The sequence below is a fragment of the Hemitrygon akajei genome, unplaced genomic scaffold, assembly GCF_048418815.1.
Source record: "Hemitrygon akajei unplaced genomic scaffold, sHemAka1.3 Scf000040, whole genome shotgun sequence".
Taxonomy (NCBI): Eukaryota; Metazoa; Chordata; class Chondrichthyes; order Myliobatiformes; family Dasyatidae; genus Hemitrygon; species Hemitrygon akajei.
The window spans coordinates 119,742-263,920 of record NW_027331926.1 but is presented as its reverse complement, the minus strand read 5'-3'; positions in this window follow the sequence as shown (position 1 = coordinate 263,920).

Below are 144,179 nucleotides of genomic sequence, written 5' to 3'. Positions count from 1 at the left end.
TAACCGAGACGCTGACAGCTCCAAAGCTGGAGAGAAAACGTCCGTAATTCACTCAGCCGGTGTTGCTGAAGCGGTACCGGTTTGAGAGACCTGCCATGCAATTAGCGAGTCGTTAGAGGACAAGTATGAAAGAGAAGCTGATTGATATTTTTCAACGTTAATCACGAGGAAGAGACGAGACACTTACCAGGGACAGCTACAATGGCGAGTACAGGATAGTAAACCATTTTGACGGTCTCAAGCGCAGGAATGTTTTGAGTTTTGGCCCAACGGTACCAATTTAGGATTTTTATCCAGATATGGATACATCCAGAACATATTCCTCACAGATCCTGCTGCGTTCCGCGAAGCATTTTGCAGATTCATTGCTGGAATACTCCAGACTCTCCTGTTCCCGATCTGCCTCTCTGCCTGGAGCCCGCTGGTCTCCGATAGCGCAGAGCGATGGTTCTGATTGAGACTGGCGTTGAGAGGGAGACATATTAATAGAACAGGTAACCAGCAGCCACACCTCCACGGTGACGTCATCAATCCTCACGGACACTCCCTTCATTAAGTTCTACGGAATGACAGGAGCAGTTAACCATTTGTTTGCAGACATTCATAGAAGCGATACAAAAGCAGATTGTAAGTGTATCTAATAATACCAGCAGTCGGCTCTCCACGGATGCGTGCCGTGTCTGTAAACTGGCACAAAATTGAGAAACATTGACACACAGTTAGACAGTTATATAGAACCAAATTAGAAAGGAAGGTACACGTAGCAAATCAAACACAAACAAACCGACAATAATGATGATATAAACAGATTAAAAATGAATATTGCTCAGATAGTTCTTAAAAAAATAGAGTTGCATCGGTTGATTAACAATGATATCGAGTTAGATTATTCCAAAGTAATGATTTTCGGAAAGAAAAGAGCTTCGAATCAACGGCCATTCTGGACAACGGGTGAATTCGGATGCAGCACGCGTATAAAAAGCGACAGTGGATCGTAACCGTGAAAAAGAGCTTTGACCAGCGTCCAGGCGGCGTTTGCGGTTGATCAGCAGGAGTAAGGCAGGGTCAAATGCAGTAGCCTTCGTCTGAATGGGCGGTCAAACAGGTCATTTTCAGGATTCTGCTCACCAAGGCGTCATCTCAGGGAGTCTACAGTCAAAGAAGCCAAAGAAAAGAACAACAAAAGCACATGGCTTAGACTTCTTTTCCATCCCTTCTTTATATCTGATCAGATAGGATAACAGAGATACCAGGCAGGATAGTTGAATGCTCCTCTTGCGGGATATGGGAAGCCATAGAGAACTCCGATAAACCTAACGACGACGGCTGCGAGAGCTGCGTTCAGCTGGATCTTCTGACAATCCGCGTTGATGAGCTGGGGGTGGAACTGGACGCGTTCCAGATCATTTGGGAGGCTGAAGTGGTGATGGAATAGGCATTTAGAGAGGGAGTTACACCCAGGACGCAGGCAACAGGAGACTGTTTGAAAGTCAGGAAGGAGAAATGGCTGAAGTGGCCAGGGCAGAGTTGCAGATTTCCCATGTGGCCATCTCCTGCAACATTTTGGATATCGTCGCTGAGTTCCGGGGGCGGGATAATCAGCTAACAGTGTCCAGTTACAGTGTTGGACTCTCGTGTACTTATTTTGCCTCTGTGACACAGAATGGAAATTGGCGCTGAGTGGTGTCCTTGAGTGTATGTTGTTGTGGGGGCAGCGTGAAAGTCACTCTCTGGTGATAGGATATTCGTTAGTGGTGCGGACAGGTAGTTCTGTCGGAGACAACGTTAGCGATATCTCAGATCGAGTCCTCCGTCTTCTTAAATGGGTATGTGAGCAGCTAGAAATCGTTGGTCATTGAACTACCAATGACATGGGTACTATGAGTGATGAAGTAATGTACTGCCAGTTCCTGGAGTTAACAGTTAAGTTAAATGGCAGGACCTTCCTGGATATGTTGCCCGTGCAACGGGATTTTGAAGCCGGAAGCAGGGCGAATATACAGATTAATAGCTTGCTAAAGAGTTGCTTTTATATCCAGTTTCTCTGGAAATGGATGCTAACATTGCATTTGGATTCCCAGCCGTTCTGCAAATATTCCGACCGGGAATCTTCCCAAAAGGCTCTGCACCTCTGCTTGTTTCAATGTTTTTCCCTTTGTTAAAATAGTCCAGGCCTCGACAGAGAATATACAGTTTGTTACATGGCGAAGGGGTTGTTTTTATATACCAGTCCTCTGAAAATGGATTGGAACATGCATTTGGCTCCCTCACCACTGACTCAATCTTCAGATTTTCCTGTGTAATTGCAACTCTGATTTTCCAATACAAATGTTCTTCCCAATCACGAAATACTCCACGCCTTTATTCCCTCTGCCAAAGAGTAAGACTCGGCACTTACCTACGTTATATTCCTTCATAATTCTTTGCCTCTTCTCCGGTCTGTCTGGGTCCTTCTGCAAGCACCTTGCTACCTCAACACTACCTGCCATTCCATCTACATTCACATGGATATCAAACCGTGTCACCGATTGCTCCGGAACTCCACTGATCACCGCATGTAATGTTTATGGACAACTCCAGAAGGCCACAATGTTAAACACCACCAGGATAGTTTAAATGATCTGAGCGAATGAGAAATGAGAAATGAGCGTGATTGGCTGTGTCCGGACATGAGGTTTCCCCAGCTGCTGCGAAACAGAAAAGGTATAAAAACTTACTATTAATACAAGTGTCAAATTCAAAAAAATTATATGACTATCGAACAGTAATTACAGATGGGACAATCCATAATAACCGTCCGGATAGCGTAACAGGGGATAGACAAAGAACATCAACTTATTCGATAGATAGACATAGCAAGTACACAACACGTCAAAAAATCAATGCTTTAAAAAACACCACAATATGCTGAATTAACCCTTACGTATTGTTCATAATCGAAACCTTCATAGTATGATGCGGGTCAAGTTTGAATCTGTCTAAGAATCCCCTAGTAACAATTGTCTATTCCAAATTCTGAACCACAGATCTTTTAGAATATATGAATAGCCTATCTGACATTAATAAATGTGTGATTAATCCTTCATTAATGTTTCCTAGTGTAGGGAAAATGCATTTTTGAGAGAAAAAAGTCGTTTCTGACGAAATAGAATCTACTACCACAGAATAGTAGTAGAATCAGGGTGGTCAGCTATGTGTGGAGCCGAGGGAGATGGGAGAGATTTTGAACGATTTCTTCTCTTCGGTATTCACTAAGGAGAAGGATATTGAATGGTGTAAGGTGTGGGAAACAAGTAAGGAAGTTATGGAACCTATGACAATTAAAGAGGTGGAAGTACCGGCGCTTTAAAGAAATTTAAAAGCGGATAAATCTCCGGGTCCTGACAGGATCTTCCCCAGGACCTTGAGGGAAGTTTGTGTAGAGATAGCAGGAGCTCTGACGGAGATCTTTCAGATGTCATTAGAAACGGGGATTGTGCCGGAGGATTGGCGTATTGCTCATGTGGTTCCATTGTTTAAAAAGGGTTCTAGAAGTAAGCCTGGCAATTATAGACCTGTCAGTTTGACATCAGTGGTGGGTAAATTAATGGAAAGTATTCTTAGAGATAGTATTTATAATTCTCTGGATAGACAAGATCTGATTAGGAGTAGCCAGCATGGATTTGTGCGTGGAAGGTCATGTTTGACAAACCTTATTGAATTTTTTGAAGTAGTTACGAGGAATGTTGACGAGGGTGAGGCAGTGGATGTAGTCTACATGGACTTCAGCAAGGCCTTTGACAAAGTTCCACATGGAAGGTTAGTTAAGAAGGTTCAGTCGTTAGGTATTAATGCTGGAGTAATAAAATGGATTCAACAGTGGCTAGATGGGAGATGCCAGAGTGTAGTGGTGGATAATTGTTTATCGGGATGGAGGCCGGTGACTAGCGGGGTGCCTCAGGGATCTGTTTTGGGCCCAAAGTTGTTTGTAATATACATAAATGATCTGGATGATGGGGTGGTAAATTGGATTAGTAAGTATGCTGATGATACTAAGGTAGGAGGTATTGTGGATAATGAGGTGGGTTTTCAAAGCTTGCAGGGAGATTTATGCCGGTTAGAAGAATGGGCTGAACGTTGGCAGATGGAGTTTAATGCTGAGAAGTGTGAGGTTCTACATTTTGGCAGGAATAATCCAAATAGAACATACAGGGTAAATGGTAGGGCATTGAGGAATGCAGTGGAACAGAGAGATCTAGGAATAACAGTGCATAGTTCCCTGAAGGTGGAGTCTCATGTAGATAGGGTGGTGAAGAAGGCTTTTGGAACGCTGGCCTTTATAAATCAGAGCATTGAGTACAGAAGTTGGGATGTAATGTTAAAATTGTACAAGGCATTGGTAAGGCCAAATTTGGAATATTGTGTACAGTTCTGGTCACCGAATTATAGGAAAGATATCAATAAATTAGAGAGAGTGCAGAGACGATTTACTAGGATGTTACCTGGATTTCAGAACTTAAGTTACAGAGAAAGGTTGAACAAGTTAGGTCTCTATTCATTGGAGCGTAGAAGGTTGAGGGGGGATTTGATCGAGGTATTTAAAATGTAGAGAGGGGTAGATAGAGTTGACGTGAATAGGCTGTTTCCATTGAGAGTAGGGGAGATTCAAACGAGAGGACATGATTTGAGAGTTAGGGGGCAAAAGTTTAAGGGAAACACGAGGGGGTATTTCTTTACTCAGAGAGTGATAGCTGTGTGGAATGAGCTTCCTGTAGAAGTAGTAGAGGCCAGTTCAGTTGTGTCATTTAAGGTAAACTTGGATAGGTATATGGACAGGAAAGGAGTGGAGGGTTATGGGCTGAGTGCGGGTAGGTGGGATCAGGTGAGATTAAGAGTTCGGCACGGACTAGGAGGGCCGGAATGGCCTGTTTCCGTGTTGTGATTGTTATATGGTTATAATAGCATGTCCTATTGTAACTGAGACATAAAAACATAACAGCCATAAGGATTGTAATATATTTGTTGATACTGAAAATGGCAAGAACATTCCGGAACTGTAGGGTTTGTATATAAACATTTATAACCGCTGTAACCATCAAACACTGTCATCACTGCTAGATCATAAAACCTCCTTCTAACCACTATGCAATTATAAATATTAACTATTATTTCAGCATTAATTAACATTTATCCTACAAAGAAAATAAATGCAACTTGAAAACTAGTCTTCAAATTCAAAACAGTTGTCGGATACCTTGCGTGTGTGGCCCTTGCATATGTGTTTCCCACATTTGCAGCAAGTTCACTCTTTGAGAAGCATAATATGGAGTTCTTCCAGACTGGGTGAATGATGTATCCTTTGGTCTTTCAGCTTTTTGAACAACTTCTTTCTTGTGAGAATAACTGCACCCACTCCTGTTCCTTCACCCAATACAACATCAGACACACTGCTAGTACCTTCCACGGTGACGACTGAAGCAACGAACTTACTTATTTCATTTGCTGTCCTCTTGTCCCCCATTATTATTTCTCCTGCCTTATTTTCCAGCGGGCTTCTATCCACTCTTATTTCTGTTTGAATTCTGTGTAATTGGAAACGATTTTTCTACCTGCCTTGATATTTTTCAATATCTTGCTTTCATATTTCATCTTAAAAGCTTCCCAGTACGCTATTTTCCAATTAGTTTTTGCCTTGTTATACGCCTTCTCTTTTGCTTTTACGTTTTGCCACGATTGTGCTAATTTGTCGTTCGAGTATTTCTTTGTTTATAGAATGCATGTATTCTGCATATTCCTCTGGTTTACCAGATGTTCACCGCACATCTGTCCTGCAGTCACTCCTGACAGCGTCTCCTTCATTTTTTATTTGGCCAAGACCTTTCTCGTAACACAGTAATATCATTTACGCCACTGAAATACTGCTGCGTCGGAGTTTCATTTTCCATATAACATTTGAAATTGAACTCAACTATGTTGTAATGACTGCTTCCCAAAACTTCGTTTAGAGAGAGTACAGAGAAGATTTAGACAATAGACAATAGGTGCAGAAGTAGACCATTCGGCCCTTCGAGCCTGCACCGCCATTTTGAGATCATGGCTGATCAATTACTATCAATACCTGGTTCCTGCCTTGTCCCCATATCCCTTGATTCCCCTATCCTTAAGATACCTATCTAGCTCCTTCTTGAAAGCATCCTGAGAATTGGCCTCCACTACCTACCGAGGCAGTGCATTCCAGACCCCCACAAATCTCTGGGAGAAGAAGTGTTTCCTTAACTCTGTCCTAAATGACCTACTCCTTATTCTCAAACCATGCCCTCTGGTACTGGAATCTCCCAGCATCTGGAACATATTTCCTGCCTCTATCTTGTCCAATCCCTTAATAATCTTATATGTTTCAATCAGATCCCCTCTCAATCTCCTTAATTCCAGCGTGTACAAGCCCAGTCTCTCTAACCTCTCTGCGTAAGACAGTCCAGTCATCCCAGGAGTTAACCTCGTGAATCTACGCTGCACTTCCTCTACAGCCAGGATGTCCTACCTTAACCCTGGAGACCAAAACTGTACACAATACTCCAGGTGTGGTCTCACCAGGGCTCTGTACAAATGCAAGAGGATTTCTTTGCTCTTGTACTCAATTCCCTTTGTAACAAATGCCAAAATTCCATCAGCCGTCTTCACTGCCTGCTGCACTTGCTCATTCACCTTCAGTGACTGATGAACAAGGACTCCGAGATCTCTTTGTATTTCTCCCTTACCCAACTCTACACCGTTCAGATAATAATCTGCCTTCCTGTTCTTACTCCCAAAGTGAATAACCTCACACTTATTCACATTAAACCCCATCTGCCAAGTATCTGCCCACTCACCCAGCCTATCCAAGTCACCCTGAATTCTCCTAACATCCTGATCACATGTCACACTTCCACCCAGCTTAGTATCATCAGCAAATTTGCTGATGTTATTTTCTATGCCTTCATCCAAATCGTTAACGTAAATGTTAAACAGCTGTGGTCCCAATACCGAGCCCTGTGGCACCCCACCAGTCACCACCTGCCATTCCAAGGAACACCCAGTCACCGCTATCCTTTGCTTTCTATCTGTCAGCCAGTTTTCGATCCATGTCAATGCCTTCTCCCCGATGCCCTGAGCTTTGATTTTACCCACCAATCTTCTATGTGGGACCTTATCAAATGCCTTCTGGAAATCGAGGTACACTACATCCACTGGATATCCCCCGTCTAACTTCCTGGTTACATCCTCGAAAAACTCCAACAGATTAGTCAAACATGATTTACTCTTGGTAAATCCATGCTGGCTCGGCCCAATCCTATCACTGATATCTAGATATGCCACTATTTCATCATTAATAATGGACTCTAGCATCTTTCCCACCACCGATGTCAGGCTGATAGGTCGATAGTTCTCTGTTTTCTCCCTCGCTCCTTTCTTAAAAAGTGGGATAACATTAGCCATTCTCCAATCCTGAGGAACTGATCTTGAATCTAAGGAACATTTGAAAATGATTATCAATGCATCCGCAATTTCCATGGCCTCCTCCTTTATTACCCTAGGGTGCAGACCATCTGGACCCGGGGATTTATCAGCCTTCAGTCCCATCAGTCTTCTCATTACCGTTTTCTTCCGAATGTCAATCTGTTTCATTTACTCTGTTACCCTACGTCCTTGGCCCATCCATACATCTGGGAGACTGCTTGTGTCTTCCTTAGTGAAAACAGATATAAAGTACTCATTAAATTCTTCTGCCATTTCTCTGTTTCCCATAACAATTTCGCCCAATTCATTCTTCAAGGGGCCAACATTGTTCTTAACTATCTTCTTTCTCTTCACATACCTAAAAAAGCTTTTGTTATCTTCCTTTATATTCCTGGCTAGCTCGCGTTCGTACCTCATTTTTTCTCCCCGTATTGTCTTTTTAGTTAAGTTCTGTTGTTCCTTAAAAACTTCCTAATCATCTGTCCTCCCACTCACCTTAGCTCTGTCATATTTCCTTTTTTTAATGCTATGCAATCTCTGACTTCCTTTGTCAATCACTGTGGCCCCTTTCCCCCCTTTGAATCCTTCCTTCTCTGGGGGATGAACTGATTTTGCACCTTGTGCATTATTCCCAAGAATACCTGCCATAATGTGGCATAATACTAGAATGTTACCTATGTTTCAGCACCTAAGTTACAGGGAAAGATTGAACAAGTAAGATATTTATTCTTTGGAGCGTAGACGGTTGAGGGGAGACTTTAAAATTAGAGGTATTTAAAATTATGAGTGAATAGATAGAGTTGACGTGGATAGGCTTTTTTTCCATTGAGAATAGGGGAGATTCAAACAAGAGGACATGAGTTGAGACTTAGGGGGCAAACGTTTAAGGGTAACATGAGGGGGAATTTCTTTACTCAGAGTGTGGCAGCTGTGCGGAATGAGCTTCCAGTAGAATTGGTAGAGGCAGGTTCGGTATTGTCCTTTAAATAAAAATTGGATAGGTATATGGACAGGAAAGGAATTATGCGCTGAATGTGGGTACGTGGGATTAGGTGAAAGTAAGCGTTCGGCATGGACTAGAAGGGCCGAGATGGCCTGTTTCCGTGCTGTAATTGTTATATGGTTATATGGGTATATGGTGTAACTTAAGCTCCCTAATCATGTCCGATTCGGTTTTTTTAAAACCCAATCCAGTACAGCTGATCCACAAATCGGCTTAAGGACAGAATGTAAAAAGAAAGGCAATCCAATCAAGATGAATGTAGAACAATCCCATGGCTATCATAACATCGACCTTTATACACATATATTCCCCATTGAAATCCTGACAGCGTCTCCTTCAATTTTTATTTGGCCAATACCTTTCTCGTAACACAGTAATATCCTGCACTCCACTGAAACACTGCTGCATCGGAGTGCACACCGAAGGCAAAGACAGTTTTTAGACGGGTCATATACTGCGTGCATGTCGGTGAACTGGTTAGTAAACCTGCTGATGACACAAAGGTTGGAGTATAGTGGATAGTGTGGAGGGCTGTCAGAAGTTCCAGCGGGACATTGATTGGATGGAAACCTGGGCAGAGTAGTGGCAGATGGAGTTCAACCCAGATAAGTGTGAAGTGGTTCGTTTTGGTAGCTCAAATATAATGGCAGAATATAGTATTATTGGCAAGGTTCTTGGCAGTTTCAAGTTCAGAAGGATCCTGTGGTCCGAGTCCATAGGACGCTCAAAGTATCTGTGCACGTTGACTCTGTGGTTAAGAAGGCGTATGGAGCTTTCGCATTTATCAGTCGTGGGATTGTGTTTAAGAGGCGAGAGGTTTCGTTGCAGCTATACTGGACCCTGGTCAACCCCACTAGCAGTACTGTGCTCAGATTTAGTCGCCTCAAAACAAGAAGGATGTGGAAAACATAGATAGGGTGTAGAGCAGATTTACATGTATGTTGCATGAATTGGGTAGCATGCCGTACGAGAATAGATCTTTTCTCCTTGGAGTGACGGAGGATGAGTGTTGACCTTATAGAGCTGTATAAGATGATGAAATACATTGAACATGTGGATAGTCAGAGACTTTATCCCAGTGTTTAAATGGCTATCAGGAGAGGGCACAGTTTTAAGCTGCTGGTAGGTGGTAGTGGAGATGTCAGGTTACATTTTCCACGCAGAGATTGGTGCTTACGTGTAATGACCTGCCGGCGACGGTGGTGAAGGCAGATACGATAGGGTTTTTAAGATACTCCTGGATAGGCACATGTAGCTTAAAAAGAGAAGCTTATTGGTAACACTAGCTAATTAATAAAGTAAATAATAAATTAATAAAGTAAAGCTCGGGAAAAAAATTGTGGTCCGAAGTTCCAGTAATTTGTTGTAGATTTTCTGTGTTTCTATAATTGCTAACTAATCATTTCTGCTTTTAAAATGAGCATATCCTTCCATTTTCCCCAACGACCTCTGTCTGCTTCGGCATCTTTTAAAGGCCACTTGTCCTAATGCCTCGAACACCACAACATGAAGTGCATCCCATGTACCCACGACTCTCTGTGTAAACGTCTTGCCCTTTAGAGGGCGTTTGAACCTACCACATGAACATTGCCAGACGCTTTATATATGGTTGCAAATAAATAGTTTTGTGTCATCTGAAAGATTATTAATTTCCCTATTTGCAGACATCCTAATCTGTTTTATATATATCACAAATCCCAGAGGATTCACTGTCGGACATTAACTATGGACTGTTCTTTATGCGTTGTGATGAAAATTAGATTCCTGAGTTACAACATAAAATCTCTCCATCAGAATCTGCCACCTGCTGGCGGCATACAAATCTACGTTTGTATTTCTGCAGATGATTGACCCACACAGCAGAGTTACTGAATTACCTGTGCACGGGCAGGTGTTTTGACTGTTATATAACCCCAGGGCTCATTCTTCCTGTGGACTGTCACTTCAAAAAGGCCGAGAGAATTAAGATTGACGTTGAGATACTGCCGAATTTCTGCAGACTCCAAAATTTGCTACATTGCAATGGTGAGTGTGGTGGCGTCATTTGGTGGACCATGAATGTTTACATTTTCCTGTGCCTTGTTTTCGCATATACAAGGACATAGAGCAGACTGCCAGAGTCAAGATCAATTTGTTCAATGGGAGACACCAGTGAGTACGCCGCTGGTGTAAACATTCAGTAGCCGAAATGGTTGAGTTGAGATCGATCCAGAGTATTATTGAATGACACTCACAAGTCGCTGGAAGTAGAAGAAGGTTGCAGAGAGGAGAGGAGGGGAAGGTTTCAAAGAGTAGAAACCTTGTGACAAAGAGATCACTATTTGTACTCTGTCTCCAAGCAGCCAGTGAGGATGAGTTCGTTTCCATTCGGATACGAAAGTGTGGTTGTCACAGAGTTAATCCCCAGGAGTGGGTTCACTGGTGAGGGGAAAAGCTTTGTGAATACCACTTGTGTGTTTACACTTTGACTGGGTGTGGTAGTTCACTGAAGAAAGGCACCCCTCTGGAAAATCACTGCTGGAGATATTTCGTAGGTCGTGGATACGGGTATGTAGCTATCACGAGTGTGATTGTGGTAACCTTGTGGAATATAACGGCGTGTCCACCCTTGCCTGGATGGTGGAACCCTTGAAGACGTCAGACTTGTGATAAGCTACTGTAAGCGATGTTTCGTCTGAGCATTCAGAGAACAACGAGAATATCGATGACACCTGTTTGTTTGGATTACAAATATCTCTCCCTCACTTCAATTTATGTGCATTTAAATTGAACAGAAATTTCTTACATACCATCATAAGACTAACACTTGCCACTTGAGTTTTGAATGTTTGGGAACTTTATTTTTTTACGCACCTAATTATGCATAATACTGCTAACCCTCGGTTTACCTGGTTCAAATTACTGTATTAAATAGTTACTAACAAAATAGTGATTGTTAACAGCAAAATCAGACTCCAGGTGTGTTCTATTGCTGAAAGCGGAGACTTCAACTCTGTTCAGGATAACCAGTCTTCCTGAACGCTTCGAAGGCAGGAGCTCTTGGAACCAACATTCCTCGTTAGTGGAAAGAGAAGGAGCTGCATCCGGCGGACCTGAGCAGGCATTCGGCCTAATGGAAAACGGCAGGGCACAACAGTCGTATCGCTATGGTGATGTTAAGGCGTCGCATGCAAATAAGGGTAGAATCACCCACTTGAACTGGAACTGAGGGAGACATTACAGGGAACCCATGAAGAAATTAATCTGGGAGGAGCAGAGTGCAGGCAGCCTGGGACAATGCTTTTTCCTGTTGTTGCATGGAGGGATGAAGTGCGGGAGCTAATCGCGGCCGGCCACAGCCCCAGTGGACTGCACGTGGGGTATTTGGAGGCGTCACTGAGGATTAATGCTCTCCTGACAACGCCGAGTGAACTTTATCATGAGATAGTAGGGTGATTTCACCGTCTCCTTGAACTGTACCCTGAACCTGGTCTGGGCCACGGCGTAAAGTGCCGTGTTGGTACAGCAGCTCAGGAGTTGAAGCATGTAACCCAGTTCACGCGGACTATTCGGGGGAGAAACGTTAATGTAAAGAAACAGGTTATCATATACGGAATACACAGTCAGCAGCGCCCACAGCAGGATGAAATTCCCCGACATCACCAGCATTAACAGGAGCGATTGCCTGCGGTTCTTCATCTCCGGGTCGGCGGGCGTCTCGCCATCGCGCGAACCACGGAGTCTCCTCCGGGCTCGGCTGGCCACTAAGACGTGTCTGATAGTTAAACTGTTTAACAGGAGAATCAAGAGAAAGGGGAATATTGGGGTGAGGAGGGAATGAATCAGCAGAAATGTTGTCTCCAGAGATAGGAGTAAACGGAATGAACGTAAACAGAGCATGAACCAAAGTGACATGGAATATGACCCATCGAGCAAAAAGTACCAGGAAATGTTCTTTATGCAGCTCAGCACAGTCACTGTCCCCAGAATCAGAGCCACCGCTCTCCCGGTGCAGTACTTTCGTTTCAGCTTCTGAAAACAAATGGCGACAAATCGATCAAAGGTGAAAGTGACGGTGAACCAGACAGAACAGTCCGTGACGGTGTAGAGCATGACTGCGTGGATATTACACACGGGAACACGATCCAACCAGAGGAAAACCTCCACTGGCATGTAACTCAACGGAATCTTGTTCAATACCAGATCGAAAAGAACGACCAGTAGATCCGCTGTTACCATGGCAACCAGGTACCTTGTGACGCCTTTGGAGAGACCGCACTTTCCCCGCGACAGGATGACGATTGTCACCACGTTCACTGTGCGGAGGGAAATAAAACCATTAACACAGACTTGGATGGAAAGATTCTCTGAAATCAACTATTTTAATCGATTGCATTTCCGACAACGGAGGTGGACATTGAAGCAATGCTTCTACTAAGGAGATTATGGAGAGCTATTATTAAATGGGTAGTGAGGAAGTTCAGAGCAATGAGTGGAATCTCATTGAAACCTATCGAATTTTGCAAGGTCGGATTTCATGGACGTGGAGACGATAGCTTCTGTAGATGTGGAGTCTTCAACTGGAGGATGAATATTCCCAATAGAACGACATCACTTTAGAACAGAGGTAGATGGAAATTTGTTTAGACAGAATCTGCTGAATATGTGGACTTTCTCGGCACAGACCTCTATGGGAGTCAGTTCGCTGCCAAATTTTGTAGCAGGGAGTGATATACCCCTGATTCGTCGGGACGTCAATGGATATGGAGAATGGCCGCCAGAAGGTGGTTGAGAGGGGCAATAAATCAGCTGTGTTGGAATGGCGGAGAGGCCTCGGTGCTCGAATGTCCGAATTCAACTCCCGAGCCCTATGGGCTACGCAGTGATATCAATGGATGGCTGGAATGTATTCTGATCTTTGGCGTCAGGAGTAGGATAAGTGATTAAGTGCCAAGTATCACGGCAATAGAAATTCAACTTCCTTCATCTGTAAACACGAGAGAACATTAGAGCAGAAGAATTAGTAGCCGAATGTGCGAATTCATCTCCGTACGAAATTCACTCCCCAGAAACTGCAGTCTATGTTCACTAGATCTAGTCTCACCTACCCGTGGAAACGACCTTCCTGTCCTTGTCTTATCTATCCCTTTAGTATTTTTACATGTTGCTAAAAAGATCGTCTCTGATCCTTCTGAATTCCACTGTGTGCAGTCAGAGGCGACTCAAACTTTCCTTATAGTCTCGCCACCTCATGGAATCAAAATGCGGAAACGACTACAACGCCAGTAAATTGCTTCTCAATTCCGGAGACGAGTCCCGGACGCAGTACTCCAGCTGCTGCCTCACCAGTACCTTGTGCAACCTGTTCTTAAATTCCCGCATCTGGCAATGACGGCCAATTTCCCATTTGCCTTCTTGTTAGCCTGCTGCTGCTGTTGCTGCTGCAAACCAGCATAAAATACCGGAAGCATGTGTATGTTTCACAGAGGATGCAGATGTAATTTACCTGAATACTGGCCGGATTGGAGGGTGCGCACTGTGCGGAGAGGTTGTGTGCGCTCGAACTTGCTTCTCCGTGAGTGAAGGTGCATGAGAGGCCACTTGGTGGCAGTGTTTGACAGGAAAAGAGACACAGATAACGTTTGCCAGACAGAAATGTAACCGGGACGCTGACAGCCCCAAAGCTGGAGAGAGAACTTCCGTAATTCACTCAGCCAGTGTTGCTGAAGCGGTACCGGTTTGAGATTCCTGCCATGCAATTAGCGCGTCGTTAGAGAACAGGTATGAAAGAGAAGCTTACTTATATTTTTCAACGCTATTCACGAGGAAGAGACGAGACTCTTACCAGGGACAGCTACAATGGCGAGTATAGGATAATAAATCATTTTGACGGTCCTAAGCGCCTGATAGATTCGAAAATCCAATGGTATTCCTTTAGGATTTTTATCCAGATATGGATACGCCAGGTCAATATTCCTTAAAGATGCCGCAGCGTTACGTGATGTATTTTGCTGATCCATTGCGGGAAGACTCCAGATCCTGTTCCCGATCCAGCCTCTGTCCTCTCTCTACCTGGAGCCCGCTTGTCTCTGATAGCGTAGACTGGCGTCTCTGTCTCAGACTGGCGTTGAGAGGGGGACATATCAATAGAACAGTTAGGCAGCAGCCACACCCCCGCGGTGACGTCGACAATCACCATGGACTCTCGCTTAATTAGGTTCTACGGAATGACAGGTGCAGTTAACCCTTTATTTGCAGACAGTCAGATAAGCGATTCAAAAACAGATTTGTCGTGTACCTAATAATCCCAGAAATCTGCTCTCCACGGATGCGTGTCGTGTCTGTAACTTGGCACAAAATTGAGAAACTTATTGACAGACAGCTGGACATTGATATATAACCAATCTGGAAAGGAAACATAGAAACATAGAAAATAGGTGCATTCGGCCCTTCGATGCTGCACCGCCATTCAGTATGATCATGGCTGATCATCCAACTCAGAACCCTATACCTGCTTTCTCTCCATTGCCCCTGAGCCCTTTAGCCACAAGGGCCATATCTAACTTCCTCTGAAATATAACCAATGAACCGGCCTGTATCCTGTGGCAGAGAATTCCACATATTCACCACTCTCTGTCTGAAGAAGTTTTTTCCTCATGTCGGTCCTAAAAGGCTTCCCCTTTATCCTTAAACTGTGACCCCTCGTTCTGGACAGCCCCAACATCGGAAACAATCTTCCTTCATCTAGCCTGTCCAATACCTTTAGAATTTTATACGTTTCAGTAAATTCCAGAGAGTATAAGCCGAGTCGACCAAGACTTTCTTCATATGAAAGTCCTGCCATCCCAGAAATAAATCTGTTGAACCGTCCCTGTACTCCATCTATGGAAAGAATGTCTTTCCTCAGATTAGGGGACCAAAACTGCACACAATATTTTAGGTGCGGTCTCACCAAGGCCTTGTACAACTGCAGTAGAACCTCCCAGCTCCTGTACTCAAATCCTTTAGCTATGAATGCCAACATACCATTTGCCTTTTTCACCGCCTGCTGTACCTGCATGTCCACCTTCAATGACTGGTGTACAATGGCACCCAGGTCTCGTTGCAAGTCCCCTTTTCCTAATCGGCCACCGTTCAGATAATAATCTGCTTTCCTGTTCTTGCAACCAAAGTGGATAACCTCACATTTATCCACATTAAATTGCATCTGCCCTGAATTTGCCCACTCACCTAACCTATCCAAATCACACTTCATCCTGTTAGCATCCTCCTCACAGCTAACACCGCCGCCCAGCTTCGTGTCATCCGCAGACTTAAACTGCATTTAATTCCCTCGTCTAAATCATTAATATATATTGTAAACAACTGGGGTCTTAGCACTGAGCCTTGCGTTACCCCACTTGTCACTGCCTGCCATTCTGAAAAGCTCCCGTTTACTCCCAATCTTTGCTTCCTGTCTGCAACCAATTCTCTATTCACATCAATACCATACATCCAATAACGTGTGATTTAAGTTTGCACACTAATCTCCTGTGTGGGACCTTGTCAAAAGCCTTTTGAAAATCGAAATATACTACATCTACTGGCTCTCCCCTATCCACTCTACTAGTTACATCTTCAAAAAATTTTATAAGATTCGTCAGACATGATTTTCCTTTCACAAATGCATACTGACTTTGTCCGATGATTTCACCTCTTTCCAAATGTGCTGTTATCCCATCTTTGATTATCGACTCTAGCGTTTTCCCCACCACCGATGTCAGACTGACTGGTCTATAATTCCTCGTTTTCTCTCTCCCTCCTTTTTTAAAATGTGGGGTTATATCTGGCACCCTCCAATCCTCATGATCTAAACCAGAATCTAAGGAGTTTTGAAAAAATATCACTAATGCATCCACTATTTCTTTGGCTACTTCCTTAAGCACTCTGGGATGCAGACCATCTGGCCCTGGGGATTTATCTTCCTTTAATCCCTTCAATTTACCCAACACCACTTCACTACTAACATGTATTTCTCTCAGTTCCTCAATCTCACTAGACCCTCGGTCCCTTACTTTTTCCGGAAGATTATTTATGTCCTCCTTAATGAAGACAGAACCAATGCAGTTATTTAATTGGTATGCCGTGTCTTTGTTCCCTATGATCAATTCACCTGTTTATGACTGTAAAGGACCTACATTTGTCCTGACCAACCTTTTTCTTTTCACGTATCTATGAAAGCTTTTACAGTCAGCTTTTATGTTCCCTGCCAGCTTTCTCTCATAATCTTTTTTACCATTTCATAATTAAGCCCTTTGTCCTCCTCTGCTGGTCTCTGAATTTATCCCAGTCCTCAGGTGTGACGCTTTTTTTTGCTAATTTATTTGTTTCTTCTTTGGACTTGATACTATCCCATATTTCCTTTGTCAGCCACGGGTTCACTACCTTCCCTGGTTTAATCTTTTGCCAAACTGTGATGAACAATTGTTGTAGTTTATCCATGCGATCTTTAAATGCTTGCCATTGCATATCCACCGTCAACCCTTTACGTATAATTTGCCTGTCTATCTTAGCTAATTCACGTCTCATACCTTCAAAGTTATCCTTCTTTATGTTCAGAACCTTTGTTTCTGAATTAACTATGTCACTCTCCAACTTAATGAAGAATTCCACCATATTATGGTCACTCCTACCCAAGGGGCCTCGCACGACAAGATTGCTAACTAACCCTTCCTCTTTGCGCAATACCCAATCTAGAATGGCCTGCTCTCTAGTTGGTTCCTCGACATGTTGGTTCAGAAAACCATCCCGCATACATTCCAAGAAATCCTCTTCTTCAGCACACTTACCAATTTGGTTCACCCAATCTATATGTAGATTGATGTCACCCATTATAGCATTATAAGGTACACGGAGCAAATAAAAACAAACAAACAAACAATAACATGATATAAACAGATTAAACATGATTATTGCATTGATAGTTCTTAGAAATTACAGTTGCACAGGTAGATTGACAATGATGTCGAGTTCGATATTTGAAAAATAATGATTTTCCATAAGAGAGCGTAGAACCAGCGGCCAATCTGGACATCGGGTGATCTCGGAGGAGAGGACTTCACTCAGCACGGGTATAAAAAGCGACAGAGGAACCTTGCAGTGAAATAGAGCTTTAATAAGGGTCCAGGCGGTGTTTCCGTTTGATCAGCAGGAGGAAGGAAGGGTGAACTGCAGTAGCCATCGTCTGAATGGACAGTCAAGCAGGTGATCTTCAGGCTTCTGCTCGCCGAGGCGTCAGCTCAGGGAGGCTTCAGTCAAAGTAGGCAAAGAAAAGAAAAGCACTTGGCCAAGAACTTTTTTCCTTTCCCTTCTTTATATCCGATCAGATAAGATAAGAACGGAGGCAGGCAGGATAGTTGAATGCTCCCATTGCGGTATCAGGGAAGGCACAGAGAAGGTGAGAGCTGCGTTCAGCTCAGCTTCTGACAATCCGCGTTAAGGAGGTAAAGGCTGAACTGGACGAGCTCCAGATCATTCGGGAGGCTGAAGTAATGATAGACAAGACATACAGAGAGGGAGTTACACCCAGGGCACAAGGCAGAGGAGACAGTTTGACAGCCAGGAAGGAGAAATAGCTGAAGGAGCCAGGGAAGAGTTCCCATGAGACGATCTCCTTCAACGTTTTCGATTCCGTCGCGGAGTTTGGTGGGGGGAGGAGCGGGAGAATCACCTGACAGCGTTCAGTCACAGTGTTCGGGTCTCAGGCACTTAGATTGAATCTGTGACTCAGAAGGGAAGTGGGAGTTTAGCGGTGTCTGACCTTTGAGAATGGAGATGCTTCTCACTTGCTTGGCTTGATCTTCATCCTTGCACATGTGATGTTTTGAGGAAGCTTTTCCAGGGGACAGTTTCGTCAGTATTGTTATATCGTCATTATAGGTTCATATCGGTGGTAACCCTTTAACAAACTGTAGTCGTTTTCCTCCTGTATCCCATTTTGATGCTCTGATAATGAGCTCGAGTACTTCAGTGAAGGTCAGTGGGGAGATGGTGCACCCCGCCATGCTGCCTACTTCCACTGGTTGCCAAGCTGTGGTGAATTCTGGTGTTGTGAGACAAACCTGCAATTCCCAGAAGCAGTGTTTTACCAGATTTGCTATTATTGCAGGCATCTGAAAGAATTCAAAAGCAGTCCACAGTAGGGAATGAGGAACTGCTCCACATGCGTTGGCCCGGTTGAGGAACAAGACATGTCAGATCCTTTCCTTCTTTATTAGCCATCTGGATTTGATGCCACATGACGCTGGTATGTTCAAGGTGTCCCGAGAAGCCTGCTATGCCAGCCTTTTGGATTGACGTATCAATGAAATTTGTTTGTTTCAGATACTTTGTAATCCTTGCGCCAAAATGCTGAAAAAGATCTCGCCTTCTACGTTCAGAATGTTTATTAGCGCAACTGTTGTATGGTGGACGAATACTTTTCTTTTCGGATCAGAATTCCACCCGCTCTTCCCCAGGCTTTGGGGATCGCTTGCTAATCCCACGCAGCCCTCATGTTTCTCCAGAGAAACTTCAGAACATCCGGGGCTTATTAGTAGACGCAATATGGAACACCGTTAGGGACTGGCGCTGATACCGACCTTGCCATCTTCACTGCCTCATTCACCTCACTCAGCTTGGGAGGGCTGCTGGTAAATGGATGTGAGGGTGAGGTTGATGGAATGTCAGCTGGGACAAGTATCGGTTCATCTTTCAGCTCACCATTGAGGATGGTTCTGGGGATGTCTTTCAACCTCTTCTAAAACAAACCTAGATTGTGCACGATACTGTTACGTAGAATATATCCACGTGGTGAAATAGATTGAAATCAGTCCGCATGACCTTTTGTTTAAAGCGGAGACAGCAAGGTTGTCAATGGCAAAGGTTTTCAAATGTTCCGGGGAGAAAGCAAGACACTGGGGTTAAGAAGGACAATACATCAGTCATGATATCAAGAAAAACTTCCAGTGAGCGCCCTTCCCGAAGGGCGTCTTGTTAAGGAGAGAGCTCAGACGAGACTGATCTTCTTACTCTGACCGTTTGAACGACTGTGGATGCTGTCTTTCGTCGATTCTATCGTGGTTATTTTTCTATTACGGATTATTTACTTTCCTAGCAAGAGAATGCATCTCGTGGTATATAGAAACGTAATATATACTGATACCGCCACACGGTTTCTTTGGCTGCCTAAGTCCAGGCAAAGTACTCCTCCGGTCCCCTCAAAACTACTGAGATTGAGATGGCTCGATTCCAAACCAAATCCCGGATGGTTTACTGCTGTGTAATTTGCAACCCTGTTAAATAAATAGTGCCATGAAATAACAGACAGCATATGATTAAAGAGATTATATTTATGAATCATAACTTTGAGATGGAATCCTAGGTGTATGTGATGGAATCTGTGCCTTCTAGAACCGTGTCTAAACCGAGAGAGAGAGAGAGAGAGAGAGAGAGAGAGGAGAGGAGAGAGAGAGAGAGAGAGGAGAGAGAGAGAGAGAGAGAGAGAGAGAGAGAGGAGAGAGAGAGGAGAGAGAGAGAGAGAGAGAGAGAGAGAGAGAGAGAGAGAGAGAGAGAGAAGGAGGGAGAGAGCGGTGGGGGAGTGAGAGGTGAAGTTATGTGATGTAAAATTATGTTCTGGTTTCACTGCAACATGTTTTAAATATGCAAGTACACAGAGACAGACACAGTTAGAGGCAAGATGGATTCGCTCAATGAAAGTCTGTCCATGGTTTAAACTTTCAGTAGCCCAAACGGGGTGAGTTGAGATCGATCCTCTGTATTGATAAATGACTCCCACAAGTTTTCTGCAACTTGAGCAAGTTTGCAGGAAAGGAAGAGAGGAGAGATGGATTTGAAACTGAAGAAAACCTAGTGACAAGGAGATCCACTGTTTGGACACACTCTGTAAGTAGCCCGTGAGGGTGAGTTTGTTTCCATTCGGCTACGAAAGGCCGATTGTCCCTTTGTTAATCCACAGGAGTGGAAGCGAAACCCCCATTTTTTTCGGGATCAATAAAGTATGTCTGTCTGTCTGTCTGTCTGTCTTGGTGAGGGGAACTCTTCTGTGAGTACCACGTGTGTGTTCACCCTTTGTCTGCGTGTTGTACTTCACTGAAGCATTGTCGCCCTGTGGCAAATCACTGTTATTTCGTATGTAGTGGAACTGGATAAGTAGTTATCAGATTGCGTGTTTGGGGTAACCTTGTTGAATCAACCGATGTGTCGACTATTGCCTGTGTGGTGGTTCACTTGACGATGTCCCCTCTTGTGTTAAGCTTCTTTTAGTGATGTTTCGTGTCAGGATTCAGAGGACAACGGGAAGATCGACGGCACCTTCTTGTTTGGATTAAAAACATCCGTCTTTCACTTCAAATTCTGTACATTTCGGTTGAACAGAAATTTCTTACATACCATAGTAAGAATGTAACTCCTGCCAGCTGAGCTTGAATGGGTTTGGTAACTTTATTTTTTACACAACTATATATGCATAACCCTTAGCTTACCTGGTTTAAGTTACTATATTACGTAGTTACTAATAAAATAGTGATTGTTAACAGCAAAACCAGACTCCGGGTGTGTTCTATTACTGCTGAAACTTTTACAATGTTGTGTGCACGTAGGAGGTACGTTCCCCAGGGTTGCGTGCAGGTTAGAGATATTTTCCAGTGTTGCAGGTGCGTAACACGACCAAGCTGAACAGTCTTCTAATACCTCAGCATAAACCATCTTTTGCTCTCTCCATTTTCTCTATATTCTTTAAAATTTTCTTATTCTCGAATTTCTCTATCGTTCGAGACCGAACTGTCGTATTGCTATGACAAAGTTGTCATTTTCCTGCCACATTTCTAACTGGACTTTTACCAAGCTCCCTCAACATCGACAATTCCATCACCTTTGTGTCGTCTGCAAGAGAATTTATGATTCACGCCGACTTTCATCCATGTCAAACGCCAGAACATTTCCAACAATTGTGTCAAATAGAATTTCTGCCCTCCAGCACTTCCCCCTGGACTCTACTTAGAGCAATGTTATCCAATGCAACTCAGCCTCATGCTCATCCCACCGGAACGAGTCCTTCTCAAAAGTCTTACTTCCAGTCTAATCCCAACTGTCTTCACGGTTCGACTGACCCTACTAATGGGACAATTTACAATGACCAATATACATGTGAACACATAGGTGTTTGGTTTGTGGGAGGAATCAGGAGTACGCCGATGACACCCGGCGGTCACGCTGTTCAGAGAGCGGCGGGAAATGAGTAGAACGGCAGATAATCAACCGGAGGAGAGAGGCCAAGCTAAGAGGGAATCAATCAATAAATAGAAATCATGTGCCATTTCCTCCGCAATCACCTTCCCCACATACCGAAAGTACTCAATCCAATTAGACAGGTAGGACCGCAACTACAGAAAGTGTCCAAGAATTTCTTTAATTTCCCAGAGGCTTTGCGATGAGGATTGCTGCTTGGGACGCACGACAGATCTCCAAAGAACTCCGCTGCAAGCGGAGACTTGAGTCTGTTCAGGGTAACCAGTCTTCCTGAAGGGCTCGAAGGCTGGGGCTCCTGGAACCAATAGCCCTCGCCAGAGGAAAGAGACCGAGCTACATCGGGCGAACCTGAGCAAGCATTAGGGCCGCACGGTATACCGGCAGGGCACCAAGATCGTATTGCGATGGTGATGTCAAGGCATCGTATGCAATTAAGTGTAGAATCGCCATTGTGAAGTTAAGGAGACATTACAGGGAAACAGCGAAGAAAGTAAACTGGAAGGAGCAGAGTGGAGGCAGACTGGGGATACTCCTTATCATGTTGGTGCATGGAGGGGCGGAGAGCGGGAGCTACTCAGGGACGTCCACAGCCCAATGGAACTGCACATGCTACTGACGAAACTGGAGATTTTGGGGCGTCACTTCAGATTAATGCTCTCCTGATAACGCCGGGATAACTTTGCCATTAGACGGAAGTGGGATTTCACCGTCTCCTTGAACTGTAGCCTGAACCTGATTTGGGCCACGGCGTAAAGAGCCGTGTTGGTGCAGCAGCTCAGGAGTTGAAGCATGTAACCCAGTTCACGCGGACTATACGGAGGAGAATGGTCAACATAAAAATCCACGATCTCCCATTACGGAAAACACCGTCAGCAGCGCCCACAGCAGGATGAAATTCCCCGACATCACCAGCAGTAACAGGAGCGTTTGCCTGCGGTTCTTCATCTCTGGATCGGCGGGCGTCTCGCCATCGCGAGAAACATGGAGTCTCCTCCGGGCTCGGCTGGCCACTAAGACGTGCCTGATGGTTAAAGTGTTTAACAAGAGAATCAAAATAAATGGAAATACTGGGGTGAGGAAGGAATGAATCAGCAGAAACGCTGCCTCCTGAGATAGGGAAAAACGAAAAGAACGCATACAGAGCACGGACAACGTTAACATCGAATATGTCCCATCGAGCAAAAAGTACCAGAATATGTTCTTTACGCATCTCAGCAGTCATTGTCCTCCAGAACCAGAGCCGCCGCTCCACCGGTGCAGTATTTTCGTTTCAACTTCTGAAAACAAATGGCCACAAATCGATCAAAGGTGAAAGTGACGGTGAACCAGACAGAACAGTCCGTGGCGGCGTAGAGCAGGACGGTCTGGATGTTACACACGGGAACACGTAACGACCAGACGAAAACCTCAAATTGCATGTGGGTCCCTGGTATCTTGCTCAATAGCAGATCGAAGAGAACGACGAGCTGATCCGCTGCTACCATGGCAACCAGGTACCTTGTGACACCTTTGGAGAGACCGCACTTTTCCCGCGACAGGATGACGATTGTCACCATGTTCACTGTGCGGAGGGAAGTAAAGACCACTAACATATACTTGGATTGAAACATTCTCTGAAAGCAATTATTTTAATCGACTGGACATCCGCGTGCAGAGATGAACTTGGAATTAATGCATCTGCTGAGGAGATTACAGCGAACCATTATTGTCGTTAGTGATAATAATGTGCTTGTGGTTCAGGAGAAGGATAGGTATCACATTGAAACCTTTCTAATATTGAAACGGCCGAGATATCGTGGACATGGAGAACGTAGCTTCTGTAGTGGGGGGATCGACAAATAGAAGACGAGGCTTCACGATAGAAAGACTTCACATCTGAATAGAGTTGGGTAGAACTTTCTTTCGACCGAGTCCAGTCAATTTGTGGAATTACATGCGACAGACTGCTATTGGAACCATTGCTGCAAAGAGTGATATGCTCTTGATTCGTCGGGGCGTCAATTGACATGGGGAGTGGGCACCAGAATCTAGTTGAGAGTGATAATAAATCAGCTATGATGGAATGGCGGAGAAGGCTTGGTGCTCGAATGGCCGAGATCAGCTCCCGAGCCTTACGGGCTAAGCAGTGATATCAATCGATGGCTGGAATGTATTCTGACCTTTGACGTCAGAAGAAGGAGCTGAAAACGGGATGCGATAATGAACTGATGAATGTGCCAAGCGTCACTGTTTACAGAGATCAACTTCACACAACTGTTAACACGAGAGAACATTAGAGCAGAAGAACCGAAGAAGAAGGAGCTAGAATAGTCCATCTGTTCGGACTGGCATGCTCCGCCATTGAAGATGATCATGGCTGACTTGACTCTGGACATACCTCCATCCACCTGCCTTTTCCAGCAAATCCTTTAATACCACCACTTCGAAAAAATATATCCACTTATTCTCTGGGCAGAGAATTGCACACTTGCTCTACCCTCTGGTAAAAGCAGTTCCTTATCATCTTCGTCCTGAATTCACTCTTCGGAAGCTTCAGCGTATATCCTCTAGTTCTAGTCTCAGCTTCCACTGGAAGCAACTTCCTGCCCTTGTCTCATCTGTCCCTTTCGAAATTTTATGTGTTGCCAAAAGATCGTCTCTGATCCTCCTGAATTCCAGTGTGTACCGTCCCCCGCGACTCAGACTCTCCTCACAGTCTCGCCACCTCATCTCTGGAATCAAAATGGTGAAACGCGTACAACACCAGTAAATCCCTCCTCAAGTCAGGAGACCAGACAAGCACGCAGTACGTCAGCTGCCGCATCACCAGTGTCTTGTGCAGTTGCAGCATAATCTACTATCTCTTAAATTCACCCCTGTATCAATGAAGGCCAATATCCCATTTCCCTTCTTGTTAGCCTGCTGCTGTTGCAAACTAATCATTTGTGACTAAAGAACAAACACTCTTAAGTCGCTCCACACGGCAACATAATGCAATCGTTTACCACTTAATAACATTCTGTTCTTCCATTTGTCCATCCCAAGTAGAGGACCTCGCCTTTAGCAACATTATACTCGTGTCCCCTGGTCTAAGATTTCAGTGGACTGCGGGAAGATACAAACTTGTTACAAACAGCGACTTTACCTGATGTACCTGATTCCTCCTCCCACCCCCTTCTACTCTCTTGATTTACAATGTCACCCTTGCTTCATCTTTTTTTTTCCCTTATGCTTTTATCTCCCTCTCCTGTCTCCAACTTACCGCCGTCCTCCTCATCCCATTCATAAACTTGCCTTTCACATCCAATTCCAGTCCCGATCCTGCAGCGTTTCCTCTCTGAGCTCAAACATGGCCCTTGTATGTTTGGAACCTGGCAAACAACCTACCTTCGACGTTTATAATTTAACAAGCCCGTATGTCGTCGGCCGCGCTATCTATCTATCTATCTATCTATCTATCTATCTATCTATCTATCTATCTATCTATCTATCTATCTATCTATCTATCTATCTATTTATTTGTTTGTTTATTTATTCCCAGGCCTTTCTGATTCCGCTCTAATTCTCCTTATTCGACTGAAATATTGCTGCGTCGGACAGTATTTTTTCGTATCATATTTCAAATTGAACTCAACTATATTTTGATTACTGCATTCTAAAGGTTCGTGTACCTTAAACTCCATAATCATTTCCGATTCATTTTATTGCACACAATCCAGTGTAGATCATCCATCAGTCGGCTTTAGGACAAGCTGCAAAAAAACAAGCCAAACCCAATCGAGCTGCCTGTGGAAAAATCCCATGACTAACATACATTACCCTTGAGACACACATTTTTCCAGTTGAAATCTGTCTTCTGTATTGCAGCTGCCGTCGCGAGGCCAGTATACCCCATACACCTGTTACCCCGGTAGATTCAGTTATTTTCAGGCCAAATAACGGAATGGGATTTGACAGCAGAACGATGGTTGTTGGCAGACAGGGTGATTTGACTTTCTCAGAAATAGATAAAAAATCTTCAGGAAGAATAGACCCCAGAAATTAATGTAACTGTCGCAAGATATTAAATGAGGTTAAACTAGATGAGTGGTGAACTTATACAGCTGTATAAGATGATGAGACGCATTCATCATTTGGATAATCAGAGGCTATATCCCAGCCATAGGGCACAGCTTTAAACGGCTGGAAGGAGGTGTAGTGAGAAGTCATGTTATGGTTTTTTTTCACGCGATGATTGGTGAGTGCGTGGAAAGGGCTGACGTTGTCGGTGGTGATCGCGGATACGATAAGGGATTTTAAGAGTCTCCTGGATAGGGATGCGGAACTTAAAAAAATAGAGGTCAATCGGTAACACGAGGTAATTTATGATGCACTAAAATATTCGGCACAGCATTGACGTCCGAATTTTCTGTATTGTGTTGCAGATTTTCTATGTTTATATAATGGCTAACTGATCTTTTCTGCTTGTAAAATGAACATATCCTTCCATTTTCCTCATAGGCACAAATCTGTCTCGGCTTCTTTGAAAGGCCACTTATCCTTGTACCTCGACAACACACCAGGAAGTGCATTCCATCTGCCCACTACTCCCTTTGTAAAAGGCTTGCCCTTTAGAGTGAATTTCAAACTACCGCACGAAAATTGCCCGGCACTTTGTGTACGTTTTTAAACAACTGCTTTTTTGTGTCATCTGCAAGGATATTAATCAGCCTATTACATTAAGCATGGAATGTTCTTTATGCGTTGTGATTAAATTGCGATTTCTGGGTTCCAACATAAAATCTCTGCATTATAATCTGTCACCTGCTGGCGGCATACAAATCTACGCTTTTATGTTTGCAGATGAGTGAATCAAACAACACAGTTACTGAATTACATGTCCACGAACAGGTGCTTCGACCAAGCAGAACATTTTTATAATACCTCAGCATAAACCATCTTTTGTTCTCTCCATTTCCTCTATATTTTAAAAAATATTTCCTATTCTTTTGTTTCTCTAACGTTCGATACTGAACTGTCGTATTAGTATGACACAGTTTTCATTTCTCCGGCCGCATTTCCAACTGGACTTTTACCAAGCTCCCTCAACACGGAGAACTCCAACACGTTTGTGTCGTCTGCAAGAGTACTTATGAGTCAAGCCCATTATCATCCAAGTCAAACGCCGGAACATTCCCAACAATTGTCCCATGCAGAATGGTTGCCCTCCACCACTGCCCTCTGTACTCTATTTGAAGCCGTGCTATCCAATGCAACTCAGTCTCATGTCTCACCCTACCGGGACCAGTCCTTCTCAAAAGTCTTACTTCCAGTCTAATCCCAACGTCCGGCCCTAGGTGTTTGGTCTGTGGAAGGAATCAGGACTACGCCGAGAACACCCAGGCGTTCACGCTTCACAGGCAGCGGGGGGAAATGAGTAGAACAGCGGATAATCAACCGGAGAACGAGAAAGGCCAAGCTACGAGGGAATCAATAAATAAATAGACATCATGTGCCCTTTCTTCAGCAATCAACTTCCCCACATACCGGAAGTACTCAAACCAATTCGAAAGGAAGTACCACTACTACAGAAATGTCCATGAATCTCTTTAGTTCCACAAATTTTGCGATGGGGATTGCTGCTAGCGATGCACGATTGGACGTTCCGCTTTACAAGTGCTAGTTATTAAATTATTCTCGAGGAGGTAGACAGACCTGCAAAGGACTCCGTTAAAAGCGGAGACTTACAGTCTGTTCACGATAACCAGTCTTCCTCAACGTTTCAAAGGCAAAGGCTCTTGCAGCCGATAGCCCTCTCCAGAGGAAAGAGATGAAGCTACATCGAGCGTACCTGAGCAGGCATTACCGATGGGAATGCCGTGTGCCGTATGCCGCACGGAATACCGACAGGGCACACCGGTTGTAATGCGATAGTGATGTCAAAGCTTCACATGCAAATAATGGTAAAATCACACAATTGGTGGTACTGAGGGAGACATTACAAGGAACCCGTGATGAAAGTAAACAGGATGGAGCAAAGTAGAGGCAGACTGGGGATCCTGTGGCTGCACAGTGGGGTGGAGGGCGGGAGCTATTCAGGGACGTCCACAGCGCCAATGAAACCGCAGATGCCACTGACGAACAGGGATATTTACGGCGGTATGGGAGAAGCGTCAATGAGGATTAATACTCTCCTGACAACGCCATATGAACTTTGACATTAGTCGGAAGGGTGATTTCAACGTCTCCTTCAGCTGAGCCCTGAACCTGGCCTGGACCACGGCATACAGGGCCGTGTTGGTGCAGCAGCTCAGAGGTTGCATTATGTAGCCCAGCTCCCGCAGATAATACGGGGGTATCAGTAAAACGGAAAGACTGAGGATCTCCCATACGGAATACACCGTCAGCAGCGCCCACAGCAGGATGAAATTCCCCGACATCGCCAGCAGTAACAGGAGGGATTGCCTGCGGTTCTTCATCTCGGGGTCGACGGGCTTTTCTCCATCGCGAGAACCACGGAGTCTCCTCTGGGCTCGGCTGGCCACGAAGACGTGTCTGATGGTTAAAATGTTTAACAGCAGAATCAGGATAAAGGGTAATATTGGGGTGAAGACGAAATGAATCACCAGAAATTTTGCCAGCTGAGGTGGGGATAATATACGGTAACTGCTAGAACACAACAGGGACGTACTTAATACCGAATATGACCCTTTGAGCAAAAAGTACCAGAAAATGTTCTTTACGCAGCTCAGCACAGTCACTGACCCCAGAACCAGAGCTGCCGCTCTCCCGGTGCAGTATTTTCGTTTCAGCTTCTGAAAACAAATGGCGACAAATCGATCAAAGGTGAAAGTGACCGTGAACCAGACAGAACAGTCCGTGGCGGCGTACAGCACGACGGCGTGGATATTACACACGGGAACACGATGCGACCAACGGAAAATCTCTTCTGGAATGTAAGCCACCAGAATCTTGCTCAAAACCAGATCAAAGACAACGACGAGCTGATCCGCTGCTACCATGGCAACCAGGTACCTTGTGACGCCTTTGGAGAGACCGCACTTTCCCCGCGACAGGATAACTAATGTCACCACGTTCACTGTGCGGAGAGAAATGAAGAGCATTAACACTCATTTTGATGGAAACAGTGTATTATTTTATGGACAGCACGTCCGAGAGCAGAGGTGAATATGGAATTAATATTTCTGCTGAGGAGATTATCGGGAGCTATTACTAAATCGGTAGTGTATATAACGTGCTTGCTGAAGTTCAGTAGAATAAGGGGAATCTCACTGAAACATGTCGAATATTGAAAGGCCGAACTATCGTGGACTTAGAGAAGTAGCTTCTGTAGTTGGGGAGTCTGCATTTGAAGACGATATTTCACAATAGAACGACATCCTTTTGGATCAGAGATGATCCAACTTTCCTTACACAAATACTGGCGAATGTGTGGAATTTTTCGCCGCAGACGGCTACGGGGGACGGTTCATTGGAAACTTTTTCAGCGGAGAGTGATAGGGTTTTGATTCGTCGGGGTGTCAGTGGATACGGGGAGTGGTCGACAGAATGTGATTCAGAGGGATGATAAAACAGCAATGATGGAGAAGGCTCGGTTCTCGAATGGCTAAATTCAGCTGCCGTGTCCTGTGGGCTAATCAGGGATATTAATGAATGGTTGGAATGTATTCTGATCTTTGCCGTCAGAAACGGGAATTGAGACCGAGAAGGTTTAAGAGAATAATAAAGTGATTAATATGCCATGTAATACGGGAATAGAATTTCAGGTCCCCTCAGCTGTAAACACGAGAGAAAATGAAAACATAAGAAGATTAGCAATAGTATCAGGAATAGTCCATCTGTTCGAGCAGGCATGATCTGGCAATGAAAGTGATCACGGCGGATCTAGAAACAGAAACATAGAAAACCTACAACACAATGCAGGCTCTTCGGCCCACAAAGTTGTGCCGAACATGTCCCCAACTGAGGAATGACGAGGCTTACCCGCAGCCCTCTACTATTCTAACCTCAAAATAACTATCCAAAAGTCTCTTCAAAGGCCCTCTCGTGTCCGCCTCCACCACCGTAGACAGGCAGCACATTCAACATACTCACAACTCTCTGCATTACAAAAATCCCGATGACATCTCCTTTGTACGTACTACCAAGCACCTTAAACCTTTGTGCTCTTATGGCAACCATCTTAAGAACATGGAAAAACCCGCTGATTATCCAAACGATTAATACCTCTCATCATCTGATAGAACTCTATCAGGTCATCCCTCATCCTTCGTCGCACCAAGGAGAAAAGGCCGACTTCATTCAACCCGTTTTCATAAGGGATGTTCCCCAGTCCAGGCAACATCCTTGTAAAGCTCCTCTGCTCTGCACCGTTTCTGTGGCTTCCACATCCTTCCTGTACCAAGGCGACAAGAACTGAGCAAAGTACTCCAAGTAGGGTCAAACCAGGGTCCCATATCGCTGCAATATTACCTCTCGGCTCCGAAAACGAATTCAACTATTAATGACGGTGAATACACCATGTGCCTTCTTAACTACAAAGTCAACCTGCGCAGCTGCTTCGAGCGCTCTATGGACTCGGACCCCAAGATCCCTCTGATCCTCCATACTACGAACAGTCTTAGCATTAATACTATCACCTGCAATAATATTTGATCTACAAAAATAAGCCACTTTGGACTGATCTGGGTTGAATTCCATCTGCCACTTTTCTGTCCCGTTTTGCATCTTATCAATGTCCCGCTGTAACCTCTGACAGCCCTCTACACTATCCACATCACCTCCAACCTTTGTGTCACCAACAAATATACTAATCCATCCCTCCACTTCCTCATCCAGGACATTTACAAAATCACGAGGTGTACGGTTTCCACAATCAATCACTGACGCACACAAACTTGTTACCGACCCCCATGCAGAATATGACCTGTCTACAACCACTCTTTGCCTTCGGTGGGAAGCCATGTGCTGGAGCCACAAATCAATGTCCCCTTGGATCCCATGCCTCCTTACTTGCTCAATACGCCTTGCATGGGGTACCTTATCAAATGATTTACTGAAATCCGTACGTTCTGCTTCTGCTCTTCCTTCATCATTGTGTTTCGTCACTTCCGAAAAAAATTAAATCAGGCTCGTAAGGCACGACGTGCTCTTGCCAAAGCCATGCTGACTACTCCTAATCATATTAATCTTCTCTAAATTTAGCATAAATATTGCCTGTCAAGATCATCTCCAGCAACTTACCAACCACTGATCACGCCTACCTATCATTTCCCCATAGCCCTTAATTCTTCTAATATGCAAAAGCCAGTGCCAGCCAGTCTTAAATATACTTATTCAGGTAGCCTCCACTGTTTCTTTTGAGCAGATAATTCCACAGATTCACTGCCCTCTGAGGAAGAAGATCCTCCTCATCACGGTCCTAAATCCACATGCTATTTCCCGTTGATTTGTCTAACCTACCAGTGGAAACAACTTTGCTGCCACAGTCATATCTATCCGTTCCGTAATTTTATATGTTCGCAGAAGATTTCCTCTTATCTTTGAACTCCTTTGCCCCTGATATTCGAACCACCGCATCTCTGGAATCAGCTGGTGAACCGCCGACACAGACAGTTTATCAATCTTCAAGTCGGGAGACCAGAACTGCACAGTACTCCGGATTCCGCCTCACCAGTACCTTGTGCAGTTGCAGCATGACCTCCCCGCTCTGAAATTCAATCCCTCTGGCAAAAAAGACGAACATCCCATTTGCTAGGCTGTTGCACCTGCAAACCAAGCTTTTCTAATTCAAGCACAAGCACTCCAAAGTGCCTCCGCACAACAGCATACTGCAGTCATTTACTATTTAAATAATATTCTCTTCTTCTATTTGTCCTTCCCAAGTGGATGACCTCGCATTTACCAACTTTGCACTCAGTCTTCCAGACGCTGGTACTTTCGCTGAACATATTAATATCCCTCGGCACTCTTTCTCTAATGGCAGTGTTGATGACCACGTGGCCTCATGCTTTTAACTGGTGAGACTTCGGAGCTACTTATTTATTTGTTTAATTAATTCCGTTAATACTATATTCTGCTATCATACTTGACCTACCAAAATGAGCGACGTCACACTTGTCTGTGTTGAACTGCATCTGCCTCGTCTTAGGGCAGTTTTGCATTCTATCAATGTCCCGCTGTAACCTCTGGCCGACCACCAGAATATCCACAACATCTCCAACCTTTGTGTAATCAGAAACGTTGCTAACCCATCGCTCCAATTCCTCGCCCAGGTTATTTGTTAAAGTCACGAAGAGTAGGGGTGCCAGGACAGATCCGTGAGGCACACCACTGCTCAACGACCTCAATGCAGATAATGACAGTCTACAACAGTTTTCCTTCTGTGGGCAAGACGTGTCTATATCCCCATAGCAATGTCCCCTTTGAGCACATACCTCCTTACTTTCACAATAACAATTGCATGGGGTACCTTATCAAATGCAGTCAGCCGATGTTTGCTGTAGCGATACCGGTTGGAAAGACCTGTCTTGCAATAAGCGAGTCTTTCGGAGACAGGTATGGAAGAGAAGCTGACTTATATTTTTCAACGTAATCATGAGGTAGAGACAAGACACTTACCAGGAAGAGCTACAATGGCGAGCATAGGGTAGTAAACCACTTGAAATGTCCCCAGCGCCATACTGACTCCAGAGTCCAACTTCAGGTTATTGACAAAATATTGCAGCGCCCAGAAAACATTCTTCGGAATTCCCGTAGCATTGCGCGATGTATTTTGAAGATTATGATCCATTGCTGAGAGAGTCCAGATTCCTGTTCACGATCCAGACTCTGTATCCTCTCTCTGCAGCCGCTGATCTCTGATCACGTAGACTGTCGGCTCTCACCGAAACTGTCGTGTGAGGAATTCTGTACATACTAATAGTGCAGGCAAACAGTAGCCACACCTCCGTGGTGACGTCGTCAATCCCCATGGATACTCCAATAATTTGTTTAATTGGTATGACAGGTGCAGTGAACCTTTTTTGTTTTCAAATCTTCGTAGAAGACGTACAGACGCAGATTGGAAGTGTATCTAATAATCCCAGCAGTCGGCTGTCCACGGATATATGCCGTTTCTGTAAATAGACACACAATTGAAAATTATTGGCACACAGTTAGACACTGATTTACAAACAGTCTTGAAAGGAAGGTACACACAGAAAATAATAATAAAAAAATGAAACAAACAATAATGATGATATAAATAGATTTAAAATAATTATTGACTAGATAGTTCTTTACAATTATAGTTGCATAGGTAGTTTGAAAATGATATCGAGTTAGCTAATTCTAAAATAATGATTTTCAGAAAATGAGTTTTGCCAAGCGACAAATCGGGTATTCGGGTGATTTAGGAGGAGAGGACTTCAATCGGCACGGGCATAAAAGGCTAAAAGGCGACAGCGGGTGAAAAACAGCTTTGGCCAGAGACCAGGTGGCTTTTCTCGTTTGTTTGCAGGGGCAAGTGCAGTATCCATCGTCTGAATGGACCATCAAGCAGGTGATCTTCGGGCTTCTGCTCGCCGAGGCGTCAGCTCAATGAGTCTTTAGTCAAAGCAGGCACATAGAAGAGAAACACTTGGCTATGAGCTTTTCATTTCCTTCCATTCTTTATATCTGACCAGATTGGATTACAGAGATGCCAGGCAGGATAGTTGAATGCTTCTGTTGCGGAATCTGGGATGGCATAGAGAACTCTAGTTACCCTGACGACGATATATGCGAGAGCTGCGTTCAGCTGTAGCTTCAAACAATCCGCGTTAAAGAGCTGGAGGGGGAACTGGACGAGCTCCAGATCATTCGGGAGGCTGAAATGGCGATAGACAGGACATACAGTGAGAACAAACAACTCACTTCAGCCAGAGGCATTCCAGGCAGGCGGTAAGGCGTATCAACATATCAAGGGAGATTTTGAATTCAACTGGGCTGTTCATTGATCTTACCTCAGCTGGATGGAATCTACCTTTGAGCATCCAGGTGAATAAAGAGGAATGTTCGTAATGGGAGCGGATCTTCATCTATTTAGACGGCTTAAACGATGTAGACAGAGTTCGTGGAGGGGAGATTGTTCAGCATCACGGATGATGCTGACATTACCTCAGCCCACCACCGAATGGAGAATTGTACTGGCGACAAGAGACTGCTAGAACATGATCAAAGAATTGAATGGACACTCCAAAGGACCTGAGCCTCGTCATGAATTAGAGGTAACTCTGGCCCTTCTTGTACACAGCCTCTGTGCTGGGGCTTCACTCAACTCTGTCATCCAGGTCACCCCCAGGTACTTGTAGGTCCTCACCACATCCACGTCCCCACCATCAATAGTAACAGGGAGTAGTGCGGGCTTCGTCATCCTGAAGTCCATCCTTTGTTTTACTGATGCCAAGCTGCAGATGGTTCAGCTTGCATCAGTTGACAACGTCCTCCACCAGAGCCCTGTATTCGACCTCCCGTCATCCATTTAAACACCCCAATATTACAGAGTCAGCAGATCATTTCTGCAGATGACATAACCTAGTGTTTTATCGGAAGTCCGAGATATACAGGGTAAAGAGGAAGCGAGCCAGTATAGTTCCCTGAGGGCACATAGTGCCGCTTATCGCCTTGTGTAAAGCACGGCTCTGAAGCCGCACAGTCTGTAATCTGCCAGTCAGGGAGTACATTATCCAGGAGACAATATATCCGGGTAAGATGTTTTTTATGATGAATCAGTAAAACGTTGCTGAGGATTTAAAGAGCCGTGCAGAACTTATTTAGCCTCCTGAAGGATTAGAAGTTTTGGTCAGCCATCTTGCTCTGACGTCAATGTGACGGACCAACCCGGGTCTTCTCGCGATGATCACATGTACATACTTGATTTCGGTACCATTCACCTGAACAGGAGCTTGTGGATGAGCTCCGACATTCCTGAAGTCAATATCTAGCTCTTGTGTTCTGCCGCCACTGAAGGAAATCTGAACTATTCATGGAAGATGCAAAGTTACAACGGGAAATCCTACAAAAGTACTGGATATGACCCAGTGCACTCCGGGTTAAGCCCTCACCACCATTCAGCGCATCGGCACTGAGCGCTGTCGCTCAAAAACAACATTCAGCATGAAGGAGCCCCAGCTCCCAGGACAAGATCTCTTTTCGCTATTGCCGTCATGTAGAGGGGCCAGGGGTGCCCATGTCCCTCACTACCAGTTTTGAGAACAGTTGTTACGGACGCGATTATCACGCTCTTGAACTCGGGGTACGAAACTCACTCAGTTTCACCCGGTGGATCAATAAACTGCTCCCACAGCCTATGGATGCAGATTAAAATCACTCTTCATCTCCTTCTCGATATTTATTGCGTATTGACTTGTTATTACTATTATAATTGATGACCATAGTTTATCTTTTGCATATTGTTGCTTTGTGTGTTTTTGTACGTCTTATTCGCTGCTGTCTTTCATTCAATCTATAGCGTTTCTTCTATTAAATATGCATGCCCACAAGAAAACGATCCTCATTTATGTATATGGTGGCATAAACCCACTCCCACAATGCATTAACTTTGAACATTGAAAACGTAATTTTGTAGTGTCTTGCTTTCGATACACCAAGCGGACAGTAGATGGTCCTGTGGCGCCATGAGTGAGCAAACGGATGAACAGTAAAAAGCCTTTAAAATAAAGCGGCTCCAGCACTCAGAGAATCATTCCGCTATGTGCCTCTGCACCAGGCGTCTTCAGGACGACTAAGTGAGTTGGATCTGTCCCAACAGAGGCACTAACGATTACGGCAAACAGGTGATGATTGGGGAGTTTGGCAGTGGTGATGGTTGAGAAGAAATGAATGTTGGCTTCTGCGGTTAGTCCAAGGGTGTCAAACTCATTTTAGGTCACGGGCCGGATTGAGCAAAATGCAGCTTCATGCGGGCCGGATCAGTCGGACGCGTGCGAACGCAGCTTTCGTTGCCGCCGTTTTTTCAGCCTGCTCTCATGTGTCTCAGTTTCTGCTATAACTACAAAGTGTTTCACTTTACAAATTCCGTTTCTTATGAAGAAGACTGCCGAGCAAGACTGCCGGATAAACACTAAAAACCCTGAAAACCTGGTACCTGAATAAACTCAGCATTAGCCATATCATACGCCATAGGCGCTTCGATTACTGGGGCCAGCTTTAATAGTAATTAAATATGATCTCGCGGGCCAAAGATAATTCCACCGCAGGCCGGATTTGGCCTGCGGGCCTTGAGTTTGACAGATATGGGTTAGTCCATGCGCAACAAGTGCATAGATATGGAATTACTGGAAAATATTACAAAAGCACAGGAAATGGCATCACATGATAATCCCATCTGCATTAACAAAGTTGATCTTCCACCACCTCCAATCCTCTGCCCCTTCCTATGTCTGGCTGCAGCCGGTGGAAAACGTCCCTCTCTGAAGTTGTCCGCCTCTCATTTTATGTATCTGCGTTCTGGTATTTGACATATTCAGCTTTGCAGAAGTCTGAGTGTTCGGTGCCTGTGGGAAGTGTTCATCCTCCTTGAAAGTTGTGTTGTTTTTCAACATTGAATCGGATTGGATTTAATTTGCCTTTTATGACACTGATCCACAATATAAAGACACGTCGTGTGAAAGTGAAAACAGAAACAAAGTAATCGAAATTGCATACAAATGAAAACGCAGAACCATTGATTGCATCTGTATTCACCCCCTGAAGTATAACACACCTAATCATCACTGAGGCAGCTAATTGTTTTAGAAGTCACATAATCCAAACAAGGTGATCACACTGATACTGCTGGTGAGACAGTATCGTTGCAAAAACTACACCACTGAGACAAAAGTACACGCCAACCAGTTCTGCGAAATTGTTATTGGCAAGCACAAGTCAGGGGATGGGTACAAGACATTTTCAACGTCACTGTTGGAGTACATTTAAGTCAATCATCAAGAAATGGCAAGAATATGACAGCTGTAAGTCTAAGCCGAACAGGCCGCCCTCAAATACTGAGTGACCGTGCAAGAAAGGGACGAGTGAGGGAGGCCACTAAGGATCCTACAACAACGCTGGAGAAGATACACGTTTCAGTGTTGGAGATGGCAAAGACTGTGCATGCGATAACTGTAATCCTGGTGCTTTAGCAGCCGCAGTGTTATGGGGGATGGCAAAGAGAAAGCCACTGTGGAAAGAAACACTCACATGAAACTTTAGCTAGAGTTAGCCAGAAGGCATGTGGGAGAATCGGAAGTCAGCTGGAAGAAGTTTCTGCGGTCTGATGAAACAAAATTGAGAATTTTGGCTTATGGGAAACACAGCTAAATGCTATGTCTCACATAAGGCAAACACCGCTTCGCATCAGAAAGACACCGTCCTGACCGTGAAGCATGGTGATGGCGGCATAATCTCGGAGCACTATATAGATTAGAGTGTTTTTCATGCAGCTGTTTTAGATAGGTTCTCTGTAAGTAAAGCAACGATCAGTTATACTTGGAACAGGTAGCATTAGAAAAGCTTAGAACAGAATCTGATTGAAAGCTGAAACAATTGGAAGCTAACTTGGAACTAAGTCGGTTAGAAACGGAACATAAAGAGAGAAATTTAACTTGTGATGCCGGAATTCTGGGCTGGTGATCAGTCCTCGGGTTCTAGAAAAAACTTTGTTGTTAGTCAAGAAATTAAATTGGATCCTCCCGTTTGTGAAACAGATGTACAGAAATATTTTCAACATTTTGAAATTGTTGCTCTGATTTCAGACAGGCCGAAGTAGAAATGTCCAGTGATGTTACAGAGTGTCATTAAAGGCAAGGCACAACGAGTTTATACGGCTTTATCTGCTGAGCAAACTCTTGATTACGGCATTGTGAAGCTGCATATACTGAAATCTATGAACTGGATCCGGAAACATAGAGAGAAAGGTTCAGATATTTGAAGAAATCCTTGGAAATAGCTTACGTCGAATTTGCTTACGATAAAGCTGTGCATTTTTAGAGTTGGGAGTCTTCTAAAAATGTAATTGGGGACTATAATAAATTCAAAGAGTTAATTTAAAATGAGAAAATTAAAAGAAACCTCCCTTTCGAGGTAAGGACATTCTCAAATGAGAGGGATACTGCTACCTTGCAGGAGTCTGCTAAATGAGCTGGTGAGTATGGTTTCATCCTGTTACATACCCCGTGGGTGTCTAGTGACTGTCTTATGACCATGACGTATTTCAGTATCTGCTGAGCATGTGGGAATGGTCCTGTGATGGTCGGTTGATGTAATTCCCCGCCAGTGTGAGGTCACATTATGCAATTTTCCAGCTAACGGTCATGTGATGGCCTGTTTCAACAGTTATAAAACGGGAAAGCCTTGCTGTGACGCTGGTCAGATCGTGGTTTCATTTGTCAGTTCCTCGTCTATGCTGCTTATTCGTCTCATGATGCAGTGTAGTTCAAATGTGGTGTTTGTACTTCTATATTAAGTTTCAATGGTTATTGCCGGCTGTTTCGCCCGAAAGCTGCCATTTTCAGTCCGGTCTTTTGTTTTATTGGTTTGTTGGTGGTATTCGGCAACAATGAATATCGACGACGTTATCGCATCGCCAGAGTTATTAGCGAATGCGAAAAAGACTGCTGTACCTGAGATTGATACAAGGCTGGAACTTAAGAGTATTTCGACGGCCACAACAAAGACTGTAACAGAGAGAAGGATCGCTGAGCACTATGTAAATTACGGCATTTTTGATGCAGTTGTGTTAGACAGGTTCCCTGCAACTAAGGAGTGATGCAGTTCCAATTAGAACAGCTAGTGTTAGAAAAGCTTAGAAGAGAATCTGACTTAAAACAGAAACAATTGGAAGCTAACTTGGAATTAAGACGGTGAGAAGCTGAAAGTAAAAAAGAAAATGCGGGAATTTAGACTTGCGATGGCTAAATTAATGTCTGGTGATCAGTCGTCTGATTTTCGAAAAAAAAGTTGAACATTTGCACTGACGAAGGAGAACTGGCCAGTAAATTTACAGAGTGTAATTAAAGACAAAGCACAACCAGTGTATACATCTTTAACTGCTGAGTAAATCTTGATTATGATATTGTGAAGCTGCTCATACTGAAACCTATGAAAGGGTTCCGGCAGCATATAGACAAAGATGCAGAAATTAGCAGAAATCAGTGGGGGAAAAAAGCTTACGTGGATTTTGCTTACGATAAAGCTGTGTGTTTGAGAGATGGGGCTCTTCTAAAAATGTAAAGGGGTCTATAACAAATTGAAAGAGTTGATTTTAAGGGAGGGATGTAAACGGAACATCCTTGTCGAAGAGAGGACGTTGTCAAATGAGAGGGACACTGCTACCTTACAGGAGACAGATGGATTCGCTGATGAGTCTGCTTTCATCCTGTTACATACCCCGTGGGTGTCCTGTGACTGTCTTATGACCATGATGTAATTGAGTACCTGGTGAGCATGATGTTGTGCTGGTGATGGTTGATGGATGTAATTCCCCGCCAGTGTGAGTTCACATGATGTAATTATCCCGCCTAGAGATCATGTGTTGGCCTGTTCCAACAGATATGAAATGGGAAGGCCTTGCTGTGACGCTGATCAGTTACTCGGTTATTCTGCGTATTCGTCTCATGATAAAGTTTTGTTTTAAAGTGTAGTTTTTCTTCCTATCTTAAGTTTCAAGAATTATTGCCGGCAGTTTCGCCACAACGCTGCCAGTTTTAGTCCAGTCGGAGAGTTAAGAATTGACTGAATTACGAAAAACCGAAGGATCGAGTAAAAGTTGGGTTCGTCGGCGGTAATACAAGGTTGACCTTATTGCTTCCTCGTTCAAAGAGATAGTAACATGCATCCGAGATAATCTCTGCTAGAAGAGCAGAAGGGATTGGGGCAATATCATTCGCCAAGGAGAAAATTCAATTCCTTAAAGCCGGTTTTAACTTTCTTCCTCTGAATCCATCGGTTAAGACATAGTTTTGCTGGGATCAGCAGCAACGTCACGTCGTCGAGGAATGCGTTACTCCAGGGAAGGCTCAGCTAACTGGCTTGTCTAAATCACATGGAGTTTTACATTAATTGCTTTAAGACATGGTGCGGATTTAGCGCTTTCAGAACTGTTGGACTTGCAGTATAGCAGTTAACTTCCGGTTAAGTTAGTCGTTTGCTTACTTTTCGATTGTTGTTGAACTGAGTTTAAATAAATGTTTCTTTGTTAATAAAAATAGAATCTGTCTCAGATCTATATTCAATTTTGCCTTATCATAACAATTGGGGGCTCGCGGGATATGATCCATATGTGCTTAAATGCTTGTTTATTTAGTGCTCTGATTTGCAAAAATGGAAATACCCGATTCTTATGTTGTCAGGTTTCTGGTTGGTAATCGGCAACGATGAATATTGACGACTTTCTCGCTTCACCAGACTTAGTAGCCAAGGTGAAAATGAGTGATGTATCTGAGATTGCCAGCAGGTTGGAACTTACGTGTACATCGACGGCTACAACTAAGCCTGTAGTTCAGAGGAAATCGCGGTGCACTATAAATATTAGGGTATTTTTGATGCAGCTGTGTTAGATAGGTTCTTTGTAAGTAAAACAGCGATGTCGTTCCACCTGGAACATGTAGCGTTAGAAAAGCTTAGAGCAGAATCTGACTTAAAACAGCAAGAATTGGAAGTTAACATGGAACTAGGATGGTTAGAAAATGAAAGTAAAAAGAGGGAATTTGAACTCGCGATAGCGGAATTAAGGTCTGGTGATCAGTCTAGAAAAAAGATTGTTGTTAGTTAGGAAATAAAATTGGATCCTGCATTTTGTAACACAGATGCAGAGCAATATTTTCAACATTTTGAAGCATTTGCTCTGATTTTATAGTGACCGAAGGAGAAATAGACAGTAATGTTACAGAGCGTAATTAAAGGCGAGCCACAGCGACTTTATACAGCTTGAACTGCTGAGCAAGCTGGATATACTGAAATCTATGAACTGGTTCCGGAGGCATGTAGTCAAAGATACAGAAATTTGAAGAAATCCGTGGGAAAAAAACACGTGGAATTTGCTTACAATAAAGCTGTGTGTTTTGAGAGATGAGGTTCTTCTAAAAAATGTAAAAGGGTACTATAATAAACTGAAAGAGTTTTTAACGGAGCAATTAACGGAGATGGACGCTGCTACCTTGCAGGAGACTCATGAATTCGCTGATGAGTATGAGTTCATCCTGTTACATAACCCGTGGATGTCCTGTGACTGTCTTATGACAATGATGTGATTGAGTACCTGGTGAGCATGATGTAATGGTCCTGTGATGGTGGTTTGATGTAAATCCCCGCCAGTCGGAGGTCATAAGACGAAATCCTTCCGCTAGAGTCATATGATGGTCTGTTCCAACAGTTTTAAAACGGTAAGGCCTCACTGTGACGTAGGTCAGATCATTGTTTTATTCGTCAGTTACACGGTTATGCTGCGACTCTCCTAACTGGTTTGTCTAAATCACTTGGGCTTTTACATTTATCGTTTTAAGACTGTGTTCGCATTTATCGCTTTCAGAACTGTTGGACTTCGAGGATAGCAGTTAATTTCCGGTAAAGATAGTCGTTTCTTTACTTTTCTATTGTTGTTGAACTGAGCTAAATAATTGTTTCTTTGTTAATAAAAAAAAGAACCTGTCTCGGTTCTATATTCATTGTTACCGTATAGTAACAATTGGGGGCTCTCGGGATATTTTCGGTTGTGTGAAATGCTTGTTTACTTAGTAGTGTGATATACAAAAAAGGAAATACCTTAGTCTTTTGTTAGAGAGGATTCTGGGTGGTATTCGGCAACAATAACTATTAACGACTTTCTCGCATCACCAGATTTAGTAGCCAAGGTGAAAAAGAGTGATGTATCTGAGATTGCCAGCAGGATGGAAATTATTGGTATTTCGACGGCTACAACAAAGCCTGTAGTTCAGAGGAAAATTGCGGAGCACTATAAAGATTGCGGTATTTCTGATGTAGCTGTCTTAGATAGTTTGCCCGTAAGTAAAACAGAGAACCGGTTCCACCTAGAACAGGTGTGTTTGAAAAGCCTAAAATAGAATCTGACGTATAGCGGAAACAAATTGAAGCTACCTTGGAGCTAAGTCGGATGTAAGCTGAAAATATAAAAAGAAGGAATTTGATCTCGGAATGGCGGAATTAATTTCTGCCGATCAGTTCTCCGGTTCTAGAATAAAGTTTATTCCTCGTCAGGAAAAATCAATTGGATACGCCGTTTAGTGAAACAGATGTAGAAAACTATTTTCAACATTTTGAAACTTTTTCTCTGATTTCATAGTGACCGAAGGAGAAATGTCCAGTAATATTACAGTGTATAATTGAAGCAAGGCGCAATGAGTGTATACAGTTTTAACTGCTGAACAATAACTTGATTATGATATTGCGAAGCCGCATATTCTGAAATCTATGAACTGGTTCCTCATTCAATGAGATAGTAATATGCATTCGAAGTAATCCTTGCTCTAAGAGCAGAGAGGGTTGGGGCATTATCATTCGCCAAAGAAAAATTTTAGCCGTTTTAACATCCTTCGTCGTCAATCCAGCGGGCAAGGCATATTTCTGCTGTGATCAAGCAGAAATGTCACGTCGTCGAGGTATACGTTACTCCAGGGAAGTCTCTCCCAACTGGCTTGTCTTAATCACTTGGAATTTTACATTTATCGTTTTAAGACTGTCCTCGCATCTATCGCTTTCAAACTGTTGGACTTCCAGGATATCAGATAACTTCCGGTAAAGTTAGTCGTTTCGTTACTTTTCTATTGTTGTTGAACTGAGTTTAAATACTCGTTTCTTTGTTAATAAAAAAAGAACCTGTCTCAGTTCTATTCATTGTTGTCGTATCATAACAATTGGGGGCTCTCGGGATATTTAAGGTTTTGTGCTGAAATGCTTGTTACTTAGTGTGATTTGAAAAAAACGAAATACCCGATTCTTTTGTTTGAATGGTTTGTGGATGGTATTCGGCAACAATGGATATTGACGACTTTCTCGCATCACCAGAGTTATTAGCGAATGAGAAAAAGGGTGATGTACCCGAGATTGATAGCAGGTTGGAACATACGGGTATTTCCACCGCTGCAACAAAGCCTGTAGTTCAGAGGAAAATCGCGGAGCTCTATAAAGATTGGGGTGTTTTTGTTGCAGCTGTGTTAGATAGTTTCCCGGTAAGTAAAACAGATATCCAGTTCCACCTAGAACACATAGCATCAGAAAAGCCAAGAATAGAATCTGACTTAAAAGAGAAACAATTGGAAGCTAACGTGGTACTAAGTCGGTTAGAAGCTGAAAATAAATAGAATGAATTTGAACTCGCGATGGCGGAATTACTTTCTGCCGATCAGTTTTCTGGATCTAGAAAAAAAGTTTATGGTAGTCAGGAAATTAAATTGGATCCCCCGTTTAGTGAAACAGTTGTAGAGAAATATCTTCAACATTTTGAAACTTTTGCTTTGATGTCATAGTGACCGAAGGACAAATGTCCAGTAATATTACAGAGTGTAATTAGAGCAAGGCACAACGAGTGTATATACAGCTTTAACTGCTGAGCAAGAATTTGATTATAATATTGTGAAGATGCATATACTAAAATCTATGAACTGGTTCCGGAAGCATATAGACAAAGATTCAGAAATTTGAAGGAATCAGTGGAAAAAGAACTTACGTGGAATTTGCTTACGATAAAGCTATGTGTTTTCAGAGATGGTATTCTTCTATAAATGTAAATGTGGACTATAATAAATTGAAAGAGCTGATTTTAATGGAGGAATATAAACGAAACATCCTTCTCCAATTAAGGACATTCTCAAATGAGAGTGACACTGCTACCTTGCAGGAGTCTGCTAACTTAGCTGATGAGTATGCTTTGATTCTGTTAAGTACCCTGTGGGTACCCTGAGACTGTCTTATGACAATGATGTAATTGAGTGCCTGGTAGGCATGATGTTATGGTCCTGTGATGGTGTGGTGATGTAATTCCCCGCTAGTGTCATGTGCTGGTCAGTTCCAACAGACCTGAGACGTAGGCCAGATCGTCATTTAATTCGTCAGTTATGCTGACGAATTTGTCTAATGATGCAGTTTTTTTAAAGGTGTAGTTTTTCGTTCTACCTTAAGTTTTAAATGTTATTGCCAGCAGGTTCGCCACAACGCTGCCAGTTTTAGTCCAGTTGAAGAGTTAAGAATTGACTGAATTAATGAAAACACGAAGGATCGAGAAAAAGTTGGTGTCGTCGTCGGTAATACAGGGTTGACCTTATTGATTCCTCGTTCAAAGAGGTATTAACACCCATCCGAGACAATCCCTTCTATAAGAGCAGAAAGGATTGGGGCAGTGTCACTCGCCAAGGAGCAAGTTCAGTTCCTTTAAGCCGTTTCAACTTCCTTCGTCGTCAATCCAGCGGGCAAGGCATATTTTTGCTAGGATCAGCAGTGACGTCACGTCGTCGAGGAATACGGTACTCCAGGAAAGTCTCTCACAACTGGATTGTCTAAATCACTTGGACTTTTATATTTATCGTTTTAAGACTGTGTTAACATTTATCACCTAATCAAGTTATTCCAATAGCCCCACTGTAGCCTATTACTGCGTTTGGTGAACCGTTTTCCAAAGTTATTGTAAATTGTGTCAGCCCATTGCTAAAAATAAAAACCGGCCATTAATATTTGCTGACCATCATGTGCAGAGCGTCTAGGTTTCCAGAGGCAATCCAACTCAGGAATATAACGGCTAAAACGGCAATAAAGGCTCTCATAAAATTCTTTGTTTATTTTTGGTTGCCGAAGGATATGCAATCTGATCAAGGTAGTAATTTTATATCTCGATTGTTCCAGCAGATAGATTATAAACTGGGAGCTAAACAGATTACCTCGTCTGCATAACTTCCAGAATCGGAAGGAGCGTTGGAGAGGTTCCATTCTACCCTCAATCCATGATTAGGACGTGTTGTGTGGAAAATGAAAAGGATTGGGATGAGGGCGTATATTTTCTTTCATTTACAGTACTGGAGTCAGTGCCGGATCTTAGGTCTCAGTGCATTTGAATTTGTGTTTGGGCATAGCGTTAGAGGACCTTTGGCCTTATTAAAATGGATTAATAAAGAGGTACAAAGTAATCTTCCGAATTATGTTTTGAAATTTCAGGATAGATTGCTTAATGTCTGTAGTTTAGCCAGGGAAAAATTAAAATCGGCTCAGGAGAAAACGAAAATCTGGTATGATAAGGAACTTGGAATTAGGTGTTTCCAGTCTGGAGATAAGATGTTGGTTCTTTTCACGGTGCAAACGAAACATTTGCACGCTAAATTTCACAGTCCTTTTGAGATTATGTCTCAAGTTAATGATGTGGATTATGTGAGAAACTCTTCAGATTGAAGAAAGTCAATACAGCTTTGTCATATAAAACTATATTATGAGAAACTGTCCGATACTGTTGCGGTTAATAAGAATGAGACTGATCCCACTGGGAAGTTAATGGATGACTCATCTGACACTCATTTGAAACCCAATATCATTTCTGTCTGTCTATCAAACTTCACAATTCTGGAAAATATTGATGATAAATTAGCTCATTTACATCCAGGGCACTGGTAGCATATGAAAGTTACTTTTCAAATATTGTGTTTATTTCCAGACGTTGCAATAGATCCACAGTATCTACACATAATGTCAGTGTTGGTGATGCCAAACCTATGCAGCAACATCCATATCGGTTGACCATGTACAAATGTGAACTTGCTGAGCAATAAATTAAATATATGTTACAGAACAATATTTTAGACCTTCTAATTCGATGGTTATCGGTTTTGTACTGATTACAGGAAGCTGAACGCTGTAACAAAAACAGATGCGTATCCAATCCCTAGAGTGAATGATTGTGTGGACAAAGTCGGACAAGCAAATTTCCTGACAACGATTAGTTTGCAGAAAGGGTATTGGTGTGTTCCTTTTGATGGATAGAAGTAGAGAGGTTTCTGCATTTGTCACACAATCTGCGTTATATAAATATGATGTTCTTCCTTTTGCGATGAAGAATGCCCCAGGTACTTTCAAGCGAATGATTAATTAGATGATTCATGGGTTAAAAGATGAAGGTGCCTATATTGATGATTTAGTTACAGGAAATGAAACGTGGGAAGCACATATTACTGCCGTGGAGATCTATGTGAAAGACTTTCAAGAGCAAACTCAACTATTAACTCAGCTAAAAGTGAATTTGGTCGTTACACTGTGACCTACCTTGGTTATGTTGCAGGCCCGGGATTCGTGAAGTAAAACGGTTAAAGAAATAAATCAAACTCCATTTAAGCAACAGAGTTTGATGTTACAGGAGTATAATATTTTGATACCTTTTACATAAAGGCGAAGATAATGTGATTGCTGACAGCCTATCTAGATGCTGAAAGTACAATGTAATTGTTTTATGGAGTGGTATTTCAACATTAGTAATATTTCAGTTGTATATTAGTTTGTAATGTGCTGTATGATAATTCTATGAACAATAAGTCCGTTGTAGATTTTATACATTTGTACTTATTTGTAAATAGTTATTAAAATTTTGTTCATAACAGAGCTAAAATTTCCTTTTTTTCTGGAAGGAGGTTTTACATACCCCGTTGGTATCTTTAGTCTGTATTATGATCATGATGTAATTGAGTATCTTGTGAGCAAGATGTAATTGTCTTCTTATGGTGAGGTGTTCTATTTTCCCTCCAGTGTGAGGTCACATGATGTAATTTTCCCGCCGGTGTGTGGTCACATGATGTAATGTTCCATCAGGTAAATAACAGAAAACCGCTATGTGAGGCAGTTAGTTCGGGGCAGATCGTTAGTTAGTTTTGCCGTGTATTCGTCTCAGGACGCAGTTTCGTTTTTAAAGTGGAGTTTCTTCTTTCTACTGTAACGAAAAACTTTTGTATCGGCAGTTTCGACAATCACTGCCGGTTGTAGTTTATTGCGTCTTGGATTTATCTTTACAGTCGATATAGAGAACTTTACCGAAGTATGGGTACAAGAAGGATCGAGTAATGTTGGTGTCGTTTGGCGGTTTTATGAAGGATCGACCTTATTGAATCTTCATTCATGAATAGTGATCTGCACCTGAGTTAACCCCTGCAAGATCAGGAAGGTTTGTGCAGCGTTCATACTCTAGCAGAAAGGTCTGTTCATTTAAGTCGTTTTATTTCCTTTGTCGTAAATCCTTTGGACAAGACATCTCTCGACTATGATTAACAGATTCGTCAGTGTCTTCGGAGAATTTGTTGCAGTAAAGTCTCTCCTTACTGACTGTATAAATCACTTGGACTTTGGAATTTATCTCTTTAAGACGGTGTTTGAATTTAAGTTTTTGAGAACTATTCCAGAGTTTGGCTGTTTGTTAAATTGCCAGAAAGCAGTTAATTTCCGATTAAGTTAGTCGTTTGTTTACTTTTCACTTCTTTTTCATAAATGCTTCTGTTTGTTTATAAAACCTGATTCAATTCTATATTCATTGTTACGGGCAACAGTAAAATAAAATTGGGGGTTCGCCCGGGATAATTCATTTTTAACTTTGATTGGTTACTTATCAAACTGATTTGTAAACGTGAAATTCACGATGATTTTTTTCCCATTGGCGTGTGTTTGTTATTTCGCAGCAATAGATAATGAGAACTTTCTAGGAGAGCCAGATACGGAGTTATTAGCGAAGACAAAATAGGATGATCCATCCGACATTGCTAGAAGGTTGGACTTTATGGAATTTCGAAGTTGACAACAAAGGCAGAAATTCAGGGAAAAACGCGTCACAGTATGTAGAGTTCGATGATTTTGTTGAAGAAGTGTTCGTTATATTTCTAATAATTAATTTAGAGATGCTGCTGCATATGGAACAAATGAAGATTGAACAATGTAAAGCGGACACGGAATGATGTCGGTTAGAATATCAAAATAAAAGGGGAGAATTTGAAGCTAGGAAATCAGATAGAAAGAGGGAATTTGAGCTAACAATAGAGAAATTGGGGTCCGAGGATAAGGCGTGTTGTTCTAAGGAGCAATTTGTTGCGAGTGGGAAGGTTATTTTGGCTAGTCCATTCAAAGAGGCATAAACTGATAAATATTTCAGCATTTTAAATGGTTGTTCTGATTTCACAGTGGCCGAAAGATAAATGGTCAGTGATGTTCTAAAGTGTAATTAAATGTTAAGCACCACAAGTCTATACAGCTTTAACTGGTGAGCAAGCACTGGATTATGATAATGTAAATCAGCATATACTGCCAGCGTACGAACTGATTCCAGAAGCTTATGAAGAAAGATTCAGAAATTTGAAGAATACCGTGGAATCTGCCTACGATAAATCTGTGTGATTTGACAGATGGGTTTCCTCTAAAAATGTGAATGGGAAATATGAACACTTGAAAGAGTTGAGTTTAATGAATGAATTTAAAAAGGTGCATCCCTGTTGAAGTAAGAGCATACTTAATGAGAGGTTCACTGCTACATTTCCGAAGACTGCTAAATTAGCAGTTGTGTACGCTTTAATCCATAAGAACAATTTTGACCAGGGTAGAACGTTTAAAAGGAAAAATAGCACTGAGAATCAAAGTAAACCCGACATTAAATCAGAAGTTAGGGAGAAAGGTAAGGATGAAGGGAAACATGTGAAGGCAAGACGATTTGGTCCTATTCGTAATTATAGTAAGAAACCTGCCCACGTAATAGCGAACAGTTTCCGACAGAAGAAGAAGAAGAAGCTGGCAGTCCCAGATGTTTGCATGCAAATATTGAAAAACCTGTAAATTCCCGGAGTTCGACAAATACAAATGAAGCTTTGTCTGTATCTGACGAAGTTAAGAGTGGATATGATCTTTTTATAATGGAAGGATTTGTATCCTTGAAAGAGGGTCCTCTCCGGTGACAATAAAAACCCTTAGGGATACCGGAGCTTTTCAGTCACCTATGTTAGAGAGTGTGCTATACATTAGCGAATAAGCTGACTCTGATGAGGTAAACTATAAATGTGTGTTGGGAGTGTCCTTATGCCTGTACATTTGCATAGAGTAAATTTAAGGTCAGGGTTAGTAACAGAATATATTAAAGTAGGACTACAACCCGGTTTATCCGTGAATGATATTTCTCTATTTTTAGGGAATGACTTAGCAGATGGATTTTCTGTACTGCTTCTGACGATTACGCCCATCACTGATGAATCAAAAATAGGTTTTAACATGTATCAACCTGTGTTGACACCCGAGCTTTGGCCAAAAATATGGATGAGGAGGATGGGTTGAAGCAGGATGGGTCTGCTACCCATAACTTTTCAACTCTGGATTCGAACTTAGAGGATGAGTCAGAAACTGTCTTAACTTCATTCTTTGATCAAAACTCTTGCAGTAAATTTGATCATAAACATTTGTCTCTATCTTGGAAGGAGATAATAGCAGAGCAGAGTAGAGACCCTGACATTATCAACTTAAAAGAGCAAGTTTTACAGATAGTGAAATTGAAAAGGTGCCAGTACGATATAACTTTAAGAGTGGAGTCTTTATGAAACTAGAGATAACCTACAATTACTGCAACTGAGAAGTTATTGACAAGGTAGTAGTTTCTAACGTTTATCAGAAAGAGATTTTAACTTTGAGTCATTGTATGCCCTTGGGTGGACATCAAAGTGTGAAGAAAACTGTGAACAATGATTCTAAACATTTGTACTGGCCTGGTTTGAGAAACGATATGGTGACATTTTCCCGAACTTGTTATACTTGTCAGCGTGTGTGTAAAGCTAATCGAGTTATTCCAATAGCCCCACTGCAACCTATCCCTAAATTCAATTAATCGTTCTCCAAAATTATTGTAGATTGTGTAGGCCCATTGCCAAAAACTAAAACTGGTCATCAGTATTTGCTGATCCTCATGTGCACAGCGTCTAGATTTCCAGAGGAAATACCATTGAAGAATATAACGAGTAAAACTGTAATAAATACTCTTATAACAATTTCTAATTATTTATGTTGCCGGAGGAAATACAATCTGAACAAGATAGTATGTTTTATGTCTGGATTATTCCAGCAGGTAGTTTACAAACTGGGTGCTAAACAGTTTACCTCGTCTGCATAACATGCAGAATCGCAAGGGGCCTTGGAGAGGTTCCATTCTACCCTGAAAAACATGATTAGGACGTATAACGTGGTAAATGAAAAGGATTCGGATGAGGGTATGCATTTAGTTTATTTGCAGTATTGGAGTCATTGCAGGATTCCTTAGGTTTTAGTCCTTTGCACTTGTCTTTTGGTATAGAGTTATGGGGACCTTCTTTAAAAAAATGGATTAGAGAAGAGGTCCAAACAAATCAGCTGGATTATGTTTTGAAATAGAAGGATAAATTGCACAAAGCTTGTAGCTTAGGCAGGGAGAATTTAAAAACGGCTCAGGAGAAAATGTAAACCTGGTATGATAAGAAAGATAAAAATGAGGTCATTTTAGCGTGGAGATAAGGTGTTAATTCTTTTCCCGGTGCAAAGGAAGCATTTCCAAGCTAAATGTCAAGGTCTTTATTCGAGTATCTCTAATGTTAATGATGTGGCGTATGTGATAAGAACTCCAGAACGAAGAAAGTCAACAAAGCTTTGTCATATAAATATAATAAAACTGTATTATGAGAAACAGTCCGCGACTGTGACTGCTGCGGTTAAGAATCAAAACACAGAAATGCAACTGCAGATGCTGTGGATCAACAAATACGTACACAACGCAGGAAGAACTCAGCAGTTTAGGCAGCATCGGTGAGAAAAGAGCAGCCAACGTTTCGGGCCGAGCCCCTTCATCAGGAATGGGAGGGGGGAAGAGGGCCGAAGCCCAGTAATAGAGGTAGGGGAGGGGGAAGGGCTCGAGGCGCCAGGTGAAAAACCAATCAGAGGAAAGATAAAGGGGGGAGGGGATAAGCATGAAAGAACTGTAGAAATAAAGGTGCAGAAAGTTGAAAGGGGAGAGAGGCAAAGAGGGACCTGGGATAAGGGGAGGGGGCGGTGGAGGGAATTACCGGAAATTGGACTTATCGCACTGGGAAGTTAACGGATGATTCATTTGAAACTCATTTTGAACCCAATATTATTTCTGCCAGATTACTAAACTCAATAATTCTCGAAAATATTGTTGACAAATTAGCTCATTTACAGTCAGACTAGAGGCAGCAGATTAAATAGTTACTTTTAAAGTATAGGGATTTTTTCGGGACGTTCCTATAAGATCCACAGTAGCTTTACCTGATGTAGATGTTGCAGAAGCCAAACCCATAAAGACATATCCATATCGGATGAACAGGACAAAATGTGAACTTGCTGAGGAAGAAATTAAATATAGGCTGAAGAATAATATTATTAGACCTTCTAATTCGAGTTGTAGTTCAGCTTGTCTTACGTTGCTTACATCAGGCAGTAGTAATCAGTTTTGTACTGATTACAGGAAGGTGAACGCTATAACAGAAACACATGAGTATCCTATCCCCTGAGTGGTTAATTGTGTGGACAAAGTCGGCCAAGTCAAGTTCCTTACAAAGATTGATTTGTTGAAAGGTTATTGGTGAGTTCCATTGACGGATAGTGGTAGAGAGATTTCGGCATTTGTTACCTCATCTGGATTAACTGGATATAATATTCTTCCTTTTGGGTTAAAGGATGTCCTATGTACTTTCCAGCGGATGATTCATTATATGATTTATGGGTTAAATTTACAGATGTCTTTATTATTGCTTTAGTTAAAGCAAATGATACTTGGGAAGCACATATTACTGCGGTGGAGTATTTGAAAGAAATTTGAAAGGCTTTCAAAAGCTAACTAAACTATTAAGTTGTGAATTAAAAGTGAATTTGATCATGCCACTGTGACCTACCTTGGTTATGTTGAAGCTCCGGGCTTGGTTAAGGAAAATTATTATGGAATTTAATCAAACTCAACTTCAGCAACAGCTATTGATGGTACAGGAGTAAAATATTTTGATAACTCACATTAATGGAAACGGCAATGTGACTGCTGACTGTCTATCTAGATGTTAAATATACAATTTCTTTATGGAGTGGCATTTAAAAAAAATGCTGCATTCCTAATATATACTGGTTACTAATGTGCCGTATGATAAATCTATGTATATTGAGTATGTTGTAGATTTTATACCTTTGTAATTTTTTTAAGAAAATCTGACTGAATTCTATAATCATTGCTGCAGGCCACATAATATAAATTGGGGGCTCGTCCGGGAAGTAGTATATATTTGTATAAGTGATTGTGCAATTAATAATCTGACTTGGAAAAATGAAATTACCGATTTATTTTGTTTTATTAGTCTGTGCTGCTATTTGACAGCAATTAATATTGACAACTTTCTGACATAGCCATCCCGGAGATATGTGCGGAGTCAAAATAGGGTGATTCATTCGGAATGCTAGACGGTGCGACCTTAAAGGAATTTCGAAGGTTATAACAATGCCAGTAATTCAGGGTAAAACGCTTCACACTATGTAGAGTCGTGTGGTTTCGGTGAAAAAAAAGTTCAATAGGTTTCCTATAGGTAAGCTGGAGATGCTGTTACATATCGAACTAATGATGTCAGAGCAATGTAAATCGGGCATGGAATGATGTCGATTAGAAAATGAATGTAAAAGGAGAGAATTTGAAGCTAGAGAACAGATCGAAAGAGTGAGTTTGAGCTAACGATAGAGAAATTGAGTTACGAACATAAGGCGACTGGTTCTAGGAAACAGTTTGTTACTAGTCGGGAGGTTATATTGGCTCGTTCATTCAATGAGGCATAAATAGGTGAATATTTTCAGCATTTTCAAACTGTTGCTCAGATTACACAGCGGCCGAAAGATACATGGCGAGTGATGTTATGAAGTGTAATTAAATGTAAAGCACAACAAGTTTTAACTGCTGAGCAACACTGGATTATGATATTGTGAAGCAGTATATATTGAAAGCGTACGACCTGATTCCAGAAGCTTTTAATGAAAATTTGAAGAATTCCGTGTAAAAACTTTGGTGGAATCTGCCTACGATAAATCTGTTTGTTTTGCCAGATGGGTTTCCTCTAAAAATGTGAATGGGAAATATGAAAAATTAAAAGAGTTGATTTTAATGAAGGAATTTAAAAGCTGCTTTCCTGTTGAAGTAAGAGCATACTTAATAAGAGGATCACTGCTTCATTTCAGGAGTCTGGTAAATTAGCAGATGAGTATGCTTTAATCTGTAAGTATAAATTTGCTCAGGGTAGAACGTTTAACAGGAAAAATTGCACACAGTATCAAGGTAAACTTGAAATTAAATCAGAAGTTAGGGAGAAAGATAATGAAGATGGGAAACATGTGATGGCAAGAAAATTTGGTCCTATTTGTATTTTAGTAAGAACCCTGCCGACGTAATAGCTAACTGTTTCCGACTGAAGAAAAAGGAGAAGTTGGCAGTCACAGCTGCTTGCGTTCAATTATTGAAAAACCTGTAAATCCACAGGGTTCGAGAAATAGAAATGAAGCTTTCACAAGGTCTGATAAAGTTAAGAGGGGATATGATCTTTTTTATAACAGAAGGATTTGTATCCTTAAAAGAGGGATCCACTCCGGTGCAACTAAAAATCCTTAGAGATACTGGAAATTCTCGGGCACTTACGTTGGACAGTGTTCTAAAATTTAGTGATGAGGCTGACACTAGTAAGGTAAACGATATACCAGGTATTGGGAGTGTACACTGTGCATTTGAATAGTGTAAATTAAAGGTCAGGGTTAGTTACAGGACCCATTAAAGTATGACTACAACCCAGTTTACCGGTGAACGATGTTTCTCTATTCTGAGGGACTGAATTAGCAGATGGACACGTTTTCTCTCGAACTGATTTTGACGATTAAGCCTATCTCCAATTAAACAAAGATAGGTTCAACACGGCTTCCTCCTATGTTGTAACCCGAGCATTGGGGAAAAGACAAAGATGGCTGAGGAGGATGGATCTACTAACCATAACTGTTCAACTCGGGATTCGGATTTTGAGGATGAGCCAGAAACTTACTTAAGTTCATTGTTTAATCAAAACTCTTGAAATAAATCGGACCAGGAAAATCTGTCACTGTCTCGGAAGGAGATGATAGCAGAGCAGAGTAGAGAACCTGAGATTATCACATTAAAAGAACAACTCTTGCAGATAGCGAAATTGATAATGTGCCAGTGGGATATCATTTTAAGAGTGGAGTGTTAATGAGGAACTGGAGATCACCTACAATTCCTGGAACTGAAAATTGGGAAGTTATTTAACAGGTAATAGTTACTAAAGTTTATCGAAATCAGATTTTAAATTCGGCTCATCGTATGCCCTTGGGTGGACATCAAGGTGTGAAGAAAACTGTGAACAAAGTTACTAAACATTTTTGCTAGCCTCGTTTGAGAAGAGATGTGGCGACATTTTGCCGGACATGTCATACTTAATGGATTGTGTGCAAACCTAAACAAGCTATTCCACTGGCCCCACTGCAACCTATTCCTGCATTTAGTGAACTGTTTTCCAAAATTATTGTAGATTCTGTATGCCCATTGCCAAAAAACTAAAACTGGCCATCAGTATTTGCTGACCCTCACTTGCACAGCGTCTGGGATTCCCGAGGCAATACCACTCAGGAATATAACGGCTAAAACTATAATAAATACTCATATTATTATTATTATTATTATTATTATTATTTTACTTATTTTGTGTTTCCGACGGAAATACAATCTGATCAAGGAAGTAATTTTACGTCTGGATTGTTCCAAGCAGATAGTATATAAACCGGGAGCTAAACAGTTTATCTCGTCTTCATAACATCCAGAATGGCAAGGAACCTTGGAGAGGTTCCAGCCTACTCTCAGAACCATGATTAGGATGCATTGTGCGGAAAATGAAAAGGATTGGGATGAGGGCGTATATTTAATTTTATTTGCAGAACGGGAGTCATTTCAGGATTCCTTCGGTTTTAGTCCTTTTGAACTTGTGTTTGGGAATAGAGTTAAAGGATCTTTGACCTTATTAAAAGAAAAATGGATTCAGAAAGTGGTACAGACTAATTTGCTGGGTTTTGTTTTGAAATGTAAGGATAAATTGCGTAAAGCTTGTAGTTTAACAAGGGAGAATTTAAAATCGGCCCAGGCGAAAATTCAAAACCTGGAGTGATAAGGAATCTAGAATGAGTTAATTTCATCCTGCAGATAAGGAGTTGGTTTACAAGCTGAATTTCATGGTCCTTTTCAGATTATATCTGACATTAATGATGTGCATAATGTGACAAAAACTCCAGATCGAAGAAAATATACACAGCTTTGTCATATATATATATGTGATAAAACCATATTAGGATAAAACAGTGCGATACTGTGACTGTTGAGCTTAATAAGAGTGAGTCCGAACCCACTGGGAAGTTAATGGATGATTCATCTGAAACTAAGTTTTAATTGCTATGTTATTTCTGCCAGATTACCAGACTGAACAACTCTGGAAAATATTGATGGGTTAAAAGATACAGGTCCCTATATGGTTGCTTTTGTTACAGGAAACGATACTTGGGAATCAAATATTACTGCGGTGAAGAAACTAGTTGAAAGGCTTTCAAAATCTACCTTACCTGTTAACTTAGCTAAAAGTGAATTGGTCATACCATTGTCACTCACCTTGGTTATGTTGTAGGTCCGGGCTTGGTGAAGGAATATGATTAACGAGATAGATCAAACTCCATTTCAGCTACATAGTTTGATGTTACAGGAGTATAGTATTTTGATAACTCATATCAAAGGAAAAGATGAAATGATTGCTGACTGTCTATCCAGATGTTGAATGCACAATGTAATTTTTTACGCAGTAGTATTTTTACATTTGTAACATTCCTACTGTATATTAGTTTGCAAGTTGTCTTATGAAAATTCTGTTATAGATAATACAAATTTTTATTTTATTTTTAAACAGTAGCTAAAATGTTGTTCATAAAAGAGCAAAGATTTCCTGTTTTTGCAGGGAGGTGCTACATACACCGTGGGTATTTTTGACTGTGTTATGACCATTACGTAATTGAGAATTCTGTGAACATGATGTGATTGTCTTGTGATGGTTGTTGATGTGATTTTCCCATCAGTGTTAGGTCACATTATGTAATTTTCCCGCAAGTGGGTAGTCACATGATGTTATTATCCAACAGGTAAATTAGTGGAAACCCCTGCTGTAACGCAGTTAGTTCGGGGTAGATCGTTAGTTATTTTTGCCGCGTATTCGTCTCCGGACACAGTTTCGTTATTAATGTGGAGTTTATGCTTTCTATTTTAAGGAAAAACCATTGTGTCGGCAGTTTCGCCAATTGCTGCCGGTTGTAGATTGTTGCATCTTTGATTTAAGTTGGTGTCTTTCGGCGGTTTTATGAAGGATCGACCTTAAGGATTTTTCGTTTAGAAATAGCGATCTGCAGCTGACATAGCCCATGCAAGATCAGGAAGAATTGTGCAGTGTTCACTTTCCAGCAGCAAAAAGGTCAGTTCGTTTAAACCGTTTTATTTACTTCGCCGTGAATCCTTTGGACAAGGCATCTGCCGACTGTTTAATAGACTCGCAGTTTCTTCGGAGAAATTGTTGCTGTAAAATCTCTACTTACTGACTGTATAAATCACTTGGACTTGGACTTTCGAATTTACCACGTGTTTGAATTTAAGACTTAAAGAAATAATCCGGAGTCTGGTTGTTTGTTAAATTGCCATATAGCAGTTAATTACCATTCAAGTTAGTCGTTTGTGTACTTTCCAATATTTTGAGCAGAGTTTATTTAATGTTTATGTTTGTTGATAACAGCTGATTCAATTTTCTATTCATTGTCGCCGGCCACAAATTAAAAATGGGGGCTCGTCCGGGATATCTTTTTTATGCGTTTAAGAGATTGTTTAATTATCAACCTGAATGGCAAAAGTGAAGCACCCGATTTGTTTTGTCTCACTGTTCTGTTCATTGGTATCTGAGGCTGGCCCATATGCTTGTGTGCAAATATTGAAAGACCTGTAAATCCACTAGTTCAAAAAATTTAAACGAAGCTTTGTCAAAGCCTGACAAAATTAAGAGGGGATATCGTCATTTTATAACCGAAGCATTTGTATCCTTTAAAGAGGGATCCACTCAGTTGCCAGAAAAAAAAATCCTTATTGATACTGCAGCTTCTGAATCACTTATGTTAGACAGTATACTAAAATTTAGTGATGAGGCTGACACTGGTGAGGTAAACTATATACGAGTTGTTGGGAGTGCCCTTATGCCTACAAATTTGCATAGTGCAAATTAAAGGTCAGGGTTAGTTACAGGACCTATTAAACTAGGAGTACGACCCGGTTTACCAGCCCGTTTAGTTTTTTGCTGTGTAATTTGCAAACATGTTACAAATTAGTTCCATGAAATAACAGGCAGCAAGCGGTTAGAAGGATTATATTTATGAATCTTAACTTAACTAAGGGGTTAGAAATGAGGAACAAAAAGAAGAAAGCCCATTTTAATTAAACAGTCAAATATGAAAAGGTTGGAGCTAATCTTGAACTTCCTTATCACTCGCGTGCTGGTCCCTTGGACAATGTGAAAGCACACACCACCCCACGAACGTCGTTCGCAATCCATCTCGAACAAACGGGTCTACCACTCGAATAAATCCTATGCTTTGTTCTCCCGGCGTCTTCTTTCCTTATCTCCCACCGTCTTCCTTCCTCATCTCCCGCCGAAACGAAAGAAAACAGCCTTGGTGTCCCCCGCTAAGAAAAGCTGGCCCGAAATTTCCCGTACCAATTCGATCACACGCGTTCATTATCTTCAACTGTAACCCAAACAGGTTGCCAGCAGAACAGAATGCTTGACCGATCTGCTAAATGAAATACCTAAAAAATGTCAGTAAATGTATGAGGCAGGGAATTGGAGTACTTGATCATCATTGTGCTTTGAATTTTGAACTGAGAACAGAATCACACACAAAATGCTGTGTTACGTATTCAGGCAACAATAATTATAGATGAGTTAGACGAAGGGTTTTTATAACAAATAACACGTTTATTAAACACTGATAACAAACCCCCTTCAAAAGTAAACAAACCCAAACAATGATCCGAGCTCAGCTGCTGGCAGCTGATCAAACAGTTCTTAATAGCTTTGCAGTCCCAAACAGTCTTTAAAGCGGTATTGGGAAAAAAAATTCTTTAAAGCGATATGCCGACAGTTCAAAACCTCACGGTACTTTTAAAAGGAGAGACTTTTTAAAGCGATGTAAATTCTCTTCCACGTCGATGTCCTTCGATTCCCAGCGTCGAACTCCCACGTCGAAGTTTATTAAATATAACAACTTAAAGTGACTGACCTTCCTTCCACACTATTCTCAAACCCTTTCTGGTCATCCCAGGGATCAACAGCGAGAATAGTCAACGAAATCCTTCCGAATGAGGATCAAACAAGGTCGAAATCAATCCACCGTCGAAAATCGGTTCTTCTCGATGTCCATCTTCCAAACTTCACTCTCCATCAGCAAAGAAACCGTTGGCTCTGACCTTTTAAACTTTAGGCATTATATAAAACTTCATTTTTAACTAAACCGCGTCATCACATTAAATCACACAGTGATATGAAGTCATCTTGGCAAATCCAGCCACGAACTGCCCCACCTGACAGGGTGGGTCTCCCTTTTATACCCTGTAGAAAAAACCTGTCACATGACCTCTACTGGCGGGAAAATGACATCACTCCACCATTACAAAACCATTACCTCATGTCCAGTATAACTTCAACCCCAGTCACGTGACAAGGGTACCACTGTCACGTGTCACGGGTACGTAACAGCTGGCAAAACATCAGATCAGACAGCATCTCTTGACATGAATAAGGGCTCGACTTTGCGGGCCGAAACGATTCATTCAGACTTCGCAGCAGCAATGTACGTTTTCTCTCTAATTATTTTCAATCAGATCCCTGCACCTCAACGGCACTTGTAACTAATCAACGTGGTACTGAGCCTAAGCAAAATCGTATTAAAAAAGTCCGTACCTCTCACCGTTTTAAGACCACCGGCACATAGGACCATACCTTATAGGACCAGAATTAGGCCATTTGGCCCATTGTGTCTGCTCAACCATGGCTGATCCTTTATTTGCCTTCCTCACCGCCCATCCCCGGCGTAAGGTTTAATGCTGACTCCAATCAACAACTTGTATCTGCCTTCCTCGACTCCATTTTGTCAGCCATATTTCAGTTCCTCCACACCTGCATCCAGGATACATCCCATGCGCTCCACTTACTCAATAACTTCCAGTTCCCCGGTCTCGACTGCTTCATTTTCACTATGGATGTCCAATGTTTATACACTTCCATTCCCCATCAAGAAGCCATCCGCTACTTTCTGGGCAATAGACCTCACCAGTTCTACAGCACCACCACACTCCTCCGGTTGGCGGAACTGGTACTCACACTTAATAACTACCCTTTTGCCTCTTCCCACTTTCTTCAGACCAATTGTGCAGCTATGGGCAATCGCATGGGCCCCAGCTATGCCTGCCTCTTCGTGGGTTATGTGGAACCGCCTATATTCCAAATCTATACTGACACTGCTCCCAAACTTTTCCTTCGCTACCTTGACGACTGCATTGTTGCTGCTTCCTGCAGCCATGCTGAGCTCGTCAATTTCATCGACTTTGCCTTTAACTTTCACCCAGACTTCAAAGTCACTTGGTCCATCTCGGACACTTCTCTCCCCTTTCTCGATATCTCGGTCTCCACCTCTGGAGACAGACTGTCTACTGACATCTTTTATAAACTAACTGACTCTCATAACTATCTCGACTACACCTCTTCCCAACCTGCCAAATGGAGAAATGCTGTTCCCTATTCGCAATTCCTCCGTCTCCAACGCATCTCCTCCAGGGATGAGGCTTTCGGATCCAGACATCTCAAATGTCCACTTTCTTTAAGGATCGTGGTTTCCCTTCTGCCGTCATCAATGATGCCCTCACTCGCATCTCCTCCATTTCACTAACTTCGTCCCTTTCCCCATCCTCCCGTCACTACAACAGGGACCGTGGCCCCCTTGTCCTCACCTACCACCGCACCAGCCTCCGGATCCAGCATATTATCCTCCGCAACTTCCGCCACCGTCAACAGGACCCCACCACTAAGCACATCTTTCCATCTCTACCCCTCACAGCTTTTCGCAGGGATCGTTCCCTCCGCGACTGTCTGGTCCACACGTCCCACCCCACAGATCTCTCACCTGGTACTTATCGCTGAAAGCGTAAATGGTATACCTCCTCTCTTACACTATTCAGGGCCCCAAACAGTCATTCCAGGAGAGGCATCACTTTGCTTGTGAGTCTGTTGGGGTCATCTATTGCATCCAGTACTCCCGGTGAGGTCTCCTCTAATTGGCAAGACCCAAGGCAGTTTGGGGGATCGCTTCGTCGAGCACATCCACTCCGTCCGCAACAACAGACAGGATCTCCAGGTTGCCACCCATTTCAACTCTGTTTCACACTCTCCTTCGGATATGTCCATACATGGCCTCCTCTAACGCCATGATGAGATCAAATTCAGATTAGAGGAGCAATACCTCATATATCGTCTGGGTAGTCTCCAGCCCCTTGGCATGAACATCGAATTCTCCAACTTCCGGTAATTTCCTCCCTCACCCTTCACCCATCCCAGTTTCATTCTGCCTCCTCTTCCAGCTGCCTATCACCTCTCTTATGATTCTGACTACTTCTACTACACATTGCTTTCCCCTTACATTCCTTCTTCACCTTTCCTGCCCGCCCTCCCTGCGTACCCTACCCACCCTTAGATCTTTCCACTGATTGGTTTTTCACCTGGCACCTACCAACCTTCTCCTTCCCACCCCTCCCTCTACCGTCTCTTTAGGGCCCTTGCCCCTTCACTCTTCAGTCCTGACGAAGGGTCTCGGCCCGAAACGTTGACTGCTCGTTTCCACGGATGCTGTCCGACCTGCTGAGTTTGTGCAGCTTGTTGTACGTGTTGCTTTAACCACAGTATCTGCAGTGTACTGTGTGTTTACCAATAAATCTCAGCCTTAAATACCCCAGGGACATGGCTTCCACAGCAGTATGGGGTAAACAATTCCACAAATTCACCACCCTCTGGCGAAAGAATGTTCCCCGCTTCTCTGTTTTAAATGGACGCCTTTCTATTCTGAGACTCAGCTCTCTTGTCTCAGACACAGAAACCTTGGAAAACATCCTTTCCACATCCACTCTGCGTAGGCTTTTCAACACTCGAAACGATGAAATGAGATCCCACCTCATTTTCTGAAGCTCCAGCGAATACTGACCCATAACCCTCAAACAGTACTAATATGTAACTCTTTAATCCCTGGAATCGTGTTTGTGATTCCTCTGGACCTTCTCCAATGCCAGCACGTATTTGTTCGACGAGGATCCGAAAACTGTTCACAATTCTCACGCTGGAGCTTCAGCACCGACTTGTAAATCTTCAGCATCGCATCACTGTTCTTGTGTACTAGACATCTTGAAATGAACGTCACCATTACAATTTTCTTCCTTAACTCCGACTCTACCAGCATGTTTACAATTTCGGTGTTCTCACAAGTACTCCGATTTCCCTTTGCACCACAATTTTGTGAATGTTTTCCAAGATTAGCAAATAATCAGCATAGTTCTTTCCATTACCGAAGCGTATGCACATGCATTTACCGTTGTACTTTTAGTTACCACTTCCTTGCCAATTCTCCTAATCTGCCTGAGGTCCTCTGCAAAATACGTCTTTGCGTCAACAGTACCTGCCCCCGCACCAGTACTTGGAGCATCTGCAAACTTGGAGCATCTATATCATTGACATAGAGCAAAAAGGTTGTCCATACACAACGCGTCACAGGCAGCCAACTAGAAACAGATTCTCCTACTTCCACTCGATTGCTCCTACCGTTCGATCAATGATCATGATATTTCTTGTAATACCATGGACTTGTAATATGGTACGCAACCTCATGTGTGGCACCTTGTCAAACATGATTTGAACTTCCAAATACACAACATCTCCTGTACTCCCTTTAACTATTCTACGTGTATTCTCCTCAAGGAAATCCACAGTTTCGTCACGCAAGACTTTAAGATATTTCTGAGATAGGTAAGTGCCTTGGGCCTGATGATATCTGCGTAAGACATTGAGAGAGACAGCAGATGAACCTGCTCTCCCCTCGCTTGTCCTCTGTTATCTTATCCTGAACAATTGAATCCAACAACTTCCGAAACGCGAAGTTCAGGCTACCAGGGAGATAACTCCCTTTCTGTTATCTTCCTCCTTTCCAAAAGAGTGAAGAGTTTTTTTCTGTCCTCTGGCATCATGCGAAAATCCAACGATTTTAAAAAGATCATTGCTAATGCCTTCACAATCTCTACCGCTCAGTCTTGAAGAACCCTAATATGGAGTTCATCTGGTCCGGCTGACTTATGTAGTCTTTGATCTTTCAGCCTTTTGAACACCTTCTCTCTTGTGAGAATAATCGCACCCACCTCTGTTCCTTTACACACTACAACATCAGGCAAACTGCTAGTATCTTGCACAGTGACAACTGATGCAAAATACTAATTTCGTTCAACTGCCATCTTGATGTCCCGCGGTTTTTTATTTTTCCGGCCTCATTTTCTTGCGGTCCTATCTACACCTCATTTCTATTTGATTTTCCTGTACTTGAAAACGATTTCACGACCCACTTTGATATACTTAACTAATTGATTCCATATTTTACCGTTTCCATTCTCATGATTCTGTTAGTTGCTCTTTGTACGTTTTTTTTCAAATTTCCCATAAGTTTTTTGTTCTTTTTTTACATGTGCCTTCTCTTTTGCTTTTACGTTTTGCCACGATTGTGCTAATTTGTCATCGGAGTATTTATCTGCTCATACAATAAATAAATAATTAAATAAGTAAACAAACAAACAGATAGATGGATAAATAAATAAATGAGTGAGTGAATAAGTAAGTAAGTAAATAAATAAATAAATAAATAAATACATAAATAATTTTCGAAAGCACGTATTCTGCTCGTCCCCCTGTTTTACCAGAATCCAGCCGCATATCTGCCCTGCAGACAATTCTGACAGTGTGCCATTCAAGACCTTTGGCCAAGACCTAGTTCAGACTACTATAACTTCCTGTACTCCACTGAAATACTGCTGCGTTTGAGTTTAATATTCCCAATCATATTTGAAATTGAACTCAACTATATTGTGACCACTACATCCTAAAGGTCGGAACGGATGAGGGACCATATGGTAAAGGTTCATTTATCATATGCTCCCTAATCACTTCCGATTCAGTTCAGAACAACCAATCCAGTAAAGCAGATCCGAATTCGGCTTAAGGAATAACTGTAAATAGAATACAACTCCCTCGATCTACATGTAGAACAATCCCATGTCTGTCAAAATATCGATTCTTATGCAGATATATATCACGTTGAAATCGGAGGTCTGGATTTCAGCAACTTTCGGGAAGCCTGGAAAAGCCAATCCGGCATTTCAGTTTACCAAAACAGACTGTTATGTATCCAAACACTCAGGGACAATATGGAACATATCACGAACGAGCCCCCAAATGGTACGATGGGGCAACAATGAATACAGAATAAACCAGGAAGTCTGCAGAAGCTAGAAATTCAAGCAATACACAAAAAATGCTACCTGCCCTGCTGCGTTCCACCAGCATGTTTTATTTAATGTAGAACAGAGGCAGGTTTCCTAAACAAAGCAAACAAGGGAGGAAAAAAAACGGAAAGTATACAAACGACCAATTTAACCGGAAGTTAACTGCACGGCAAATCGAACAGTTGTTAAAGCGATAATTGCGAACACAGTCTTAAAAAGATAAATGCAAAATTCCAAGTCATTTAGAAAGTCAATTAGGAGAGACTTTCTTGAAGTAACGAATTCCTCGACGACCTGAAGTTACTGCTGTTGCTAGCCGAAATATGTGTTGCCCGAAGGATTTACGACGGAGGAAATAAAAACGGATTAAAGGAACTGACCTTTTCCTTGGCGAATAACACTGCCCGAATCCATTCTGCTCTCATAGCAGGGATTACCTCGGATGCAGGTTACTGATTCCTTGAAAGAAGATTCAGTAAGATTGATCCTGCATTACAGCCGACGACACCAATTTTACTCGAGACATCGGTTTCCCGTACTTCGGCAAATCTTCACTCTCTGATAAATAGACTTTAAAATAAAATCGAAGATTCATCAAGCATGACTGGCACTGATTTGAAAAGAAACTGCCGGTACAACTCACAGCAGAAAGTAAAACTCCTCATGAAAACGAAACTGCGTCCTGAGACTAAAACGCAGCATTACGGTTAAACTGACGAATTAAAGAACGAACTAACCTGCACAAGAGCAAGGCTTACCCGTTTAAAACCTGTTGCATCAGGTTATCACATGACCTCTCACTGCCCGGAGAATTACGTCATGTGATCTCACACTGGCAGGAAATATCAGCCCCCCACCATAACAAGACAATTACATCAGCTCACCACATGCTCAATTACGTAATGGTCGTAAGGCAGTCACAAGATAACCGCGGGGTATGTAACACTTGACTCTCTGTGCCAATTTTACTTTTAAAGTTCTACCCTGAGGAAATTTAATCTTTTGGATTAAGGCATCCTCATCTGCTAATTTAGCAGACTACTGCAATGTAGCAGTGTACCTCTCATTTAAGTATGTTCTGACTTCAACAGGGATGCTCCTTTTAAATTCATCCATTAATATTAACTCTTTTAGTTTATTATAGACCCCATTTGCATTTTTAGAGGAATGCCATTTGTCAAAACAGACAGCTTTATCGCAGGCAACTTCCACGTAAATTTTATTTTTCCACCGACTTTTTCAAATTTTGAATCTTTCTCTATAAACTTCTGGAACCAGTTCATACGCTTTCAGTATATGCTGCTTCACAATATCATAATCCAGTGCTTGCTCAGCAGTTAAAGTTGTATAAACACGTTTTGTCTTGCCTTTTTTTTTACACTCTGTAACTGCACTGGCCATTTCTCTTTCGGCCACTATGAAATCAGAGCTACAGTTTCAAAATGTTGAAAATATTTCTCTGCTTCTGTTCAAATCGTGCCTTACGGGCCAGATTGAATTTTTTGAGGATGTGACGAAACACAATGATGAAGGAAGTGCAGGAGATGTAGAGCATATGGATTTCAGTAAGGCATTTGATAAGGTACCCCATGCAAGACTTTTGAGCAATTAAGGCATGCGTTCCAAAGGGGACATTGCTATGTAGCTCCAGAACTAGCTTCCCACTAAAGGCAAAGAACGGTTACAGACGTGTCATATTCTGCATGGACGTCGATGACCAGTAGTGTGCCTCAGTGTCGGTTGCGGTAATTTTATTCTTCGTGATTTTTAAAAATGACCAAGATGAGGAATTGGAGGGGCTGTGAGCAGTTCTGCTGGTGACGCAAAGTTTGGAGTTGTTGTGCAGTGTTTGAAGGGCTGTCAGAGTTTACAGCGAGATATTGATATGAGGCAAAACTGGGCAGGGAAGTGGCAGATGGAGTTGAACCCAGATCAGTCAAAAGTTGCTCATTTAGTTCGATCAAATATGATGGCAGAATAAAGTATTAACGGTCAGACTCTTGGCAGTGTGGAGGATCAGAGGGATCTTGGGGTCCGAGTCCATAGGACGCTCAAAGCATCTGCACAATTTGACTTTGTGGTTAAGAAGGCATGCGGTGTATTGGCCGTCATTAATAATTGTATTGAATTTATGAGCCGAGAGGTAATGTTGCAGCTTTATAGGACCCTGGTCTGACCCTACTTGGAGAACTGTGCTTATTTCTGGTCGCCTCGGTACAGAAATAAAGTGGCATAGAAAGGGAGCATAGGAGATTTAGAAGAATGTTGCTTGGATTGGGGAACATGCCTTACGTAAACACATTTAATTAACTCGGCCTTCTCTCCTTGAAGCAACGAAGGATGAGAGGTGACATGATAGAGGTGAATCAGATGATGAGACTTATGGATCATGTGGATAGTCAGAGGGTTTTTCCAAATACTGATGTGGTTGCCGTAAGAGGACAAAAGTTGAAGGTGCTGGGAAGCAGGCACAGAGGAGATGTCATGGACATTTTTTATGCAGACTGTTGTGAGTGTGTTGAATGGGCTGCCGGCAACGGTGGTGGAAGCGGGTACGAGAGGATCCTCTAAGAGTCTTTTGGATAGGTACTTGGAGGTTAGAAAAATAGAGGGCTGTGGGTAAGCCTAGTCATTCCTAATGTGGAGACATGTTCGGCACAACTTTGTGGGCCGAAGGGCCATTATTGTGCTGTAGGTTTTCTATGTTTCCAGATCAGCCATGATCCCTCTCATTGCCAGATGATGCCAGTCTGAACAGATGCACTATTCCTGCTCCGATTGCTGATGTTCTTATGTTCACATTTTCTCTCGTGTTTACAGTTGAGGGGATTTGAATATCTGTCGCCGTGATTCAGACAGACAGACAGACAGACAGACATACTTTACTGATCCAGAGGGAAATTGGGTTTCGTTACAGCCGCACCAACCAAGAGTAGTGAAGAAATATAGCAATATAAAACCATAAATAATTAAATAATAACAAGTTCATCGTGCCGTGGAAATAAGTCCAGGACCAGACAATTGCCTCAGGTTGTCTGACACTCCGAGGGAGGAGTTGTAAAGTTTGATGGCCACAGTTAGGAATGACTTGCTATGACGCTCAGTGTTACATCTCGGTGGAATGAGTCTCTGGCTGAATGTACTCCTGTGCCGCACCAGTACATGACGGATTGGCTGGGAGTCATTGTCCACGATGGCATGCAACTTGGACAGCATCCTCTTTTCAGACACCACCGTCAGAGAGTCCAGTTCCACCCCGACAATATCACTGGCCTTACGAATGAGTTTGTTGATTCTGTTGGTGTCTGGTACCCTCAGCCTGCTGCCCCAGCACACAACCGCAAACATGATAGCACTGTCCAGCACTGACTCGTAGAACATCCTCAGCATCGTGCTGCAGATGTTAAACGACCTCAGTCTTCTCAGGAAATAGAGAACGGCTTTGACCCTTCTTGTAGACAGCCTCAGTGTTCTTTGACCAGTCAAGTTTATAGTCCATACGTATCCCCAGGTATCTGTAATCCTCCACCATGTCCACACTGACCTCTTGGATGGAAACAGGGGTCACCGATGCCTTAGCACTCCTCCGGTCCACCAGCAGCTCCTTAGTCTTTTTCACATTAGGCTGCAGATGATTCTGCTCACACCATGCGACAAAGTTTCCCACTGTAGCCCTGTACTCAGGCATATTCAGGCATATTAATCAGATTATTATTCTCTAACACTTCCCGGTCGCAACTCCTTCTTCGAACGCCAAAGATCAGAATACATTCCGGCCATCCATTGATATCCCGGCTTAGCCCACAGGGCACGGCAGCTGAATTCAGCCATTCTGGCGACAACTCCCCGTATCCATTGACATCCCGACGAATCAAGAGCCTATTACTCTCCGTGGCAAACGGTTCCAATGAACTAGCACCCATAGCCGCCGGTGGCGATAAATTCCACGCATTTACCAGCATTTGTGGAGAGAAATTGCTCCTCATCTCTGCTCCAAAGCGATTGCTTTACTATTGTGAAAACTCGTCTTCAGGTGCAGACTCCCCAACTACAGAAGATACTTCTCCACTTCCACAATATCTCGAATGTTTAATATTCGATAGGTTTCAATGAGAATCCCCTCAATATCCTGAACTTCAGCAGGTACATTATAATCACTGCGGATTTAGTAATGGCTCCCGATAATCTCCTTAGCAGATTCATTAATTCCATATTCAACTCTGCTCTCGAATGTGTTGCCGATTAAAATAATAGTTTACAGACAATGTTTCCATCAAAAATGTGTGTTAATGGTCTTTATTTCCCTCCACACAGTGAACGTGGTGACATTAGTCATCCTGTCGCGGAGCAAGTGCGGTCTCTCCAAAGGCGTCACAATGTACCTGGTTGCCATGGTAGCAGCAGATCAGCTGGTCGTTCTCCTCGATCTGGTATTGAGCAAGATTCCTGTGACTTACATGGCAATTGAGATTTTCGCCTGGTCGGCTCGTGTCCCCGTGTGTAATATCCACGCCGTCGTGTTCTACACCGTCACAGACTGTTCTGTCTGGTTCACGGTCACTTTCACTTTTGATCGGTTTGTAGCCATTCATTTTCAGAAGCTGAAACTAAAATACTGCACCGTGAGAGCGGCGGCTCTGGTTCTGGGGACAGTGACTGTGCTGAGCTGCGTAAAGAATATTTTCTGGTACTTTTTGCTGCAAGGGTCATATTCGTTAGCAAGTGCGTCCGTGCTCTGTTACAGCAGACACAGTTTATCTTCCCGACTTCAGCTAGCAGCATTTTAAGTGTTTCATTTCCTCGTCACCCCAATAATCCCCTTTGTCCTGATTCTGCTGCTCAACTGTTTAACCATCAGGCACGTCTTAGTGGCCAGTCGAGCCCGGAGGAGACTCCGTCGTTCGCGCGATGGCGAGACGCCCGCCGACCCGGAGATGAAGAACCGCAAGCAATCCCTCCTTTTACTGCTGGTGATGTCGGGGAATTTCATCCTGCTGTGGGCGCTGCTGACGGTGCATTCCGTCTGCGAGAGCATCCAGATTTACGCTCCCGTGTTTCCCCCGGGATCTCTGCGGGAGCTGGGCTACATGCTGCAACTGCTGAGCTGCTGCACCAACACGGCCCTATACGCCGTGGCCCAGGTCAGGTTTAGGGTTCAGCTGAAGGAGACGCTCAAATCGCCCTTAACTCTCATGGCAAAGTTCACTCGGCGTTGTCGGGACGGCATTAATCCTCGTTGACGCATCTCCCATGCCGCGAAAAACATCCCATTTAGTCAGTGGCATGTGAAGTTCCACTGGGGTGTGAACGGTCCCGACTAGCTCCTGCCCTCCACCCCTCAATGCGCAAACTCGATCGGGGATATGATCCCAATATGCCTCCACCGTGCTCCTTCCAGTTTACTTTCTTCACGACTTCCCTGTAATGTCTATTTCAGTTCCAGCAATTGGGAGTTTCTACAGTTGTTTGCACGGGTGGCTTTGACATCACTATCGCAGTGCGACCATTTTGTCCCGCTGGTACGCCCGGAGTAACTCCGTTTCTTTCCTCTGGCGAGTGTTTTTGGTTCCAAGAGCCCCAACCATGAAACAGTTCGGGAAGGCAAACATGAGGAAATCTGTAGATGCTGGAAATTCAAGCAACACACACACACACACACAAAATGCCGGTGAAACGTAGCAGGCCACGCAGCATCTAAAGGGAGAAGCGCTGTCGACGTTTCTGGCCGAGACCCTGACGAAGGGCCTTCATCCTGCTGTGGGCGCTGCTGACGGCTGTAACAGCGCTGCTCCCTATAGATGCTGCCTGGCCTGCTGCGTTCCAACAATTCGGGATGACTGGTTACCGTGGACAGTCTGCAAATCTCCACTTGATCCGGAGTTCATTGGAATCTGTCTATCAGCCCGAGAATGTCAGTAACTCGCGCTCGTAAAACTACTCGTCCAGTCGTCGATCGTACGTCTCAAGCACAAATTGCAATTGCAGTGCCTTCTGGGAAATAAAATATATTCATGGACACTTTGTGCAGTGGACGTTCAATCTGCTCAATTGGATTGAATACATTGGGACATAGGGTATGTGGGGAAGGTGATTACTGAGGAAAGGGCACCGGATGTCCATGCATTTGCAGAGTTACACACACACACACACACACACACACACACACACACACACACACACACACACACACACACACACACACACACACACACACACACACACGTCTGCACTCAACTGAACAGGACCTCACTCCCTTTGCAATTGTTAGCCATTTCTTTTAAAATTCTTGCTAAAAGATTGTTTACATTGTTTACATTAAAATTTATAATTATAGCATTTATTATTATATTGTAATTTGTCCTTTACTGTGCCCATTGTCTTTTTTATTAATTATTATACTGTCTTGCACTGTATTGTACTTTTGTGTCATTTCATATAGTACCATGGTCCTGGAGGATCGTTGTTTCGTTTTTACTGTGCACTGTACCAGCAGTTATGGTTGAAATGACAATAAAAGCGACTTGACGACTGAACCTGAGATTTGGCACGGAATGCGAGATTCTGTCAGACGTATGGCTCCAGCACAATCACTTTCAATTGGTACAAATACATGTGTGAAATTTCCCGCTGACCCTTCAGGCATAGCATCTTTTACTGAGGTATTTCCCCTGAGATGCTGATTGAAGCTCTCTGAAACGCTGATGCGCATCTTTACTAGGCCCTTTGTAATTTGGCCCTTTTCCTTCTCCGTTTGACTATTCAACGTTGTGTTCAGTTCCCGCCGATGCCCGTAAAGGGTGACCACCTGGGTTTCCCCGGGGTGCTCCTATTTCCTCCCAAAGTCCAAACATTGAGTCAGGTTAATTGGTCATTGTAAATTGCCCCGTGAGTGGAGTCGCTGGGACGGTGAAGCATAGCGCCACCTGAGGCCCGACCGTTGGGAATGGACTGTAAGACAGACTTTTGAAAAAGGACCGTTTTCCGATTCGGCTGATACAGAACAAGAAGCTTCAGGGCACAGCACCCAGTCAAATTTGGTCCAAAGATTGCGGACAGGGGGTAGCGGAAGAGGGCAACCATTCTGCCATTGCCATGTGTTGGAGATTCTCTGGCGTTTGACTTGGATGAAAATGTAGAGTATTAGTAGTAGTAGTAGTAGTAGTAGTAGTAGTAGTAGTAGTAGTAGTAGTAGTAGTCTCTCGAAGTCAGAGGAAGACGAATGTGTTGCGCAGTTAACGTCTGAGGCCGAAGTCCGAAGCGCAGATACGGTTGCAGATGGCGCCAGGAACACCACCTGTTGGGGCAGGAGCGGACACATTCCTGTGTCTCTCGTGGCTCGCCTTGAGGCGCTGCGTGCGCCAGCCAATTGGAAGTTGTTTGCTGCCTTGGAGCATAGATTGCGCCATTTGGACCGATCAGCAGCAGTGCGTTCGAGATCGCGGGGCAAGAGTTTGGCCCACTTAAGTTTTGACTTGAGGTTGTCCCTGTACCTCTTCCTTGGGCGACCTTGGGCACGGTTGCCCTGCTCCAGTTCTCCGTAAAACAACTGGCGCAGCATTCTGGACTCATCCATGCGGATCACATGGCCGGTCTATCTGAGCTGAGCTTTCAAACCCTTGGCTTCAATGCTTGTAGAATTGGCTCGGTCCAGGAATGTCATGTTGGAGATACGGTCTTGCCAGCGGATTTGTATGATTGATCGCAGATCGTGATGGTAGGATTTTTCAAGCTGTTTGACATGTCTTCGATACAGTGTCCTGGTTTCACAGGCATGTGGAAGTGATGAGAGCACAACAGCACTGTAAATCTTCAGTTTAGTGGACAGGCTAATGTCCTTGTGCTGCAGAACTTTGATCTGGAGCCTTCCGAGTGCCAGGCTTGCTTTCTGGAACCTTGACGTGATTTCTTTATCAAGGGCACCGTGGCCGGAGATGGCACTCCCCAGGTATTTGAAGTTGTCAACGTTCAGTAGATGTGTGTCATCGATGGTGATGCATGGCTGTGGGTGGAGGGGTGTCTCTATTAGATGCAGGCTGCAGGAGGACCTCTATGTTACCGTGGCTCATTGTCAAGCCGAACAATTTAGATGCGCGGAGAATATGTTGACCATTGTATGTAGGTGGTCCTCTTTGTGCACCAGGAGAGGGCAGCCTTCTGCAAAGAGAGCTTCTGTGAAAAGCTTTCGGAGTGCCTTTGTGTGTGCTGCAAGACGATTTAGTTCAAAGAGTGACCCGTCCAGGCGCTATTAGATACAAATGCTCAGGTTTAGGCCTTTGACGGCATGCATTAGTTACTTGAATGAAGAAAAGGTTGAAAAGTACTGGTGCGGATTGTTAGAAATTGCAGATGAAGGCAGCTCTCGCAGTTGTAATCATTAGGGCCGCTAGAGATCTCCAGGCTTTCCCAGATCCCGCAAGAGGAGCATTCAGCTATCCTGCCTGGCATCTCTGTTATCCCAACTGATCAGATATGAAGAATAGAATGAAAAACAAAGCCAAGTGTTTTTCCTTTTTTTCGCCTACATTGACTGAAGCCTCCCTGAGCTGACGCCTCGGCGAACAGAAGCCTGAAGATCACCTGCTTGACGGTCCATTCAGACGATGGCTTCTGCATTTGACCCTGCCTTCCTCTTGCTGATCAAATGTACATGCCACATGGACTCTGGTCGAAGCTGCTTTTCAATGTAAGGAAGCGCTGTCGCTTTTTATACCCGGGCTGATTAAAGTCCTCTCTTCCTGAATCACCCGACGTCGCAACTGGCCGCTGGTCAAAACCCTTTATCTGATAATTTTGATTGCGAAATTATTTAACTCGGTTGTATTCATAATGTACCTATGCAACTAAAATTTTAAGAACTATCTTTGCAATAAATATTGTATCTGTTTATATCGTCATTATTGATTGTTATTTTTTTTCATTTGCTGCGTGTACCCTCATTTACAGACTGGTTCTATGTCAGTGTCTGGCTGCGAGTCTCAATTTTGTGTCTGTTTACAGACACAGCACACGTCTGTGGCAGCCATTTGCCGGGAATATTGGATACACTTCCAGTCTGCGAATGTATTGCTTCGCTGAAGGACTGCAAATAAAGGGTTAACTGCACCTGTCATTTCGGAGAACTTAATTAAGTGAATGTCCGTGGGGATTGTCGACGTCACCGCGGAGCTGTGGCTGCTCGTTACCTGTTCTATTAATATGTATGCACTACCACGACAGTTTCAGTCAGTGCCGCTACTCTCTGCTATCAGAGACCAGCGGGATCTGGAGAGAGAGAGGACGGAGGCTGGATCGGGAACAGGTAGCTGGAGTATCCCAGCAATGGATCATAATCTGCGAAATGCAGCCCTGAACGCCGCGGGAATTGCGAAGTACTTTTCCTGGCAATTGGAATTTCGAATCGAGCAAGCGCTAAGCAATTTCCAACTGGTTTACTACCCCGTACTCGCAATTGTAGCTGTTCCTGGTAAGTGTATAGTCTCTTCCTCTTGACTAACGTTGAAAAAATATAAGCCAGCTTCTCTTTCATACTTGTCCTAAAACGACACGCTAATCGCTAGGCAGGTCACTCAAATGGGTATCGCTTCAGCAAATATCGGCTGAATGCATTTGATAAGGTGCTCCATGCAAGGCGTATTGAGAAAATAAAAAGACATGGGATGAAGGAGGACACTGCTTTGTGGATCTACAACTGGCTTGCCCACAGAAGTGCAAGTGTGGTTGCAGACGGGTCATGTTCTGCATGAAGTTCTGTGATTTTGGGACTTTGCTGTTCGAATGCATAGGACTCTCGAAGCTGCTATGGAGGTTGACCCTATAGTTAAGAAGGCATACGGTGCATTGGCCTTCATCAATGGTGTGACTGAGTTTCAGAGCCGAGAGGTAATGTTGCAGCTCCATAGGACCCTGGTCAGAACGCATTAGGAGTACTGTTGCCTTACTACAGGAAGCAGGTGGAGACCATAGAAAGGGTGCAAAGGATATTTAGAAAGATATTGCCTGGATTGGCGAGCATGCCGTATGAGAATAGGTTGAGTGAACAGGGCCTATACACGTTAGAGCGACAGGGTGTGAAATATGACATGACAGCGATGTGCAAGATAATGAGAGGAATTGATCATCTGGATAGTCAGAGGCTATTATCCCAGAGCGGAAATGGCTAGCACGAGAGAGCACGATTTGAAGGTGCTTGGAGGAGGTCCGGAAGAGATATCAGTAGTACGTTTTTACGCAGAGAGGTTTGAGAACGTGAAATGGGCTGCCGGCGACAGTTGCGGAGGTTGACCCGATAGGGTCTTTTAAGTGACTCCTGTATAGCTACATGGAGCTCAGAAAAATGGAGTGGAATGGGTAACCCTCGTTTATTTCTAAGGGAAGGACATGTTTGGTTCAGCATTGTGGAACGAATGACCTCTATTGTGGTTCAGGTTTTTTTTTAATGTTTCTATGCGTTGCGGAATATACCTTCCCAGCGTTCGGGCTGTCGGGATCCCTGTTAATTTTCGGTCAGGCAAACGTTATCTATGCATCTTCCCCTCTCAAACACTTCCACCAAGTGACTTTTCATACACTTTCACTCCAAGAGAAGCAAGTCTGAGCACACACAAACTCTGATCATAGGGAATGCTCTCCAATCCAGTCAGCTCTCTGCTGAATTCCATCTGCGTTTCCTGTTAAGCTTACACGTCCCTCCCCTACTGAGGTGACCAGAACTTCTGATCTTTATGGCCCCCATAGTGATGAGTCCAGTTAGGTCACGGCAGGATTGATGGACTTTGTGGAAGTTTGTTGGAGTGGGCTGCATCGCTGAATTAAATAAATAAACAAATAGCCTAATCTGTTATAGAGCATGAGGTCACGTTGTTATCATCACTGTCATGATGTATCGCCGCACAAAGGCTGCCGAGCAAACCGAGAGCCTGCAGAGGGATATAAATAGGTTACGCGAATGCACTAGCGTCTGGTGGATGGAGTAAAAAGTTGGAAATTGCGAGGACATCCACTTGGGAAGGACAAGTGTAAGAACAAGTGATAAAAAATTACAGGATGCTGCTTGCGGAGGGACTTTGCTTCAGTCACAAAAAGGTTGGTTTGCAGGGGCAGCAAATGGGATGTTCGCCTCTGTTGCCAGAGGGATTGAATTTTCGAGCAGGGATGTTCTGCTGCAACTGCACAAGGTACTGGTGAGGATGCGTCAGCAGTACCGTGCATTTCTGGTCTCCTAACTTAAGTACGGATAAACTGGCTTTGTAGATGGTTCACCGGCTGATTTCACATCGTGGTTCGACTATGACGGGAAATTGAGCCGCCCGGAACTGTACTCGTCGGAATCCAGAAGTATTAGAGGAGATCAGATAGAAGCACGAAATTCTGAAAGCGATAAATACGATAGTGACAGGAAAGATGATTCCAATGGTAGGTGAGACACGTTGGGACTTTGGCCTGCGTTGCCAGAGAAAATGAAATTAAGAGCAAGCGTTCTGCAGAAGGTACTGGTCATACGGAGTCTGGAGTACAGTGTAATTCTGGTCTCCTACTTGAGGAAGGATCAACCGGATTTGTAGGCGGTTCACCAGTTGATTGCACAGATGAGGTGGTTCGACGATGAGGAGTAATTGACTCGCCTGGGCTCGTACTCGTTGGAATTCAGAAGTTTAGGAAAAAATCTTACAGAAACATTTAAAATTATTAAAGGGATAGATAAAATAGAAGTAGGAAAGTCGTTTCACTGGTAGGGAAGACAATAGTTCAGGTTAACAGCGTGAAGAATCTGGGTTATAAATTTGGGACAGAGATCAGGAGGAACTGTTTTTCTCAGAAACAGGTGAATCCGTGTACTACTCTGCACAATGACGCATTGGAGGTTAGCTCCTTAAATATCATTAAGATAAGTTGGCATTGTTGATGGCATAGTAGAAGAACTAACGGCACTGAGGAAAAGGCAGGTATACGGCGATGAGTCCGTGGACAAATCAGCCATGATCATCTTCCCTGTCGGAGCATGCCAGACCGAACAGATTGACTATTCCTGCTCCTATTGCTATTATTTTCTGATGTTTGTAGTGGAGAGGAGTTGAATTTCCGTCACCTTGATACTTGTTACATTAATCAGTTCATTATTCTCTGAACACTTTCCGTTTGCAACTCCATCCGGCGCGAATGATCTGAGCACATAGCAGCTATTGGATGATATCACTGCTTAGCGGAAAAGGCTCAGGAGCTGAATTCGGCCATTTGATCACCCAGTCTTTTCCGCCATTCCATCAAAGCTGATTTATCATCCCTCCCAACCACATTCTGGAGCCTTCTCCCCGTATCCATTGAGTCCCCGACGCATCAAAAGCCGATCAATCCCCGCTACAAATCGTTTCAATGAACTTGCCAACATAGCCGTCCGTGCCGATGAATTCCACACAATCACCAACCTCATTCTTTCGAAGTTGCTCCCCATCTCTGTTCCAAAGAGCAAACGATGAAAATAATTGCAATTTGAGAATGTTTCCATCCAAAGGTGTGTTAATGTTCTTTACTTCCCTCCGCACAGTTAACATGGTGACAATCGCCATCCTGTCGCGGGGAAAGTGCGGTCTTTCCAAAGGCGTCACAAGGTACCTGGTTGCCATGGTAGCAGCGGATCAGCTGGTCATTCTCTTCGATCTGGTATTGAGCAAGATTCCGAGCACTTACATGCCGTTTCTGGTTTATCTCTGGTCATTAACTGTTCCTGTGTGTAATATCCACGCCGTCGTATTTTACGCTGCCACGGACTGTTCTGTCTGGTTCACGGTCAGTTTCACCTTTGATCGATTTGTCGCCATTTGTTTTCAGAAGATGACACGAAAATACTGCACCGGGAAAACGGCGACTCTGGTTCTGGGGACAGTGACTGTGCTGAGCTGCGTAAAGAACATTTTTTGGTACTTTTTGCTCGATGGGTCATATGTGGCGATGACTTCGTCCGTGCTCTGTAAACTTTCCTTTCGTTTTTCCCTATCTCTGGAGACAACATTTCAACTGATTCATTTCCTCCTCACCCCAATATCACCCTTCGTCTTGATTCTCCTGTTAAACAGTTTGACAACCAGACACGTCTTCGTGGGCAGCCGAGCCCGGAGGAGACTCCGTGTTTCGCGCGATGGCGAGAAGCCCGCCGACCCGGAGATGAAGAACCGCAGGCAATCCCTTCTGTTACTGCTGGTGATGTCGGGGAATTTTATTCTGCTGTGGGCGCTGCTGACGGTGTATTCCGTATGGGAATGCCTGTATTTTTACATTTCCCCGACACCACCGTCTTTCCTGCGGGATCTGGGCTACATACTGCAAATGCTGAGCTGCTGCACCAACACGGCCCTTTACGCCGTGGTCCAGGCCAGGTTCAGGGTGCAGCTGAAGGAGACGGTGAAATCTCCCTTCAGTCTGATGACAAAGTTCACTCGGCGTTGTCAGGGGTGCATTAATCCTCGGTGACGCTTTTCACATTCCGCCGCAAAATATCCCATTTCGTCAGTTTCATGTGTAGTTACATTGAACCTGAAGACAACCCCGATTATCTTCCGCCCTCCCCAAGATACACAATCGGGGACGTATTCCGAATCTGCCTCCACTGTTCTCCTTCCAGTTGACCTTCTCTACGAGTTGTTGGTTCAGCCTGGTGGCATGAACATTGAATTCTCCAATTTCCGGTAATGCCATCCCCCTCACCCTTCCCCTATCCCAGGTCCCTCTCTGCCTATCTCTCCTTCAAATTTCTGCTTCTTTATCTCTGCAGTTCTTTCATGCTCATCCCCACCCCTCCCCCTTCATGTTTCCTCTGATTGGTTTTCCACCTGGCGTCTCTAGGCCCTAAACCCTCCCCTATCTCTATTACTAGGCTTCGGTCCTCACTTCCACCCCCGCCATTCCTGATGATGGGTTTCGGCCCGGAACGTTGTCTACTCATTTCTCACGGATGCTGCCTGACCTGCTGAGTACTTGCAGCGTTGTGTACGTATCCTAACATTATCTGCATGTGAAGCTTTAACATCACTGTCGCAATACGAACCTTGTGCCCTGCCGGTATTCCGTGCGGCCCGAGTGCCTGCTCAGGTACGGCCGCTGTAGCTCCATCTGTTTATTCTGCAGAGAGATTTTGGTTCCAAGAGCCCCAGCCTTTGAACTGTTCGGGAAGACTGGTTACCGTGGACCGGATCCTCTTGATCCGCGGTTCTTTGGAATCCGTCTGTCACCTTGAGAATAATTACGTAACTTGCACTATCAACGCCACTTGCCCAGTGACAGTGACAGTGCTTCTCCTTATAGATGCTGCCTGGCCTGCTGTGCTCCACCAGCATTTTGTGTGTGTCGCCCAATCGCCGTTCGTCCAGTTCAAGCAGCACCTGTCATCGCACTGCCTTACGGTAAATAAAAGAAATTCTTAGACACTTTGTGCAGCGATGGTCCAATCTGTCTAATTGGGTTGAGTACAGTGGGTAGGTGGGATGGTGATTGCTGAGGGAAAGCAAAGCATGTCGATGTATTTATTGAGTTCGGGACGAAATGTGAGATGCTCTCAGAAGTAAGGCTCCAGCATAAATACCTTCAATTGGTCTGGATACATCAGAGCTTTTTCCACACTGCTCCATCAGGAAGAACATCTTGCACTGGAGTATTTCTCATGAGATACTGATTGGTACGGATCCTCCCCGAAACGCCGACGCGGATCTTTAGTTAATGTTAGACAGTGACTTTTTTCCGGTTTGTGATATACTTCAGTGACCCGGATGTATGCAAATTATTAGACTAATAATCTTGCAGACGACACAAATGAAAACATTTACTTTCAGACATACACAAAGTGACGGAGGATCTTCGGGCATTAATTTCAAATTAGCTCTACAGAGCAAGACCTCTACAGAGAGAGTAGTGGGTGCATGGGGGTCACTTCCTGGGGTGGTGGTAGAGGCATTAGGACCAATGACCTTGAAGACATACTGAGACAGACATGAACCTGGGAAGAAGTCCTGATTGCTAATTACTTTTCATTGATCCTCCCGGAATTCGTAATTTCCTGTAGATGTGTCTCCAGCGGAAACTTCTGCTGTTTATTCATTTCCATAGATATAGCCTGTCCTTCTGAGTTCCTCCAGCATTTCCTGTGTTTTTCCACCATCAGCAATTTCCTCGTGTTTCTCCTCCTTTAGTTCTTTCCTGGATTTTCTTCATTCCTCGTGTCTCGTTCGATCCGAACGTGCGAAGCTTTACGCACTTCCCCCTTTTCCTTTGTTAAATTCATCACATCGCCAGAGGCAGCTGTCGACGACACTACATATAATCAAGGCAGATATTGATAGGTTCCTGATTGTCAGGGCATGAACAGATCCGGGGAGTAAGCAGAACCTGAGAGATAAGTGGAAAATTAGACCAGTCATGATGAAATGGCGGAGCAGACTCGATGGGTGAAACTGATTAATTCTGCTACTATATCGTGTGGACACATAGAGGAACAGAGAGCAGAGGAAGCTGAGACAAAACAGCAGAATTAGACTATTCGCGACCATCGCGCCTGCCTGGTCGTTACATCAAGACTCCTTTCAATTCTATCCGCCCAACATCACAATTTCCTTATAAAACTCCATATTGAAGATCCCCAAAGACGTGACCTCCATAGCCGTCCGAGACAGTCAATTCTTTAGTTTCGCCACTCACTAGCTGCTCAAATTTCATCTCATCTCTGTTCTGGATGAACCAGTGTATTCTGCAGTTGTGCCCTCTGTTCCCAGACTCCTCCACATCCACTCTATCTTGGACGTTTTAACATTTGATAGATTTCAATGAGAACCCTCAACTCCCCTCTTTCTTCTAAGCCCCAGCGAGTACTGGCCCAGATCTTCATTCGTTAACCCTTTAATTCCTGAGGTCTTGTAGTGACCCTCCACTGGACCCGCTGCAAATCCATTTGATCTATTTTTGGAAGGTGTGGATGCTGAAGGGAGTGTGGAGGGTGGTTTTACAAATTGCATTGCTCTGAACATTGCCACAGTCTACGACAATCTGCTGAAATGTCCATGGAATGTTTAAAAGTATCAGATACAATATCCGGGATTTACCTGTCCGGGTCCTCACAGCGACGTCACAAATAGAGCCGAATGAGTAATTGTATCTGCTGTGAGCCAAATCACAAGTGGATTCGAATCGGCAAAACTGAGGGAAGATGAAAATCTAACTAAATAGATCCACAACAACAACCTCACTCTCAAAGTCGCAAAATCGAAGAAATGATTACTGACAATAGTCGGAGTGGACTGAGTCAGAGTAGGACGGCTTTGGCTCAACAGGCTTCGGCGTGAACAGGCTGAGGCAAGGGTAGGTTCCGGTAAGTTATGATTTGTTTGTTTAGAGTATAAAGAATCCTAGGCAGGTTGTTGGAATGCTCCTCTTTCAGGATGTGGAAAGTCAGGGAGACCTCCTGTGCCCCTGACAACGATACCTGCAAGATGTGTATACAGCTGCAACGCCTGACAAACCGCTTTGCGGGACTGGAACAGGAACTGGATGACCTCCGGATCATTCGGCAGAATGAGAATTTTACAGATAGTAGCTACAGGGAGGTCGCTACCCCAAAGGAGCAGTGCAGATTGACACGTGGAAGTATGACATTGGAGGCATCAGTGAAACTTGGCCACAGGAGGGGCAGGACTGACAGATTAATGTTCCAGGGTTCCGATGTTTCAGCCGCGAAAGCGACAGAAGGATTAGGGTTGTTTGGGGGGTGGTGGCATTGCTAGTCAGGGAAAACGTTATAGCAGTGCTCAGGCAAGACAGCTTAGATGGTTTGTCTACCGAGGCCATATGGGTAGATCTCAGAAACAGGAAAGATATCATCACATTAATGGGATTGTATTGCAGACCACCCAATAGTTCGTGAGAATTGGAGGAGCAAATCTGCAGAGATATAGCAGACAACTGCAGGAAACATTAAGTTGTGATTGTAGGGGATTTCAAATTTCCACATATTGATTTGGACTCCCATACTTTTAAAGTTCCAGACGGTTTTTTTTGTCTGAATCAATATGCAGAGGTACCGACAACAGAGGATGCAGTATTAGATCTCCTATTTGAAATGAGATAGGACAGGTGATGGATGTATGTGCTGGGGAACACTTTGGTTCCAGTGATCATAATACCATTAGTTTCAACTTGATCATGGATAAAGATGGATCTGGTAATCGTTTTGAGGTTCTCAACTGGAAAAAGGCCCAATTTAAATAAATGAGAAAGGATCTAAAAAGAGTGGATGGGGACATGTTGTTCTCTGGCAAGGATGTCGTTGGTAGTTGTGAGGATTTCAAAGCAGAAATTTTGAGATTGCAGAGTTTGTATCTTCCTGCCAGGATTAAAGGCAAAGTGAATAAGAATAAGGATCCTTGGTTCTCTGGGGATATTGGAAATCTAATAAAGAAGAAGAGACAGACTTATGACAGGCATAGGTAACGGGGAGAAATTAAGGTACTTGAGGAGTATAAAAAGTGCAAGAAAATACTTAAGAAAGAAATCAGGAGGGCTAAAAGAAGACATGACGTTGATTTGACAGTCATAAATAGCGAATGGATAGTAATTGATTAAATTGTTCTACTTGCAGTTTAGGGTGGTCGTGTATGCATGTAAAGAAAAGAAATGGTAGAGATCTTAAATGTTTAATTTCAGTCTGTAATTACTAAGGAAGCTGGCATGGAGTCAATGGAAACAAGGCAAACAAGTATTGAGTTCATGGAACCTATACAGATTGAAGAGGAGGAGCTGTTTGCTATCTTGAAGCAAATGACAGCACATAAATCCCTACGACCTGACAGGGTATTCCCCCGGACCATGAAAGAGATTAATGGTGACATTGCAGGTGCGTTAGATATATTTAAAATGTCGGCATCTACGGGTGAGGCCCAGAGGATTGGAGGATAGCTCATGTTGTTCCATTTTTTTTAAACTCTAAAAGTAATCCGGGAAATTATAGGCCGGTAAGTTTGACGTCGGTAGTAGGCAAATTATTGGAAGGAGTACTAAGAGATAGCATCTACAATTAGTTAGATAGGCAGGGACTTATTAGGGAGTGACAACAAGGCTTCGTGCGTGGTAGGTAATGTTTAACAAATCTATTAGATTTTTCGAGGAGGTTACCAAGAAAGTGGATGAACGGAAGGCAGTGGATGTTGTCTGCATGGGCTTCAGTAAGGCCTTTGACAAGGTCCCGCATGGGAGGTTAGTTCGGAAGATTCAGTCGCTATGTATACATGGTGAGGTAGTCAATTGGATTAGAAGATGACTCAATGGGAGAAGTCAGAGAGTGGCCGTGGAGGATTGCTTCTCTGCGTGGAGGCCTGTGACTAGCGGCTGCACAGTGATCAGTGCTGGGTCCATTGTTATTTGCCATCTACATCAATGATCTGGATGATAATGTGATAAATAGAATCAGCAAATTTGCCGATGATTCAAAAATCGGAGGTGTGGTGGTCAGTGAGGAAGGTTTTCAAAGCTTGCAGAGGGATTTGGTTCAGCTGCAAAATGGGCTGAGAAATGGCAGATGAAGCTTAATACAGACAAGTGTGAGGTATTGCAGTTTGGAAGGACAAACCAGGGTAGAACATACAAGATAAATGGCAGGGCACTGAGGTGTGCATTAGAACAGAGGGATTTGGGAATACAGATACAAAATTCCCTAAAGGTGGGTTCAAAGGTAGATAGGGTAGCAATGAGAGTTTCTGGTACGTTGGCCTTTATGTCAAAGTACTGAGTATAAGAGTTGGAATGTTATGGTGAGGTTGTATAAGGCATTGGTGAGGCCGAATTTGGAGTATTGCGTGAAGTTTGGTCACCGACTTACAAGAAGGATATTAATAAGGTTGGAAGAGTGCAGAGAAGGTTTATAAGGATGTAGTCGGGAAATGAGCAACTGAATTACAGAGAAAGGTTGAATAGTTTAAGACTTTATTCCCTGGAGCGCAGATGAATCAGCGGAGATTTGATAGAGGAAAATATAAAGTTATGATGGGTACAGATAGTGTGAATGCAAACAGGTTTTTTCTATTGAGGCTAGTGGAGATTAAAAAACAGACGGCATGGGATAAGGTTGCAGGTGGTAGGTTTAATCAACATTAGGGGTTTTGGGGGGGGGTCTTCACACAGAGAGTGGTGGAGTGTGGAATGGACAGGTGCATATATCAGAGGTGTATGAAGGGATATGCGCAGGGTGCAGTTCAGTGGGACTAGGCAGAAAAATGGGTCGGCACAGCCACGAAGGGCCAACAGGCTTGTTTCTGTGCTGCAATGTTCTGTGGTTCTATGGTTCTGTTGCTTTGCTGCTAATGCCTTCCTTGTAGATGGAGTCAATAATGAGGAGGCTTATACCCGTGATGGACTGGACTGCATTCAATTTATATAAAAACATATTTTTCTCGCAGCCGGTACAGGAACCCATACACTTGTTTTATAACCATGACCACATTATGGGTTCGGATGCCGCTCCGGCAGCTTTAAATGATTCCGCATTGATCTCTCTCCTGGCGCCTGACCCTGCAAGCGGGACCAGTGCTGCGCCGGCCCGCACAGAGTCTTCCTCAACGACGTTCCGGGTCCCAAACCGGCCTTTCTGTTGATATGACACTTCACCTGCCAGTCTGCCGGTTTCGCCTCATGTACCCGGTGTTGCCAGTTCACTACGGACTCCACCTCTTCGGTAAGTTCTGCAAATCTACTCAATCTTCCCATTCACATTCTGAGAGTTTATTCGTGAACTATTTATAATATTTCCAGCTAGAGCGCCGCCCCAACAAAATCAGAGAATGCGATTTCACCCTAATCAAAAAGGGAACAATACACAGAAATCAGTTTACGTACCGGATTGCTCTTTAGACTGCGGAGAGAGACATGCGGAAAACTGGCAATTTGAACGAGCCGGACGTACAGAGTGTCCTTACCGAGGACCGGAAGTGATGTAAGAACTGCGATGCTAATCGTTAGGCTAATTGCCTGACCACGGTCGGTGCTGCTGGATTGATACTTCGAGGGGAACAGCTCATATTCGGTCCGGGTAGTTTCCTACCTGAGGGTATGAACTTCCACATCTCCTGCAACAGCTTATTTGTCCCAGTTCACTAGTTTTTCCTATTCCATCCGCTTTTCTGGTTCCTCTCTCGTCTCTTCTGACCAGTTCACTTACCCATCTTCTCCACTGGGAGAATCTCCTTACTTGCATTCATCCACTATCAAGTCTCCGGAGATTCCCCCTCCTCCGTTTCCTGACCTCTTACACCTATCACCGCACAGCGTCTTACATAACCCTGCTCGTCCCTAAGGCGCTCATCACTTACTTTCATATTGCCCAGGTCAGTATGTAATCTGCCACATCATCTCCTCAGCCGGCCCATCGTCCTTTCCAATTCAGAAAGAGAGTCTCCAAAGTGTGAGTCGTTCGTTCGCTTCATTGGAAGTTTACAGCACCAGAACAGTCCTCTCATCTCACAGTGGTGATCAACCAGTTAAATTGGTAATATAATCGCTAACTAATCCTACCTGCCTGCATGATGGCCATGTATTTCTATTTTCGTCATAGGCACATGTCTGTCTCAGCTTTTCTTCAAGGTCACTCCTCCTTGTGCCTCAACCACCACAGTATGAAGTGCATCCCATGCACCCACTGCTCTCTGTGTAAAGGTCTTGCTCTGTAGAGTTCATTTGAAATAATGGCCAGAAGATCCTCCGTCAATTTTTGTATGTTTCAAAGTAAATGTATTTTTTTTTTGTGCCGATGCAAGATTATAAGTCAGATCATTTGTATACATCCGAGTCATTTATGCATATCACAAACACCGGAACAACTCACTGCCGACCAGTACCAGTGGACTGTTATTTCTCCGTTGTGATTAAAATGCGATTCCTGTGTGACAACATTGAAATCTCTGCATTGCCGACTGACACCTTCTGGCGGCATACGAATCTGTTTTTTTTATATTGTTGCAGAGAGCATCAAACAGCAGAGTCATTGAGTTACCTGTCTACGAGATATTCCGGTATTCCTCTATCGTTTCCAAATAACAGAGACTGAACTGTCGCATTACTTTAAAAAAAAGAGTTATTACTTTTTCACTGAACATCCTCTACATAGCACCATCCAGAGACAGAGAAGCAGTTTCAGCTACAGGTTACTATCGATGCAATGCTCCTCAGACAGGATGAAGAGGTCAATACTCCCCAATGCCATTAGGCTTTAAAATTCTACCGCCAGGACTTAAGAACTTTTTAAAAGCTATTATTAATGCTTTTTGAGATAGTGATTTAGATGCATATCATATTTTTTACTGAGTTAAGTATTGTATGTAATTAGTTTTGCTACAACAAGTGTATGGGACATTGGAAAAAAGTTGAATTTCCCGATGGGGATGAATAAAGTATCTATCTATCTATCTATCTATCTATCTATCTATCTATCTATCTATCTATCTATCTATCTATCTATCTATCTATCTATCTATCTTTCAACCCGACTTCACTTTGACCAACCTCCTTCAGCATCCACAACTCCATCACGTTTTGTGTTGCTGCAAGCATATTTAGGAGTCATTCCATTTTCATCCCAGTTAAACGCCAGAACATCTCCAGCACTTGTCACATGTAGAATGGCTGCCCTCCACCACGACCCTCTGTCCTCTAAGTCCAGGACAAATTTGTATCCGTGCTATCGAATACAGCTCGGTCTTATACATCAGCCTACCGGCACAGGTCGCCTCAACCGTCTTACCTCCAGTCGGTTCCCAACCGTTGGCCCTTGGCTGTTACAAAGCTTCACGGTCCCAGCGACCCCAAAATTTACAATAGCCAATTAACCCCTCAGACGAAATGGGTAATTTGATCGGTATGGGAGAAGCCTCACTGAAAATTCATGCGGTACTGACAATAGCGAGTCAACTTTCCAATGAGACGTAAGGGCGATTTCACGGTCTCCTTCAGCTGAACCCTGAACCTGGCCTGTATCACGGCGTAAAGGGCCGTGTTGGTGCAGCAGCTCAGCAGTTGCAGCATGTAGCCCAGTTCCCGTAGAGATTCAGGGGGTATCACGTGGATGTAAAAATACACGCTATCCCAAACAGAATACACGGTCAGCATCGTCCACAGTAGGATGAAATTCCCCGACATCACCAGCAGTAACAAAAGGGATTGCTTGCGGTTCTTCATCTCCGGATCGGCAGGCGTCTCTCCATCGTGAGAGCCACGGAGTCTCCTCCGGGCTCGGCTGGCCACTACGACGTGCCTGATGGTTAAACTGTTTAACAGGAGAATCAAGACAAAGGGGAATATTGGGGTGAGGAGAGAATGAATCACTAGAATTGCTGCCTCCTGAGATAGGGAAAAACGAAGAGAACGCACACAGAACACGGAGAAAGTTACAATCGAATATGACCCATCGAGCAAAAAGTACCAGAAAATGTTCTTTACGCAGCTCAGCACAGTCACTGTCCCCAGAACCAGAGCCGCCGCTCTCGCGGTGCAATATTTCCGTTTCATCTTCTGAAAATAAATGGCGACAAATCGATCAAAGGTGAAAGTAACCGTGTACCAGACAGAACAGTCCGTGGCAGCGTAAAATACGACGGCGTGGATTTTACACACAGGAACACGACGCGACCAGAGTAAAACCTCAATTGCGATGTAGGTCCCCGGAATCTTGCTCAATACCAGATCGAAAAGAACGACCAGCTGATCAGCTGCTACCATGGCAACCAGGTACCTTGTTACGCCTTTGGAGAGACCGCACTTTCCCCGCGACAGGATGATAATTGTCACTACATTCACTGCTCGAAGGGAGATAAAGGCTATTAACAGACATTTGGAAGGAAGCATTCTCTGAAACTATTCTCTTCCGACAGCAGAGAAGGACATGGAATTTGTGTATCTGCCAAGGAGAATATCGGTAGGCAGTTTTATGTCAGTAGTGATTATTAAGTACCTGCTGATGTTCAGGGGAATGAAGGGACTCTAATTGAAACCTATCGAATATTCAAAAGCCGAGTTATCGTGGGCGTGGAGAGGTAGCTTCTGCACATGAAAACGAGGTTTTACAAAGGAAAGGCATCCTTTGGAACAGTGATGGGTTGAAAATTCTTTACACAGAGGCTGGTGAATGTGTGGTATTTATCGCCACAGACAGCTTTGGGGGGCCCGTTCATTGGTACCTTTTGCAGCGGTGAGTGATAGGCTCTTGATTCGTCGTGGCATCAATGGATACGGGGAGTGGACGCTAGAATGTGGTTGAGCTATCAGAGCTGACGGAATGGCGGAGAAGGCTGGGTGCTCGAATGAGTGAATTCAGCTCCCGAGCCTTATGGGCTGAGCAGTGATATCAATCGATGACTGGAATGTATTCTGATCTTTGGCACCAGAAGGAGTTGCAAAGGGGAAGTTTTAAGAGAATAAGGAACAGATTAATTAATCAAGTCTCACGTTGACAGAAATTGAACTCCCCTCAGCTGCAAAAATGAGGGAACATAAGGATATTAGCAATTGGAGCAGAAATAGTCCATCTATTCGTTCTGGCATGCTCCGGCAATGAAAATGATCATGGCTGATCTGCCCATGGACTCATCGCCGCATAAATGCCTTTTCTTCATAGCCCTTAATTCTTCCACTAAGCAAAAATATATGCCAGGCTGTATTAAATATATCAGTTGAGGTAGTTTCCACTGCTTGAATTAGCAGAGCATTCCAGAGATTCCCAACCCGCTGGTAGAAGCAGTTCCCTCTCATCACCGTCCTAAATTTACTGCCCAGAATCTTCAGGCTTTGTCACGTGGTTCTCGTCTCACCTACCAGTGGAAACAATTTTCCTTCTCTATCTTATCTATTCCTTTCATAATTTTATATGTTTCTATTCTCACCTTTCTGAATTCTAGCGAGTACAGTCCAAGGGAACTGAATTTCTCGTTATAGTCGCACGACCTCATCTCTAGAATCAACCAGTGAACTTCACACAAAGCCAGTTTATCCTTTCTCAAGTCTGGAGACCAGACCTGCACTGTACTGATAGAGGTGTAGAAGAAAATGAGAGGCATGATCGCGTGGTTAGTCACAGGCTGTTTTTTCCAGGGCTGAAATTTCTGCCACAAGAGGACATGAGGTTAAGGTGCTGGGCAGTAGGTACAGAGGCGAAGTCCGGGGTAATTATTTTTACACAGAGAATGGTGAGTGCATGGAATGGGCTGCCAGCAACGGTGGGGGATGTGGATACGTTAGGGTCCTTTAAGAGACTTTTGGATAGGTAAATGCATCTCAGAAAAGTACACCGCTATGGGTAAGCCTAGTACTTTATAAGGTGGGAACATTTTCGGCACAACTTTGTGGGCCGAAGGGCCTGTATTGTGCTGTATGTTTTCTATGATTAGTACTCCAGACGCCGCCCCACCAGCACCTTGTACAATTGCAGCATCACCTCCCTGCTCGAAAATTCAATCCTTCTGGTAACAAAGCGGAACATGCTATTTGCCTTCTCGATAGCCTGCTGCACCTGCAAACCAATCTTTTTGTGATTCAAACAAAGTCCCTATGCACAGCAGCATACTGCAGTCGTTTATCGCTTCTTTCTCCATTTGTCCTTCCCAAGTGGATGACCGCGCATTTTCCAACGTTGTACTCCACATAGCAGACGCTAGTACATTCGGGTAACCTGTTTGTGACACTCTGCAGGCTCGCAGTATCCGCGGCCGTGTTTGTGCCGACGAAAGATCATTGCAGTGAAGATGCCTATGTGACCTCAATCTCTGTAACTGGTGAAACTATCTATCTATCTATCTATCTATCTATCTATCTATCTATCTATCTATCTATCTATCTATCTATCTATCTATCTATCTATCTATCTATCTATCTATCTATCTATTTGTTTGTTTGTTTGGTTGTGTGTTTGTTTGTTTATTTATTTAATTCAGCGATACGGCCCACTCCTCCAAACCTCTGCAACTACTATTAATCCTGCCCTGACCCAACTCGAAAGCTGGCAAGGTATATTCCTCAATGCATGGACACATAAAAACATACAGAGTCATTTTTCCACAATGCTGTGCCAATCATGTCCTTCCCTTCGATATTACCTTGGGTTACACATAGCCCTCCATTCTTCTATGTTCCTTGTATCTTTCCAGAAGTCTCTTAAATGGTCCTATTGGGTCAGTCTCCACCAATGTCGCCGGCACGCCAGTCCAGGCACTCATCACACTCTGCGTAAAAAAATACTTACTCCTGGCATCCCCCCTGTAATTACTTCCCAGCACCTAAATACTGTGCCCTCTCGTGCTAACCATTTCCGCTCTGGGGAAAAAAGCCTCTGGCTATGCACATGATCAATGCTTCCCATCATCCTGCACGCTGCTATCATGTCTCCTCTCATCCTCTGTCGCTCTGAGGAGTATAGGCCGAGTTCACTTAGCCTATTTTCATAAGCCGTGCTCCACAATCCAAGCGATATCCTTGTAAGGATCCTTTGCCCCATTTCTATCGCTTCCACATCCTCCCTGCAGTGAGGCAACCAGAACTGAGCACAGTACTGCAAGTGTGGTCTGACCAGGGTCCTATATAGCTGTTGTGGTCAGGGACACTGGAGGTCTCCATCACTTCCCTCTTCCTGCAAAGGAGTATCCAACTATCGTGCCTGGCATCTCTGTTATCCTATCTGAGCAGATATAAATAAGAGAATGTCCCTCGTACAACTCTTTTCATTGGTACGTACATGGGCCACGACGTCTTGCTCTTCAGCCTTCCACATAAGAGTAGATAGATAGATAGATAGATAGATAGATAGATAGATAGATAGATAGATAGATACTTTATTCATCCCCATGGGGAAATTCAACTTTTTTTCCAATGTCCCATACACTTGTTGTAGCAAAACTAATTACATACAATACTTAACTCAGTAAAAAATATGATATGCATCTAAATCACTATCTCAAAAAGCATTAATAATAGCTTTTAAAAAGTTCTTAAGTCCTGGCGGTAGAATTGTAAAGCCTAATGGCATTGGGGAATATTGACCTCTTCATCCTGTCTGAGGAGCATTGCATCGATAGTAACCTGTCGCTGAAACTGCTTCTCTGTCTCTGGAGTACTTAGTTCGAAAAAATATCCTGGACGTTGTCGCCCAGAGACCCTCCTGGTGCTCCCCTTAATGATGAGTCCCTTATCACCAGAGTGTGCTGTACACCATCCCCCTACTCCCACACCGTTATCATTGCTCCGTTATCACATGCTCCGTTATTATTGGTCTACAGCTACCTGCATATGTATTTCAATAAGCTTATCAATGCTGTGTCCCCTTACAGACTTGACACGCATCCATGGACAGCTGACTGCTGGCATTACTAGATACACTTCCAACCTCCATTTGTATTGCTTCTCCGAAGGTCTGCAATTAACGGGTTAACTGCACATGTTATTCCCTAGAACTTAATGAAGTCCGTGGGGATTGTCGACGTCAACGTGAAGATGTGGCTGCTGGTTTAGTTTATTAATATGCCTCCCTCACAACGACAGCTACAGTCAGAGCCGCCACTCTACGCTATCAGAGACGAGAGGGCTCCAGACAGAGAGAGGACAGAGGCTGAAACGGGAACGGGAATCTGGACTATCCCAACAATGGATCATATTCTGCGAAATGCATCGCGGAATGCTGCGGGAATGGCGAAGAATAGTTTCTGGTTTTTTCAATATCTTGTTGAAAATTATGAGGGGCTGTCGTTGAATTCTCGAATCACGTATGCTCTTTGGACCATCCAACTGATTTACTATCCTCTACTCGCCATTGTAGCTGTTCCTGGTTAGTATCTCGTCTGTTCCTCTTGATTATCGTTTAAAAATGCGTCAGCTTCCCTTTCATACCTGTCCTCTAACGACGCGTTAATTGCATAGCTCCTCACTCAAACCGATATTGCTTTCCCAATCATCGGCTGAGTGTATTTGATAAGGTAAACCATGCAAAGCTTGCAGAGAAAGTAAGAAGGCAAATGCTACAAGGGGACATTGCTTTATAAATTAGGAAATGCCTGCAGAATGGTGTTATATAACCACAGTTTGAACATGGGACAGTGAGATAATATAATAGTCTAGTGAGTGGGATGATGTACTGGTCTTGTGAGTGGGATGCTGTAACTGTCTCTTGACCGTGGGCTGATGTTCTGTCACGTGACGGCATGTTCCAAGCCATATTTAAACCAACCCGCGTTTTATGACGCTGTTCTCATTTCATTTTGATGCAACATTGTTGCTACTGGTCAGTGGTGTGAGGTTCCACCGCTGTTGCTTGTTGCACGTTTATTTTTCCCTTAAAATCCAGAATCACAGAGTGAAGGTATTGCCGGAGTTACCCGAGTACAAAGGATTGGAGAAAGTTAATGTCGTTTAGCGTTTTCGGGAGTGATAGTCCTTTGACTTCGTTCAGGAATTGCGGCATGCATATTCGAGTTAAACCCCTGCAAGGTCAGGAAGGTTTATGCAGTGACCACCCGCCTGTCAAAAGGCCATTTCATTTTATTTCCTCGTGATTTCTGCAAATAAGGCATCTCCCGGCTGTGGAATCGGCAGATCGTCGATACTCCGAAGGAATCGTTTGTTTCGGGGAAGTCTCTCCTTACTGACTGTATAACTCACATGGAATTTTCAATTTATCACTTTAAGGCTGTGCCTGGATGAGAACTCTTTAAAAACAGTTTCTAAGTTTGAATGTTTGAGCCCCCTAACTGTTTACGTCCGGTTAAGTTCGTAGTTTGTATACATTTCTAAGTTCGAACAGAGGTTAATAAATCTCGGGATTTGTTTTAAACCTTGGCTCAGTTACATATTCATTGCTGCTGCATTCGTAACAATGCAAAGTGTGGTTGCAAACGGGTCATATTCTGCATGAAGGTCGCTGCCTCAGGGATCTGTTGTGGGACCACTGCTCTTTGTGATTTTCATTATTGACCTTGATGAATAAGTGGAGGGATGGATTAGTAAATTTACGGATGTCACAAATGTTCGGGGTGTTGTGGATCGTGTGGAGGGTTGTCAGAGGTTACAGAGTGACATTGATAGGATGCGAAACTGCGCTGAAAAGTGGCAGATGGAGTTCAACCCAGACAAGTGTGACGTTGTTCAATTTGGTTGTTCAAATATGATGGCAGAATATTGTCTCAATGGACAGACGCATGGCTGTGTGAAGTTTGAGAGTGATCTTGTGGTCCGAGTGGTTGAGACATTGCAAGCTTCTGCGCAGGTTGACTCTGTGGTTAAGAATGTCATACGGTGTATTGGCCATCATCAATTGTGGGACTGAGTTTAAGAACCGAGCGGTAATGTTGCAGCTATCTGGGACTCTGGGTAAGTATTTTACGCAGAGAGTGGTGAGTGCGTGGAATGGGCTGCCGGCAACAGTGGGGGAGGCGGATACGATAGGGTCTTTGAAGAGTCTCCTGCGTTGATACATGGAACTTAGAAAATCAGAGGGCTATTCGTAAACCTGGGTAATTTCTAAGGGAAGGACATTTTCGGTACAGCATTCGTGCCGAATGGCCAGTGCTGTGCTGCCGGTTTTCTATGCTTCGATGCATTGCGGAATTTCTCTTTCCAGTGTTGGTACTCTCGGTGTCCCGATTAATTCTCTGTCAGGTAAATATTATCTCTGCCTCTTCTCCTGTCAAATACTCCCACCATGTGTCCTCTCATGCAACTTCATTCCAAGAGAAGCAAATTTGAGCAGACACAAACTCTCGTCACAAGGAATGCTCTCCAATCCAGTCTGCATTCTGATACATTTCCTATGCACCCGCTGTGAAACTTACACGCCCTTCCTGTACTGAGGTGACCAGAACGTCTGATCGTTCTGAATCTCATAGTGATGTGTCCATTTGGGTCAGGGCAGGATTAATTGGCTTTGTAGAAGTTTGTATGTGTGGGCAGCATCGTTGAATTAATTTAAAAATAGATATATAGATAGATAGATAGATAGATAAATCGCTCCAGCCTCTCAGCTGTTGAAGAGCATGAGGTCACATGGGCATCATCACTGCCATGATTTATGCCGTTATAAAGAATGCTAAGGAAACTGTGAGCCTGCAGAGGGATATGGTTAAGGGTTAAGCGAATTCACTAGCGTCTGGCCGATAGAGTACAAAGTTGGTGAATGCGTGGTCACCCAATTGGGAAGGACAAATGGAGGAACAGAGTATTATTTAAGTGGTCACCGATTGCCGTATTCTGCTCAGCGGAGGGACTTTGCGAGTGCTTGTGCCTGAAACACAAAATGTTCGTTTGCAGGTGCCGCAGGGTATAAGGAAGGCAAATGGGACTTTGGTCTGCGTTGCCAGTGGAATTGAGATTAAGAGCAAGCGGACTGCAGAAGGTACTGGTCAGGCGGTGTCTGGAGTACAGTGTAATTCTGGTCTTCTACTTGAGGAAGGATCAACTGGATTTGTAGGCGGTTCACCAGTTGATTGCACAGATGAGGTTGGACGATGAGGAGAAATTGAATCGCCTGGGCTCGTACTCGTTGGAATTCAGATGTGTGAGAGAAAATCTTACAGAAACATTTAAAATTATTAAAGGATAGATAAAATAGAAGTAGGAAAGTTGTTTCACTGGTAGGTAAGAGAATAATTCAGGGAAATAGCCTGAAGATTCTGGGTTATAAATTCGGGACGGAGATGAGGAGGCATTGTTTTTCTCCCAGAAACAGGTGAATCCGTGGACTTCTCTGCACAATGACGCAATGGAGGTTAGCTCGTTAAATATATTTAAGATAAGTTGGCATTGTTGATGGCATAGTAGAATATTTAAGGGCTCTCAGGAAAAGGATGGTATGCGGCGATGAGTCCGTGGACAAATCAGCCATGATCATCTTCACTGTCGGAGCATGCCAGACCGAACAGATGGACTATTCCTGCTCCTATTGCTATTATTCTCTCATGTTTGTAGTGGAGAGGAGTTGAATTTCCGTCACCGTGATTCTTAGTACATTAATCAGTTCATTATTCTCTTAATAATCTCCGTTTGCAACTCCATCTGGCACGAATGATCTGAACACATTCCAGGCTTTAGTTGATATCACTGCTTAGCGCATAAGACTTGGGAGCTGAATTCGGCCATTTGATCACCCAGCCTTCCCCGCCATTCCATCAAAGCTGACTTATCATCCGTCCCAAACACATTCTGGCGCCTTCTCCCCATATCCATTGAAGCCCCAACGAATCAAGAGCCGATCAATCCCCGCTACAAATCGTCCCAATGAACTGGCCACCGTAGCCGTCTGTGGCGATGAATTCCACACATTCACCAGCCTCATTCTTTCGGAATTGCTCCCCATCTCTGTTCCAAAGAGCTAACGATGAAAAGAATTGCAATTTGAGAATGTTTCTATCCAAAGGTGTGTTAATGATCTTTACTTCCCTCCGCACAGTTAACGTGGTGACAATCGCCATCCTGTCGCGGGGAAATTGCGGTCTCTCCAAAGGCGTCACGAGGTACTTGGTTGCCATGGTAGCAGCGGATCAGCTGGTCGTTGTCTTCGATCTGGTATTGAGCAAGAGTCTGATGAGTTACATGCTGACTGAGCTTTTCGTCTGGTCGTTTCGTGTTCGCGTGTGTAATATCCACGCTGTCGTGTTTTACGTCGCCACGGACTGTTCTGTCTGGTTCACCGTCACTTTCACCTTTGATCGATTTGTCTCTATTTGTTCTCCGAAGCTGAAACGAAAATACTGCACCGGGAGAGCGGCGGCTCTGGTTCTGGGGACAGTGACTCTGCTGAGCTGCGTAAAGAACATTTTCTGGTACTTTTTGCTCCATGGGACATATTCGATGCTAGTTTCGTCCTTGCTCTGTTTCAGTTCTTATCGTTTTCCCCTATCTCTAGAGACAACATTTATTGTGTTTCATTTCTTACTCACACCAATATTCCCCTTTGTCCTCATTCTGCTGCTCAACAGTTTAACCATCAGATACGTCTTAGTGGCCAGCCGAGCCCGGAGGAGACTCTGTGGTTCGCTCGATGGCGAGAAGCCCGCCGACCCGGAGATGAAGAACCGCAGGCAATCCCTCCTGTTACTGCTGGTGATGTCGGGGAATTTCATCCTGCTGTGGGCGCTGCTGACGGTGTTTTCCGTGTGGGATATGTTGCTATTTTACATTAACCTGAAACTCCCATCTTCCCTGCGGGAGCTGGGCTACATGCTGCAACTGCTGAGCTGCTGCACCAACACGGCCCTTTATGCCGTGGTCCAGGCCAGGTTCAGGGTGCAGCTGAAGGAGACGGTGAAATCTCCCTTCAGTCTCATGGCAAAGTTCACTCGGCGTTGTCTGGACCCCATTAAACCTCGGTGACGCTTTTCCATTCCGCGGCAACAAATCCCATTTCGTCAGTTGTATGTGCAGATGCACTGAGGCTGTGGACAACCCCGATTAGCTAACGCCCTCCCCACGATACACAGTTGGGGACGTGTTCCGAAGCTGCCTCCACTGTGCTCCTTCCAGTTGGCTATCGTTACGAGTTCTATTTATTGTCTCATTAGTTCCACAATGTGGGTGATTCTACCATTATCTGCATGCGAAGCTTTAACATCACAATCGCAATACGACCGTTGTGCCCTGCCGGTATTCTGTGTGGCTCGAATGTCTGCTCAGATACGCCCGTTGTCGCTCCATCTATTTCCTCAGGCGAGAGTTTTTGGTTCCAAGGGCCCCAGATTTTGAACTGTTCGGGAAGACTGGTTACCGTGCATCGGATCCTCTTTATCCAGGGTTCTTTTCAATCCGTCAGTCACCTTGAGAATAATTCCGTAACTTGCACTCTCCAAACCACTCGCCCAGTGGCAGTGACAGTGCTTCTCCTTATAGATGCTGCCTGGCCTGCTGTGCTCCACCAGCATTTTGTGTGTGTCGCCCAATCGCCGTTCGTCCAGTTCAAGCAGCAACTGTCATCGCACTGCCTTATGGTAAATAAAAGAAATTCTTAGACACTTTGTGCAGCAATGGTCCAATCTGTCTAATTGGGTTGAGTACAGTGGGTAGGTGGGATGGGGATTGCTGAGGGAAAGCAAAGCATGTCGATTTATTTATTGAGTTCGGGACGAAATGTGAGATGCTCTCAGAAGTAAGGCTCCAGCATAAATACCTTCAATTGGTCTGGATACATCAGAGTTTTTTCCCACTGCTCCGTCTTGAAGAACATCTTGCACTGGAGTATTTCTCCTGAGTACTGATTGGTACGGATCCTCTACGAAACGCGGACGCGCATCTTTAGTTAATGTTCGACAGTGAGTTTTTTTGTGATATACTTCACTGACTCGGATGCATGCCGCTTCCTTGACTAATAATCTTGCAGACGACACAAATAACAAAATTTACTTTGAGACATACACAAAGTGACGGAGGATCCTCGGGCAAATATTTCAAATGAATTCTAACGAGCAAGATTTCTGGTTCACTTTCTGATGTGCTGGTAGAGACACTGGGGCCAGTGACTTTGAAGAGATACTGAGACAGACATGTGCCGAGGAAGAAGTCCTGATTGCCAATTACTTTTCATTGATCCTCCCGGATTTCCTAATTTCCTGCAGCTGTGTCTCCAGCGAAAATTTCTGCTGTTTATTCATTTTAATAGGGACAGCCTGTCCTTCTGAGTTCCGCCAGCATTTCCGGTGTTTTGTCTTGGAATTGCAGCATCTGCAATTTCCTCGTGTTTCTCATCCTTTAGTTCTTTTCTGGCTTCTTTTCACTCCTCGTGTCTCGTTCGCCCCGAACTTGCGAGGGTTTACATATTTCCCCTTTAGCCCTTGAGTAAATTCATCAAATCGCCACAGGCAACTGTCAAGACCATTATGTAAATTCAAGGCAGACTTTGATAGGTTCCTGATTGGTCAGGGCATGAAGAGATACGGGGAGAAAGCACAACCGGAGAGATTAGTGGAAAATTGGATCAGTCATGATGAAATGGTGGATTGCTCTGAACATTGTCACAGCCTACGACAATCTGCTGGAATGGCCATGAAATGTTTAAAAGTATCAGATACAATATCTGAGATTTACCTGGCCGGTTCCTCACAGCAACGTCACAAATAGAACCGAATGGGTTATTGAATCTGCTGTGAGCCTAATAGACAATAGACAATAGGTGCAGAAGTAGACCATTCGGTCCTTCGAGCCTGCACCACCATTCTGAGATCATGGCTGATCATCAACTATCAATACCCGGTTCCTGCCTTGTCCCCATATTCCTTCATTCCCCTGTCCATAAGATACGTATCTAGCACCTTCTTGATAGCATCCAGAGAATTGGCCTCCACGGCCTTCCGAGGCAGTGCATTCCAGACCCCCACAGCCCTCTGGGAGAAGAAGTTTTTCCTTAACTCGGTCCTAAATGGCCTACCCCTTATTCTCAAACCATGCCCTCTGGTACTGGGCTCTCCCAGCATCTGGAACATATTTCCTGCCTCTATCTTGTCCAATCACTTAATAATCGTATATGTTGTAATGAGATCCTCTCTCAATCTCCTTAATTCCAGCGTTTACAAGCCCAGTCTCTCTAACCTCTCTGCGCAAGACAGTCCTGACATCCCAGGAATTATCCTTGTGAATGTACGCTGCACTTCCTCTACAGCCAGGATGTTCTTCCTTTACCCTGGAGACCAAAACTGTACACAACACTCCAGGTGTTGTCTCACCAGGGCCCTGTACAAATGTAAGAGAATTTCCTTGCTCTTGTCCTCAAATCCCTTTGTAACAACGGCCAACATTCCATTAGCCTTATTCACTGCCTGCTGCACTTGCTCATTCACCTTCAGTGGCTGACGAACAAGGACTCCTAGATCTCTATGTATTTCTCCCTTATCTAACTTTACACCGTTCAGATAATAATCTGCCTTCCTGTTCTTACTCCCAATGTGGATAACCTCATACTTATTCACATTAAACGTCATCTGCCAAGTATCTGCCCACTCACTCAGCCTATCCAAGTCACCCTGAATACTCCTAACATCCTCATCACATGTCACACTGCCACCCAGCTTAGTATCATCAGCAAACTTGCTGATGTTATTCTCAATCACAAGTGGTTTCGAATCGGCAAACCGGAGGGAGAGTGAAAATCTGACTGAATAGATCCACAACAACAACCTCACTCTCATATTCGCAAAGTCGAAAAAATTATTATTGACAATAGTCGGAGTGGACTGAGTCAGAGTAGGACGGCTTTGGCACAACAAGCTTTGGTGTGAACAGGCAGAGGCAAAGGTAAGTTCCGGAAAGTTTTGATTTGTTTGTTTAGAGTATAAACAATGTCAGGTAGTTTGTTGGAATGCTCCTCTTGCAGGATGTGGGAAATCAGGGAGACCTACTGTGACCCTGACAACGATACCTGCAAGATCTGTATTCGGCTGCAACGCCTAACAAACCGCGTTAGGGAACTGGAGCAGGAACTGGATGACCTCCGGATCATTCGGCAGAATGAGAAGTTTATAGATAGTAGCTACAGGGAGGTAGCTACGCCAAAGGAGCAGCGCACAGCGCACAGGCTTACCGTCAGGCGAGGAAAGGGGAAGGCAGACAGAGCGACGTCCCCTTGTGGCCGTTCCGCTCAACAGCAGGTATACCGATTTGGATACTGTTGGGATACATCGGGAACAAGCTGCGCAGCTCGGATCAATAGCTGCCTGTCTGGTTCTGTAGTGCAAAAGGGAGTGGGGAAGAAGAGGAGATCGGTAGTGATAGGGGACACGATAGCTAGAGGTAGAGACAGGATGTTCTGTGTTCGCGAGAGAGACTCCCGGATGGTTTGTTGCCTGCCGGGTGCCAGGGTCAGGGATATCTGTGATCACGTTACAGCATTCTGAAATGGGAGGGTGAGCAGCTAGATGTCACGGTACACATCGGAACCAATGACGTAGGAAGCGAGAGTGAGGAGGACCTGAAGAGTGAGGAAAGTGAGATTGGTAGGAATTTCTAAAAACAAACAGGGCCTCGAGGGTGGTAATCTCAGGATTTCTACCTTTGCCACGTGCCAAAGTGGGTAAGAATAGGATGCTCTGGAGGATGGACACGTGGCTGAGGAACTGGTGTAGGGTGTAAGGTTTCAGATTTCAGGATCATTTTTACCTCTTCTGTGGCAAGTGCAACCTTTACAAAAGAGACGGGTCACAACTGAAATACTGGGGGACCAATATCCTTTCAGGGAGGTTTGTTAGTACTATGGGGGGGGGGTAAACTAGATTTGCAGGGGGATGGGAATCAGAGTATCAGAGTAGATAGTGGAGCGGGGGTGAAAATAATTGAGGTTAAATTTTCATGTAAAGTCAAAAACAGAAGGGGTGTGTGTGTGTGGTGGTAATTACCTTCTGTGGTGTGTCTATTATATTGCGAGAAGTATTGTGGGGAAAGCTGACGAGCTGAGGGCATGGATTGACACGTGGAATTATGACACTGGAGGCATCCGTGAAATTTGGCGACAGGAGGGGCAGGACTGGCAGATTAATGTTCCAGGGTTCCGATGTTTTAGCCGTGATAGCGACAGAAGGATGAAGGGTTGGTTAGGGGGTGGTGGCATTGCTAGTCAGGGAAAACGATACAGCAGTGCTCAGGGAAGAGAGATTAGATGGTTTGTCTATCGAGGCCATATGGGTGGATCTCAGAAACAGGAATGATATCACCGCATTAACGGGATTGTATTGTAGACCACCCAATAGTTCGTGAGAATCGGAGGAGCAAATCTGCAGAGATATAGCAGACAACTGCAGGGAACATAAAGTTGTGATTGTAGGGGATTTTAAATTTCCACGTATTGATTGGGACTCCGACTACAGAGGATGCAGTATTAGATCTCCTATTTGAAACTAGATAGGACAGGCGATGGATGTATGTGCAGGGGAACACTTTGGTTCCAGTGGTCATAATACCATTAGTTTCAACTTGATCATGGATAAAGATAGATCTGGTAATCGGGTTGAGGTTCTCAACTGGAAAAATGCCCAATTTAACGAAATGAGATAGGATCTAAAAGAGTGGATGGGGACATGTTGTTCTCTGGCAAGGAAGTCGTTGGTAGTTGGGAGGATTTCAAAAGAGAAAATGTGAGAGTACAAAGTTTGTATGTTCCTGCCAGGATTTAAGGCAAAGTGAATAAGGATAAGTATAATTGGCTCTCTGGAGATATTGGAAATATGGTAAAGAATAAGAGAGAGATTTATGACATGTATAGGTAACAGTGAGAAAATTAGGTACTTGAGGAGTATAAAAAGTGCAAGAAAATACTTAAGAAAGAAATCAGGAGGGCTAAAAGAAGACATGACTTTGATTTGACAGTCATAAAGAGCGAAAGGATAGTAAGGGATTAAATTGTTCATCTTGAAGTTCAGAGTGGTCGGGTATGCATCAAAAGAAAAGAAATGGGAGAGATCTTAAATGTTTACTTTGCGTCTGTAATTACAAAGGAAACTGGCATGGAGTCAATAGAAACAAGGCAAACAAGTATTGAGTTCCTGGAACCTATACAGATTGAAGAGGAGGAGCTGTTTGCTATATTGAAGCAAATGAGAATACATAAATCCCTAAGACCTGACAGGGTATTCCCTCGGACCATGAAAGAGATTAATTGTGACATTGCAGGGGCATTAGATATATTTAAAATGACGGCATCTACGGGTGGGACGCCAGAGGATTGGAGGATAGCTCATGTTGTTCCATTTTTTTAAAAACTCTAAAAGTAATCCGGGAAATTATAGGCCTGTAAGTTTGACGTCGGTCGTAGGTAAATTGTTGGAAGGAGTACTGAGAGATAGTATCTACAAATAATTTGGATAGGCAGGGACTTATTAGGGAGTGTCAACACGGCTTCGTGCGTGATAGGTAATATTTAACAAATCTATTAGATTTTTCGACGAGGTTACCAGGAAAGTGGATGTAGGGAAGAAAGTGGATGTTTTCTGCATGAACTTCAGTAAGGCCTTTGACAAGCTCCCGCATGGGAGTTTTGTTCGGAAGAGTCAGTCGCTATGTATACATGCTGAGGTACTCAATTGGATTAGAAGTTGACTCAATGGGATAAGTCAGAGAGTGGTAGTGGAGGATTGGCTGTCTGAGTCGATGGCGGTGACCAGTGGTGTGCCACAGCGATCAAGGCTGAGTCCATTGTTATTTGGTAACCACATCAATGATCTGGATGATAATGTGGTAAATAGAATCAGCAATTTTGCCGATGATTAAAAAATCGGAGGCGTGGTGGTCAGTCAGGAAGGTTTTCAAAGCTTGCAGAGCGATTTGGATCAGCTGCAAAATGGGCTGATTAATGGCAGATGGAATTTAATACAGACAAGTGTGAGGTATTGCAGTTTGGAAGGACAAACCAGGGTAGAACATACAAGATAAATGGCAGGGCACTGAGGTGTGCATTAGAACAGAGGGATTTGGGAATTCAGATACAAAATTCCCTAAAGGTGGGGTCAAAGGTAGATAGGGTAGCAAAGAGAGTTTTGGTACATTGGCCATTAGAAATCAAAATACTGAGTATACGAGTTGGAATGTTACGGTGAGGTTGTATAAGGCATTGGTGAGGCCGGATTGGAAGTATTGCGTGAAGTTGTGGTCACCGAATTACAGGACGGATATTAATAAGGTTGGAAGAGCGTAGAGAAGGTTTATAAGGATGTAGTCGGGACATGAGCAACTGAGTTACAGAGAAAGGTTGAATAGACTAAGTCTTTATTCCCTGGAGCGCAGATGAATGTGGGGAGATTTGATCGAGGTATGTATAAAGTTATGATGGGTACTGATAGAGTGAATGCAAACAGGCTTTTTCCATTGAGGCTAGGGGAGATAAAAACCAGACGGCATGGGATAAGGGTGCAGGGGGGAAGGTTTAGAAAACATTAGGGGTTTGGGGGGGTTCTTCACACAGAGAGTGGTGGGACTGTGGAATGATCTGCAGGATGAAGCGGTAAATGCGGGCTTTCGTTTAACATTTATGAAAAACTTGGACAGGTGCATATATCAGAGGTGTAAGAAGGGATATGGCCCGGGTGCAGTTCAGTGGGACGAGGCAGAAAAATGGGTCGGCACAGCCACGAAGGGCCAACAGGCTTGTTTCTGTGCTGTAATGTTCTACGGTTCTATGGTTCTGTTGCTTTGCTGCTACTGCATTCCTTGTAGATGTAGTCAAAAATGAGGAGGCTTTTACCCGTGATGGACTGGACTGCATTCAATGTATATAAAAACATATTCTTCTCGCAGCCGATACAGGAACCCATACCCTGGTTTTATAACCATGACCACATTATGGGTTCGGATGCCGCTCCGGCAGCTTTAAATGACTCCTCATTGATCTCCCTCCTGGCGCCTAACCCTGCAAGCGGGACCAGTGCTGTGCCGGCCCGCACAGAGTCTCCAGCACCGATGTTCCCGGTCCCAAACCGGCCTTTCTGTTGAGGTGACACTTCACCTGCCAGTCTGCCGGTTTCGCCTGCTGTACCCGGTGTTGCCAGTTCAGTGCGGACTCCATCTCTTCGGTGTGATCCGATTGAGATTCGAGGAACGTTTCTGCGAGTCCTTCGGCACCGTCCTGCGCAATAGTCAGAACTGCCCTCCGTTCTGCAAATCTACTCAATCTTCCCATTCACATTCTGAGAGTTTATTCTTGAACTATTTATATTTCCAGCTAGAGCGCCGGCCCAACAAAATCAGGGAATGCGATTTCACCCTAATCAAAAAGGGAACAAAACACAAAAAAACAATTTACGTACCGGATTGCTCTTTAGACTGTGGAGAGACACATGGGGAAAACTAGCCCTTTGAACGAGCCGGACGTACAGTCGGTGCTGCTGGAAGGATACCTCTCGTGGAACAGCTCATATTCTGTCCGGGTACTTTCCTACCTGAGGGTATGAACTTCCATTTCTCCAGCAATAGCTTATTTGTCCCAGTTCACTAGTTTTTCCTATTTCATCCGCTTTTCTGGTTCCTCTCTCGTCTCTTCTGTCCAGTTCACTTAACCATCTTCTCCACTGGGAGACCCTCCTTACTTGCATTCATCCACTATCAAGTCTCCTGACGTTCCCCCTCCTCCGTTCCCTTCCCTCTCACACCCATCACTGCACAGCGTGTTACATAACCCCGCTCGCCCCTAAGGCGCTCATCACTTACTTTCTTATTCCCCAGGTCAGTAGGTAATCTGCCACATCATCTCCTCAGCCGGCCCCTCGTCCTTTCCAATCCAGAAAGAGAGTCTCCAAAGTGTGAGTCGTTCGTTCGCTTCATAGGAAGTTTACAGCACCAGAACAGTCCTGTCGTCCTACAGTCGTGCTCAACCAGTTAAATTGGTAATATAATCGCTAACTAATTCTCCCTGCCTGCATGATGACCATGTCCTTCAATTTTCGTCATAGGCACATGTCTGTCTCAGCTTTCCTTCAAGGTCACTCCTCCTTGTGCCTCGACCACCGCAGTATGAAATGCATCACATGCACCCACTACTCTATGTGTAACGGTCTTGTTCTTTAGAGTTCATTTGAAATAACCGCCCGAAGATCCTCCGTTAATTTGTGTCTGTCTCAAAGTAAATGCATTTTTGTGGCGAGGCAAGAATATTAGTCAGATCATTTGTATACATCCGAGTCATTTATGCACATCAGAATCCCCGGAACAACTCACTGCCGAACATTACCTGTGGACTGTTATTTCTCCGTTGTGATTAAAATGCGATTTCTGTGTGACAACATTGAAATCTCTGCATTGCCGACTGCCACCTTCTGGCGGCATAGGAATCTGTTTTTTTTTATTGTTGCAGAGAGCATCAAACAGCAGAGTCATTGAGTTACCTGCCGACGAGATACTCCGGTATTTCTCTATTTTCCGAATAACAGAGACTGAACTGTCGCATTACTTTTAAAAAATGAGTTATTACTTCATGACCACACTTTCAAACCGTCTTCACTTTTACCAAGGTCCTTCAACATCCACAACTCCATCACGTTTTGTGTTGCTGCAAGCATATTTAGGAGTCATTCCATTTTCATCCAAGTTAAACGCCAGAACATCTCCAACACTTGTCACATGTAGAATGGTTTCCCTCCACCACGACCCTCTGTCCTCTACGTCCAGGACAAGTTGGTATCCGTGCTATCCAATACAGCTCGGTCTTATGCATCAGCCTACCGGCACAGGTCGGCTCAGACGTCTTACTTCCAGTCGGTTCCCAACCGTTGGCCCTTGGCTGGTACCAAGCTTCACGGTCCCAGCGACCCTTCGATTTACAGTAGCCAATTAACCCCTCAGACGAAATGGGTCATTTGATCGGTATGGGAGAAGCCTCACTGAAAATTCATGCGGTACTGACAACAACGAGTGAACTTTCCCATGAGACTGAAGGGCGATTTGAGCGTCTCCTTCAGCTGCACCCTGAACCTGGCCTGGACCACGGCGTAAAGGGACGTGTTGGTGCAGCAGCTCAGCAGTTGCAGCATGTAGCCTAGCTTCCGCAGAGAAGTTGGGGTTATCACGTGAATGTAAACAAACAGGCTATCCCATATGGAATTCACCGTCAGCAGCGCCCACAGCAGGATGAAATTCCCCGACATCACCAGCAGTAACAGGAGGAATTGCCTGCGGTTCTTCATCTCCGGGTCGGCGGGCGTCTCGCCATCGCGCGAACCACGAAGTCTCCTCCGGGCTCGGCTGGCCACTAAGACGTGTCTGATAGTTAAACTGTTGAGCAGGAGAATCAAGACAAAGGGGAATATTAGGGTGAGGAGGAAATGAATCAGTAGAATTGCTGCCTCCTGAGATAGGTAAAAACGAAGAAAACGCACACAGAGCACGGATAATCTTAACATCGAATATGACCCATCGAGCAAAAAGTACCAAAAAATGTTCTTTACGCAGCTCAGCACAGTCACTGTCCCCAGAACCAGAGCCGCCGCTCTCCCGGTGCAGTATTTTCGTTTCATTTTCTGCCAAACAAATGGCTATAAACCGATCAAAGGTGAAAGTGACCCTGAACCAGACAGAAAAGTCCGTGGCAGCGTAAAATACGACGGCGTGGATAGTACACACAGGAACACGAAGAGACCAGAGTAAAACCTCAATTGGGATGTACGTCCCCGGAATCTTGGTCAACACCAGATCGAACAGAACGACCAGCTGATCCGCTGCTACCATGGCAAGCAGGTACCTTGTGACGCCTTTGGAGAGACCGCACTTTCCCCGCGAAAGGATGAAGATTGTCACCACGTTCACTGGGCGAAGGGAGATAAAGACTATTAACTCAGATCTGGATGGAAACATTCTCTGAAAACAATTATTTTAATCGATAGCGCTTCCGACAGCAGAGATGGACATGGAATTTGTGTATCTGCTAGGAGAATATCGGGAGGCTGTGTTAAGTCAGTAGTGATTATTAAGTACCTGCGAAAGTTCAGGAGAATGAAGGGACTCTCATTGAAACTTATCGAATGTTCAAAGGCCGAGTTATCGTGGACGTGGAGAGGTAGCTTCTGCAGTGGGAGAGTCTGCACCTGAAAACGAGATTTTACAAAGGAAAGACATCCTTTGGAACAGTGATGGGTAGAAATTTATTTACACAGAGGCTGGTGAATGTGTGGTATTTAACGCCACAGACAGCTTTGGGGGGCAAGTTCATTGGTACCTTTTGCATCGGTGAGTGATAGGCTATTGATTCGTCGTGGCATCAATTGATACGGGGAGTGGGCGCTAGAATGTTGTTGAGCTATCAGAGCTGACGGAATGGCTGAGAAGGCAAGGTGCTCGAATGGCCGAATTCAGCTCCCGAGCCTTATGGGCTGAGCAGTCATATCAATCGATGACTGGAATGTATTCTTATCTCTGGCACCAGAAGGAGTTGCAAAGGTGAAGTTTTAAGAGAATAATGAACAGATTAATTAATCAAGTATCACTGTGACAGATATTCAACTCCCCTCAACTGCGAAAATGAGGGACATGAGTACATAAGCATATTAACAATTGGAGCAGAAATAGTCCATCTGTTCGGTCTGGCATGCTCCGGCAATGAAAATGATCATGGCTGATCTGCCCATGGACTCATCGCCGCATTACTGCTTTTTCTTTATAGCCGTTAATTCTTCCACTATGCAAAAAAGATATGCCAGGCTGTATTAAATATATCAATTGAGGTAGCCTCTACTGTTTGAATTAGCAGAGCATTCCAGAGATTCCCCACCCGCTGGGAGAAGCAGTTCCCTCTCATCACCGTCCTACATTTACTCCCCAGAACCTTCAGGCTTTGTCCCGTGGTTCTCGTCTCACCTACCAGTGGAAACAATTCTCCTTCTTCATCTTATCTATCCCTTTCATAATTTTATTTGTTTCGATAAGATTTCTTCTCATTCTTCTGAAATCCAGCGAGTACAGTCCAAGGGAACGGAATTTCTCGTTATAGTCTCACCACCTCATCTCTAGAATCAACCAGTGAACTTCATACAAAGCCGGTTTTCCTTTCTCAAGTCTGGACACCAGACTTGCACAGTACTGATAGAGGAGTAGAAGAAAATGAGAGGCATTGATCGCATGGTTAGTCACAAGCTGTTTATTCCAGGGCTGATATTTCTGCCACAAGAGGACATGAGGTTAAGGTGCTGGGAAGAAGGTACAGAGGCGATGTCAGGGGTAATTGTTTTTACACAGAGAATGGTGATTGCGTGGAATGGGCTGCCAGCAACGGTGGTGGATGTGGATACGATAGGGTCCTTTAAGAGACTTCTGGATAGGAAAATGCAGCTTAGAAAGTACACGGCTATGGGTAAGCCCAGTACTTTCTAAGGTAGGGACATTTTAGGCACAACGTTATGGGCCGAAAGGCTTGTATTGCGCTGTATGTTTTCTATGATTAGTACTCCAGACGCCGCCTCACCAGCACCTTGTACAATTGCAGCATCACCTCCCTGCTCGAAAATTCAATCCTTCTGGCAAAGAAGCTGAACATGCTATTTGCCTTCACTTCTTCCTCCATTTGTCCTTCCGAAGTGGATGACCGCGCATTTTCCAACTTTGTACTCCACATACCAGACGCTAGTACATTCTCCTAACCTGTTTATGACACTCTGCAGGCTCGCAGTTTCCTCGGCAGTGTTTGTGCCGACGAAAGATCAAGGCAGTAAAGATGTCTATGTGACCTCATGCTCTATAAAGGGTGAGACTATCCATTTATTTATTTATTTATTTGTTTGTTTGTTTGTTTGTTTGTCTGTTTGTTTATCTATTTATTTATTTATTTATTTATTTATTTATTTATTTATTTGTTTGTTTGTTTGCTTATCCATCTGTTTATTTATTTATTTATTTATCTATCTATCTATTTATTTAGTTGGTTAGCTAGTTATTTATTTATTTAATTCAGCGATACGGCCCACTCCACCAAACCTCTGCAAATCCTATTAAGCCTGCCCTGACCCAACTCGAAAGATGACAAGGTGTGTTCCTCAATGCATGGACACATATCAACATATAGAGTCATATTTCCACAACGCTGTGCCAAGCATGTCCTTCCCTTCGAAATTACCTGGGGTTAAACATAGCCCTCCATTTTTCTATGCTCCATGTGACTTTCCAGAAGTCTCTTAAAAGGTCCTGTCGGGTCAGTCTCCACCACTGTCGCCGGCACGCTAGTCCAGGCACTCACCACTCTGTGCGTAAAAAAATACTTACTCCTGGCATCCCCTATGTAACTACTTCCCATCACCTAAAAACTATGCCCTCTCGTGCTAGCCATTTCAGGTTTGGGAAAAAATAGCCTCTGACTATGCACATGATCAATGCCTCCCATCATCTTGCACGCCGCTATCATGTCACCTCTGACGCTTCGTCGCTCTGAGGAGTGTAGGCCGAGTTCACAGCCTATTTTCATAAGGCATGCTCCGCAATCCAAGCAACATCCTTGTAAGTATCCTTTGTCCCATTTCTATCGCTTCCACATCCTCCTTGCAGTGTGGCAAACAGAACTGAGCACAGTACGGCAAGTGGGGTCTGACCAGGCTCCTAAATAGCTGCAATATTACGTCTTGGCTCTTAAACTCAATCCCACGTTTGATGAAGACCAACGCACTGTATACCTTCTTCACCATAGGGTCAAACTGCGTAGCGGCTTCGAGTGCCAAGATCACCGACCTCCATGCAGAATATGACCTGTCTAGAACCACACTTCCCCTTCTGTGGGCAAGCCAGTTCTGAATTCTCAAAGCAATGTCCCCTTGGATCCCATGCGGCCTTGCATGGAGCACCTTATCAAATGCATTCAGCCGATGTTTGCTGAAGCGATACCGATTTGAGAGACCTCCCATGCAATTGGCGTGTCGTTAGAAGACAGGTTTGAAAGAAAAGCCGGCTTATAAATATTTTTCTTTCCCAATATTTTTATTAGTTTCTACATAGAAGAGCAGAGAGTAGAAGAAAGTGTATGTAAAAAGTCAAAAAAAGGTTAAAAGAACGACTGATTACTTAATAATAATATCAATTTCATTATCCCGTATTCAAATAAGTTAATCAATAGCAACACTGAACTGTACGAATTTCTTACAGAAAAAAAAAACTATGTAAACCTTACCAAGACCGAAGCTGTTCATAAGGAGAAAAGAAGGTAAAATGCCTTGAAATAAAATAAATATTATTAATAGCCAGCATCTGAGTTTAAAGAACGGATTGAATGTTTAGAAAAAATCATAACAGGTCCCAACAATGTTTGACAGTCTTGACGAGATTCAGAAATTGAACCACAAATTTTCTCTAAATTCAAAAATAGCAGAACGTCGTATAACCATTGAGCATGAGGAGCAGGAAAAAAATCATCTTTCCATTTAAACAAAAGCGTCATCCGAGCTAATAGAGAGCTGAAGGATGAAATGTGTACATCAGATGCCTTCAGCTTAATATCTTGTCCTGCAACAATACCGAATAGGGCCGTCAGAGGGATAGGCTTAAAACGTAAATGTTAGTTTGACACTTTTTCATAATGGTTCAATAGCTAATATTTATGGTATGTTACTGGAGGCGAGGAATGTTCCTTTAGACAAACTTAAGAATCTCTGGGATCAGGATTTACAGAGATCAAATATCTGAGGAAACTTGGAATGACATTTTTAAACTGGTTAATACCTCTTCGTAATGTGCTCGTCATTCCCTCATACAATTTAAGGTGGTACATAGAGCATATTGTGTCAGATATAATAATGGCGAAGCTTCATTAATTCATATGTTGTGAACGTCCGAATCTTGCAAAGTACTGGCTGACTTATTTTTTCATCGTTAAACAAGAGGAAGAGACGATACACTTACTAGGAACTGTTTCAATGGCGATTACAGGGCAGTAAACCAGTTGGAAATTCCTCAGAACATATGTAATTCGAAAATCCAACCTCAGTTCATAATTTTCAACAAGGAGTTGATATGCCCATAAGATATTCTTCGCAATTCCCGCAGCATTCCGCGATGCATCTCGTAGATTACGATCCATTGCTGGGAAAGTCCAGGTCACCGTTCCCGATCCACCCTCTGTCGTTTCACTATCTGGAGCCCGCTGGTCTCTGATACCGGATCGTGGCAGCTCTCACTAAACCTGTCGTTGTAAGGTTTACATATTAATAAAACAGGTAACCAGCAGCCACACCTCCGCGGTGACGTCATCAATACCCACGGACACTCTCTTAATTAGGTTCTACGGAATGAGAGGTGCAGTTAACCCTTTATTTGTAGACAGTCAGAGCAGTAATACAACAGCAGATTGGAACTGTATCCAATAATAGCAGAGGTCGGCTTTGACACTGACATAAAAACAGTCTGGAAAGGAAGGTACACTGAGCAAATAAAAAATAAAATTAGTAGCAATGATGACAGAAAGAGATTAATGTTATTGTTGCATAGATAGCTCTTAAAAGTATCGTTGGATAGGTTGATAGCAAATATTACCGAGTTAGATAATTTCGCAATCATAATTATCAGATAAATAGCTTTGAGCAGTGTCCATTCGGGACGTCGAGTGAAATGGAAGGAGAGGACTTCACTAAGCACGGGTATAAAAGGCGACAACGGGTCCTTACAGTGAAAAGCAGCTTCGACCCGCGACCAGGCGGTGTTTGTCGTTGATCCGCGTGAGGAAGTCGACTTAAAAGCAATAGCCGTCGTCTGAATGGACGGCCAGCAGGTGATCTTCAGGATTCTGCTCGCCGAGGTGGCAGCTCAGTGGCGCTTCAGTCAAAGTAGACAAAGATTTCGGCTAAGATTGGCTAAGATCACTTAGCTAAGATTTTTCTTCCCTTTCCTTCTTTACGTCTGATCAGATAGGATAACAGAGACGCCAGGCAGGAAAGTTGAATGCTCCGCTTGCTGGATCTGGGAAGACATAGAGAACTCTAGTAACCCTGACGATGGCAGCTGCGAGAGCTGCGTTCAGCTGCAGCTTCTGACCTTCCGCGTTAAGGAGCTGGAGCTGGAAATGGCTGAGCTCCAGGTCATTCGGGAGGCGGAAGTGGTGTTGGACAGGACATACCGAGACACAGTTAGACACAGGACGCAGGACAGAGGAGGCTGTGTGACAGTCATGAAGGAGAAAAGGCTCAAGGGGCCAGCGCAGAGTTCCCATGTGACCATCTCCTTCAACATTTTGGACACCGTCGCGCAGTTTGGGGGGGGGGGGTAGGGGAGGAGGGGCAGGAAAATAACCTACCAGTGTTCAGTCACAGTGGTCGGGTCTCAGATTCTTATCTTGCCTCTGTGACTCCGAAGGGAAGTGGTCGTTGAGCGGTGTCTTTGTGTGTGGTGTGCTGGTGGGGGGCGCGGCAGCGCCCATACCTCACGGGTGAGAATCAATGTTGCGACGAGAGAGGGTGAGTGAAATTCTCGATTCTGGTACAAAGGACGTATTTTAGAAGTGTATTAACTGTTTTAATCGCGGTCGTGTGAGTGATAACGCCCCTGCAGCTCCTTCCAGATGACAACAGCGTGAAGAGATCATGGCCTGGGTGGTGGGGATCCCTGAAGATGGATTTTGTTTTCCTGCTACTGAGTTCCCTGTAGATGTCGTCAATAATGAGGAGGGTTTTACCCGTGATCGACTGGGCTACATTGTTATATATATATATATAATCTTAACAGCTGGAACAGGAAGCCATACACTGTTTGTATTACGACGACTGTAGTACGGTTTCCGATCTCGATCCAACAGCTTTAAATGAATCCCAACACATCTCCCTCCTGGCGCTGAACCCTGCAAGCCGGACCTGTGCTCCGCCGGCCCGCACAGAGTCTCCGGCACCGACGCTCAGGGTCCCAAACCGGCCTTTCTGTTGAAGTGACACTTCACCTGCCAGTCTGCCGGTTTCGCCTGCTGTACCCGGTGTTGCCAGTGCAGTGCGTACTCCACCTCTTCGGTGAAAAGCGAATGAGTTTCGGAGAACTTTTCTGCTAATCCTTCGCAGAAAACGAGAACGTTTCTTGCACCTCTCTGCGCAATTGATAAAACTGCCCCCTGGAATGCGAATCTACGCCATCTTCCCATTCCCATTCTGTGATTCTTTGCTGCCAGAATGATATTTCTAGCGGAACAGCTCATATGGTGTCTAGGTTGTTTCCTACCAGAGGATGTGGACATTTCTCCAGCACCAGGTGATTTGTCCCCGCTCACTACTTTCTCTTGCTCCATCCGCTTTTCTGGTTCCTCTCTTGTCTCCCCTGTTCAGTTCATTTACCCATCTTTCTCCACCTGGTGAACCTACTTCTTTGGTTTCTTCCATGAAATAATAAAAACAGCGTACGGTTAAAGGGATCATATTTATGGATCTTAACTTAAGGTGTAGTAACGAGGATCACAAACAAGAAAGCCCGCTCTAATTAAATCGTCAAGTGGGCTCCAGCTGGAGCTGATCATGTACTGTCCCGTTTCTCCTGGGCTCTCGGTCAACGTGAAAGCAAACGCCGCCTTCCGGATGTCGCACGCAATCCATCTCGAACACCAGCTGATTGTATCCTACGATCGTTTCTAGCGGCTTCCCGTGCTCATCCCCCGCCTAAACAAACATAAAATTTAAAAAAACCAAACCAACCTTATTGTGCCTCACCAAGAAATGTTGTCCCTAATTCTACCATCCATAATTTGATCGTCCGCATTCCATATCTTCAACAGTAATCCAAAGAGGTTGCCAGCAGAACAGACTGCTCTGACCGAACAGCTGAATGAAATACATAAAACATAACAGTAAAAAAAATGTATAAAGCAGGACGTGACATTACTTTGATAACCATTGCGCATTGAACTTTGAATTTAGAACGGAAGCACACGCCAAATGCAGGGAGAACACAGCAGGTCAGACAGCATCTGTGAAAATGAATAAGCGCTCGAGGTTTCGGGTCGAGGCCATTTCATTAGGACCTGACAGCAGCAATGCACTTTTCCTCTCTACATAAGTTTCCATCAGCTCCCTGTCCATCTAAGCAACGTGATACTCAGACTAAGCAAGCATTGATTAAAAAAATGTCCATAACTCTCACCGATTTAAGACCATAATATGTAGGAATACAATTGGGCCTCTTGGTCCATCGTGTCTGTGTAATCACGGCTGATCTTTTACTTGCCTTCCTCACCGCCATTCCGCGGCCTTCTTATCCAAACAACAACCAATAAATCTCTGCCTTAAAGAAACCCGAGAACATGGCCTCCACAGCCGAATGTGGTAACATATTTCCCAAATTCACAACCCTCTACTTCTCTGTTTCAAATGATCGGCTCTCTATTCTGAGGCTCTGCCCTCTTGTCTCGGGCACCTCAACCATCGGAAACTTTCTTTCTACAACCACTCTGCCTTGGCCTTTCAACATTCGAAAGGTTGAAATGTGATCTCACCTCACCCTTCTGAAATTCCAGCCAGTACAGACCCAGAGCACTCAAACAGCACTAACATGATAACTCTTCCATTCCTGGAATCAGGTTTGTGAATAGTTTTGGATCATCATCTGACAAAGACATGTTGGTATTGAAGAGAACCCAGGGGAGGTTCATAAACCTGATTCCAGGAATGGAAGAGGCTTCAGCGCTGAGTTGCAAATCTGCAGCATCGCATCACTGTACCTGTTATATAGAGCTCTTGAAATAAGTCAAGTCAAGTGAAGTCACTTTTTATAAATGATAAATAGATGATAACATTGACGTTTCCTTCCTTACATCAGTATCGCATCCGGGAGTTCCTAATGACCTTCCAATTCCTCTGATACAACGTGTATTCTTGAACATTCAGATCCGAAATACGACCAAACTTCAGCCACGATTCAGTGATGGCCTCAACACCTTACAATCTGACAGTCTGCAGCGATGAGGTAGGTTTGCCTGTGTTAATTGCGAAAAGGAAGTATGTGCGTGAGGCCGGCTTTCTGAGCTTGTTCTCAGATGTGGGAGTTCCCGGAGCCTCACAGTCTCCCGGATGGCTATATCAGGACTCGGTGTGTCTTGTACAGCTCGATGACCTTCGTATGGTCAGGGAGAGCGGGGGGATGACAGCAAGCAGTTATAGGTAGGTGGTCACACCGGGGCCACGGGAGACACACTAGTGGGTCACAGTCAGGAGAGAGGAGGTGAAAAGTCAGGTATTACGCTACCTCTTGACAAAAGGTAGTCCAGTTTGAGTACTGCTGGGGGGAAAGCTTATCTGTGGGAAGTAACAGCGGCCGTGCCTCTGGCATAGGACCCGGCCCTGTGGCTCAGAAGGGTAGGGAAAGGAAGGGGGTAGTACTGATAGGAGGTAATACTGTTAGGGAGACAGACAGGCGATTCTGTGGACGCAGGAAGGAAACACGGATGGTAGATTGCCTCGCAGGTGCCAGGGTCCGGGATGTGTGAGATCGTGTACAAGATATCCTGCACTGGGAGGGAGAACCGCCAGAGGTCGTGGCACATATTGATACCAATGACATTAGTCGGAAAAGGGAAGAGGTCTTGAAAAAAGAATACAGGGACTCAGGAAGGAAGTTGAGAAGCAGGACCGCAAAGGTAGTAATCTTGCGATTACCTACTGTGGCATACGACAGTGACTATATGAAGGGAATGAGGTGGAGGATAAACGCATGGCTGAGTGTTTAGAGCAGGGGACGAGAATTCAGATTTCTGGATCATTGGGACTTCTTTTGGAGCAGGTGTGACCTGGACAAAAAGGAAGCATTGCACTTGAATCCCAGGGGGACCAATAACATGGGGTGGAGGTTTCATAAGGCTACTGGAGAGAGTTTCAACTAGAATTGTTGGGGGTGGGGGATAGGAACCGAACTGAAGAGACTGCAGAAGAAGAGGTTGGCTCACAAATAGAGAAAACTGGTCGACTGTACTTGAGGGAGGACGGAGAGGTGTCGGTGAAGGGACGCGCTCACACAGACGGATTGAGAAGTTTCTATTTTAGCTCAAGGAGTATTGTGAACAAAGCGGATGAGCTTAGAGCGTGGATTACTACTTGGAGCCTTGATAGGATGGCCATTAGAGTGACTTGGATGGCTCAGAACCAGGGAGGGAGGCAAAAGAGGAGGGGCGTGGTACTGTCGATCAGAGAGAGTGTCATAGCTGCAGAAACGTTGGGCGTCATGGTGGAATTGTCTACGGAGTCTGTTGTTGGAGCTTAGGAGCAGTAGGGGTCAATAACCTTTCTGGATGTTTGAACAGGCCGCCGAATAGCAACAGGGAATTCGAGGCGTAGACAGGGAAAAAGATCCTGGAAAGGTGTAATAATAGCAGAGGTGTCGCGATTGGAGAATTTATTTTCCCTAATATCCGTTGACATCTCCCCAGAGCAAGGGTTACATTGGGTGGAGTTTGTTACGTGTGTTCATGAAGGTTTCTTGACAAAACATATATATAAATCTACAAAAGGGGAGACAATACTTGATCTGGTATTGGGAAAGAAAACTGGTCGGGTGTAAGATCTCTCAGTGGCAGAGCATTTTGGAGATAGTGATCATAATTGTATCTCCTTTGCAATAGCATTGGAGAGAGTTAGGAAAAGACAAGATAGAAATGCTGTTAATTGGAGTAAGAGGGGTTGTGAGGCTATCAGGGAGAAAATTGGACCACAACAATAGGAAGTGCATCCCATGTACCCACTGCTCTCTGTGGCAACGTCTTGTCCTTCAGAGTACATTCGAAACTACTGCATGAAAATGCCCAGCACTTTGTACCTGTCTGCAAATAAATGGTTTTTTTGTGTCATCTGGAAGATTATTTATCAGTCTATTTGCAATCATCCGAGTCAGTTATATACATCACAAGCCCCGGGAAGACTCACTGTCAGAAATTAACTATGGACTGTTCTTTATGCGTTGTGATGATAATGCGATTCCTGGGTGACAACATAAAATCTCTGCATCAGAATCTGCCACCTGCTGGCGGTATACAAATCTACGGTTGTATTTTTGCAAATAAGTGAATTAAACAACAGTTACCGAACTACCTGTCCACGAACAGGTGTTTCGAATTTTATATACCCCCTGGGTTAATTTGTTTAGTGATCTGTCACTTGAAAACGCCGAGGGAATGAGACTGACTTTTAGATCCGTTACATACCATCATAAGACTGTAGCTCTTTCCACTTAAGCTTGAATACGTTTGGGAATTTTATTTTGTTATACACATATAATGCATAATACTTCAACCTCTTGTTTTACCTCTTTTACGTTACTATATTACGTAGTAACTAATAAAATAGTGATTGTCAACAGCAAAAGCAGACTCCAGGTGTGTTCTATTGCTGCTGAAACTTTTACAGTGTTGCTGCACGTAAGAGGTACTTTCCCCAGGGTTGCGTGTACGTAACACTACAAAGCTGAACATTCTTCTAATACCTCAGCATAAACCGACTTTTGTTCTCTCAGTTTTTTCTAATTTCCGAAAAAAAATCCTATTTATAAAAATAAATATTTATACAAATATTTCCCTATCGTTCGAGACCGAACTGTGACAAATTTGTCATTTCTCCGGCCACATTTCTAACTGGACTTTTACCAAGCTGCCTCAACATCGACAGCTTCAACACGTCCTCAGGAGTATTTATGACTCACTCCGATTTTCATCCAAGTCAGACGCCAGAACTTTTCCAACAATTGTCACATGCGGAATGGCTGCCTTTCACCACTGCCCTCTGTATTCTATTTGAAGCCATGTTATCCAATGCATCCCGGTCTCATATCTCAGCCTAACTGAACGGGTCGTTCTTAAAACGCTTACTTCCATTCGAATCCCAACATTCGGGCCTTGACTGGCGCAATCCTTCACGGTCTGAGCGACCCTGCTAATAGAACAATTTACAATGACCGATTAACTTTTCAACTCACAGGTGTTTGGTCTGTGGGAGGAATCAGGAGTACGCCGTGGACACCCAGGTGGACACGGTATATAGGCACAGGCGGGAAATGAGTAGAACGGCGGATAATCAACTGGAGAAGGTGAAAGACCAAGCTACGAAGGAATCAATAAATAAATGGACATCATGTGCCCTTTCCTCCCCACTCACCATTCTCACATACCCAATATACTGAGCACAGGTCCACAGACAGGACAACGACTACAAGTCAAGTCGTCTTGTCAAGTCACCCTTTATTGTCATTTCGACCATTCCTGCTCGTACAGCACACAGTAAAAACGATACAACGTTTTTCAGGACCATGGTGCTTCACGAAACAGGACAAAAACTGCACAGTGTGATAGTATTGGAGATGCTGCTCCCTATCCGGACTGACTGAGCTCTGCCAGTTGGGAAGGCTGTAATCCAGTTGCAGAGGGAGGTGTTCAGGACCGGTAGGATAAGCTTTCCAATCAGTTTCTGAGGGATGATTGTGTTGAATTCTGAACTGAAGTCTATGAATAGCGTTCGAAAGTACGTGTTTTTTTTTTGTGTCCAGGTGGGTTAGGGCCAGGTGCAGGGTGTCCAAGAATTTCTTTTATTTCCCAGAGGCTTTGCGATGGGGATTGCCGCTAGGGTCGCACGTTTAGATGATTCGTTTTACGAGTGAGAGTTATTAACTTATGTTCTAGGTGGCAGACAGATCTCCAAAGGAATCCGCTGCAAGCGGGGACTTTGTCTGTTCACAGTAACGGAACTTCCTGAGCGGCTCAAAGATAGGCGCTCTTGGAACCAATAGACCTCACCAGAGGAAGGAGATGGAGCTACATCGGGCGAACCTGAGCAGGCATTCGGACCGCACGGAATACAGGCAGGGCACCACATTCGTGTTTCGATGGTGAGGTCAAGGCTTCACATGCAAACAAGGGTACAGTCACCTACTGGTGGAACTGAAGGAGACATTACCGGGAACCCGTGAAGAAAGAAAACTGGGGGGAGCTGAGTGGAGGGAGACTGGGACTATCCCTGAAACTGTTGGTGCATGGAGGTGCTGCGGGCGGGAGCTATTCAGGCACGTCCACAGCCCCAATGGAACTACCTATGTCACTGACGAAATGGGAGATTGTGGGCCGTCACTGAGCATTAATGCTCTCCTGACAACGACGAGAGAACTTTGTCATTAGACGGAAGGGAAATTTCACCGTCTCCTTGAACTGCAGCCTGAACCTTGTCTGGGCCACGGCGTAAAGGGCCGTGTTGGTACAGCAGCTCAGCAGTTGAAACATGTAGCCCAGTTCCAGCAGCGTATTCGGGGGATCAGATTTAAAATAAATGTACAGGCTATCCCATACGGAATACACCGTCAGCAGCGCCCACAGCAGGGTGAAATTCCCCGACATCACCAGCAGTAACAGGAGGGATTGCCTGCGGTTCTTCATCTCCGGGTCGGCGGGCGTCTCGCTACCGCGCGAACCACGGAGTCTCCTTCGGGCTCGACTGGCCAGTAAGACGTGCCTGATGGTTAAACTGTTGAGCAGGAGAATCAGAATAAAGGGTAATATTGGGGTGAGGATGAAATGAATCACTTGAAATGTCACAAACTGAAGTGCGGAAAAGAAACGGCGAATCTCCAAACAGAGCAAGGACTGAATAAATACCGAATATATCCCATCGAGCATAAAGTACCAGAAAATGTTCTTTACGCAGCTCAGCAGAGTCACTGTCCCCAGAACCAGAGCAGCCACTCTCCCGGTGCAGTAATTTATTTTCAGCTGCTGAAAACAAATGGCAACAAATCGATCAAAGGTGAAAGCGACAGTGAACCAGACAGAACAGTCCGTAGCAGCGTAGAGTATGACGGCGTGAATATTACACACGGGAACATGAAAACTCCAGTAGAAAACCTCCCATGACATGTAAATCAACGGAATCTTGTTTAATACCAGATCGAAGAGAACGACCAGCTGATCCGCTGCTACCATGGCAACCAGGTACCTTGTGACTCCTTTGGAGAGACCGCAATTTCCCCGCGACAGGATGGCGATTGTCACCACGTTCACTGTCCGGAGGGAAATAAAGAACATTAACAGACATACGGAATGAAATATTCTCTGAAATCAACTGTTTTAGTCGATAGCATTTCAAAGTGCAGAGATGGACATGAAATCGATGTATCTACTAAGAAGATAATCGGATCCATTATTAAATGGTAGTGTGTGGACTGTACCTGAGAATTTCAGGAGAATGAGGGGAATCTCAATGAAACCTATCGAATATTGAAAGGCCGACATATCGTGGACGTGGAGCGGATAGCTACTGTAGTGGTGGAGTCTGAAACTAGAAGATGAGGATTTACAAGACGTCACTTTAGAACAGAGTTGGATAGAAATTTGTTTAGACCGAGGCTGGTGAATATGTGGAATTCCTCGCCGCAGACGGCAAAGGCAATAAGTAGTTTGGGGCCAGAATGTGGTTGAGAGGGATGATAAATCAACCCCCGAGCCCTATGAGCCAAGGAATGCTATCGAAGTATCTAGAATGTATTCTAAACTTTGCTGTCATGAGAAAGAGCTGAAAACGGGATGTGATAATGAACTGAATACAGATTAAATGCCAAGTATCACTGCGGCAGAAATTCAAATTCCTTCAACAGTAAACATGAGAAAACATGAGAGCAGAAGAGCTGAAAAAAGTAGTAGCCGAAATAGTCCATCTGTTCGTACTGGAATGCTCCGCCATTGTAGATGATCATGGTTGTGCTGACTATGGACATATCTCCATCGGCCTGCTTTTTTTTCCTCCAAAGCCCGTAATACCCTTACTACGCAAAAATCTACCCAAACTTCTCTGAAATATATTTACTGAAGTAGAGTCCACTTCTTCATTGGACAGAGAATTGCTCAGATTGACCACTCTTTGGGAAAAGCGGTGGCTCCAGATCTCCGTCCTAAATTCAATCCTTTCCTAAATTCTCCTTCAAAACTTTCCTATCCCTGTTTTATTTATCCCTTTCGTTTTTTTATATAAAGATCGTCTCTGATACTTCTGAATTCCAGTGTCTGCAGTCGCACCCGAAACAATCTTTCCTTATAGTCTCGTCACCTCATGTCTGGAATCAAAATGGGGAAACGACGACAAGGCCAGTAAATCCCTCCTCAAGGCAGCTGACCAGACCTGTACGCAGTATTCCAGCTGCCGCCTCAACAGTACCTCGTGCATTTGCAGCATAACCTCCATGCTCATAAATTCACCACTCCAGCAATGAAGGCCAATAACCCATTTGCCTCCTTGTTAGCCTGCTGCTGCTGCAAACCAACCTTTTGTGATCGAAGAACAAACACTCTAAACTGCCTCCACATGACAGCATACTGCAATCGTTAACCAGTTAATAATATTCTGTTCTTCCGTTTGTCGCTTCAACAATCGATATCCGTCTGCAGGCTCCAAGATTGCACTGCACTATTTGTGTAGGCGGAAGATCATGGTAGTAATGAAGCCCACGTGACTTCATTCTCTTTTACCGGTGGGGCTTTAGGTATTTATGTCATTTTTCATTCATTCATTCCAGCGATGTCGTCCCCTCCAACAAATTTCGAGGCAGCTGAATTATCCTACCATGTCCTAATTCGACTGGAGAACATAAAGTAACGGAAGCATGCGTATTTTTCACTGAGGGTGCAAATGTAATTTTACAGAATACTGCCTAGATTGGAGGGCAGTCTCTGTGAGGAGAGGTTCTGAGAGCTAGAACATGCTTGGATGCGAGTGAAGGTGCATGAGAGGTTACTTGGTGGCAGTGCTTGAGATGAGAAGAGACACAGACAACATTTGCCTGACAGAGAAGTAACCGAGACGCTGACAGCCCCAAAGCTGGAGAGAAGACGTCTGTAATTCACTCAGCCGGTGTTGCTGAAGCGGTACCGGTTTGAGAGACCTGCCATGCAATTAGCGAGTCGATAGAAGACAAGTATGGAAGAGAAGCTGATTGATATTTTTCAACGTTAATCACGAGGAAGAGACGAGACACTTACCAGGGACAGCTACAATGGCGAGTACAGGATAGTAAACCTTTTTGACCGTCTCAAGTGCCGGGTGGATTTGAATGCCCAACGGTATAATTTTAGGATTTTTATCCAGATATGTATATCCACAGAAAATATTCCTTACAGATCCCGCAGCGTTCCGCGATGCATTTTGCAGATTCATTGCTGGAATACTCCAGATTCTCCTGTTCCCGATCCAGCCTCTGTCCTCTCTAGCTGGAGTCGCTTGTCCCCGATAGCGCAGAGTGACGGCTCTGATTGAGACTGGCGTTGAGAGGGAGACATATTAATAGAACAGGTATCCAGCAGCCACACCTTCGCAGTGACGTCATCATTCCCCACGGACACTCCCTGCATTAAGTTCTACGGAATGACAGGTGAAGTTAACCATTTGCTTGCAGACACTCAGAGAAGCGATGCAAAAGCAGATTGTATGTGTATCTAATAATCCAAGCAGTCGGCTCTCCACGGATGCGTGCCCTGTCTGTAAATTGGCACAAAATTTACAATCTTATTGACACAGGGCTGGACATTGTTATACAACAAGTCAGGAAAGGAAGGTACACGTAGCAAATCTAAAACAAAGAAACAAAGAAACTAACAATAATGATGATATAAACAGATTAAAAAATGAATATTGCTCAGATAGTTCTTAAAAAGTAGAGTTGTATAGGTTGATTGACAATGATATCGAGTTAGATTATTCCAAAATAATGATTTTCGGAAACACTGTCCTTACTGCTATATCATAAAATATCCTCATAACCACGATGTAATCATAAATATTAACTAATAATTAAACATTAACTAACTTTTAACCAACACACAAACCAAACAGAAATAATAACAATTGCTATTTGCAAACTAGTCTTCTCATTCAAAGGAGTAGTCAGATACCTTGCCTGTGTGACCCTTGCATATGTGTTACCCACATTTGCAGCAAGTTGTCCCTGTTTAACAGTCCTTTTTTTTGCCGAGCAGAATTTGTATCTCTTTCTCTTCGGTCCCCCTGTGTTGGCTTCTTGTGGGACTTGTTGTTGATGAGCGCCGGGTTCAGATCGCGGCACTGCCCTGAGCACTGCTGCTGAGGCTACTCGTCGGGGAAGGTGGTGTCGCCTTTGCGTAAAAGGAGTCTGAACAAAATCTTGCAGAAATAGCCTCCTACTTTTCCTCTTGTTTGCCCTCTAGGTAGGGTTCAGCGCACTCCGTATGACAAAGGCGTTGTAGGTCGATATGTCAATGATGTTATTGATTATGGCGAGAGGCCATCGGGCTGTTCCCCTGTAGCAGCTGTACGTTCCTGTTACTTTGTCAACGTTGTCCACTCCTCCTTTGTTGGCATTGTGGTCAAGGATGATTGCTGTTTTTCTGTACTCCTGAGCGCTGACCTCTGCAACCTCACGTAATGTGCTCATAAGGATGACATTCTTGTTAAGCTTTTGCATATACGAGACAACTGTGGTGTCATGGGGGAAAGCAAGCTTGGAAGACAAGACGTCTCTCCCCCATGTTGCCACCACCCCGGGTGGAATCAGAGAATTGTTCAGCCTCACGGTGCCCACCAGTGTGATTTTCCTTTTCAGGAGCGCCTGACCAAGCTCCTGAGATGTGAAGAAGCCGTCACACGTCTCATTGTGTCATCCTAGACCTTCTGTCATCTCTAGCACGACCCGCATGCCTTGTATTCTCTCCGGGGTTCCTCCAGCTGGCTTCCCATTACACACTTGCATATTCTAAAAAAAATAAATTTCTGCCTTAGATATACCCAAGAACACAGCCTTCACAGCTGAATGTGATGTCAGATTCTCCAACTTCACCACCTCTGGCGACAGAAAGTTCTCCGCTTCTCTGTTTTAAATGGACGCCTCCATATTCTGAGGCTAAGCCCTCTTCTCTCAGACTCCCAAACCTTGGGTAGCATCCTTTCAGGTGTAAAACTCCCATTCTGCTATCTCCCTCCTGTCCTAAAAAGCGAAGTGGCATTTTCAATTTTTCTGTCACCTGGCACCATTACACAGTTCAATGATTTCAGAAATATCAGTGCTAATGCTCCACAGTCTCTACCGCTCAGTCTTTAAGAAGCATGATGTGGTGTTTATCTGGTCCGGTGAACAATGTACCCTGTGGTCCTTCAGCTTTTTGGGTCATTCATCTCTTGTGAGAATAACTGCCCCCACTCCTGTTCCTTCACACACTGCAACTTCAGACAAACTGATGGTATCTTCCACAGTGACGATCGCTGCAACATGCTAATTTCTTTCATTTGTCATCCCCCATTATTATTTCTCCTTCCTCATTTGCTAGTGGTCCTATATCCATTCTTATTTCTGTTTGATTCTTGTGCTTGAAAACGATTTTTCTACACACGCTTTGATATTTTTTCACTATCTTGCTTTCATATTTCATCTTCAAGTTTTCCCATTACGCTGTTTTCCCAGTAGTTTTTGCTTTGTTATCTGCCTTCCTTTTGCTTTTACGTTTTGCCACGATTGTGCTACTTAGTTATTTGAGTATTTTTTTTTTGTTATTAGAAAGAATATATTCTGCACTTTCCTCTTTTTATCCAGAAGCTCACCCTGCGGACAATCCTGACAGAGTCTCCATCAATTTTTATTTGTTCAAGAACTTTCCCATAACATTGTAATATCATTTACGCCACTGAAGTACTGCTGCTTCGGACTTTAATGTTCCCTATCATATTTATGATTGAACTCAACTGTATTTTAATATTTTAATGACTGCTTAAGGTTCGTTCACCTTAAGCTTTCTAATCATTTTCGATTCATTTCTTAACACCCAATCCAGTGTAGCTGATCCACAAGTCGGCTTAAGGACACACTGTAAGAACAAACCAACTCAATCGAGGTGCATGTAGAACAATCCCATGGTTATCATAGCATCGACCTTTTTGCACACATTTTTCCAGTTGAAATCTGTGGTCTGTATTCCAGCTCTTTCAGGAAGCCTTCATATACCTCCAATGTGGGTCCTTTTACCCTGTCAGTTTCTTAACACAACCCACAGTGATTCCACAGCTGACGGCCCTATGTCACATCATTTTACTAAGCTGATGCCATTCTTTAACTGCAGAGCCACGTCATCCAATCTAAAGACTTTCCAATTCCTCCGATACAACCTGCAGCCTTGGACATTCAAATCTGAAATGCGACCAAACTTCAGCACGGTTCAGTGATGGCCGCAGCATCCTACAATCTGACAGTCTGCAACGGTGAGGTAGGTTTGCCCATGTTAGTTGCGTAAAGGATGTATGAGTTTGAGGACCGTTTTCTGTGCTCGGTGTCTGATGTGGGATGTCCTCGAGTCTTCCAGCCTCCCGGACGGCCATATCTGGACCGGTGTGTCTAGCAGCATCTCGATGACCTTCGTATGGTTAGGTAGAGAGAGGAGGCCATAGAAAGGAGTTATAGGCAGGAGGTTCCTCCTAGGCCACGGGAGACAGACAAGTGGTTCATAGGAGAGGGAAGGGAAAGTGTCAGCTACTAGAGAGTACCCCTATTCTGGTACCGCTTGACAATAAGTACTCCTGTTTGACTACTGCTGGGGTGGGGGCGGGGGGTCACCCTACCTGGGGAAGGTACAGTGGCCGTGCCTCTTGCACAGAATTACGATCTCTGGCTCAGAAGGGTAGGGAAAGGAAGAGGAAGGCAATAGTAATAGGGAACTCTATATTTAGGGGTCGGACAAATGATTTCATGGACACAGGAAGGGAACTCGGATGGTAGTTTGCCTCAGAGGTGCCAGTTTCCGGGATGTTTGAGATTGTTTCCAAGATCTCCTGCAGTGGGAGGGAGAACAGCCAGTGGTCGTGGCACATTTTGATACCAAAGACATTGGTAGAAAAAGGGAAGAGGTCCCGAAAAAGACTGCAGGGAGTCAGGAAAGAAGTTGAGAAGTAGAACCTCAAAGTTAGTCATCTCGGGATTTCTGTCTTGCCATGCGACAGTGAGTAGAGGAATAGAATGATGTGGAGGATAAGTCCGTTGCTGAGGGATTTGAGAAAGGGGCAGGGATTCAGATTTCTGGATCATTAGGACCTCTTTTGAGGCAGGTGTGACCAATACAAAAAGGACGGGTTGCACTTGAATCCCAGGTGGATCAATATCCTGGTGTGGCCGTTGGCTCAGGGCTCAGGCTACTGGGGAGAGTTTCAACTGGAATTGTTGCGGGGTGGGTACCGAACTGAACAGACTGAAGAAGAGGAGGTTGTTTCGCAAATACAGAAAGCTTGTCGACAGTACGAGAGGGGGGATAAGCAGGTGAAAGAGAAGGAACACCCTCAGACCGACGGTTTATGACTGTCCAGTTCAACGCAAGGAGTATTGTTAACAAAGCGGATGAGCTTACAGCTTCGACCAGTACTTGGAGCTGTGATGTGGTAGCCATAACAGTGACTTGGCTGGCTCAGGGACAGGGAGGGAGGCAAAAGAGGAGGGAGGGTGGCACTGTTGATCAGAGAGTGGGTCACGGCTACAGAAAGTTGGACGTCATGGTGGGATATTCCACTAAGTCTCTCAGTGTGGAGGTCAGGAAATGGACGGGTCAATAATTTTACTGAGTCTGTTATTATCGGCCGCCCAATAGTAGCAGGGATATCGAGGCGAAGGCAGGGAAAAATATCCTGGAAATGTATAATGTAGCAGAGGTCTCGTGTTGGGAGATCTTAATTTCACAAATATCGTTTTCAATCTCCCTAGAGCGAGTGTTTAGATGGTGTGGAGTTCGGTAGGTGCGTTCATGATGTTTTCCTGACAAAATATTTAAATAAGCTTCCAAGAGAGGAGACAGTACTTGCTTTGGTATTGGGAAATGAACCTGGTCAGGAGTCACATCTCTCTTTGGGACAGCATTTTGGAGACAGTGATCATAATTCTATTTCCTTTAAAATAGCTTTGGAGAGAGATAGGATCAGACAAGTTAGAAAAATGTTTAATTGGAGTAAGAGGAATTGTGAGGCTATCCGGAACCAGAATCGAAACTTAAATTTCGAGCAGATTTACTTAGGGAAATGTATGGAAGAAATGTGGCAAATGTTCAGGGTATATTTGTGTGCACTTCTGCATAGGTACGTTCCAATGAGACCGGGAAATTGTGTTAGGGTACAGGAACCGTAGTGTTCAATGGCTGTAATAAAGCCAGTCAAGAAAAAAAAAGAAAAGCTTACAACATTTTCAGACAGCTCGGCAATGTTAGAGATCTAGAAGATTATAAGACCAACAGGAAGGAGCTTAAGAAGGAAATTAGGATAGCCAAACATGGTCATGAGAAGGCCTTGGCGTGCTGGAAGAAGGAAACCACAAGGCGTTCTACAAGTATGTGAAGATCAAGAGGATGAGACGTGAAGGAATAGGACCTGTCACCTGTGACAGTGGTAAAGTCTGTATCCGGAAGAAATAACAGAGGTACCAAATTAATTCTTTACTTCAGTATTCACTACGGAAAAGAATCTGGGTGACTGTAGTGATGACTTGCAGCAAACAGAAAAGCTTGAGCACTTACATATTAAGAGAGAGGATCCTCTGGTGCTTTACGAAGGCATCAAGTTGGATAACTCGACGGGACCGGATGGAATTTTCCAAGGTAACTGTGGGAAGCGAGGGAAGATATTGCTGAGCCTCTGACAATGATCTTTGTACCAGCAATTGGGACGGGAAAGGTTCCGGAGGATTACCGGGTTGCGGATGTTATTTCTTTATTCAGGAATGGGAGTAGAGATAGCCCTGGAAATTATAGACCACTGTGTCTTACTACAGCGGTTGGCAAGCTGCTGCAGACGATGCTGAGGACAGGATTTATGAACATTTAAATAGGTATAATATGATTAGCATTCGTCAGCATGGCTTTGTCAAGGGCAGGTCAAACCTTACGAAACTGATTGAATTTATTGAGGATGTGACTATATATGCAGGTGAAGGAAGTGCAGTAGTGGTAGAGGATATTGATTTCAGCAAGGCATTTAATAAGTTTCCCCATCAAGTCCTATTGAGTATGTACGGAGGAATGAGATCCAAGAGGACATTGCTTTGTGGATCCAGAACTGGCTTGCATACAAAAGATAAAGAGTGGTTATAGACAGGTCATATACTGCGTGGAGGTCGGTCACTAGTGATGCGCCTCGGTGATCTGTTCTGGGACCCCTACTCTTCGTGATGTTTATGAATATCCCGTTTGGGGAACTGAAAGGATGGGTTAGTAAATGTTCTTATGACGCAATAGTTGGAGATGTTGTGGATAGTCTGAAGGGTTGTCAGAGGTGACTGTGGGACATTGATATCATGGAAAACTGGGCAGAGAAGTCGCCGATGGAGTTCAACGCAGATAAGTGTGATGTCCTGACGAAGGGTCTCGTCCCGAAACGTCGACAGTGCTTCTCCTTCTTGATGCTGCCTGACCTGCTGTGTTCCACCGGCATTTTTTTGTGTGTTGTAAGGCTGATGTGGTTCACTTTGGCAGGTCAAATATGATGGCAGAATATAATACTATTGGTAAGACACTTGGGAGTGTTGAGGTTCAGAGGGTTCCTGGGATCCAAGTCCATAGGACTCTCAAAGCAGCTGAGTGGGTTGACTCCGTCATTGTGAAGGAACACGGTGTTTTCGCCTTCATCAATTGTGGCATTCTGTTTAAGAGCCGAGAGGTGTCGTGCAGTTATATAGGATCCAGGTCACAACCTACTTGGTGAACTGTGCACAGATGTAGTCGCCTCACGACAAGGATGTGGAAACCATAGATAGGGTGTAGAGCAGATTCAAAAGAATGTTAAAAGAGCAAACACGAGGAATATTTTGCCTGCATTGGGGAGCATACCTTTCAAGAGTATGTTTTTTCTCCTTTGAGCGATTGAGGATGAGTGTTGACCTTATAGTGCTTTATAAGATGATGAGAGGCATTGATCACATCGATAGTCTGTGGCTTTATCCCAGGTTTAAAATGACCAGCACGTGAGGTTACTGCTTTCAGCTTCTGGAAGTAGGTACAGAGGAGATGTCAGGTTACATTTCCACTCAGAGATTGGTGAGTGCGCGGAATGGGCTGCCGGTGACGGTGTTGAGGGTGGATACGATAGGGTCTATTAAGTGATTCTTGGATAGCCACATGGAGCTTAAAAAATAGAGGCCTATCGGTAACACTAGGTAATTTGTAAAGTAAGCAGATGCTCGGCACAGCATTGTGGTCCGAGGTACCTGTAATGTGTTGTACATTTCCAATGTTTCTATAATTGGTTACAAATCTTTTCTGCTGGTAAAATGAGTATATCCTTCCATTTTCCTCATAGGCACATATCCGTCTCGGCTACTTTTAAACGTCACTTATCCTTTTGTCTCGACCACCACACCAGGAAGTGCATCCCACGTACTCACTACTCTCTCTGTAAGCGTTTTGCCTTTTAGAGGGCATTTGAAAGTACCGCATGAAAATTGTGTATGTTTGTAAATGAATGTTTTTTTTTGTTTTGTCTGCAAGATTATTAATCAGCCTATTTGCAAACATGGAGTCAGTTCTATATATAACAAGCCCGAGAAGGACACACTGTCAGACATTAAGTATGGACAGTTCTTTATGCTTTGTGATTAAAATGCGATTCCTGTGTTACAACTGAAAATCTCTGTATCAGTATCTGACACCTGGTGGTGGCATAAAAAATATACGTTTTTATTTTTCAGGTGAGTGAATCAAACAACAGAATTACTGTCTTAACTGTCCAGCAATAGGTGTTATATACCCCTAGGGTTATTTTTTTTTCTTCTTTGGACAGTCACTTTAATACGCCGAGAGAATAAAACTGAGTTTTAGATACTGCTCGATTTATGTTGACTATAGAAATTGCTCTATTGCTATGGTGCGAGAAGTGGCGTTATTTGATGGATATTGAATAATTAGATTTTATTCTGCGGCTTGTTTTTGAATACACAAGGACACAGAGACACACAGTCAGAGTTAAGATGGATTCGGTCAATGGAAGACACCAGTGAGTCGGCCGCTGGTTTTACCTTTCAGCAGCCCAAATCGGTGAGTTGAAATCGATCCAGAGTGTTGATAAATGAATCTCACTAGTTGCTGGAAGTTTAACATTTTTCCAGAGAGGAGAGGAGGAGAGGGGACTGTTTTAAAGAGAAGAAACCTAGTGACAGAGAGATCACTGTTTGGACGCTGTTTCCAAGCAGCCCGCGAGGGTGAGTGTGATTGCCACCGTGTTCATCCGCTGGAGTGGTTTCTCTGGTGAGGGCAAAACCTTTGTGAATGTCCCATGTGTGTTTACCACTTGTCCGGATGTGGTAGTTCACTAAAGAAACACACAACTGTGGCAAATCTCTGTTGGAGTTATTTCGTAGGCACTGGAAACATAGAAACATAGAAAATAGGTGCAGGAGTAGGCCATTCAGCCCTTCGATTCTGCACCGCCATTCAGTATGATCATGGCTGATCATCCAAGTCAAAACCCTGCACCTGCCTTCTCTCCATACTGGAACTTATAAGTGGGTATTACGTTGTGTGTTATTAGGGTAACCTTGTGGAATCTACTGGTGTGTCGACCGTTGCCTGGGTAGTGGATCGCTTGAAGATTGTCCCCCTTGTGATAAGCTGCTGTTAGTGAGGTTCATATGAGGATTCAGAAGACATCGGGAAGATCGACGACACCTGTTTGTTTGTATTGCAAATATCTCTCTCTCTCTCTCACTTCAAATTCTGTGCGTTGGAACTGAACAGAAATTTCTTTCCGACTATCGTAAGACCGCAACACTTGCCACCTGAGCTTGAATAAGTTTGGGAACTTTATTTTCTTACACACCTACATATGCATAGTCCTACTAACACCTGGTTCACTTGGTTTAAGTTACTATATTACGTAGTTACTAATAAAGTAGTGATTGTCAACAGCAAAACGAGACTCCGGGTGTGTTCTATTGCTGCTGAAACTTTGACAGAGTTGCGTGCACGAAAGAGGTACTTTTCCCAGGGTTGCGTGTACGTAATACGACCAAGCTGAACATTCTTCTAATTCCTCAGCATAAACCATCTTTTATTCTCGCCATTTCCTGTATATTAATAAAAAAAAAACATTTCCTATTCTCGAATTTGTCTATCGTTCGCGAACGAACTGTCGTATTATTTTTACAAAGTTGTCATTTCACCGGCCACATTTTTAACTGGACTTTTGCCAAGCTCCCACAACATCGACAACTCCATCACGTTGGTTTCGTCATCAAGCGTATTTATGAGTCAACCCCAGTTCAATCGAAGTCAAACGCCAGAATATCTCCAACAATTGTCTAACGTAGAATGGCGGCCCTCCACCACTGATCGCTGTACTCATTTTGAAGCCATGCTATCCAATGCAACTCGGTCTCATATCTCAGCCGATCGGAACGAATCCCAACGGTCGGGCCTTAGCTGGCGCAATTGTTCACGGTCCGAGTGACCCTACTAATTTACAGTGACCAATTTACCAATCAACACATCGACGTTTGGTCTGTGGGAGGAAGCAAGTGTACGTCGAGGATATCCAGTTGGTCACGCTTTACAGACAACGCGCCGAAATAAGCTGAGCGTGAGATAAGCAACCGGAGAAGCAGAAAGGCCAAACTACGATGGAATCAATATATAAACAGGCATGCGGTAGCCTTTCTTCTGCAGTCACCGCCTCCACATACGGAATGTACTCAGTGCAATTCCACAGATAGGACCACCATTACGCATGGTGTCCAAGAATTTCTTTAATTTCCCAGAGGCATTGCGATCGCGTGAAGCACGGAGTCTCCTCCGGGCTCGGCTGGCCACTAAGACGTGTCTGATGTTAAACTGTTAAACAGGGGAATCAAGACTAAGGTGAACATTGGGGTGAGGAAGAAATGAATCCGTTCAAATATTGCCTCCACAAATGGGGAATATAAATGAGGACTAGTCTGACAGAGCACGGCCGTAGTGACCATCAAGCATATATTACTGAGCAAAAAGTAGCAGATTATTTTCTTTACGCAGCTCAGCACAGTCACAGTCCCCAGAACCAGAGACTCCGCTCTCCCGGTGCAGTATTTTCGTCATAGCTTCCGAAAACAAATGGCGAAAAATCGAGTAAATTTTCTTATGACACAAACGTTGGAGGTGTTGTGGACAGTCTGGAAGGCGGTCAGAGGTTACTTTGGGACACTGATACGATGGATAACTGGGCTGAGAAGTGGCAGATGGAGTTCAAACCAGATAACTGTGATGTGGTTCATTTCTGTAGATCAAATATGACTGCAGAACATAGTATTATTGGTAAGGCACTTGGAAGTGTCGATGTTCAGAAGGATCTTGGGATCCGAGTCCGTAGGACGCTCAAACTAGCCGAGGGGGTTGACTCTGTTATTGAGAATTCATACGGTGCTTTCGCCTTCATCAGTCGTGACATTGTGTGTGAGAGCCGAGAGGTAATGTCGCAGTTACAGAGGACCCTGTTCAGACCCCACTTGGTATTCTGTGCTCAGATTTGGTCGCATCACTGCAGGAAGGATGTGGAAACCATAGAAATGATGTACTACAGATTTACATGTATGGTGCCTGGATTGGGGAGCATGCCTTGCGAGAATAGGCTTTTTCTCCTTGGAGCGACGGTGGATGAGTTTTGAACTTAAAGAGTTGTAGCCAAAGGCTTCATTCCAGGGTTGAAATGATATCACGACAGGGCACTGCTTTAAGCTGCTGGGAGGAGTAACAGGGGAGGTGTCAGGTTACGTTTTCCGCGCAGAGATTGGTGAGTGCGTGGAATGGGCTGCCGGTGACGATGGTGAAGGCGGATAAGTTAAGGTATTTTAAGAGACTCCTGGATAGGAGCATGGAGCTAAAATATATTAGAGGCCTATCAGTAACACCAGGTAATTTATAAAATAAGTAGAAGCTGGGCACAGCAGTCTATTCCTAATTTCCTTTAATGTGCTGTAGATTTTCTATGTTTCTGTAATTGCTAACTAATATTTTCTCTGTTTGTCAACTGAGCATATCCTTCCATTTTCCTCATAGGCACATGTCAGTGTCGGCTTCTTTTAAAGGCCTCTTTCCCTTGTGCCTCGAACACCACAACATGAAGTGCATCCCATGTTCCCACTAAGCTCTGTGTAAACGTCTTGCCCTTTGGAGTGAATTTGAAAATAAATCATGAAAATTGTCTGGCAGTTTGTGCATGTGTATAACTATATGTTTTTTGTGTCATCTGCAGGATTATTAATCAGCCTATTTGCAGACACCCGTGTCAGTTATATATATCACAAACCCCGGGAAGGACTCATTGTCGGACATTAACTATGGAATGTTCTTTATGCGTTGTGATTAAAATGCGATTCCTGGGTTGCAGTATAAAATCTCTGAATCACAGTCTTCAATCTGCTTGCGGTATCAAAATCAACGTTTTTACTTTTGCAGATGAGTGAATCAAACAGCAGGGTTACAGAATTACCTGTCAACGAACAGGTGTTTCGAATGTTATATACCCCCAGGGTACATCTTTCTGTGGACTATCACTTTAAAACGCCGGGAGAAAGAGGCTGACTTTAGATACTGCTGGATTTCTGCTGACTATGAAAATTCTTCTGTTGCTGTGGTGAGAAAGGTGGCGTAATTAGTTGGACAATGAATGATCACTTTTCTTTTATTCTGCGGCTTGTTTTTGAATTCACAAGGACACAGAGACACACAGTCAGAGTCAAGATGGATTCGGTAAATGGAAGACACCAGTGTATCGGCCGCTGGTTTAAAATTTCAGTCGCCCATACGGGTGATTTGAGCTCGATCCAGAGTATTGCTGAATGACTCTCACAAGTTGTCGCAACTAGAATACGTTTACGGAGAGGAGGGGAGGGGAAAGTTTGAAACGGAAGAAACCAAGTAACACAGAGATAACTGTTTGGACTCTGTGTTCAAGCATCCTGTGAGGGTGAGTTCATTTTTCATTCGGATACGAAAGTGTGGTTGCCACAGAGGTAATCAGTAGGAGTGGGTTCACTAGTGAGGGGAAAAGCTTTGTAAATACTGTTACGTACCCGTGACACGTGACAGTGGTATCATTGTCACGTGACTGGCGTTGAAGTTATACTGGACTTGAGGTAATGGTCTTGTGATGTTGGAGTGACGTCATTTTCCCGCCAGTAGAGATCATGTGACAGTTTTTTTTACAGTGTATAAGAGGAGGACCCCTCCCTGTGAGGAGGGCAGTTCGTGGCTGGATTTGCCATGTTGACTTCATGCCACTGCGTGATTTAATGTTATGGCGCAGTTTAGTTGAAAGATGAAGTTTTATCTAATGCCTAAAGTTTAAAAGGTCATTGCCAGCAGTTTCTTTACAATACTGCTAGTTGAGAATCAGTGGAGAATGAAGATCGGAGTTCGGGAGTTAAAGATCGAGGAGAATCGATTTCGACGGTGAAACGGGTTCGAACTTGTTTGATCCTCATTCGGAAGGATTTCGTTGACTATTCTCGTGTTAATCCCTGGGAAATACCAGAAAGGATTGAGAATGGTGGTAAAGGAAAGGTCAGTGGCTTTAAGGCGTTTTGTTCCTTAAATTCTTCATGGGAAAAGTTTGACTTTGGGGAACAGAAACAAAATGAGGTGAAGGAGAATTTAAATCGTCTTAAAAAGTCTCTCCTTTTAAATGGACTGTGAGCATTTTGAACTATTGTCAATACTACTTTAAATAACTGTTTTTGCAACATCGCATTAAGGACTGTAAGCTTCATTGCTTTAAGGACTGTTTAAGCTGCCGCACAGCAGCTGATTTCCGGTTACGTTAGTGATTTGTTTACTTTTCGGGGGTTTGTTTTCAGTGTTTAATAAACGTGTTATTTGTTATAAAAACCCTTGCCTAACTCATATATTTATTGTTGCCTGAATCCGTAACTTAAATATGGGGGCAGAGTCCGGATTGGATCGTTTGAGTTTAAATGCTTGTTGAGTTTTGAATCGGTGTTTTGGAAACGAGGAATGCTCGATTCTTTTGTTTGATTGGCTTGTGTGTGGTATTCGGCAACGATGAATATTGATGAGTTTCTGGCTTCGCCAGGCGCGGCGTTATTAGCGATGGCGAAAAAAACTGAGGTGACTGAGATCGCTAGTAAATTGCAACTTAAAGGTATTTTGCAGGCTCCGTCAAAGGCTGTAATACAGAGAAACATCCCGTCATTCTATGTGGATTCGGGTATTTTCGATGAATCGATTTTAGAGTCGTTTCCAGTAAGTAATTTGGAGATGCAGTTGCAAATCGAACAAATGAGGTTGGAACAAAGTAAAGCAGAATTGGAGCGTTGTAAGTTAGAAGCTGATCAGAAAAAGAGAGATTCTGATTATGCAATGGCGGAATTAAGGTCTGGGAATCAGTCTTGTGGTTCTAAAAAGCCGTTTGTTGCCAGCGAAGAAATTAAATTGGTCCCTCCATTTAGTGAAACAGAGGTGGAAAGATATTTCCAACATTTTGAAATTATTGCTCGGATGTTAGAGTGGCCGAAAGATAAATGGTCGGTGTTGTTACAGAATGTATTTATAGGCAAAGCACAACAAGTTTACACAGCTTTAACTGCTGCGCAAGCACTTGATTATGATATTGTGAAAATGCATATTCTAAAATCATACGAATTATTCCCAGAAGCGTATAGAGAAAGATTCAGAAGTTTGAAGAAGTCTGTTGAAAAGACTTATGCGGAATTTGCCTATGATAAAGCTGTGTGTTTTGAGAGATGGGTTTCTTCTAAAAATGTAAATGTGGACGATGATACATTGAAAGAGCTGATTTTAATGGAGGAATTTAAAAGAAGCATTCCTATTGAAGTAAGGACCTACTTAAGTGAGAGGGAAACTGATAAATTGCAGGACTGTGCTAGATTAGCTGATGAGTATGTTTTAATCCATAAGAATATATTTCCTCAGAGCAGAATTTTTAAGAGGAAAAATAACATGGAGACCCGAGGTAAATCAGAAATTAAATGAGATGTTAATGAGAAAGGTAAGGACGAAGGAAAACCAGTGAAGGAAAGACAGTTTGGTCTTATTTGTAACTATTGTAAGAAGCCTGGCCATGTAATAGTTAACTGTTTCAGATTGAAAAAGAAAGAGAAGGAAGCAATTCCAGATGGTTGTGTGCAACATACTGAAGCACCTGTAAAATTACAGGGTTCGATAAAGACAAATGAGGCTTTGTTAGAATCTGACCAAGTTAAAAAGGGATATGATCAATTTATAACTGAAGGGTTTGTATCCTTGAAAGAAGGATCTACTCTGGTGCCAATAAAAATCCTTAGGGATACTGGAGCTTCTCAGTCACTGATGTTAGACAGTGTGTTAAAGTTTAATGAGGAGTCTGATACTGGTGAGGTAAATTACATAAGAGGTATTGGGAGTAATTTCATGCCTGTACATTTACATAAAGTAAACTTAAAGTCAGGGTTAGTTACAGGATTCGTTAAAGTAGGATTACAGCATAGCTTACTTGTGAAGGGTTTTTCTTTATTGTTAGGTAATGACTTGGCAGGTGGACAGGTTTTCCCTGAAGTGCATTTGACATTGGAGTCTAAGCAACCAGAGATGAATTATAACACAGATTCTTCCTGTGTTGTGACTAGAGCTATGGCTAAAAAGATTGATGTGCAGAATGAGGTTGATACTCATGACTGTTCAACTCAGGATTCGAGTTTTGAGGATGTGTCAGAGACTTTCTTACCTTCGTTGTTTGAACAAGATTCTTAGAGTAAGTCTGACTATAAAGATTTATCTCTGTCTCGGAAGGAGATGATAGCAGAGCAGAGTAGAGACCCTGTGATTATAAAATTAAGGGAACAAGCTTTACTAGATAGTGAAATTGAAAAGGTGCCAGTAGGATATTACTTGGAAAGAGGAGTGTTGATGAGGTCACCTACAATTCCCGCAAGTGAGGAATGGAATGTTGTTTACCAGGTAGTTGTCCCTAAAGTTTATCGAAATGAGATTTTGACTTTAGCTCATAGTATGCCATTAGGTGGACATCAAGGGGTAAGGAAAACTGTGGACAAGATTTTAAAACATTTTTACTGGCCTGGTCTAAGAAAAGATGTGGCGATGTTTTGTAAAACGTGTCATTCTTGTCAAATTGTGGGTAAAGCAAATCAAGTTACACCAGTAGCTCCATTACAACATATTCCAGCATTTGGTGAACCGTTTTCTAAAATTATTGTAGATTGCTTTGGTCCATTACCAAAGACAAAAACTGGTTATCACTATTTGTTGACTATCATGTGTACTTCGTCTAGGTTTCCAGAGGGAGTACCACTTAGGAATATAAAAGCTAAAACTGTGACAAAGGTTCTTATAATATTCTTTACTTATTTTGGATTGCCTAAAGAAATACAAACTGATCAAGGCAGTAATTTTATGTTTGGATTGTTTCAAAAGATAGTTTATAAGTTGGGAGCTAAGCAAATCACTTAGTCTGCATCCCATCCAGAATCGCAAGGTGCCTTGGAGAGATTTCATTCTACCCTCAAGAATATGATTAGGACATATTCTGTCGAAAATGAAAGTGGCTGGGATGAGGGTATAAACTTTCTTTTATTTGCAGTAAGGGAATCTGTTCAGTGAACTTTAGGTTTTAGTCCAATTGAACTTGTGTTTGAGCATAGAGTTAGAGGACCTTTAACTTTATTAAAAGAACAGTGGATTAGTAAGGAAATACACACTAATTTGTTGGACTATGTTTTGAAATTGAAGGACAGGTTACATAAAGCTTGTAGCTTAGCCAAGGAAAATTTAAAGTTGGCTCAGGAGAAAATGAAAATTTGGTATGATAAGGAAGCTAGGATGAGGATATTTAAGCCTGGAGATATGGTGTTGGTTCATTTCCCAGTGCAGAAAAATCCTTTACAAGCTAGATTTAATGGTCCTTATGAAATTGTGTCTAAAATCAATGATATGGATTACGTAATAAAGCTCCAGATCGTAGAAGGTCAACACAACTTTGCCATATAAATATGATAAAACCTATTTTGGGAAACAATCTGATACTGTGACTGTTGTGGTTAGTGAGAATGAGTTTGATTTAACTAGGAACATGATAGATGATTCATCTGAATTTCATTCTAAATCCAACATTGTTTCTGTTAGGTTACCAAATTCAACCATTCTGGAAAATATTGATGAGAAACTAGCACATTTACAGCTAGAGCAGAAACAGCAGATGAAGGAATTAATTTTTAAATATAAGGATTTGTTTCCAGATGTTCCGAGAAGGACAACTATAGCTTCACATGATGTAAATGTTGGCGATGCCAAACCTATTAAACAACACTCCTATAGGATGAACATCGAAAAATGTGGATTTGCTGAGAAAGAAATTAAATATATGTTAGAGAATGATATTATTAGGCATTCTAACTCGAATTGGAGTTCGCCATGTGTTATGGTGCCAAAACCACATGGCAGTATTAGGTTCTGTACGGACTATAGGAAGGTGAATGCTGTAACGAAAACAGATGCATATCCACTTCCTAGAGTAGATGATTGTGTAGATAAAGTTGGAAAAGCAAAGTTCCTTACAAAGATTGATTTATTGAAAGGGTATTGGTGTGTTCCATTAACGGACAAAGGTAGAGAGATTCCTGCATTTGTAACTCCATCTGGGCTATATGAATATAATGTTCTTCCATTTGGGATGAAATATGCCCCAGGTACCTTCCAGAGGATGATTAACTCTGTGATTCAGGGATTGAAATATACTGATACTTATATTGATGATTTAGTGACAGGAAATGATACTTGGGAAGCACACATTATTGCGGTGGAGAAATTGATTGAAAGGCTTTCAAAAGCTAACTTAACTATTATTTTAGATAAGAGTGAATTTGGACATGCCACTGTGACTTACCTTGGTTATGTTGTGGGTCAAGTTAAAGTAGCTCCTGTTCAGGCAAAAGTTCGGGCAATTTTAGAGATTCCCACTCCAACGGGGAAAAAACCTCTCAGAAGATTCTTGGGAATGGTAGGATATTATGGAAAATTTTGTAAGAATTTTGCCAATGTTGCCCTTCCATTAACTAACCTTTTGCTGTAGAATGTGAAGTTTGTGTGGACAGTGTCTTTACAAGAAGCATTTGAAAAATTGAAAACAATGATATGTCAACAACCTGTGCTCAAGGCACAAGACTTTGAAAAACCTTTTTCATTAGCTGTAGATGCTGGTGATGAGGCTGCAGGAGCAGTATTGGTGCAAAGGAATGAGGGTGATGAGGTTGATCATCCAGTAGCTTACTTTTCTAAGAAATTTAATAAGCATCAAAGAAACTATTCGACAATAGAGAAGGAATTGTTATCTCTTGTTTTAGCTGTGGAATATGTTGAGGTATATGTTGGTACAACTCAAAAACCACTTATGGTTTACACTGATCATAATTCGTTAGTTTTTCTGAGTAAGATGAAAAACAAAAACAGAAGATTATTAAATTGGAGTTTGATGTTACAAGAGTACAATATTGTGATAACTCATATTAAAGGTATAGATAATGTGGTTGCTGATTGTCCATCTCGATGTTGAATGTACAATGTAATTTTTTTATGGAGTGTTTTTTTACAATTGTAATATGATATTGTTATATGATGGTATTGTATATTGTGTATGTTATACAATTTATATATTTGTTTTTCTTGTGAGTAATTGTTAAAAGTTTTGTTCTTGTCAGACCAAAAATGCTTTTTTTTTGGAGGGAGGAGTTACGTACCCGTGACACGTGACTGGCGTTGACGTTATACTGGACTTGAGGTAATGGTCTTGTGATGATGGAGTGACGTCATTTCCCGCCAGTAGAGATCATGTGACAGGTTATTTTTTACAGGGTATAAGAGGAGAACCCTTCATTGTGAGGAGGGGCAGTTCGTGGCTGGATTTGCCATGTTGACTTCATGCCGCTGCGTGATTTAATGTTATGACGCAGTTTAGTTGAAAGATGAAGTTTTATCTAATGCCTAAAGTTTAAAAGGTCATTGCCAGCAGTTTCTTTACAATACTGCTAGTTGAGCATCAGTGGCGAGTGAAGATCGGAGTTCGGGAGTTAAAGATCGAGGAGAATCGATTTCGACGGTGAAACGGTTTCGACCTTGTTTGATCCTCATTCGGAAGGATTTCGTTGACTATTCTCGTGTTAATCCCTGGGAAATACCAGAAAGGATTGAGAATGGTGGTAAAGGAAAGGTCAGTGCCTTTAAGCCGTTTTGTTCCGTAAATTCTTCGTGGGAAAATTTCGACTTTGGGGAACCGAAGCAAAACGACGTGAAAGAGAATTTGAATCGTCTTAAAAAAGTCTCTCCTTTTAAATGGACTGTGAGCATTTTGAACTTTTGGCAGTACTAATTTAAAGAACTGTTTTTGCAACATCGCTTTAAGAACTGCTCTTGCAACATCGCCTTAAGGACTGTAAGCTTCATTGCTTTAAGGACTGTTTAAGCTGCCGCACAGCAGCAGATTTCCGGTTACGTTAGTGATTTTTTTTCTTTTGGGGGATATGTTTTCAGTGTTTAATAAACGTGTTATTTGTTATAAAAAAAACCCTTGCCTAACTCATATATTTATTGTTGCCTGAATACGTAACAATACCACCTGCGTGTTTACCCCTTGCCTGGGTCTAGTAGTTCAACGAGGAAAGGCACCCCTGTGGCAAATCACTGCTGGAGTTTTTTCGTAGGTCGTGGAACTGGATAAGTGGCAATCACGTTGTGTGTGATTGGGGTAACGTCGTGGAATCTACCGGTGTGTCGACTATTCCCAGTGTGGCGGTTCACTTGACGATGTTCCCCCTTGTGATAAGCTGCTGTTAGTGATCTTTCATATGAGTATTCAGAGGACAACGGGAAGATCGACGGTACCTCCTTGTTTGGATCAAAAAAAACATCTCTCTTTCACTTCAAATTCTGTACATTTGAGCTGAACAGAAATTTCTGACATGCCATCGTAAGAATTTAACTCCTGCCAGGTGAGCTTGAATGGGTTTGGTAACTTTATTTTTAACACAGCTATATATGCATAACCCTTGGTTTACCTGGTTTAAGTTACTATATTACGTAGATACTAATAGAATAGTGATTGTTAACAGCAAAACCAGACTCCAGGTGTGTTCCATTACTGCCGAAACTTTTACACTGTTGGGTGCACGTACGAAGTATTTTCCCCAGGGTTGAGCGCACGTTAGAGGTGTTTTCCATTGTTGCCTGTGCGCAACACGACCAAGCTGAACAGTCTTCTAATACCTCAGCATGAACCATCTTTTGCTCTCTCAATTTTCTCTATATTATTTAAAAATATTTCCTATTCTCGAATTTCTCTTTCGTTCGAGACCGAAATGTCGTATTACTATAACAAAGTTGTCATTTTTCCTGCCACATTTCTAACTGTACTTTTACCAAGCTCCCTCAACATCGACAATTCCATCACGTTTGTGTCGTCTGCAAGAGTATTTACGAGTCACGCCGACTTTCATCCAAGTCAAACGCCAGAAAATTTCCAACAATTCTGTCAAGTAGAATGGCTGTCATTCTCTGCAGCAAATGGATGGAACGAACTGACTCCCATAGCCGTCTGTGGCGAGGAATTCCACATATTCACCAGCCTCGGTCGAAACAAATTTCCATCCACCTCTGTCTAAAGTGATGTCTTGTAAATCCTCATGTTCCAGTTTCAGACTCCACCACTACAGTAGATATTCTCTCCACGTCCACGATATGTCGGCCTTTCAATATTCGATAGGTTTCAGTGAGATTCCTCTCATTCTCCTGAACTTCACAGGTACATTATAGTCACTACGATTTAATAATGGATCCGATTATCTCCTAAGTAGATACATCGATTCCATGTCCATCTCTGCTCTTAGAAATCATATCGATTAAAATAGTTGTTTTCAGAGAATATTTCATTCCGAATGTGTGTTAATGGTCTTGATTTCCCTCCACACAGTGAACGTGGTGACATTCTTCATCCTGTCGTGGGGAATGTGCGGTCTCGCCAAAGGCGTCACAACGTACCTGGTTGCCATGGCATCAGCGGATCAGCTGGTCGTTCTCTTCGATCTGGTATTGAGCACGATTCCGATAATGTACATGCCATGGGAGGTTTTCTACTGGAGTTTTCGTGTTCCCGTGTGTAATATTCACGCCGTCACACTCTACACTGCCACAGACTGTTCTGTCTGGTTCATCGTCGCTTTCACCTTTGATCGATGTGTGGCCATTTGTTTTTCGCAGCTGAAACTAAATTACTGCACCGGGACAGCGGCGGCTCTGGTTGTGGGGACAGAGACTGTGCTGAGATGCTTAAAGAACATTTTTTGGTACTTTATGCTCGATGGGAAAAAATCGACTTTAGTTATGTCCTTGCTCTGCCTGGATAGTCGCCGTTTCTTTTCCGCGCTTCAGTTGGTAACATTGCAAGAGATTAATTTCTTCCTCACCCCAATATTCCCCTTTGTACTGATTCTCCTGCTCAACAGTTTAACCATCAGGCACGTCTTGGTGGCCAGCCGAGCCCGGAGGAGACTTCGTGATTCTCGCGATGGTCAGACCCCCAGCGACACGGAGATGAAGAACCGTAGGCAATCCCTCCTGTTACTGCTGGTGATGTCGGGGAATTTCATCCTGCTGTGGGCGCTGCTGACGGTGTATTCCGTATGGGATAGCCTGTATATTTATTTTAAAGCTAAACCCCCCGAATACTCTGCTGGAACTGGGCTACATTTTTCAGCTGCTGAGCTGCTGCACAAACACGGCCCTTTACACCGTGGCCCAGACCAAGTTCAGTCTGCAATTTAAGGAGACGGTGAAATCTCCCTTTCGTCTCATGGCAATGTTCTCTCGTCGTTGTCAGGAGAGCATTAATCCTCAGTGACGCCCCAATATATCCCATTTCTTCAGTGGCATTTGCAGTTCCATTGTGACTGTGGACGTCCCTCAATAGCTTCCGCCCTCCACCCCTCCGTGCACAAACAGGATCAGGGAGTGCTCCAGTCTGTCTCCAGTCTGCTCCTTCCCGTCTACTTTCTTCACGGGTTCTCTGTAATGACCCCTCTGGTCAAACAAGTGGGTGATTCTTCCATTATTTTCAGGCGAAGCCTTGCCATCACCATCGCAATACGACCCTTCTGTCCTGCCGGTCTTCCGTGTGTTCCGATTGCCTGCTCAGGTACGCCCAATGTAGTTCCATCTCTTTCCTCTGTGGAGGGCTATTGGTTCCAAGAGCGCCTGTCTTTGAGCCGTTCAGGAAGGCTGGTTACTGTGAACAGACTACAAGTCTCCGTTTGGAGCGGATTTCTTTGTTGATCTATCTGAAACCGAGAGAATAAGTTAATAACTCGCACTCGTAAACGGCTCATTGAATCGTTCGACCCTAGTATCAATCCCCATCGCAAAGCATCTTGGAAATTAAAGAAATTCTAGCACTCCCTCCACCTGGCCCTAACTACTTGGACAGAAAAGACACGTACTTTCAAATGCTGCTGATAGACTTCAGTTCAGCATTCAACACAATCATCCCTCAGAAATTGATTTTAAATCTGAACCTATTGGGCCTGAACACCTCCTTCTGCAACTGTATTATAGACTTATAGACTTCCTGACTGGGAGACCTCAGTCAGTCGGAATCGGACGCAGCATCTCCAACACAATTACACTGAGCAAGAAGGCCCGACAGGGCTGTGTTCTCAGTCCACTGCTGTTCTCTCTGCTGACCCACGGCTGTTCTGCAACACACAGCTCGAACCACATCATCAAGTTCGTCGACGACACGACGGTGGTGGGTCTCATCAGCAAGAACGACGAGTCAGCATACAGAGAAGGAGGTGCAGCGGCAAACGGGCGGATGCAGACCCAACAACCTGAACAAAACCAATGAGATGGTTGTTAACTTCAGGAGGGCATGGACAGACCACTCTCTTTTGAACATCGACGGCTCCTCGGCAGAGATCGTTAAGAGCACCAAATTTCTTGGTGTTCAATTGGCAGAGAATCTTACCTGGTCCCTCAACACCAGCTTCACAGCAAAAAAAAAAGCCCAGCAGCGTCTCTACTTTCTGCGAAGGCTGAGGCACGTCCATCTTCCAACCCATCCGCATCACATTCTACAGGTGTTGTATTGAGAACATCCTAAGGAGCTGCATCACTGCCTTGTTCGGAAATTGCACCATCTCGGATCGTAAGACACTGCAGCAGACGGTGAGGTCAGTTCAGAATATCATCGGGGTCTCTCTTCCCGCCATTAGAGACAATTACACCACATGCTGCATCCGCAAAGGAAACAACGTTATGAAGGACCCCACGCACCTCTCATACAAACTCTTCTCCCTCCAGTCATATGGCAAACGGCACCGAGGCATTCGGGCTCTCTCGAGCAGACTATCTAACAGTTTCTTCTCCAAAGCCATCAGACACTTCAATACCCAGAGTCCGGACTGACACCAGCTTACTGCTCTCTACTGTGCCTATTGTCCTGTTTCTTATTTATTGTAATGCCTGCACTGTTTTGTGCACTTCATGCAGTCCTGGGAGGGTTTGTAGTCTAGTGTAGGTTTTGTGTTGTTTAACATAGTTCATTGTATTTTTGTATTGTTTCATGTAGACCCACGGTACTGAAAAACATCTCGTTTTTACTGTGTACTGTACCAGCAGTTATGGTCGAAATGACAATAAAAACTGACTTGAATTGTCTTGACTTGACTTGACTTGACTTGACCTTTAGTGGTGATCCTATCTGTCGAAATGTACATTCGGTATGTGTGGCAGGGGAGAGGGCACATGATTTCTATTTATTTATTGATTTCCTCGTAGCTTGGACTTTCTCCTTCTCCCGCTGATTATCCACCGTTCTACTCATTTCCCGCCTGTGCCTTTAAACCGTGATTACCTCGGCGTACTCCTGATTCTGCCCACAGATCAAACACCTATGTGTTGACAGGTTAATTATTCATTGTTAATTGTCCTATTAGAATGGCTTCTCGGACCGTGAAACATTGCGCCAGCCAGGGCACGACCTTTGGGATTAGACTGGAAGTAAGTCTTTTGAGAAGGACCTTCTCCGATAGGCTGAGACATAAGACCGATTTGCATTGGATAGCATGGCTTCAATAAAGAGTACAGAGAACAGTTGTGGAAGGCACCCATTCTGCATGTGACAATTGTTGGAAATGTTCTGGCGTTTAACCTGGATGAAAATGGGCGTGGCTCATAAACCCTCTTGCAGACGACACAAACGCGATGGAGTTGTGGATGTTGAGGGAGCTTGGTAAAAGTCCAGTTAAAAATCTGGCCGGAGAAATGATAAATGTGTTATAGAAATGCGACAGTTCGGTCTCGAACGATAGAGAAATGTGAGAATAGGAAATATTTTTAGGAATATAGAGAAAATGAAGAGAACAAATTATGGTTTATGCTGAGGTAATAAAAGAATGTTCAGCTTGGTCTCGTTACGTACACGCAACCCCGGGGAAAGTACCTCTTACGTTCACGAAACGCTGTAAAAGTTTCAGCAGCAATAGAACACACCCGGAGTCTGGTTTTGCTGTTAACAATCACTATTTTATTACTATCTACGTAAACCAGGTAAACCAAGTGTTATCAGTATTATGCATCTATGTGTGTGTGTAAAAACAGAGAGTTCCAAAAGTTATTCAAGCTCGGATGGCAAGCGTTACAGTCTTAAGATGGAATGTAAGAAATTTCTGTTCAGTTCAATTGTAAAGAATTTGAAGTGAGACAATTATTTGTAATCCAAACAAACAGGTGCTGTCGGACTTCCCGTTGCCCCCAGAATCCTCACGCTAAACATTACTAACAGAAGCTTAAAAAAGGGGGGGGCATCGTTAACCGTACCACCACACAGGCAATGGTCGACACACCGGTAGATTCAACAAGGTCACCCCAATCACACACAGTGTGATTGCCACTTACCCAGTTCCACGACCTAGGAAATAACTCCAACAATGATTTGCCACAGGGGTGTTTTCAATAGAGAATGGACAATTAACCAATTAAGATGCAGTGTTTGGGGTCTGGCAGGAAACAAGAGTACGCCGAGGAAACACGGGCGGTCACGCTGTAAAGGTAGCTGCAAGAAACGAGAACAGTCGATAATCAAACGGACAAAGAAAAATACCAGACTACGAGGGACCCAGTAGAGTTGCGCATCGCCGTTTCGGAGGGGTTACGTACCAATCAGTATCTCAGGAGGAATATTCCAGTGCCAGATGCTATTCCTGAAGGTTCAGCAGGAAAAAGCTCCGATGTATCCAGACCAACTGAAAATCTTTCTTCGGCAGCCATACTTCTGACAGCATCTCACATTTCGTGCCGAATCTCAGTAAATAAGTAGTCATCCGGTG